Below are 123,134 nucleotides of genomic sequence, written 5' to 3' on the forward strand. Positions count from 1 at the left end.
AAATACATGAAAACGAACCCAACACTAATGTAGAAACTGGCCATAACCCCCAAACATACCACCATAGGTAGTGTATACGCCTTGGTCCACAGACATATGAGACCCCCAGTGAGGGTGGAATGATGTATAAGAACTCCAGGAGCACATCAACACCCATCTGTCTCCCATGGTGCTCACAGCATCCTCAGTCCAATTCTGAGCCCATCCTCCAAGGACCTGGATTAGAAGTCCTCACTCTGACCCCCAAGTAGAAACTGTAAAAATACACACCTTGCATGCTCCATCCATTCTGAATATACCAGAAATTCTGAGACTGGCAGAGCCGGAGCTTGCCTTTTTTTCTATTTTATTAATACTATTTTTTAATTGGTACATAGTCGTTGTACGTGGTACTGGGTTTTGTAAAGACATTTTCATTTAAATTTGAGTGTGCCTTTTTTGTTAAGAGAGAGTCTTGGGCCTGGAGTGTTGGCTTAGCGGTTAAGAACACTTGTTACTCTTGCAGAAGGCCAGGGTTCATTTCCCAGCACCCACATGGTGGCACATTTGTAACTCCCAGTTCCGGGAGGTTTAACATCCTCTTATGGCCTCTGTGGGAACCAGACATGCAGATATGCTGGCAAAATACATTTGGAAAAAAAAAAAAAAAAAAAAGAGTCTCATATAGCCCAGGCTAGCCTTAAACTCATTGTGTAGCCAAGGATGACCATGGACTACTGGTCCTCAGTCCTCCACCTCCCCAGTGCTGGGATAACAGCATGCATCACTATGCCCAGTTTACACAGTGCTAAGGTTCTAACCCAGATCTTCGTTAGACAAACGCTCTACCTACTGAACCACATCAGCAGCCATGCTCGGAACTTGCCTTTGTAGCCAGTGTTTTAACAGCTGCGCCTGTGCACCAGGAGGGGTGGGCTAAGGTAGACAGCTGCGTTTCCAGCACACTGAACTCCAGGGATGCTCTGAGCCTGGTAAAAGCCAGGCTCCCCTCCACTGGGACTGAGTATTCAAAGGTTCTTTCAGAGAATGGGCAGACACACATCCAGGTCAGAAGGAAAACGGAGCATGTATCAGCCTCAATGAGAGTCACGGTTCATAGTTCCGGAACATGTGGGGCTGTCCTCAGAGGATGGGGAAGCAGTTTTCGCTCTGAAGAAGGGGTCATCAGTTGGTAACTGCACATGGTAGCAGAATGGGGAGGGTAGAATGTCTACCACCCTCCTGTAGAGGGGTGAGACCTGATGTTGGGAATCCCATAAAGCCTTATGGTATATACCCAGTCCTGTATGACTGAATTTGGTCCATCTGTTCTACGGTCAGGTCATAGGCTCCCCTGAAAGAGGACTCCGGGTGGAGAGGGATGGATGGAAAGGCTGGGTAGGAGACGGGGCAGAGAGGTGAGGGGCCCAGGGCTTAGGGGAGCCATTGTCTAAGACCTGAAATGCTTCCATTTCATCCCAGGTGCCGGGGGCAGAAACCAGAGCGTGGGGTCCTCTAAGGAGCCCTTCCCTGGGGTGTTGTAGGCTACTAGAGTGTTAAGAAGCTGGGTAAACAAAGTCATACCGTGGGTGGGTGATGAGCTGCGGGGGAAGCAAGGGTAACAGAGCCCTCATTAGAACCTTATCTCTAGATTTGGTTGAGGGGAGATTTGCTCAGGGCTCGGAGCTGCTGAGTTCACTGTTTATCTCGGGCACATATTTTTAGTGCTGTATCTTGTTTACCCCTTTTAAAATGATTTATTATTTATTTGTTTGTTTATGTAGTGTGTGTATGTGTGTGCATGTGCACACTTATTTATTTTAGTGTGTGTGTGTGTGTGTGTGTGTGTGTGTGTGTGTGTGCGTGTGCGCGCACGCTCGCATAACATAGAACATGTGGGAAGACCAGAGGACAACTTTCATGAGCTGGCTCTCGCCTGCTACATTGTGGATCCTGGGGACCGAACTCAGGTCCTCAGGTTTGGCAGCAGGCACCTTCATCTGCTGAGCCTTCTCATTGGGCCCTTGTTTACTACTTTTCATTTTGGTAAAAATACACATAGACTTTCCATCCATGCCCTTCAGTGGCATTGAGCACACCCACCACTACATCATCCAGCCAGCTCGTCATCTTGCAAACCCGTCTGCCCACAAACAACACTTCCATTCCTCCTTCTCAGCGGTCTCCATGAACTGCCTCAGGGACTTCTTTTGGGGGAATCATGGTGCATTTGTCTTCTTGCGAACATCTTCTTTTCACTTAGCACGATGCTTTTGTTTCTTCCATGTTGTAGCATGCAGGCTGAATATCTCTTGTATGTGTATCATATGTGCACATTCATTCACTCACTGATGGATAATTTGGTTGTTTATACTTTTGGTTTTGAGACAGATCTCACGTAGCACAGGCTGGCCTCAAAACTTACTATGTATCTGAGGATGACCTTCCATTCCTGATCCTCCTGCCTCTGCTCCTCAAGTTCTGGGTCACAGGTATGTATCACCATGCTTGGCTAGATTCTATTTTTGTAAGATTAAACAAAGATTACTGAATGCTGGCAATTTCATATCATCTAAATGAGTAGATATGCATACTCATGCAGTACCGTACCTGTACATGACTATAAGTATGCACACTGTAATGTCTGTGCGCTTGTGCATTTGTCTTGAAGTGCATGCTGGTGTGTGGACCTACTTGTGCATGTCTGTGTGAAGATTTGTTTGGTTACTGAGTGTCTGGGTAAATGGGGTAGCCCTTGACTCCAATTTTGGACTACGTGGTTTGTTGTTGTTGTGTATGCGTGTAGCTTAGTGCAAAGGGGCAGGGTGAGAGGGTGAGGTGAACGGAAAAGGTCCCCAAGAATCCCTGCCATTCTGATGATGATAGGGTGGACATCGAACCTAGCTCCCCGAGGCCGTAAGACTGCTGCTCTCCCCTTTATCTGAGTGGGTAGAGGGCGAAGGGAGGGGTAGACAGGTGGACAGTGGCCTTGGGGCGCTGGCCTAGGGTGCTGGCCTAGGGTGCTGGGAGCCACTTGACAGACCGAAGCTCAGCCCGTGGCCGCAGTGTGTGTGGCACAGGCCCCTTAATGACTGTTATTAGGACGAAGGAAAATATTTTCCTGTCCAGAGGGAGTGTCCGGCGCCTTCCTGGCAACGCTTGGCCTTCCTGCGGGCCATTTAGTCTTGTCTGTCATCTGTCTCAAGCCGAGTGGCGCCTGGGCAGGAGCCTGTCCTGTGGGGGTGGGGACAGAAGCCGGCTGTGGTCTTCCGGAGGTGGAGGCAGGACGTTCGGGCAGGCCATCGCTGTGGTACTACTTCTGGGTCAGGGGTACAGGATTCTGGAGAAGGGGCAGTCAGAGTGCGCCCAATCCTTTAAGCCAAGGCCAGGAAAGCTTGTAGAGCTGGAGAGGCAAGGGGGCCAATGGGGGAGTCCTGGAGGCCGGCTGGAGCAGGATAGTAAAAATCAAGAGGATTCTGCCAGGTGTAGTGTGGCGGCGCACGCCTTTAATCCCAGCACTCAGGAGGCAGAGGCGGGTGGATCTCTGAGTTTGAGGCCAGCCTGGTCTACAGAGCTAGTTCCAAGATGGTCAGGGCTACACAGACAAACCCTGCTTCAAAAAAAGCATAAAATAATAATAATAATAATAATAATAATAATAATAATAATAATAATAATAATAAATAACCCAAGCACTCAGGAGGCTGTCAAGAAGGCTGAAATTGAGGTCAGCTAGACTACATAACGATACTTTGTCTCAAAAAGCCCCCCAAAACAAACAAACAAACAAATACCTGCGTGTGGTGGCACACACTTTTAGTCCCAGCACTCGGGAGGCAGAGGCAGGCGGATCTCTGTGAGTTCAAGGTCAGCCTGGGCTACAGAGCGACTTCCAAACAAGTTTCAAGCCAGCCAGGGCTACATAATGAGACTCTCTCAAAAACAAACAAACAAATATAAAAATATGCATCCAGCCAGGGCAGAATGGCAAGCAGGGCATTCCAGGCTGGAAGAAGAAGGCCAGGATGCCCTGGAAGGAGCTTGGCAAGGGACTGCAGGAAAGTCCCCAGAGCCACACCACAAAGACCCCTGGGGACCTTGCAGGGGAGGTTGGGAAGACACAAGGGGATCTTAGGAAGTCACCCCATGTGCAAGAATGGCCCGAAGCAGCCCAGCTAAGTGTGACTCATTCACTGAGTGCCACATGGGTCTCCAGAAGGTCACTGACCTTCCTGATGTCCCATCCTGAAATCCCCAGGGGCTGAGACCCAGGGCTAGCCTTCGAGGGACCTAGTTGTGCCACCGAACTGAGTCAGATCCCCTGGCTGGAACAATGGCTCTGCCTCCTAATGGGTGCAGTCACCTTCTGAGTCACAGGCGACTAATCTGTAAAATGAGGCCAGTGGCACATCCTTCGTCGGGAGGTTGTGAGGAGTAAATCCATGGTAACTGCCCGCCGGAGTGGTCATAACCTCTCTGTACCTGAGCTTCTCAGGCCGTGGGAGGGCAGGAGGCAGATGTAGGTGTGAAGAGAGATGAACAGCAGGGGCCTGAAGATTTTCTTCCAGTCAGTCTCTTGCAGACCCAAGATTGGCCCTGAGGGCCAAGATGGCTGCCAGCCATGCCAGTGGAGTGTGACTGGTGGTCTACCAGTACCTCAAGGATCTGGCCTATCATAGGAGGCAAATCATCCCTTCCTCTGCACGTGTGTGTGTGTGTGTGTGTGTGTGTGTGTGTGTGTGTGTGTGTACATACAAGTATTCACATGCCTCCCCAGCATGCTGGACATTTTGGTATTTTTCTGAAAAGTGACTGTGACATGTTAAGGACTCATCTTAACCACCCACATAACCCTACCAACCTCTGCCCGCATCCATCTGTCTGATCCCATACAATGGTAGACCTGTCCTCACTCACGTTTCCTCAAGAGGAAGGGACGGCATTCCCACTCCGCTCTGTAGGAGGAGACATCCGAGAGGGCCATCCTTCCTCAGCACCCTCACAGCATCTCCTTCCCAAGGAAGAGGAACCGGTTTGCGTGATGATGGCTTGGAGAGGAGCTGGACTTGGGTCTTTTTTGGATCCATTTTTATTATCTCCCTCCTTCTTCCCCACCCCACCCCCGCCCCACCTTAGAGAACGTTAGCGTGTTCCCTCTGTACCTACGCAGTATAAGCTCACAAAGGGATCCTGCCTCTGCAAGGGCCAGGTCCCTTCTGTCATGGAAGAGCAGGATGCTCAGTTCTGTGGGAATATTAGCCAGCCTGTCTGATGCTCTCTGAGCAGCTTTGTCTGCAACACTAATAAAGTCAGCATTTTTATGTTCATCTGTCTGGTGTCTTACTTCTCTGTCCGTTCTGAACTTGAGTGGAGGGAAAACATTATACTACAGAGCCTTTCAGGGCCCTGTTACAGACGCAGTCACCCCTCCCTGGCCACCCCTTTCTTTTTCCCTCGGGCCAGTCTCCCCAACACGGATTTACTGTCTACTTTCAGCGGCTACTGGGTGGGGGGTTCCCAAAGATGAGTAAAAGCTTGTGCCTGCCCTGGAAAAGCTCACAGTTGGGTAAGAAAGATAGACTCATAAATAATTATAAACCGTGGATTAAACCAAGGTATAAACCAGGAGCTTGGGGCTTAGCATCCACGATCCATTCTGGAGCTCTAGAGAATGCAAGCTCTCTGGGGCATCTCTCCTTATTTTCCCCTCCACACTCTGGAAAGAGGCTTTTGATCTGGACAAATTCTGGGTCCTAGGCTCACCAACAATGGCTCAGGGCAGCCCCCAGAAAGCCTCTGCTGGGTGGTTAGTACAAGGGCAGGTGTGACAAGGAAGAATCATGGCTATGGGTCTGAGGTCTGATCTACCCCGCTCTAAGCCCAAATGCTGTGGATGGCGTAGGCAAGGCATGATGGGCAAGTGGGGCTGGAGAGGCTGGCGGTGGGCAGGGCAGGGAGGCAGGAGCAACGAGCGCTGCTCCCAAGGGAAGAGCTAAAACCATTTGCGGCTGCACCATTTCTTCCCAGTACATCCATGAGCTTCCTTCCCGACTACATCCAAATGGTGGACAAACTCTAGCTTCCCTGGGCATCACTAACAGCCAGCCTCCTCCTTCTCCCGGGCTTCTCTCTGCAGGAATCCCTTGTCTCCCTTGTCCTTGCCATCTTTGGTCTCAAGAAAGGGTCAAGCCAGATGTGGTGGTGCACATAATTAATCTCAGCACTCGGGAGGCAGAAGCAGGCAGATCTCTGAGTTTGAGGCCAGCCTAGTCCACATAGCAAATCCCAAGCCACCCTGGGCTACACGGCGAAACCTAACTGAAAAAGAGGGGGAATGGAGACGGACTAAAGAAATGGCTGCTCTTTCAGAAGACTCAGATTTGTTGTAGCACCTTCATGGTGGCTCACAACCATCTGTAACTCCAGTGCTAGGAGCTCCGACACCCTCTTCTGGCTTCTTCGGGCATTAGGCACACACAAAAGACTCCTACCCATGATTCTCTTATTCACACCTGTCCTGGGGGCCCTCACTGAACCATTGCTGGTGAGCCTAGCACCCAGAATCTGCCCAGAACTCACATGCACATAAAAACATTTTTTTAAAAAAGAAAGGGCTCTTTCCATCTCTACAGGGCCAAATCTTGTTCTTGAAGCCAGACTTCAATTTTTGAGAGGAATGAATGGACAACAAGAGTCCCAAACATTCAAGGAAAATCCTTACTATTCAACTAAGTAGGGTTTCTTCTCAGCTCACATCTCCAGAGACTCAGACGATGTTCCCAGGCACTGCCGTCATCTCCTGCAATCTGTGGTCTCTCAACGGTCAGTCATGTTCCTCGAGTATTCTGAAAGCCCTAAACCTCCCCAGCTGACTCTCTGGCTCCTGTGCTGCGGCTGCGGCAGGCCACATGGGAAGCCCTTCTAGAAAGCTCTCCCCACCCCCTCAGCTTCCCCTCCAGACCCTGCCTCCTGTGCCCATTCTTGCTGTTCCTACCACCTCTTCTGAGGGCTCCCACCTCCCTGCCCTGGTCCCCACCCTACCTACCTGTGGGAACTTTCATGATTACATGTCCTCTCCATTCCAGACTCAGACTCAGCATCCTCATCCACTTTTTTGCTTGTGTTGGTTTTTTGAGACAGGGTTTCGCTGTGTAGCCCTGGCTGTCCTAGAACTCACTCTTAGACCAGGCTGGCCTTGAACTCAAAGATCCACCTGCCTCTGCCTCCCAAGTGCTGGGATTAAAGGCGTGTGTCACCACATCTGGCAGTCCCACTCATCTTAAGGTCTAGTCCTGCCTTCTTCAAAGCAAAATCTCTATTGCCTGAGTCTATTTCCCACCATCCTGGATCCCCAGACAGATACCCCAAAGTGCACAAAGAGCAATTAGGTAGGGTGCAGAAGGCATGTCACTGTCCAGTCTGCTACTGGGTCACCTTGCACAGTGAGTGCTTTCTTTTCAGTGGACAATTTCCCTATTGCATGATGGGGCGGCCATTCCTGCCACACCTCACTCAGAATGCTGTAATTATCATGTGGATACAACTCATCCAAGAGGATGCTTTCCCAGCTTGTCCATTGCCAGACAACAGCAGAGTGGCTTCCTAATGGCTGTGACTTTTCTACCTCTTTGGTACATTGAGTAGTTTCCAGCATCAGGTACTGGTGAGTATTCTCTGAAATGTCCCTTTGCATTCTCTCCGCCATTCCCAGGACCTGAGCCTAGATGGGTAGACTCCCTTGGCAGGCTAAGGCATCCTGGTCCTGTCCTGCCTCTCTGCTCCTGTCAAGCTGCAATCCTTAAATCGGGTAGCTCACTGCTGCCTGTCAAATGATGCATTATTCAGACTCTCCCCCAGGCATCCCTCCTTCTCTGCAACCCTTCTTTCCCTTAGCAGCCGAGGCCACAGGTCCGCCTGAGTCTCAGGAATTTCCTGTCCCATGCCTTCACCCGGGCAGTCCTTCACTTCCTGTTGTCCATCTTTTCTGTTCTCACTGCCCTCACCCCTGGCTTTTCTGATTTGGAATCCCCATGTGTTTTCCAGTTGTGTATACGCACATACAAGCTCAGGAGACTCAAATGCTTTAACTCTTTAAATAGGGCGTGTGTGTGTGTGTGTGTGTGCGCGCGCGCGCGCGCGCGCCCAAGTGTTCTCATAGGCCAGAAGATGGCATCAAGTTCCCTGGAGCTGGACTTAGCTGCCCAATGTAGATGCTACGAGCTAAACTTGGGTCCTCTGAAAGAGCATTAAGTGCTCTTAGCTGATGCGGCATCCCTCTAGCCCATTCCGTGTGTCTGCGTGTGATTTTTGTTTGAGACAGTTTCTCTATACAGCTCTGGCTGACCTGGAATTGTCTATGTAGACCAGGCTAGCCAAACTCCAAAGATGCACCTGCCTCTCTGCTTTTTGAGTGCGGGGACCTAAAGATGTGCACCTCCACGCCTGGTTCTTCTTCTAACTACAGCACATACCAGCTTCATCTACAACTCTCTCTAGAACTAAAGCAGATGGCTGGAGTGTCAGTCCCGTGAGTCTGTCGGCGGGCCTTGTCAAGCTTCCATTTGCCTCAGCTGTAAGCATGATCTGGCACCTCTCAGGGCTGTCGATGAGATTTAAAAGAAATAATAGGTGAAAAGAAGTTTCAGATGTGTCTGTCAGAGCAGAAATTAAATACCAGTTGTTTTAAATTTTTTTAATTTCATTGCTGTTTCTCATTTAAAAACCTCCAGGGAAAACCCTGTCTTCTGACGCAGGGGCGACACAATCTTGAGGCAGTTTCTTTCCCACCTTTGGCTGTGGGGAAGCTCCTGGCTAAGTTTGATACCCAACCGCAGATCTCTGCAGACCTGAGGGAGGCAGTGTGGTCTAGGGAGAGGGATGGGTCCAGCAGCCCCATGGTATGAGCCATCTTGAGTAAATTCTCTGGGCCTCCTGAGCCATAAGCCCTTCCCTATGGTCAGTAAAAGTGATGCCTATCATACAGGGCTGGCGAGAATGTAAGAAAAACTTCCAACTAAACAAAACCATGTGAGTGTTGGTGGCAAGCGGTCCAGGCTTTTATTATTATTATTATTATTATTATTATTATTATTATTATTAATTTTTTGGTGGGAATGGCATGGTCTTGTGATGTGACTAAGGCTGGCTGGCCCCCAGCCTGTTATCCTCCTGCCTCAACCTCCCAAATACTCCAACAGTAGGATTTCTTTTTAAAACATGATTTCATACATGCACGTAGTGTATTTTGGTCGTTTTTGCCCATCACTCCCTCTCACTCCCTCCTACATGTGCCGAACCTTTTTCTTTCTAACAAATGCCCCCTTCTCTCTTTCACAACTTTCGTTTCTTTGAGACTCAGTGAGTTTAATTAGGGTTGCTTGCATGAGCCTGGGTGTGGGGTTATTTACTGGTGCATGGGCAACTTACCAGTAGCTACCCATTGAAGAAATACTTTTCTTCCCCCAAACCATAGCTTCTCAGGAAGGGTTTGGGCCTGACAAGCTCCTCCTCCATCCATGATGGAATGTTTCTGGGCCCTGTCTTGTTCAGTTAGCCACGGATGCTGAGTCCCAGTGCAATGGCTAGGCCATGTCTTGAAGACAGCATTTCACAGTGCTCCTCCCCATCCTCCAGCTCTTCTGCCCCCTCTTCCACAATATCCCGAGCCTTGACACAGACGTTCCATTGAATTTTTAAATGCTATGTGCATGAGTGTTTTGCCTACATGTATATCTGTATACTACATACATGCCTGGTGTCTGTAAAGGCCAGGGAGGCATTGGATCCCCTGGAACTGGATTACTGATGGTTGTGAGCTGCCAAGTGAGTGCTGGGAATCAAACCCAGGTCTTCTGGAAGAGCATCCAGTGCTCTTAACCACTGAGGCATCTCTCTAGCCCTTAGATGTTCCATTTAAGACTAAGCACTCAACAGTTACTTACTCTATATTTTGACCAGTTAAGAGCCTCTGCATCAACCACTGTTCACTGCAAATAGTGGCCTCGCTGACCAAGGCCAAGAGTAGTACTAATCAATGGACATAAACTAAGTAAGCATTCAGAGGGCATTTGACAGCATGTCCATTTAGCAAAACAGCACGAGGTCTCACCCTAAGGCCTATGACCCCCTCAGCCATGGGCTTTTGACCTGGTTTATGGAACCAGATATGGATTCACTCTTATGGAGTGGGTCTCAAACCCAATCAGAAAGCAGTTGATTATCCTTGTAACAGTCACGCCACAACTGCACAAGTGAGCACATCTTGCCTAGCACTGTAGCTCACAGGGTTCACATTTGGGAGGACACTTCCAGCTCAGCTCTAACTTTTTTCTCTATGTCCTGCAACTGCATGTGGTGTCTTTGGCAAGAGGGCCTTCCATCTAGTGCTAATGGACAACCAAGAGCAATAGCAATAGCCCGTATTGTCTTGGGGGCTTCTGTGTAAGATTTCTATTTTATCTATATCTATCTATCTATCATCTATCCATCCATCCATCCTACCATCCATCCAACCTACCATCCATCCAAAATTTTACGTCTGTACGAGGGTATCAGATCTCCTAGAGTTACAGACATTTGTGAGCTGCCCTGTGGGTGCTGGGACTTGAACCCAGGTCCTCTGGAAGAGGAGACAGTGATCTTAACCACTGGGCTATCTCTCCAGCCCATGAAAGTTGTGAATTTTTATTTTATTTTGGGTAGGATTTCTAGTATAATTATTTTCCCTCTTTCCTTTCTATACTTGCATTTTATATTTCAAACTTTGCTTTGCTTCATGGTTTCCTTTTATTTATTTTTACTGTGTGTGTGTGTGTGTGTGTGTGTGTGTGTGTGTGTGTGTGTGTGTGTCAGGGGTCACCTATGCCTTGGAGAGTAGAAGTCAGAAGATTACTTGTAGGACTCAGTTCTTCCCTACCATGTGGGGTCCCAGCAAACTAAGTCAGGTCATTGGGGTCCATTGCAAGTCACCTTAAATCACTGAACTGTCTTAATGGCCTTTTATTGAGATAGGGTTTCACACTGTAGCTCAGGCTAGCCTCAAGGCAATCATGCCTCAGCCATGCTCAGCTTTTTTTTTTTTTTTTTTAATAACTGTGTCTCTTAACTTGTTCTACCCCTTTCTGGAAGTAGAAGTACATCAAAAGGTGATGAAAATAATTCCCAAAGAGCAGTCTTCCGGGGACAGGAAGCAATGCCTTCCACTTGTTTTTATCTAATTTCTTTTCTTTAATTAGAAAAGTGTTTAGATGGAGCTTTTGGGTTTGGAGCTCCTTGATATTTTAGCATTATTGCTAAAATAAGACGGACTGAGGCTGGCCCAGTAAGGGCTCTTGTAGTTGGGCTTGCACAGTGAGTGACGTAGCTCCTTCACTCTTATTATTTGCCAGGTGCACACAGATGTTGCCAGACAGTGCACAGTAAGTGACCTCCCAACATAGTGACCTCCCAACATGGTGACCTCCCAACAGAGTGACCTCCCAACATGGTGACCTCCCAACATAGTGACCTCCCAACATAGTGACCTCCCAACAGGGTGACCTCCCAACAGAGTGACCTCCCAACAGAGTGACCTCCCAACATAGTGACCTCCCAACATAGTGACCTCCCAACAGGGTGACCTCCCAACAGAGTGACCTCCCAACAGAGTGACCTCCCAACAGAGTGGCCTCCCAACATAGCGGCCACCGTGTGGCTGCAGTCAACACTGCAATACCAGAGGGGGTGTGAACAAAACGCAACCTCTGTTTTTAGAGGGGTGCTAAGTGCACAGAGGACATGGTAAGGTGCATCCTGGAAAGCCTGTGGGAGCTGGGGGAGAGAGAAGGCGAGGTGACACTCGGGAAGGTTAAGATCTCTTTAGTCAGCACCAGGAGGAATGAGGTCCAGGTAAAGAAACCACAGTGGTCCCTTCAGAGGGATCCAAGTGACTCCGGGAAGACTCCAAGTGTGCTCAGGGAAGAAAAGACAGAGACCTGGTGAATCAGCTGGATGGAGGTGGGAGTCAACAGAAGAGCTGTGGCCTATAAAGTACCTGAGTTTTGTCTTGAAGATGAGAGGGTGTGGGGTGGCAACTGGTGCATACAGTCATCGTAAGGACCCCAGGAATCACAACACAACTCCATGTGAAGAGTTGCTGGATCCTAACACTGAATTCTATGGATACAATCTCTGCAAGCAAGGGCCATTCTGCTGCTGGATTTCGCTAGGGTTTGCATGAACACAGAACCTAAGAAAGGTGGGCAAAGGTACCCGGATGGGCCCTAATGACCTTTAAAATTGCTGGCAAGGTCGAGGTTCCTAAAGCAAGCCCAGTAGCTCTAACTGGTGCTGTGGGCTGGGATCTGTGGCAGGGGAGCTGCCCTGGGCAGCAAATGGGTTAACGCTCAAATAACTTTTATATATGAATTAATGTGCAGTTAGGAGCCAAAATCTGTTCCATTAATTTTTCCATCCATTCCAGGAGCAGTTAGGTACACACAGTAAAGTTTATTTTGGTGCATGGCATACTTCACTCCATTAAAAATAAATTAATCAGCAAATTCCTGCCTGGCTCGCCTCTGGTTTATGTAAATAGTGCCCAGATGTAATGAGTTACAAGGTGTTATTATCTCACACTCACAGAGGACGCTTCACTCCAGAGCCCCGCTTGCAACAAAAGCATCTTAAATAAACCAAGAGAAGGCGGCTTGATTTGTAATGTTTTCACAGAAGTGGCGTATACCTCACAGTATAGAGTTTCTTTATATGACTCATTTTATAGCAAATTCAATGAAGGAAGCTGGATGGGGGAGGAAGGGGCAGGATGGTTCCCACCCCCTTTCCTCAATTTCAGAAAACCTTCCAAGAGATGACCCAAACTCTCAGAGAAAACAGGCCCCTTAAGTGCCTGAGACCAGGTGCCCCTTGCAGCACACGCTTTAGAAGCTGGGGAGAGGGTAGAAACTGGGCTTCGGCTGGGGCTTGGGATGGTACCAACAGGCCAGGAAGAATTCTCGTCACCTCGCTGTCTCCTGTAAAGACCGTGAGCGGAAAGACAGAGTATTCCTTCCCAGTCACTGTGGATGACAAAGGGACTTTTGTTCTCAAAACCTCTTTCTAAATGACTCAGGATGTGACAAGCCCCTCGGCCCTCAGAGACCTCCTGGGTCCCAGAGAACGTGCCTGGCAGACCGTGCTTTGCCTCCTCTCTGTGAACTGGAACTGGAGACATGAGCAGCGGAGCAGCTGCAGTTGATTCCTGAGCTTGGAGCATCCACTGCCTCACCTACGTTTCCTTTTGTTTTCTTGTTTTGTGTGTAGCTCTGGCTGTCCTGGAACTCACTCTGTAGACCAGGCTGTCCTTGAACTCACAGAGATCCGCCTGCCTCTGCCCTGAGTGCCGGGATTAAAGGCGTGCGCCACTGCCTGGCTTTATGTTTCTAAAAGACCCCGGAACAAAGAACCATGGCAGAAATAAGTCTCTCTTTTTTAATGGCTACTTCACTCCCATGGCCCACAGCTGGGGGACAGTATATAGTTACCCGTCTTAACTTAGCATTAGAAACTGCTCCTAGGCATGGGGGACCTGGGTGAGCGGGCCCCTTTCTAACCTACCCATCCCTTCCTCAGCCTTCTAGAAAAGCTCTCAGTCACATGTGTTGCTGGAAGGACTTGGGAAGTGTGCTTTGGGCTTCTCTTGAGGGAGGGAACATGTCAGAGGCGTGAGAGGACCCCCCAGTAGGGCCCCCACTGGATCAGACTCCTGGGCTCAGAAGAAGAAACTCAACACAAATGAGCCGAGGATTCAACAGGTGCTGTTCAAAAGTCAGTTTAGGCCACCTTCTTCAGGGTCCTGGGACACACAGGCACTTCTTCCATGGAGGCTCCTCCAAGCCAGCCAGCCACGACTGTCCAGGGGAGTCAGTCTCTCAAAGGCCCTCATCATTGTAAGTAGGAGCGTGGGCCTTCAAGATGCTCTGTGGATTCTTTTCCACCAGAGGGCGCCATCTCACTTCCCCTGTCAGAAGCAGATCCTCCCCGTTCATGGAGTCCAGGTATTGCATCTAGAAACAGAGCAGGGGACCAGAGGATACAGGCATGTGTGAGGGTGACAGACAGCTTCCCGCAGAGAGGAATGAGAAGGGCAGGGGAAGGGGTGGTGGTGGTTGTAATCTGACTGTCCAGCTCCAGGATTACTGCATTAAGGGGATCTGGAGAAACAATCACCGAGGCCAGTGTTTCTCAACCTGTGGGTCGTGACCCTTTGGGGGGAACAACCCTTTCACAGGGGTCACATGTCAGATATCTTGCATATCAAATATTTACATTACAATTTATAACAGTAGCAAAATGACAGTTATTAAGTAGCAACAAAATAATTTTATGGTTGGGGGTCACCACAACATGAAAAACTGTACTAAAGGGTGGCAACATTGGGAAGGATGAGAACCAGTGACCCGGAGAATCACACTGACAATGTTTTAGTGAGTTCCCTATCATATCTCCCCACTCCACACATTCCCTATGAGGGATTTTTAACCTCTGCTACACCCTCAGTACAAAGTTCTCGCAGACCAGGAAGTCAGACCAGACGATCTCTGCCCTGCTCTGGTGGCGATGTGCCGGGGGTCACTTTGGGAACTGCTGTCCCCTTGTCCAGAGCAGCTGGAAATGTGCACCTTCCAGGGCACAGAGGAGAGTAAGCAGCACAGTGCATGCAGAACACTGGCCCCCAACTGTCCTCCTAACATCTTTGACTCTACCCTTTAGTGGGCCCTGATGCTGTCCGGTGGGCCCCACTTAGCCCCACCCCACAGGGCAGGCTGCCTTATGGGGAGGGGAAGGAAGACAGAGGCCTCATCTTAGGCCTTGGATTGTCTCCTCTTCCAAGAGCTCACCGCTCCGGTTTCATTTTCAAACCTAGCCCCGGCCTCTGACCAGCTTTCCCGGAACGCAGTTCGCTGAATCGCAGCCCACACCTCTTCCTAGCTCCCCCACAGCTCTTCCCCGAACACCACCATTTTGCCTGCCTCCTGGTTGTTAACTGAAGATTGGTTACCAAATGGTAACCAAGTTACTGTGTAGTACCAGAGACTGCTCAAGGCCCAGCTTCCTGGGTCAGAACATGCCTTTCCCTGGCTTCCCCAGCACCAGCCCGAACCTGGATCACACTGCAGACTGGCTGACTGACCCCAAGGCTGCCTGTAAACTTGTCTGGCTCCTTGAGGGCAGGACTGAGGCCTTGAGCTCCGCCCTCAGCCCAGGCCTGACACAGCAGGTACTCGAAGGCGTGACAGAAGTGGGTCCCCAACAAAGGCTCCTTGCTTTCTCGTCATTGCCCACTTCTAATGGGGCCAAAGGAGACTTCCCACGGGAGCATTACTTACGGCAAACTCTTCTTTTGGGCCCCTGGAGAGAGGTCCTAGCTATGCCTTGTCATAGCCTCTGGCACAAGCCCACCAGGACAGATGGAAAAACTTGGGTGGGTCTCTAAAAAAAGTGTTTACTTGGCCAATTTCAACTCCCGTCCAAGGGTGAGGCTCTCTAGCCTTCTCCCTGGCCCATGTTGTCAAACGGCAGTGTTGGCTTCTGGGGTTCCCCACGCTCTGGCTGCCAACAGCCTCAGCATGTCGCTCTCCATCAGGCAACTAGCTGGTCCGATTAGTGTCCTGTCTGCTCTGGTGCTGGGGTCTGGCCGGCCCTTTCCTGCTTGTGGGAGGCCAGCAGGGCCATGGAGGTGGACTCAAGCATTACTGTGGCATGATGCCCCTCCAGCCCCAGAGGCCACGTCGGTCCGTGAAGCAAAGGTGTGACTCACAGACAGCTCAAGCTGGTGAGCTGTCCGCAGCAGCTGTGGCTCCTAGTGGTTAAATGATTCACCTCGCTCGGGCTCTGAGGCCAGTTGTGCAGGGTGAACCACCGGGAGACCCCAGAAAAGCCTCCACGTCCCGCCTCAGGATGAGTGAGTGAACGGTCATGCAGAAGGCATGAGCTTCCTATCCACGAAGGATCTAGGGCAGGCCATCAGGAGTGAATTCTGCCCTGTGCTCAAGCAGTCCTCCTCCCAAGGAGCTCCTCCTGGAAGTTTTAGGGTCAGGAGTCCCGAAAAGCCAGAGTAAGGACCTGATGTGGGGACCCTGCTTGATGGCGAAGAGCAGCCAGTGGGCGAACTAGAGGTGCCACATCTTCCAGGACTGAGGGTGCAGTACTTAACACAGCACCTGGTGCCGGCAGGTGATGAAACAGCACATGAATACCATGGTTTTCTGCAGCAGAAGGCTCCTTTCCTCTCCGCCCCCACCCCTGGGATCCTCGTTCTTGGTTGTTGTGGTTTTGTTTGTCTGTTTGTTTTTTGAGACAGGGTCTCTCTATGTAGCCCTGGCTGACCTGGAACCCTCTCTATGTAGACCAGGCTGGCCTTGAACTAACAGAAACCTGTCTGCCTCTGCCTCTGTTTCCCAAGTGCTGGGATAAAAAGGCATGCACCACAATGCCTGGCCGAAGATGCTCAATCTTAAGCTAGGCCTGGTGGCTCACAGATGAAGACAGAAGGATCAGGAATCCAAGGCCAGTCTAGTCTACATGTGACCTTGTCTGAAAGGAAGAAAGAAAGAGAAAGGAAGGAAGTGGTGGAGGGAAGGAAGGAAAAAGGAAGGAAGGAAGAAAAATGATGCTGGATCCTCCTCAGTGCTTACTGCTGATGTGGTTGGGTCAGAATCCCTTAAACAAGCTCCTTGTCAGTCGGTCTCTCCTGACCTACCAAGATGCTAGCACCATGTACTCAGGCCACACTGCCACCGGGTGGGGGCAGGGAGAGGGCACTAACCTGCTTCCTCACATACTCCACCAGCAACTCAAGCTGCCGAGGGTCTTCACATTTCTGGTTGAAGAAGGTTCTCCAGAGGGCGGCAGCCAGTCCACGATCATCTGAAAGGATCCCCTAGAACACAGAACAGGACATGTCTTGCAGAGCCATGACACTAAAGCTGGGATATTTGAACAAAGGAGACCAAAGAATGGATTCAGGGGTGAGAGGGTAATGGGGGAGCTTGAGAACGTCTGGAACGCCTGTTTTGTTTTTTGTTTTTTGGAGAGGGGCGTTGATAGGCAGGGTTTTACTGTGTTGCTCTGGCTGGCCTGAAACTTGTTCTGTAAATCAGGCTGGTCTGAAACTCTGGAGACCAGGCTAGAACTCACAAAGCTGCCTCTGCCTCCTGAGTGCTTCTTCTTTGTTTAAAAGTAAGTTTATTTTTTTTTGGGGTGGGGGGGTTGAGACAGGGTTTCTCTGTGTAGCTTTGGCGCCTTTCCTGGATCTCACTCTGTAGCCCAGGCTGGCCTCGAACTCACAGAGCTCCACCTGTCTCTGCCTCCCAAGTGCTGGGACTAAAGGTGTGCACCACCACTGCCCGGCTTTATTTTGTGTATATGAGGGTTTGGCCTGCATGTATACCATGTGAGTGCCTGCTACCTGTGGAGGTCAGAAGAGGGTGTCAGATCTCCTGGAACCGAAGTTACAGATGATTGTGAGCTATCGTGTGGGTGCTAGGGATTAAACCCAGGTCCTCTGGAAGAGCAGCCAGTGCTCTTAACCACCAAGCCACCTCTCCAGTCCCTCAACCCTTCTTTTTATACAGAAGAAGGACATGGGACTGGCTAAGGTAATGCGGAGCTGGCTCTGACAGCTGCTGGACCCTTCCAGGTGTGGTCCATTCACCTCCACCACTATGCCTGGCCTAGGCAATGAATGTCTGCAAGGCCCAGCAAGGGCAGTGCAGTAGCCACACTGCTGCTGCTGTTCACAAGGTGCGGGCTGGCAGCATTGCAAGTCTGTGTTTGCCTGGGCACGGGGAAGGGTGGGGACTGCTCATACTTGCTTGGTCCAAGGTCACACATCTGCAAAGCAGCTGGCTCTTTGGGAAAGGAGACACTATACCTTCACTGTCCCCCGTCTGACCATGGCTGGCCCAGACACCGAGGCAAGGAACAGGCTGTTGAGTAGGTGTGCCATGGGCCACACGGGGCTGCACAGGGCAGTGCTCGGAGCCTGTCTGTATGCCTGATATCACCTCTCCTGGCACTGGGAACTCTGTTTGGAAGCCCAGATATTACGGAGGCCAATTACAGCCATTTTCTAGCTCAGACCTCTAGGGCAGGGAGGATGAAGGAAATTGAAGGGAAAGGCCCTGAGAAGTGCTTCTGCCTTTGTGCCAAAGTAGGACATGGAAGTGAAGTGTTGCCTTGGACTCAGAAGGCTGGACTCAGTCTGCCTTCGGTCTGCCACAGTCAGGTTCAATGGTTATGGCTAAACCCCAGTCGTAGGGCTTCCTGGAGGCTCAAAGGGATGAAAACATTTGCTCTAAAATGGGTGGGGTGGTGCATGCCTATCACCCCAGGACCTGAGCAGCAGAGGTGAAAGAAAATACTTGCTCTACCTACAGCATCCTCGAGTTACAAGGATGAGGTAATGTGGCCTGGGGGTGTGGCTCAGTGGTAGAGTACTTGCTTAGTGTCTTCAAAGCCCTGGATTCAATTCCTTGCACCACCACACAAAAAAAGTAAAGGCTTTTAAAAATAATTACGAGTATTGATTTTGCATGCATGTGGGTATGGGTGTGCACATGCCACAAAGTGCATGTGAAGGTCACAGGAAAACCTGCAAGGTCTGGTTCTCTCTGTTCACCATGTGGGTCCCTGGGATCCAGCCTGGCCCACAGGGCTTGGTGGTAACTGTCTTAACTGAGTGAGCTCTCTCCAGCACAGCTTTTTGATTTTTTTCAACAGAGTCTCATGTACCCAAGGCTGCCTTCAAACTCTTTGTAGCCCAGGGAGACCTTGAACTCCTGACTTCCCAAGTACTAGAATATAGGCATGTGCCATCGTGTCAGGCTACAAAGCCATTTTAAAAAGTGAAATGCGTTGGCTACAATAAACAAAAGCATGCTTTTGCTGGAAACTAATACACTCGAGACAGCAGTGGGGTCTGAGAGCCGGTCCACCCAAGTTCAATGCCAGCTCTGTCACTTTAGGGTAGTGTGGCCTTTGAAAAGCTCTGAGCTCCTCTGGAGCCTCAGTTTCTCATTCGTTAGCTGAGCCTGACTAATTCCTATCCCACAGAGTTGTAAGAATTAAGAGACAATGTCCATGAAAAGCTCTCTCCCTAGTAAGGAATACAAAACCGTAGGGATACTCAGTCCGCGTTATACAGTGGTCTAGCCTCCTGGGCCTGGGGCATATAAGGCTGACTCCAGGTCAGCCAACAAAAAGGTCCAACCTACATGCAGGGAGTTAACAGATAGGTGGAAAAGCAATCCACCTGCTTGAGATGCCTTCTGCTAAATACCCCCCATAGTTCCACAGCTGAAGACTCCTGGTGTGATGGCTGAGCCGGGGAAATCCGCTTCTTCTAGCAGATGGCAACGACAGCCAAGGACAAGCTCAGGCACATCATCCTCCCGCAAGCTATGTGCTAACAACAACAGCCCGCCTGTGTGTGAAGTGCCCTGGGCACAGGCGGGACGCTGCTGGCAGAGACCCACTTATGTGATATGGGAAGGAGTGGGTGGGAGTGTCACAGGGGCTTGGAGCTTGAGCAGAGCCCAGAAAAAGAGAAGTGGGGAGTCAGAGCTTGCTGCCACCAGGGACCTGGAGCTGGGGGAGATGGCTGGCTGGGACTAGGCAAATCCATACACGGGGGGGCCTGAGCAGTCAGAAGGCAAAGGGGGACTCGGGAGCTGTTAGCCCTGCTAAGAACCTGTTCCAGATTACCAGGTCTCTTTGCCAGCTAGTGTCTAATGACTACCTGCACCACACAGCACAGGTATTATTACCCCCACCTGAATGATAAGTACCGAGGCTCCCTCAGAGGTTATTGAGGTAATTGGTATTGAGAGAGGAACCTGCCTGCACTGCTGAGGTCAGGGGATGGTGCCATCACCCAGCTCTGGCACACAGTAGCAGTGTGCTGAAAACGGCAGACTCCAACACCAAACTCAGCTGCAGCCTTCTTCCCATCAGACGGCTAGGACAAATGGGAGACTACAAGTGTGCAAATTTGAACGTCAAGAAGCACTAGGGTGCAGGGCCAGTTTCCCACAATCTAGTGGGGTGCCCACTGTTTACCTCGTGGCATAAAAGAAGGCATTCTTTAGGAAATTAGGGTGTCTAGGTCTAGAGTAACAGAGAGGAACTTGTGGTACTATCCTGGAGTGGCAACTACCACTACGTGCTTAACACAATGCTAAGAACACAGACTCGTACCGACTGCGCTCAGCTCTCAGGGTCCTGCAATCCAGAAGGGACAAGGCAGCACAGAGCAAAATCGTGGGCAGTGAACAAATGCTAAGTTCCCTGGTGAGACCACAATCCACGGCTGCCTTTGCCTCCTTATTCCTCAGTCTACTTCCGAACGAGTCCTGGAGAGCCCCTCCCGTCCACACTATATCTTCCACTGTGGATCTCTATCAGCGCCCTCTATTAGTAATTAAGCATTTTTCTGCTTACTTAGGAGTTACTCATGTGCCACCTGTCTCAGTAACTTCAATGGGAAAGAGACTGAATCATGTTTCTTTGATTCACCAACATACTCCTCATCTATCACACGTGATAAGCATGCTAAAAACCACTGTTAAATGGATAGATAGATGGTGAAATAAATGCACATTAAAAACACAAGAGATCTAGAGAGGTTAGAAAAGAAGTGTGCAAAAAAGTGGCCTTTAAGGACAGGGAGATTTGGCCGGGCGGTGGTGGTGGTGCACGCCTTTAATCCCAGCACTCTGGAGGCAGAGCCAGGCGGATCTCTGTGAGTTCGAGGCCAGCCTGGGCTACCAAGTGAGCTCCAGGAAAGGTGCAAAGCTACACAGAGAAACCCTGTCTCGAAAAACCAAAAAAAAAAAAAAAAAAGAAGAACAGGGAGATCAAGTCAGGTGGTAGCAGCGCACGCCTTTAATCCCAGCACTCGGGAGGCAGAGGCAGGAGCTCTGAGTTCCCGGCCAGCCTAGTTTGCAGAGTGAGTTTCAGGACAGTCAGAGCTACATAGGGAAACCCTGTCTCAAAAAACAAAAACAAAAACAAAACAAAACAAACAAACAAAAAACCTTCTGGAAAACCTTTTCGTAGGATCAGCTGGCCTTTGATCCCCAGCACTCTAAGTGGAGGCAGGAGGATCTCTGTGAGTTCGAAGCCAGGCTGGACTATATAGCAAGCTCCAAGACAGCCAGGGCTTCATTAGACAGACAGACAGACAGACAGACAGACAGACAAATAGATGAGGCTGCAGAGATGGCTCAGTGGTTAAGAGCACTTGCTGTACTTGCAGAAGTGGGTTTGGTCCCCAGCTCCTCTCTGGTGGTAACTCTAGTTCCAAGGAATCTGATGCCCTCTTCTGGCCTCCACTGTTATCAGGCATGCACATGGTGAACACATTACATGCGGGCAGATACACATACATACATACATACTTACATACATACATACATACATATGTAAGTCAATCTTTAAAGAAATGGGGAGCACTGCAGGACGTTCTAACCAAGAGAGAAAAATGCATGAAACACAGAGTGTCTGTCCTTCACGGTAACAAGCTGACTCCTTCTCCGCTACTGACTGCAACACTCAACGGCCAGTAGAGTGTTAATCAGTCTCAACATCATCTGCAGGGCAGTGAGGTCAAAGACCTCCCTCGGAGGGCAGGCAATGAGAGGAAAAGATGGAGCGGACACAAAATAGCACAACAGTTCACACAGTGATACTGTGAAGCACCTGGACTGAACAGAGCAGAGACAGGAAGCATGAGTCACGTAGGAAGGGCTCACAGCACAATGGCGCCGTCCACAGTGCTTTCCTCACCGTCTACCACAGTGGCCTCTGGCACATGGTTATTGAGCACCACCAGGACCAACAGGATGAGGACCTGAAGAGTTTGTTTTATTTAACGAAATCAAAACAGTGGCATGCAGCTAGTCTGGGGCAGGTCTAGAACCTTGTGATTATAGTGTTCTGAAGAATGGCTGCTCCCGCATGGCTTGCAAGCTTCTTTGAAGTGAAGTTCCTTGGGTTCCAACCCACAGCTGCTGAATCTAACAAGCACTTTACCCAGCTGCTGTAAGAAGCATTTACACAGCTGCAGAATCTAAGAAGCATTGTACATGATTCACTTGCACTTCAAAATTAAAGACAAGCTGTTCTGGACTCAAACATCTAAACCATCTGGAAACTTTTTGTTGTTGTTGTTTATTTTTTATTTAGTAGTGTTTCATGTGCATTGGTGTTTTGTCTGTGTGAGGGTGTTGGATCCCCTGGAACTGTAGTTGTGAGCTGCCATGTGGGTGCTAGGAACTGAGCCCAGGTCCTCTGGAAGAGCAGTCAATGCTCTTAACTGCTGAGCCCTCTTTCCAGCCCCTTGGGAACTTTTACAGCTATGGCTGTCCACCCACACCAGTTAAGCCAGAACCTCTGGGTGATGGGTTCCTGACACTGAAACTTCTAGAAAGTATCCTAGGTCGTTGGCATATTTTCCAAGCTTTTCCTGTTCATGTCGCCTGGGTGCTTGCTGAAGCACCAGGTGGCGCCTGCTGGGTCACAGCCTTCAAAGGGCCTCAGGGATCAGATTTAAAGTGTCTCCTGGGTGCAGAACTTGAGGACCAGTAGATGGTCCTAAACCCAAGCACGGACAGACAGCAACAAGCGAACTCAGGGAGCCAAGGGACAGGCAGACACAGACGTCTGAAGGGAAAAGTGGTAATGGGGGATTGTAGGAGAGAGAAAGGGAGGTGGATTCTTTAAAATTTAATTTTATTTTTTCTATTATCAGCTTGATACAGTGCAAATTCTTATTCTAATTGTGAAATGTTTCACTGAGGCTTGCCCAGTGATTGAGTAAAACCAAAACTTACTATAAGTCACAGTCATCCTAGGGTCCCCCCTGCTATGTAGCCTCCCTGGATCTGTGGGTTGCAGTCTGATTGTTCTTTGCTTTGTATCTAGTATGATATGAATACACAGGGAGGTGGGTTTAATAAAAACACATGATATGCATGCATGAAATTCTCAAACAATGAAAAAGGAGAATTTTTAAAAAGCATCCAATAGCTCAGTTGGCAGAGTGCTTGCCTAAGATGCACAGAGCCCTGGGTTCACCCCTAACATGAATCGATGGTAGAACTCGCCAGCGGAGATCACAGGCCCCAGGCATGTGCTAGCATGCCATTCCATTCAGTTCAGAATCAAACCCAGGGCCTTGTGAATTCTGGGTAAGTGATCTACCAACTGAGCTGTACCCCAGCCCTGCTCTGTTCATTTCTTCCCCGCCTCACTGCATGCCAAGCATCAGAAACAACTGGGCATTGTCACTTCCAGAAGAAATCCACAGCCAGCCAGGTGACAGACGTCAGGGCTGGAAAGGGCTGGAAGCACCCAGGGCAGGTGGAATGAGCTAAGCCCGGGGAAGGTCAGGGACCCTCTCCCAGGAGGTGGTGCCCGCACAGTCGGGAGTTAACCACAAAATGAGTTTAAAAGCACATCATTTATCAAGAAAAAAATGAGGTATGATGAATGCTGTGAGTATGTATACAGGTGTTCATTACACCATCTTTTTAACTTTTCTACACGCCTGAAATTTCCATAATAAAGTTGGAGGGCTGGGGAATGGCACAGAGACAACCTGGATGAACCTGGAGACATGCTTCTAGGTGAAATAAGCCAGTAACTGGAAGATTCTCCTCACACGAGTTCCCAGTCGATTCATAGAGACAGAGAGAAAAAAGTGCTTGCCAGGGGCTGGGAGGGGGAAATGGAGAGCTGGCATTCAACGGGCAGACTTCCAATTTGAGACTGTGACTGCTCAACATGCACAGCTCTGTGCATAAAGCACTCTGCAGAAAAGCATGTAGCTGCAACTCCTTTGCACAGAGGCGAGGAGCTGCTGTCTATGCACAGGTGACACCAGGAAGGAGACCCAGCGGACTATGGTGACTTCTCCTCTGGGGCTGGAGAAAAAACGAGGCCTTTGTTGTATTTCGAGCAGGTTCGTACAGTTTTGTGAACTTAAAAAATGAGTAATATGCAGCTAGGTGTAGTGTGGTGCATGCCATTAATCCCAGCACTTGGGGGCTTGAGAGATGGTTCAACACTTGTTGTTCTTGCAGAGGAACTGGATTCAATCCCCAGTTTCTACATGATGGCTCACAACCATCCTAACTCTAGTTCCAGAGGATTCATTGAAATCTGAATGACCTCCAGGCACCAGACACTCATGGGTCATACATACATGTAGGCAAAAAGTTCATACACATAAATGAATATGTGCTGCTTCAAAATGAAAAATAAAACAGTATACATTTTGTCCCACAGATCATGTCATTTACGTATGAGTGTCTTCCATTCTCTGGGAAGAGCCGGGACTGTGGCAGTGTCTGATTCACCTCTGTACCCCCATCCAGCACTCAGTGAGCACTCAATGCTAACTTGTTAAATGCTTGACCACATTATATAATGCTCTCTTTCCCCAGCACTAGATGAAGGTGAAGAAATAAGTACTAAGCAAAAATGGCAAGTAGAGAACACGCCCCTCAAAGCTTCCTTCAGTCTCCTCAAAGGCTGGAGATGGTGCAGCGGCTATAAGCACCTTACAGAGCTCACAAGTGTGGTTCTGAGCACACAAGTCAGTGAATTACAACTGCCTGTAACTTCAGCTCCAGGGGATCCAGCACCCCTTCTGGCTTCTGCTGGTACACACACACACATACACGCATGCATGCACACACATATGTACGGGGAGCCTTTGCTGGGACTGGGTGTGGTTGTTAACCACTTTAGTTCCCAGTACTCACGTTGTGTGGTTCACAACTTAAAAGCCTTGAACTCCAGCTCTAGGGGACAGATGCCCTTTCCTGGCCTCCACAGGCACTAACATGCACCTTCACACACATGTGGTAGACACTCACACAGACACAGACATAGACACATAAATAAAAAGAAACTCTTTAACAAGCAAGGAGGAGGAGCGGAAGGGAGGAAGGTGGAGCTTTGTTGGGGGAGGCCACCATGAACTAAGGCTTGGCAAATGATCTTACCTCATCATATCCCAAGATTGCCGCATAGAAATTGTTTGTCATGAGGGCCATGTTCTTCTTTAGGATATAGGAATTAACCTACAAAAACAAAAGTATGAAAGTAAGGAAAAGCACGGTGTCTCTTAGCTGTCATAGGCTGTTAAAACAAAGAGAAAGGAACTCAGTTTAAACTGCCAGTGCATTTCCAAGCCCCTGGCTGTCAGGATTTTCCACAATGAAACTGCCACTTCCTTCAGATTTTGATTCAAAACTACATTCATTTTAATGACTGGACCCTCCACTGCATGTCAGTTTTGTGTTAGTGCTGATCAACACAAAGCATCAGAAACAATGTCTGATTACAGCAGCACACAGCCTAGCGTAGGAAAACAGGCATTGAAAAACTACTCACAGGTGTGGGAGCTCACCCCTGGCATCCCTAGCATGATGCGTGTACGTGCGTGCGTGCGTGCGTGCGTGCGTGCGTGCGTGCGTGCGTGCGTGCGTGTGTGTGTGTGTGTGTGTGTGTGTGTGTGTGTATCAGAAGTCAAGGCCATAACAAGGCCATGCAGCCTGGGCTATATGAGACCATGTTTCACAAACAACAAAAGAACCACTGAGATGGCTGGGCAGGCCAAGCCTGACAACTGGAGTTCGATCCCCAGGACCCACATGACGGAAGGAGAAAAGCGACACCGCCAAGTCCTTCTCTGACCTCCACGTGCACACACACAAATAAGTAAACAGAATTTAAATTATCATTATTATCTTGTGTGTGTGTGTGTGTGTGTGTGTGTGTGTGTGTGTGTGTGTGTGTGTAAAATACCTGAACGAAGTTACCTAAGCCAGGAAGGACTTGTTTTGGCTCACGGTTCTGAGAGGACACAGTCCACTGAGCAGTGAAGATGTGGCTGCAGGCTAATGGTGGGGGAGTGAGCCTACTAGTTCACATCTTGGTGGATCAGAAAGCAGAAAGCTTGGGCCAGAGGTGAGGCCTCGCTACTCCTCAAAGCCCGTCCCCTGAAATACACTTCCCTCCAGGTAGCCGCCACCTCCTAAAGGCTCCACAACCTTCCTAGCAGGTCTATCACTTAGAAACTAAGTGTCCAGACACATGAGCCTGCAGGGGGACAGTTTGTATTCAAATCATAACATATAATAAATCAAAGACTAAGCGACCTTTATCCTGGGATTCACAACCATCTCTGGAGGTCAGAAAAGGCTAAAGGATTTGGGTTTAGACTCAGAAAACCCGGATTCAAGTCCTAACTCTGGTATATATTTTGGATGTGGTTTTGAGCAAGCCAAGCTCTCTGAGGCTGTTTTGTCTTGCCCTGCACACAAGAGCTGTTTTCAAGAGCACAGAAGTTCGTTTGCATTCATTCATTAAGTTAACAACATACCCTGGAAGTCTTGGTAAATGGCAGCGAACTCTGCAAACATGAGCAACTGTGAGTAAGCCCTGGTCTGTTTACACAAAACGAAAACTAAAAGCAGTTCCAGGGCTTTACCATGGTGGACAATGCTCAACAGTGAAGAGAGAATTGTGGAGTTGGGGCTGGAAAATCTGAGATCGGTGGTGTCTGGGAGTGTAAGCCATGACCTTTCCGACCCACCTTCAGGCCAGGCTCGTCAGCCACTGCTCCTTTGTGCTCTCCGAGTTCGGGGTGTATTTCTCCCCTAGGTACACAGTATGGCTGGAGCTGCTTGTATACCTGTCTTTCTCACCAGTCTGTGAGCTACTCAAGTTGGGTCACAGGAAGCAGGACTGAATCATTTTGGCACGCAAACACCTGGCCCAGGACAGGGGCTAAGACAAGCATGCTGATAATGAATCCTTGCAGGTCACCACCCAGGGCTGAGGACTTTCCTAGTATGTGAGGCCCTGGGTTCAGCACCCCAAACAAACAAACAAAAGCAAGGGCCACTCACAGCATGCTCTATCCAATGCCACACATTATTTTGTTTTTGCTGAAAAAGTACCTTCTGTACTTCTGTAACCCCAGAACTAGACACTACTTTATTTCTCTCTGCTGCTTCATCTAATGCGCCGTGGTGAGAGAGTCACAATAGGCCAGAGTTAAGAGTCCCTCCTGTCACTGGAGGACGAGAGGTCGCCCAGCCCTCAATACACTTGGGTTCCTCCTTACTTGTGTACTAGTTGTTCTCCTAAATGTGCAAGATGACCAGGGCCAAAAGAGCACACCACGGGCATCCAACACAAGGCCAGGCACCACTCCTAGGAAAACATTTACCAAACCTGCTCGGTTGGCGGAGTTAGTGTACATACCGCATCATGCCAACTAGTGCTGAAGCTGGAAGGGCCTTCGGGGATCAGCTGACCCAGTGACCCCAAGGAAATGAATGGTGAACCGAGGCTCAGACATGGAAAGGGACAGATCCAAGGTCACACACCAAGTTACCATCAGCACGGGATTAGAGTGGAGCCCCCAAATAGTATTCTGCAAAGCTTGGTTCTTGCTTTCCAGAGAGGCCCAAACAGGGACAAACGCATCTTCTCTCAGAGAAGATGACCGGCTGCTGATTGCCAAGGGGAGAGCGGAGTCAGGAATGGAGCTCAGTGTTAGCCAGGGTCTACTCCAGTGCCCTCCTGTGAGCTCCCCATCCCTTCTGCAGAGAGAAGGCAAGCTGCCACAGCTCGGAATGGCTTTCTGCTATCACCACCCAGGCTAGAGTAGATCATAAGAAGGCCCCTTTCTGGAAGACAGGGCAAGCTTGATCGCTGCAACACGGGATCTGCAGGCAGCAGGTGAAGGAGGCGACAGCAACTTCCTGAGCTACTAGACTCACCCCACTGGGCCCCTGATGCTGGAGCTTCCCTCTGCTGAACCCCCATTCCACTCCCTCACTTAAGCATCTTCTGCTGGGGTGCAGGGTCCGCATCTCCCCAATTCTAGATCATCCTATACGGAGCATGTTGCTCATGAATACGCAGCTCCCCCAGCAGAAGATGGTGTTGGGCTGTTTGCTCATTAAGATCTTATCCTGTCCATAATGCTTTGCTTTTTATGAAAACCCATATATACTGAGCCACCACATGGGAAAGGCTCCCTTTATATCAGTTACTCATATTTTCCCATTTATTTAAGCTATTAAAATTCATGCAGATATTTTATAAGCCATCAGGATTCGATGACTGCTATTACTGAATGTTTAATAATAAACTAAACAGAAGAAATCAGAGGGTTAAATGATGACTGCAATTCCTGTAATGACTTAATTAAATTTTTATTGAGTACATAAACTATGATGTCACTTCTAGCCAACCATGGCTCTGCGTTCGCAGCATGTCACAGGGCGGGAGCGCTCAATAGGAGGCTGGGCTAAATGAGCAGCAGGTCTCTGCTGCCGTGGGGGAGGGAGCACGGCTCATGTAACACACTCAATAAATTATCCGTTCATTTTTAAACAAAGTCCATGAGTTATAATATATTTGCCATGCACTTTTTATGACATAATAAAAATGTTACCTTAAGGATTACTTAACACATACTACAAATGTTATAGCAGAGGCAGGCATAAGAGGCAAAGAAAACAAACATGAACAGGCCAGGGACGGGTCCTGGAGTTTATGTCCCGGGGGAACAGCACAGTATATTAAAAGGGGGATGCAAAAAACAGGGGGTGCGAGTGTGCAGGGCTGCGAGTGTGCAGGGCTACTAATCAGCAGATTAATGAATGAGACAGCCGACAGGGGGCATGGGCAAGAAGGCCTCTCACAGGCCCACGGTTAATTAATGGAGTATTCTCAGGGAGGGATGGGAGCTTTAAAGGGATGCCAGTTCATCTAAGGCCAATTCACCGCCCCGTCCCCTCCTCACCGCGGCAGCCCTTAAAGATGCTCCTGCTTTACAGGAGCGGACTGTGGTGCAGAGGCTGAAGGAGATCACGGCTTGGCCTCTGTGAGCACTGGAAGGGACTTCAGGGGGTTTCCTGGGTTGTTTTTCTGGCCTCGCTCCCTTTTGTCTCCCCAAGTTCATTTTAGTCTTGGCGAGTCAACCTGCCATTTCCACGGCTGTGTGGTACACTCTTGTTCTTAGCCACACTAACAAGAGTCCTTCTTGTCTTTACTGATGGAAGGGATGCTGGTTCTTCCTCATTTTCAAAGATCTAGCCTCCAAAATAGTTCTCCCCAATCTACAGGTACCATGAATGATTCAAAGCCAGGAACAGGACACACGATTAGCTATTATCATGTGCTAAGCATGCTAACAACTTTATACATATTAGCTCAATTAATCCTTCCTAATGAACTCTGAGAGGGTACCATTTTATCTCCATTTTTTAAATTCCGGTTTTGCTCATTGAGATCTCTACATTTAAAACCTAACTAGTTTGATGATGTATGAAAAACAAGGTACATGGTTGGCAGTCAGAACCACAAAACCAGCAGCCTTAATTTCGGAATGGTCACATAGCAGGCCTTTCCTTAGGGCTGTTAAAAAGCAAAGCAGTAATCCCAGTACTTGGGAGGCAGACATATCACAAGTTCAAGGTCAGTGTTAGTCTACAAACGGAGTTTGAGGCCAGCCTGAGTTCTGTCTCAAAATCAAACAAGCAAATCTAAACAGATGGCTGTCCTTGGACATTTCTATCACTTTTCCAGTTGACCAGGCATTCGGACACAACTGTCATGATCACCTTGAAAAGCAGCTGATAAGATACCGTAAGTCTTGAGAAGATCAAATGTCAGCTTAATGTTCTTAAGGTCAGGAGACACACACACACACACACACACACACACACACACACACACACACACACATACCTCAGAGCTTCGGATTGTATCTCGTTTTACAAGTTTCATGCATAAGTCTATCTACAGAAGGAGTGCAAGCACGGACCGTGTAAAATATGGCAATGGTGGTGGTGGGGACTTTGGAGAAGATGTGCCATGCATCATGCTGCACTTCAGAATGTGCACGGGTCTGTTGAGACAGAAAGGGTGGTATGTGCAAAGCTAGAGAAGAAAACAAGTACAGTCTTTTCAGAGCAAAGTAGACCAGGCTGGCCTCAGACTCAGTGATCCTCCTCTCTGCCTGTGGAGGGACAGGCTTTGTATTGTTGTTTGTTTGTTTTGAGACAGGGTCTCTCTGTGTAGCCCTGGCTATCCTGGAATTCGCTCTGTAGACCAGGCTGGCCTCCAACTCGCAGAGATCCACCTGCCTCCGCCTCCCTAGTGATGGGATTAATGTGCCACCACTGCCCGGTGAGGGCTGGGGTTTTAAAGGCATGTGGTACCACGTCCAGCTTCAGAGCCAAGTTTGTAACAAAAACAACTCCACTGGGGGCTGACAAGACGGCTCGGGGGTAAAAGCACTGCCATCAACTCCGGTGGCCTGTGTCCAACCTGAGACCCACATAGTAGGAGAGAAGCGACTCTCACAAGCCGTCATCTGACTTTCACGTGTGTGTGGGCGTGTGCGCGCGTGTGTGTGTGTGTGTGTGTGTGTGTGTGTGTGTGTGTGTGTGTGTGTGTGAAAACCAAACCCCATAGTGGGCAGAAGCAGAAAGGCCAACATTCAACCAAAGGCAGAAATCACAGAGAAGGTTGTCTAACAGTCCAGGTGAGAGTGATAAGGGACGCAGTCGATGGCAGCTGAAACAGGAAGACAAGGAATGCAGCAGGGAAGAAAACTGTAAGCTGGGTGTAATGGCACATGCCTATAATCTGAGCACTTGGGAGGCAGAGATGGGAGTATCCAAAATTCGAAGTTAGCCTCTGCTGCACGTGACTCTGCCTCACAGGGGGAGCGTCTATGCTGTATGGGGCAGGATCAACGGGATCAGGTTATCATCAATGAAGGAGAAAGGGTGAGGCCAGAACCTGCACGTAACCAGACCTCCTGAAGAAAAGCAAGAGCGGAGAAAGATGAAAGGCAATGGCCAACACAGTCACACACTGGTGCCTTTCCAACCCTGGCGGCACCAAGTGTAGACAACTAGTCTTGCAGGGTTCTAGCAATCACTGTGCCCTCAATGTCTTCGATGCTGTGGTAATGGAAAATCTTACTTGGATAAGATGTAATGTGAGCAAGATGTATATTTAGCTGGAGCCCAGCAGGCGTCTCCAGGGGAGTGGGGTACAGCACAGGAGAGCCTAGGGGCCTGAGTTTCCTGCTCAGCCATTCCTTCACTGCATGTCCACAGACGCCATTCCTCTGCTCCTCTGTCTTCAGCCTGTGGCCACGGGACCTGATGACCGTCAGTGAGAAGACGCTGACACACGGGGGTTTCTAGAGACATTCACAGACTCCTCATTGTACCCTGGACCTCACGACTACAGTTATGAGTACAGAAAGCCATAGGCACAGCTTTGCTTTCTTAATGATTAAACATAGACAGACATGGCACAGTGGAAAAGTATAAGATGCTTGCTCCCTATTGCAATTAGCCACTTCAAATACACAAATGTGATCGATCTAATAGGTAAAAACAGACAATCAACAATTCAGTGAACTCCTAACTAAGAAAGCCAAGGTAATGGATGGTGGGGCCAAACAATGTATGGGACCTGAAGACTCTGCTGAGATCACTGGCCCAGTTCTTGTCCCTTGTCCTGCTCAGCAGTCCTCCAACAGATCCATGACATGGCACAGCAATGCTTGCTTAGAGACGCCACCATCCGGCTCCCTGTCATACTAAGAGGGTCCTAGCTACATCATCCACCAGCCCTGCCTTTCTCTTCAGGTAGGGAAGTGGGGACGTCCCCAGGGAACAGTCACACTATTTAACTGGTGACTCCACCTGGGCCCCGACTAAAGTCTACAGACTAAACAGTAAAGCAGACATTTCCAGTGGCCACAGGATGTTTCTCTTTTACCACTGTGTCCTTACTGCTTACCGTTCAGAGTTCAAATCTTCCAAGTGACCAACCCAACGGTAATCTGAGAAAGAGGTCGTTCCCCAATGCAGAAAGGAGGAGACAAAGGCTCAGACAGCTCAAGTGACTTGTCCAATTATCAGAGCCCAACTTGTGTGTGAGTGGCAAGGTCTCGCTGTGTTTGTTATTCCAGAACTCTAGGCTCAGGTGATGCTCTTGCCTGAGCCTCTTCTATTCTGGCACAAGGTTCCTTTAAGGCTTAGAGAGACCTGCCATCCAGCTGACGGCTTACAGAAGTACCCTGGAGAAGGCTGAATGGGACTAAGTGTGCAAACAGGATCACTCCCACCCAAAGTGATTGAGGAACAAGCTTTGGATATCCTTAAAATGCTCTTAACCTCTGAGCTATCTCTCCAGCTCCTTTTTTTTTTTAAATTTCTTTTTAATAAGCAAAATGTTCTTTAGATGGTATTTTACCCAAAGGAAAGAGGATGCCTTGGAAAGAATGCATGTCTTGTAAGGAGATCTCTTTGGTGGTCTGCATTGAAGACAACTAAGAAACTACACTGCTATCTAAGTCAAGTCTCAGCAGCCCATTTCCCCATCTTGTCAGCCCGGGAACAAAGGTCACTGGAGGCCTCAGTTTTCCACCAATACTATGCCTAACTGCTTTTTCTCATATTATCATAGTTCTCATATTAAATGTTTAGCAATAAATAATGAAATAATCATCTACTTCCCAGTGCTGCTTCAAGGGCCTCCTCTGTGACAGATACCTCACTTGGCTCTCACAATGCTATGGTTTAGCACAAGGGGCTGGGTACCACTGCCATCTCTTTTTATAGGTGGGAAACCGAAGCACAGAGATTATGCACCTTGACCACATGGCTAGGGGCAGCATGTGAACACATGAAGTCTGGCTTGTGCCATACACACCACTCTCAAGCACTCTGAGATATACCTCAGAAAGGAAGTTTCAAACTCAACCTATCCGCTCACCTGGAGGGACGGTCTGCATTCTCATGCCACCCTTCACCCCGGCCCATCCTCCCTTCAGTCACACTCCTGTACACTAGGAACTGCGGCTTCTCTAGGAAGTTTGCCTCAAAAGCAAAACACAGCGGCAGGTGAGCGCGCATCTCTCTTGTTTATCTATTTAGTTTGGAACGGAGCCCGGGAAGACAGCCATTTATCTTCCTGGCGTTCAACAGCCTGTAAACCCTGCAAGGTCGCTTTTCCCTGGAACACTCTTAGCTGACAGTGTTTACGGGTTAGCATGTGCTAAGGAATGAACAGAGGTGCTCCTTCAATAATGAATGAAACTCTTTCCTTCTTTTTCCTTTTGGTCTTTTTGAGACAGGGTCTCACAGGCTGTTCTAGAATTCAACAGCAGTGCAGAATGACTTGAATTATGGATCCTCTTGCCTCCATCTCGAAAGTGATGGGTTATAGGCATCTGTCCCCATGCCCAGCTGTGTGGCAGAAAGGCCACACAAGTCAACGACGATGCAGGCGAGGAGGGGAGCCACAAGAGCGAGCGGGCTACTACAGAGGGCAATGGCAGGCGTCTTCCCTAATTGCCCTCCACCTTTTTTGTTGGGCTTTGTGTTTTTAAGACAGGGCCTCTCGCTTACTGGCTTGGCCACACTGGCTGGCCAGCAAACCTCAGGGACCCTTTCTCTTCCTTCCCAGTGTTAGGATTGGAGACTTCTCTATGTCCCCGGCTTTTTACGTGGATGCAGGAATTTAAACCAGGGTCCTCACACCTGTGTGGCAAGCACTTTAGTGACTGGACCATCTTCCCAGCCCGAGTGAACGCTTCATGGTGGTGTAGGCCTTCTGAACAGAGAGGGAAGGGGTGTAGGAAGCCAAGGCCTCCATAAGCACCACAGGTCCCTACATGTACCAAGCTAGACGAGACAGGGTAAGGCCAGCCCTCCTTTCTCTAGAGAGGCTTCCTTTGGCAGGCAATCGCTTTGGGACTAAAGCACCACAGACAATAAACAGCTCCAGTTTCTAAAAGAGAAAGCTGTGCATATCTACCCAGGATGCCAAAGACAATGGCTTATTTGAAACCCAAAGAATCTTAGCAAAGGGCACAGGACTGAGTTGAAAAAGGGGAGTGGGGTGATCATCTTTTATCCCCTGCCTCAGCTACTCACAAGGCCATGGCCTAGAAAAGGAGCGACAGATAGTTTACACCTTTTATTATTCTGATAGAAATGTCTCTCCTGGGAGCAGGCAGGGGTCAAAAGTCCAACACCAAAACTATATATCTTTATAAGTCATGAGCAAAAAAAGCATTACAGCAGACAGTTATTAAAAAAAAAAAAAAAAAAAAAAAAAAAGCCACAGTGACCAGCCGGGTAGGTGTTAGAAAACTCACTCCAAATAATTTATTCACCGAGAACCACAAAGGGCTTTCCCAAGAACAGCAATAACACCATTAATTTCCCTAGGACCCTCCCTTTCAAAGGGCTCCAAACACCACACATTTCATATTAAATTGTTCTCAAAGACTCCGAAATAAGGGCTTACTATTTCCCTAAGTGCAGATGAAGAAACTAAAGCATTCATGCCCACCATGCTGTGCCCAGGCCACGCTAAGGGAGTGGGTCTGCTTGTGCCCGATCCAGGCCTCCAATACCACCTCCATCCCCAACGAAGATGAAAATCAGAATCTCTATCCTCCAAAGCCCCAGAGTCCAGCAGTGCCCAGCAGATGCACACATGTCCCCTGATGTTTATGGGAGACGGTGTTGAAAAGGCCCATACACAGCCCGAGAGCTCCCATTTACCAGTGCCTAATATGTTCCCAGCACTGAGCACTGTACTAAGTTCCATTGTTTAAGTCACCCAACAATGTGTGACTAATAGAAGAAGGAATGAAGGCAAGAAGTGGCCACCTGGGCAGAGGCATGATTAGAACCTAGATCCACTTGGCTATGGAAGTTCTGGAGCTGCAAGGTGACTGTTGGAAAACTGGAAACTGGCCTCTGGGCTTTTCAGCACCAAATGCCTACATGATAGAGACAGACAGCAGGCACACACAGAGGGCTGTGCTGCATGTGAGAGGGCCTGGCCTAGGTCCAGAGGTGCATATATTAGTAGGGACTTTCCATCATGGGGACAGCTCCTGTGTCTTTCAAAAGGGAACAACAGAGCGCTCTCTGGGCAAAGAAGAGTTGAGAAGTCCTGAGCTCTTCCTGTTCTTCTGTGGGCACTGGAAATGTAATAGCACCAAGGTCTTCAACCAGGTGGTCCACTGTCAACCAGCCCTGTGGCCTTTGCTCAGAGCCAGAGTCCTGCTGGAGAAGGGCCCTTTGTTGGCGATCCCTGAAGAAGGGCACAGCGTGGCGACAGCGCCCAACAGCTGTAAGATCCACTATGCAAAAGCTCTATTTTGGAAGAAAGAAAATGCCAGACTTTCAGGAAAGAGAGCAGCAGGCCACAGTCCCAAGCCAGAAAGACTACTGAAAACCATGGCCAGTCATGAGGACTGCCTGAGCCCTAATAATAGGGAGACAGATGGAGGAAGGTTTTAAAATCTTAATCTCAACCTCACAAAATAGGAACAAAAACCTTTGGTGGAACCAGCTCGGACTTAACAGCAGCAGCTTGTTATGTAATCTTGGGATCAGTTCACGTAGCCATCAACATACTCTATGATTCATTCATGTGCTCTATTATTATTTATGTAGTACCCACTTACAAAGTATATATGGTGGCTAAAAGGGCAGAGGCTTTGACACGGCCAGATCTGGCCTGTGACTCTGGTGGCCATGGGCACATGCTTTGCTCTTCCTCTTGGGTTCACCTCGGCTGTAAATCATGGATGGACTCAAGGCTATCCAAGCTCATCCGTCAAGTAGGACAGCAACGACTTCGAACTGCCCGGCGAACACTCTGGCTCCTCCGCAGTACACCTCTAACTCAGACAGAAGCCAACGGGGCACGGAGTGGAGTGTGCAAGAGAGGACCAGTGACCGGTCCCATGGAAGCATCTAAGTAAGGGAAGCTTTATACTCCTGGGAGTCACAGCAAAAGGCAAGTGCGATTATTCCACCGTTCTCTGGTTAATGAGGGGAACCTGTAAACTCATCAGGACAGAGAAAGTGCTGAGGTACTGTACCCTTGAGTAAATGCAAATGCGCATGCATATTTACACACACACACACACACACACACACACACACACACACACCATTCCTCGCCGCAGGAAGAGGGTGAATGCCTCTCCAGAGCCCTGCTGCCCCCCTGACACCACACAGCTGCTGCCTCCAGTGAAGCACTGCAAGAGTTAAAACATTTTTGTGCCAATATTTTAAGAGTGCAGAAGGTTCCAAATTACATGTAAAATAAACAATGCCAGACTGTGAAAACTCTTGGCTGCAACGTTCTCTGATGTTAACAAGAGTTTCTTTATTACTGTAACCTTTCAGAAGTGAATAAAAATTATTTCTCTGCCCTAGTTTTGCCCTCCAGTAAAAGTGAAGAGAACAGTGACCATGGAAAGAGCTGTACAATGACCCCTCCTGAAGGCTGGGGGCTGGGAAGGGGGCAGTTGAAAACAAAGCCTTCCATATATATTTCTTTTCCAAAGTGAAAAAAAAAAAGCTTTTTGTTTTGTTTTGTTTTTGAGAGTGTGTATGCGTGTGTGGAGGTCAGAGGACAAGTTGGCAGGAGTCGGTTCTCTCCTTCCACCATGTGGGTTCCGGGGACAGACTAGAACTCAGGTCCTTAAGTCTGGTGGCAAATGCCTTTCCCCCCTGAACCATTTCACCAACCCGGTCTTCCATATATACTTCTAATCAGTTGTTAAACATTTAGTTTGGGCTGTGGTGATCAGACTGTACAATGTCACATTGCTGACATTTTGTATGTAACTAAAACACTTACAGGCACAATAGAGCATTTAGGATGCCCAAACCAAGCTAATGCTACGAAGAAAATTAAGATCTAACCAGGACTCCTCAAATATTCAATAAATCTCCTTACTCAGAAACTGAGTCTGAAGTGCTCTAAAAATAAAGCAGAGGCCAGATGTGGTGGTTCACATCTTTAATCCCAGTACTGGGGAGCAGAGGTGGCAGACTGCTCTCAGTTTGAGGCCAGCCTGGCAGGTCAGCCAGGGCTACAGAAAGAGACCTTTTCTCAAGACAAACAACAAAACCCAAAACAAGGAAGAGGGTTTGTGTGTGGCCAGTACTCAGGACAAGATATAGTAGACCCTCAGGTCAAGGAATCTGTAAATATCAGACATGTAGAAGGATCAAAATAGAGCCAGATAGAGAGAACCTGCTTTCACCACCACAGGAAAAGGAATAAGGCCAGCAAATGAAGTTAGACACTGCCCTCTCACGTCACTCTGTAACATTCAATTATGAAGAAAGCCATCCCAATGCCATCTAAGCTGAGCGCTTCTCTTCTGGCATTCTCAGCCAGTTCAACATTGTAATTTCTCAGTATTATAATTACATTTATGTTTGTCTTCTGCTAGACTAGGAAGTCTTAGTCATCCTTGTAGCTCTGGTGCTTAACATAGTAACCGGAAGCTAGCAGGCCCCAATAAAATGAATAGATAGGTAAAATTTTGTACTTGATGAACTGCAGTTTAAAAAACCAAAAAGCAGAACATGAGCTCTTGAACATAGCATGAGGCAAGCTTTCTAGTCTTCCCAGATGTGGAAGGCTGAGTCTGGAAAAGAAGGTAGAGATTATCTAACTCACCTCTCAGGGACTCGAGGGGACTTGACTTAGTCAAGCTGCAGGCTGGCTACAACTCCTTCCTTTACACCACACCCACACCACCCTTCATTAGCCTGAAATGGCAATATACATGTTCAACTGTACATTGTGAGAACGCAATTTCATTATAACCAAGTAGGGGCTGCAATGAGGGCTCAAAGACTAAGAGGAACGCGTGTGTATTGCTCTTGAAGAGGACCCAAGTTTGATTCCCAGCACCCACGTCTAGCAGCTCACAACCATCTGTGACTCCAGCGCCAGGAGGCTCCGACACCCGCTTCTGGCCTCTTTTGGCGCTGCACTCAAATGCACATCATACACATAGACACATATAATTAAAACTAAAAAATAATATATAACAAACTATGGATATCATGCTAGGAATTAGGATCACTTGATATAACAATATTGGGTCTCCACTAAAGCTATCAGATGGTTACCACTGGATCCAGTGAATCCCAAGAAAATAGAAACATGTTCAGACAAAAACTTAGCCCAAATGTCCAATGTGCACAAAGAAAAAAAGCAAAGCATGCTACAACACAAATGGACCTTGAAAAGATACTCAGTAAAAAGAGCCAGACGTCAAAGGCTGCATATTACATTACATTCTGCTGATAGTCTGCTGAGGCAAAAAGCTCAGAATGGGTAAACTGAAGAGATGGAAGAGAGGTGGGGAACCTCTTTCTGAGGTGATGGGAATGTTCTGGAATTAGACAGTGGAGCAGGTATGTAACACTGCGAAGTTACATAAAACCACTACTTATTCGTTGTGCTTGTGAGCAGGCGAGCATGTGCCACAGCTACACGTAGCTTGCAGAGGTCAGAAGGTGACTTATGGGAGTCAGTTCTCTTCCTCTCCCACTCACGCCCCTGGGATCAAACCTCAGGTCATCAGGCTTAGGGGCTGAGCCATCTCATCAGCCAAAAAACCACATTCAAAATGTTGAAGGTTGGAAGAATTATGTATCAATTTTTTGTTTAATGAAAAAACGAAATTCCTCCTTTGAGGAGCTAACCATCCAGTGGGAGGAGCCAGGAGCAGTGAAGTAAGGTAGGAAAGGACCAGCTGCTTCAGTGCCGTGTGACATGAGTTCCGGACGTCAGAGGAAGAAGTAGATGACAGCGGTCACCTTGATACCCATCCTAGAGCTGTAGCTTTCATGGCCTTGTCAGGCCACACAGAGCAGTGACGGGGCAGGGCCAAGCTGGGCTGGGGAGCTCATGCTTATAACCATGGCACTTAGGAGGCTGAGTGAGACCTTGGAGAATAAGTAGGGGACATTTTGGGGTTTCCATGCAGACTTGGTTAAGTTACCTAAATGAATAACAGTCTTCCAGAAGACCCCTGCGACCTCACTCCTGGAACCCTGTGAATGTTACTTTATACAGAAAATAATCAGATAAACCTGTTTTTAAGACTTTTAAGATGTGGAAATCAGTTGAAATATCTGGGAGGGCCCTAAATGCAATTCCACACATCCTTACAAGAGAGGAGCTGAGAGAGATTTGAACCAGAGAGAAGAGGCCAGAGGCAGAGACTGGAGATGCAGCCACAAGTCAAGGGATGTTGGCAACCATCAGAGGCTAGAAGGGGAAGAAAACAGATTCTCCCCCAGAACCACCAGAAAGGGGCATAGGTCTAGCAACATTTTGATCTCAGTCCAGAGAAAAAAATTTTTTCCTTCTAGGTTCTAGAGTCTAGGACTATCAGAGAATAAACTTGTTGTTTCAGGCCACCAAGTTTGTGGTAATAAATGCTATAGCCACTACTGGAAACAAATAGAATGTTCTCTCCGGTCTTTGGCTTCCTCAACTGTAGCACGAGGATGGAGTGCTCTCCTGCAGACAGACAGTTTTAAGAGGGTAAAAGCCAAGCAGTTCTCGTGAAGGGCCTGGTGAAGAGACAGCACCGAGTGGATGTGGCTGTCACCATCTCACACATTCTCAACCATCCTGGGGCATCGGTGTACGCCCATACCTTACGCCCCTGAGCAAGAAGAGCGCTAGGAACTGACGACAGACAGCCTGGGCTCCCCAGTCGGTTTCTGATTTAGACTCATCTCCCTGGCTCTCCGTTAGGTAAAAGACAGGGTCAGACTAGGGACTGGTTCTGAAACAGAAGGGCTTGTTTTAAAAATAAACCCTGTTGGGCCCTGGATCAGCTACTTTATTACTGTGATAAAACAGTGGCCAACACAACTTACAGAACCATTTGGGCCTATGGTTCCAGAGGGTCAAAAGTCCACGACGATGGGGCAGAGGCAGTGTCAGCAGGCATGGCGGCTGGGGTGACAAGCTGAGGGCGCACAACCTCAACATCCTGAACTACCAAGAGGACACAGAGGGAGCAAACCTGGAAAGGCAGGTGGCTTTGAAGCCTCAAAACTGCCCATAGTGACATACTGCCTCCAGCAAGGCTACATCTAAACCCCCCCAAACAGTGCCACCAACCAGGGACCAAGTATTCAAACGTCTGGGTCCATAGGGGACAGTCTCGTTCGCATACTACAGGACCTACGCCCAGAGTTCCTCACCCAGCTGATTCTTAGAAAATTCCAAGTGATGTTGAGGCTTCAGGTATAGGAACAAAACTCTGAGACTCTTCGGGAAGTTAGTTCAAGATTCCTTTTCAGGAGGAAGTCTAAGATTCCGGCAACATCTGATGTGTATAGCACTCCGGCAATAAACCAGTGTTGCACATGCTGAAACAGCCTTGGGACGAACTTCTTACCCTAAGAGGAAAGGTCTGAAAGAGTGACTATGAGGTACACGGTACAGACTAGTTTCTAACTTTTCAACTATGCAGAACAAGAAGTCTGAAACACAGTAGGAACAGGAAGACATGGTCCCCTTATCCAGCAAGCTGGCCCCATTTTAATTTATCTTAATCCCACCTTTCTGCTTCTCCATCAGACCCCTCCCGTCATGCCCTCCTCAAGAAACACATCTAGGTGTCTCTTGAATTCATTTATTGGCTTTGCCAGGAGCAGCATAATACTGCCTTTGTTAGTCTCCTGGCCCAGCCTCTCAAACCGTGTTCAGCTCCCTGTTCTGCTCCTCTTAAAAAAACATAACTGAGGAGTCTCTGAAAAATAGTTGTAAGATCAACCGAGGCAAATTCACAAGACGTAGACACACTGGACTCTAAATGCCAGGGAAGGACAGAGTCACATCATCACTGGCATCATCTGCACCTGCCTTTTCTCCCCCTAGTCTCTATTAGTTCTGCCTACGAAACCTCTGCCGTACTGGATTAGAAATTCCAAATGAAAAGGGACTTCAGGCTTGAGTCTTTCAAAAAAGCAGATATTTCCAGATTCAAGGAAAGCCACCCCCTTGGTCTCTGGTAACAAGACAGATGAGGAGGTGGAATTTGGGGGCTGGTATCAGGGGATACTGGGAATAGGAATGTCACAGCTATGGTCCTCATGCTTCCGTGTGCTAGCTGGATGATCTGGGGCAAAGCCACCGAACATTGCTGAACCTCAATATCCTCACCAAGAAATGGGAAGGAACTGATCCAGATCTGTGGTATTTAAGCAGCAATCTACACAGTCTTCGTGGATTGAAAGATCAGAGTTAAAGACTCTCCCAGGCTCTCGCTCTCCACTCAAGTCTGAGGCCCATTTTCCCTGTGAAGTAGATTCAGAGTATAACCACAGAAGCCATGAGGCAGGGTGAGAGGATAATGAACCTTTTGTTGGTGACGCTGGTGTAGGGAGAAGAGCCACAGAACAAATGCAGGTATGATCAGACATGACTATTAACAGATGATAATGGTACACTCAAGTGTCTATGCTCATCCAACAAGCACGAGCCCTGGTGACAGCAGACACTCGGCTGCACACAACACCAGGGACACTGGGGACACCTAATGTGAGTTACCTGCATAAATCAACTAGGACACACCGCAGAACGTCCTAGCTTATAAATTTGTACAGGGGGACTAGGGAGAGAGAGGGGTTAGCAGGTTAAGAGCACTGGCTGCTCTAACAGAGGACCTGGGTTCAACTCCCAGCACCCACATGGAGGCTTACAATCATGTGCAACTCCAGGTCTAGGGAATCTGATGTCGTCTTCTGGCCTCCTCAGCACCAGGCACATACAGGTAAAATTTATATATATAATAAAATTAAAAAATCTAATTTTTTCAAAGATCTGCTCAGGGGCCAGGAGATGCTCAGTCAGTAAAATACTTGTCATTCAAGCCATTCGGATCCTCCGTACCTACATTCATCAGTTGAGGTTTAAACACCTTTTTTTTCCTTTTGTTAAATCATTTGATGGCTGCAGGTACCAAAACATTCTAAGGAGTTTAGGAGAAGAAGGAGGGGGAAATGATGTAATTGTATTTCAATTTTTAAAAATTGCAAATAAAACATTTAAATATTTTAAAATTTTAGAAACATCTAAACAGTTCAATGTTTTAATTAAAAAAGAAAGAAAGCACTCAGGAGACAGAGACAGGAGGATCTCTATAAGTTTGAGGGCAGCCTGGTCTACATAGTGAGTTCCAGGACAGCCAGAGCTACATAGTGAGACTATCTCAAAAGCAAAAACAACAATTAAAAACTAACAACAAAAAAACAAAACAAAGAAAGATAAGAGAAAAGAACACACTGGCTTATGTACCTACAAAAGGTTCTATACACACTGCCGAGATGTTTAAATTTGTCCCCTATGTGACGAGAGCACTCAGAGGTTTGTAGCATCAGAGGGACAGGACCAGATGCAGGGCTTAGGAAGGCAGCCTCTGGCAACCCTACGTAGGAAGGCCGCCTGCAATGGGAACGGCCAAGAATTCCTTCAGAAGTGACTTGCAATAAGCAGAGATGATGTCGGAAGTGAAGCAATGGATCAGCCACAGTAAGACCTGGAGATATCCGAAGCATGGAACCGACAAGCCAACAACATGCAGAGAATGAGGCAGAAATCGAGGCTGACTAAGAATTCAGCTTAGGAGGCTCAACTGATGCTGGTGACGTCAGATGTGAGGCAGGAAGGATGTTTTCATGGAGCTGTTTGTCCTCTGACTCCGGAGAGTGAGACTTATTTGGAAGAAGCATTGGCAGTTCCTGAAAGGTGAGCTGGGAAATGACTCTGGCTGGCTATATCTGTCGCTAGCACGTCCACCATGCACTCGCCTCTGCTCACATTATGACTATGGAACAGAGGATATCAAATGAAGCCAGGCAAAAGAAACAAGAAGGACCAGAGGGGAAGCTGGTCCCTTGACTGAGAGCTAAGCGAGGAGATTCAGCATGAGGGGCATTTAAGGAGGGTGGTGGAGTGTGAGCACCCTGAGGCAGCCATCTTCTCACTGGTCCCCAGCAAGAGCTTTGAAAAAAATGGAATAAAGTCACTGTTCCTTATATAAATTATTTGAGTAAGGGCATCCAGCTAAATAAATGTAATTTAAAAGACCCAGGCAGGGGAGGGGGAGACCATTGCCGTAAACTGAAAACAACAAAGAGATCAAATTCATTTTTTTAACCTATTTGCTGAATGCCTATTTTATACAGAGTTCCCTTTCTTCCTTTTTCAAGGATTCCAGGTAAAATGAAGTGGGTCTAGGCAGAGCCTGGGGGTGCAAGCTCCCCCAGAGGCTGAGGCAGGAGGATCAAAGTTCAAGGTCTACCTGGGTTATGGAAGAAGCTCAAGGCCAACTCGGGCAACTTAGCAAGACCCTGTTCTAAAAATAACAAGCAAAAAGGAAGGCTGGGAACCTAGATCAATGATAGACTCATTTAGCATGCTCAAGGCACTAGATTGGATATCCAGCACTGAGGGGTGGGAGAGTGACCCAGAGAGTCACTCAGAAGGAAAAGTGACAGCCATCAGACTAGTGTTCTTGGGGCAGGTGTTCACTGGGGGCTGGCAAACTGCCTGAATACCTCCTCCAATGCTCCTGTCGGCTTTTAAGGACTGGAAGTTGGAACTCATGGGGACAGAGAGTGTACCTCAGGGGTACATCCTCTGGACTCAGCTCAAATTCATGAGCCAACTCCCAATGAAAAAACTACTTTGTCTTAAGAATTTAGCTTTGGGGCTAGAGAGACGGCTCAGCAGTTAAGAGTGCCCCTGCTCTTCCAAAGGACCCGAGTTCAGTACCCAGCATCCTGTCAGGCGGCTCACAAACACCCGAAACTGCAGCTTCAGGGGATCTGACACTCTCTTCTGATCTCTGTGGACACACCTGGCACACCCACACCCCACCTCCACACACAGACACACACAAACTTTCACAGTCTAAAAATGTATCTTTCTCCTAATATCTACTCTAATACCTGAGTATCCAACTCCAATAGCTCAGGCCATTTGAAAACCTTCAAGGGAAGGACTGATATCTAAGAACAAACACATATTCTTATTTTCATGGCTTCCAGCCCAAAGTGTTCTTTGCTCACCCTCACATCATTCATATTTATGGTAAAAAGATTATTTTTAACACAGTTCCTTCAAAATCTTTGACACCGAGTTTTAATCCTGACCTTGAGACACAAAGCACAGCACAGTAAAATAGAAGTTTAAGGTGTTTTTTTTTTTCTCCTTTTTTTAAGTGCTAGGGATTATACTTTAGTCCACATGGGTGCTAGGCAAGCATTCTACCACTGAGTTACATCCCTGGCTCTCTCTAGAAATCTTTATGGGGAAGGAGGAGATGGGGGAGACTTGGAAGGATGGAAGGAGATTTTCAGAAAATCTAAGCCTTGTTAATATCTAAATCCCACTTTTGGAAGATAAAATGCCCTATTATACGCTAGGGCTTACAAGTCAATCAATTCAGTAGAAAATAGAAAAGCACAGAAAATATCAACATAAAAATTGACATCAGGAGACAGGTAAGATGACTCAGCAGTAAGGACACTTGCTGCCAAGCCTGATGACTTGATCAGTTCCCAGGACCGACATGGTGGGAGAGCTGAGGCCTGCAAGTTGTCCTCTGACTTCCACACACACACACTGTGGCATGTGCACACCTGTACACATATGCACAGGCACTCACACAAGTAAATGTAATTTTAAAAAACCACAGTTTTTCTCCCCAAAACTAAAACAGCAGACAAATATCCTCAGAATAAAAAGGGCATCTCTGTGCCCCATTTCCCCCAATACCTATCCCAGGCCTCCAGAACTGTCCGTTTTCCTTCTTCAGATATTTACTATTTAGCCAACAGGTAATTATAAGCACCCTGGAGACTACGAAGAGGGATACGGATGGTCCTGACCCTCTGGAATTCATCTCGAAGATAGTCAACATGCATGGACAACCATGACATAAGAGAAGGAATAGAAGTCCACAGAAGGCCACATAAATTACTATGGTACTTGCAGCAAGGGAGGACTGAATTGGCCCCATTCTGGTAGAGGCACTGGGGATGGACTATGAGGACACTCTAATGCACACACTGAATGAAGGAAAGACACCGGACAGGAACAGCAAGGCAAAGGCTTGGCTGGAGGCAAGGGACGGTGAATCTCACTAAGTGCTTAGTAAATGCCAGGCATGTGTGCTAGAAGCTTCTCATGCCTAAGGCTCAAGAAGCACCGCAGGAAATGAGTTTGGAGCAGTTGACACAGACTACAGTGTGACCAGAGAGGATTCTGCAACGCAAGACACTGGGTCTGACCAGCGAAGTTCACCAAAGGGACCAGTTCGCACCAGAGCTGTCCTACCCGCTCTTCCCTCTTCCATCTCATCGAGCAGCTCGGACACAAAGGGCAGAGGACCAGGAAGTGACGGGAGGGTCGTTCTCACTCTAGAACACCGCTAGCAAGAAGTCATCTAGCTCAAGTCTTCCTGAGGCAACCTGAGTGTAGGAACCACTGATGAGGATGAACTGTAATTCCTTAACTACGGCCTAGCCCCACCCCTTCCCACCTGGGCTTGGAAAGCTTCAACCTGCTCAGTGAAGGCGTAAGGTGGAGATGTCTGGCGGAGCAGAGCTGACAGGAAGCCATCTCACCAGCCTAAGGTTACGTTAACACGCTGAGCCACTGCTTTGAGCTAATTCGTGTTTGTTTTTGAAGTTTGGTTGAAACGTCACAAGTGGAAAATTTAAGTAAAGCGCCCAGTTAGCCCCAAGACTGGACACACCTGGTGCAAACCCAGCAAAAGAAACTTACTTCATTAGTAGGAGAGGCCGGGTGAAATTTACATCTGAAATCCGCCTGCAGCGGGAGAAAGCACTGGGGCCGAAGGGCTGTCTGTTTTCACAGCTGTGTGGAGTCCTGGTTCTCACTCCTACCAACACTCGGGAGTGCGGCAAGGGCCAAGGAAAAATGGTCTCCAGCCCTTCAGCTGCACCTCGGCTCACAAAGGTTTTTAAGAACCGGTTAATGAAATAAAACAAGACCAGATGAGGTGATATAATGAACTTTATTTCCACAGCTAATTTATATGTTTAAATCCCAAATATTGAAATATTGGGTTTTTTTTTTTCCTTTTAAAAAGTCAGAACACTAAATTATCGATGTGATTTTGTAACCTCAAATTTAGCAGTTGCTTTTTGTCCTGGCTTCACCAATGACACATGAGTCTGCGCCATGGGCCACCACAGCTGGGCTTCTTAGAAGCCGATGGAAAGCCAAATTTCCCCTTGTAGGAGACCAGAACTCGAATACCAAATGAGCTCTTGATTGGAATTCTAGTTTCAAAGGATTCTTGATTAGAATTTCTGACTCGTCATCAGTTTCAAAAGGCACTTCTGGCTCTCGAGCTTGGCCACACCCACCACTCAAAGTAATGGCTTCTAAGAATGCTTTGGCATGAGAAAAACCACCACAACACTGACTGGCTTTATAAGTTGTACTTTTTTCTGTGACTTTCCTTACAGAAGTATACCTGGAATGCCAAATAACACAGAAAGATTTGCAAATTACCACCTTCCAATCTGGATCTTCTCACAGCTGAAAAGAGATGCGGCAGCCATGTAGCCAGCACCTTGGACCTGCTTCTGTGTGCACTGGAGCACAGGGAAGTCAAGGCTTGTCCACTGTGGCAGCACTAGGCCAGCCTCTATCATTCCATCTAGTGCTTCTCTCAAGTCTCATGTCCCACTGCTGTGGGCGGTACACTAACCCTGAAAGCCCCTGGACCTGCACACCCTCACAAAACGTAAGGAGTTAATATACAACTGCCTTCCCTATAGAAAAGGCGCCTGTTTATACCATCAAGATAGAGAGGGGGGTGTCAAATACAATAAAAAGCAAGCACACTAAACACCCAATTCTTCTAAATGTCTATTTTTAAAACACCACCTTTCATTTACAGTTTTTGTAACTAAGCCAGAGCTTGGGCATTTCTCTTCACAACGGTAATTTAGGAGCCTACACTAGGGGAATCACTAACATCTTGCTATTTTAAAATACGGTTGTCACCTCCCACACCCCTACCAACACAGGCATAACCTGGAAGCTTTGTTAGAAGAGTGGACACGCTAAACTGGATATGATGGTGGACACCTGAAGGGACGTGAGAGCAAAAGGACCACCAGAGATCCAAAGTCATCCTTGGCTGTGTAGTGAGTTCAAGGTCAGTCTGGGTTACATGAGATCCTGTGGAAGAGAGAGACAGAGGAGAGAAAAATCTCTCAGGGCTGAGGCTAGGGCTCAGCCAGTAGAGTGCTTGTCTAGCATGCTGGGTTCACTCCCAGAACAACATAAAACGGGGTGATGGTGCACACCTACCATCGTGGCATTCGGGAGGTGGAGACAAGAGGATCAGAAGTGTAAGGTCATCCTGGGTTACAGAGTGAGTTCAAGGCCAGCCTGGGATACTCTGGAAAAGAGAGACAGAGAGAAAGGGAGGGAGGGAGGGAAGGAGGGAGGGAGGTAGGGAGGGAGGGAGGGAGGGAGGGAGGGAGGGAGGGAGAGCATATTCCCTAGCCCTGGTCAGAAACGCTGAATCACATCTGTACTTTATCAAGGTCACCAGATGAACTGTAGATACACTAAAAGGAGGAACATTATACTGCCCTATAGGATGGCACAGTATCTAGAACAATCCAAATGGACAAAAGAGAGGAGAAAAAAATTCAAAGACTCCTGAGGACTGTACCAGAAAGGAATGAATCAAGTTCCATTTATCTACTAAGTTACCTTAAAACAGGATCTACTAGCATCATGATGCACACTTTTTATCCCAGTACTTGGGAGGCAGCAGAGGTGGGTTTCTGTGAGTAAGAGGCCAGCCTGGTCCACATAGTAAGTTCTAGGCCAGCTAGAGCCATCTAAGGAGACCCTGTTTCAAACAAACAAATAAGCAAACAAACAAACAGAATACAGCAGAGGCTGAAGTTTACCATATGCGCTCACTCAGCTCATCCTCCTTATCCATTTGATGTCACCACATAAGCAAACAATAGAACGATGTTCTCATAGCTTACGATGGAGGAGGGAGATCACACACAAAGGCGCAAAGTGTCAGCTGCTGTTTCATAGGGAAGAGAAAATCAGTGGGAGAGGGTGGAATTAAAGAATTCCTGTGGTCCGGGAGTCAGCAATTTCGGGATTATTAGGCTATTTAGGACAGGACAGCTGTGGCTCACATGGGTCAAGTGGTCCCACTGCCAGCGGAGTTCAGACAACAGAGATCAGCAAAGCAGGTTCATTGAGTCAAAGAGCCACTAACGCAAGCCCTGGCAGTCCGCGCAGGCTCTGGCCGGCCAGAGGGTATTACTGGCCGTCATTAACAGGGTGAGCGGAGATGCCAACACCACTCAAGTCCATGTGTCCAGAATTTAGTAGTAAACACTTGAGGATGTAGAGAATCCAGCTTATGAGTCGCTCAGTCTGCTGACCTCCCTCTGGACTGCAAAGAAAGCCAGCGGGCATGACAGCGGGAGAAACGCAACAAAAACCTAAGAGGACAGTTGTAAACAGAGCTCAGTACTGGGCCAGAGACGGCTCAGCGGTTACGAGTACCACTTGTTCTTCAAGAGGACCTGGGTTCGGTTCCCAGCACCCACATGGTGGCTCACAACTGTATCATTAAAGGGATTAGAGGGCTCCTGCATCTATACAGCACACATACATACATACACTCAGGAACACACACACACACACACACACACACACACACACACACACACACATTAAAGAGTGTGAGCGCTCACTCGTGACTTCAAGGCAGACGGTGACAGTAACAGCTACAGCTGATGTTTCATTTTCTCAGCATGAACAGAAATGCCGATGGCATGCTGTCCCCACGGAATGGCACGTAAATGTCCATAAAGATACTTAAAGGCAGACCCATGTTTACAGTGCTTCCTACACTATAGTTCCTTCAAAGACACAAGGAAACCCTTAACCCAGGATCCCAGGAGGAAGCCATCACCTACATGCATGGTATTAAGTCTCAAAGGTGGCAATTTTACACAGAGAACAAGTACACGAGGTTAACGGACAATAGCATAGGAGTCTGTGAAAATGGGCACTGTAACACAGGTCAGCCATGACTGAACACCCGTGCAACATGGAAAGGCCTCCAAACAATGGTGCGCTAAAGAGAGTTGCATGGAAGTACAGAAAAAATGAGATCATGTATGATAAAACATACACACATGCATAAAACTCAGTACCATTTATTTTCTATAGCTAGCAGTCATTTTACACACACACACATACACACACACACATACATGTATGCACACACGCACACACATGACCGTAAGTTCTATCTTCTCCTCTCTCAGGCTAATTACTAAATTTACTAAAGTATTTATTTTCAGCGAGTATTTTGCCAAAATCTTCTGGGTTGCTAGTGACCAGAGTTTTCTTTAGGTCCTAGGATGGCAGACCCCACACTAGGATCTTCCCATAAGGACTAACTTAGAGAGTCAGGTATGGTGGTACATGCTTATAATCCTAGCACTTAGGAAGTGGAGGCAGGAGAATAGAAGTTCAAAGCCATTCTTGGCTGTATAGCAAGCCCATGGCCGGCATATATGAGTCCACGTCTCAAAGATATCAAAACCAATCAACCAATCAACCAAAGAACTTAAAAGGGGATCTAATTCAAACACTGAATAAGGTCAAAGGCAGTGTCCTTAAACTAGATTAACATTTGTTCCCCATTCCATCCTCTCTATCACCATATCCTATCTACTTCTGTATACAAGATGTCCTCATACCAACAAACCACAATAATGTGCACAAACCCATCAAGTATCTGTGGTATGTCAGGCTTCCAAGAGGCAAAAAAAAAAAAAGGGGGGGGGGACTATAGCTGAACTGCCTCTCTGACGTCAGGCAACATTTCACAGAAACCCAAGAGCAAAGGCAAGAACGCCAGGCTCGGGTCAGACACTCTTCCATCACAGTTGTCCGGGATCGGCATCTGCAGGCAAGCGCTTACCCCCATAACTCTGCCTCGCTGCTCCACGTCTTCCCACATAAAATGAACTATGATCCGGCACATGTATTTTCCAGTTCGGCCTTCCTGCTTCATTCGGACTAGACACATCCTAAGTAGAAGCAAAAAACAGTGGCTGGATGACTGAGTTTTTTTCACACAATTTATAGAGGAATGATTTTAACACGGCACACTGAATCAAAAATTCAACTGGTCTTTAACTCAGCTATAATACAGACACTGTGAGGGGAAAAAAAAAGTCCATCTGAAGTGTGCAGTTGAAAAAAACTTGTGCTGGACAGTGGTGGTGCATACCTTTAATCTCACCACTTGGGAAGCAGAAGCAGGTGGATCTCTCTGAGTTCCAGGACAGGCTGATCTACAGAGTGAGTTCCAGGACAACCTAGGCTACAAGGAGAAACCCTGTCTCAAAAAAATAACAACAAAAAAAAAAAGGCCAGGCAATGGTAGTGTACACCTTTAATTCCAGCACTTGGGAGGCAGAGCCAGGTGGATCTCTGTGAGTTCAAGACCAGCCTGGTCTACAGAGTGAGTTCCAGGACAGGCTCCAAAGCTACACAGAGAAAACCCTATCTTGAAAAACAAAAACAAAAAAATAGAAAGAAAAGAAAAAAATTTACATATCACTCATGATAATATAAGTACCATGAACCATGAAAACAGGGACACCTCAAAAGCCTCCCTCACACATGGAGGAAATCATATGTAGTTGTTAGAAGAGAATCAAGTCTAAATTCTCCATTCAGCTAAGGAAAATATTTGTTCACCACTACAGAATTTTCTAAAGGTGGGCGAAGAATTTTCCTGTCTAGTATAGTAGCCGCTAGCTATTAGTACTTTAAATATGGCTACTCCAAGGATTTCAAAGATACAGTAAGAAAAAGAACCACATTTTAAATATTGCTGTCACATTGAAATATTACTTCCTATGTTTAAATGAAATCTATTACTGAATTAATTTCAGGGGCTGGGAGATGGCTCAGTGAGTAAGAGCACTTGCTCTACAAACATGAAGCCTGGAATCAGAATCCCCACACCCACGGAAAAAGACACCCGTGGTTGGGCATGCCTGCAACTGTAGGGCTGGGGGCTGGAGACAGGTGGCGCCCGAGAGCTCCCTGGTCAGGGACTTGGTCCAAACAGTAAGCATCAGGTGCAGAGCAATAGAAGAAATATAACATCTTCCTCCGACCTCCCACGTGGTACATGTACCTGCACATTCATTTGCATGTACTCCCACCACCACCCTCCACATACTCCACACATTAAAACTAACATTCTCTTCAAAGTCACTTTCATTTCTTTTTACTTTAAAAATGTAACTAGAAATGTAGAAATTTTTCAATTATATTTGTGGTGTGCATGCTACTTTTCTTGGCTAATGTTTGTTTGGCATACAGATTACTGAGAATATTACAATTATATTTTTATAATTATCAAATTGTTCTCCCACTAGAAGTAAATTCCATTGAAGGCAAAGGTCAAGCTTGTTTTTGTTTGTTGTTGTTTTGTTTTGAGACAGGGTCTCAGTATGTACCTCTGGTTGCCCTGGATCTCGCTCTGTAGACCAGGCTGGCCTCAAACTCAAGAGATCCACCTGCTTTTGCCTCCTGAGTGCTGGGACTAAAGGTGAACACCACCATACTCAGCAAGAATTATGTCTTTTTTTTTTAATTTAAAAAATATTATATTTAGGGGCAGAAGAAATGGCTCAATGGTTAAGAGCACATTCTACTCTTCCAGAGGACCCAGGTTCAGTTCCCGGCACCCACATCAGGTGGCTCACAACCACCTGTAATTCAAGCTCCAGGGGTATCGAGGCTTCTGGCCTCCTCATATACCAACACTCATACGCACAAACCCACACACGGGTACACATGCATATACATAATTAAAAATAATACAAATGTTTTATAAGTATTGTATTTAATTACACAAAAGAATATAATCAAGGTTACTAACTTTTCAAAGTAGTTCCTAACATTATTCTTATTACCATACTAATTTCTAATGTTTTAAACTAGATATTAAGCGACTGCAACAGACTGATCACCTGAAAGACAGTTCCTGCTATAATTTCAGAATATTTTATCCAATTCTATCTTCATACAAAATCTGCCCATTAAAATCAACTAAAAGGGGGCTGGGGAGATGGCTCAGCAGTGAAATGTATGTGTGTAGAAGAAGTCCTGAGTAAATGAAGTCCTGAGAGAATATATATTTTGACACGGGAATGGCCACATCTCAAGGATGCCCAGAGCCTCAGACCCATGAGAAAATTGGCAAAGCTGTGACCCATATGAGCCAGGCTCAAGAGAAACACAAAGCTTCTCTTGGGAGTCAAAGCATTGACAATTATTGGTGTTCCACAAAGACTAGCAACTGCAACTTCCTCCTCCATAAACACCCTGAGACTCCTCAACTATACAGACCTCCTACTGAGACCAGCTAACCCCTCCCCTGGTGCTATACCTAATAAACACACTGAGGTTGCAGGCTGTGGAGACTGCAGTTCATTAGAGAACCCCACTGGATCCAGCTTCACTGGACATGTGTCTGTCCGTTTGTCCTTCACTTACTGCCCCGAGTAGCCTGCATGTACTGCTATTGCAGAGAACCCGAGTTCAGTTCCTAGCACCAACACTGAGTGGCTCACAGTGGCCTGTAACTGTAGCTCCAAGGGATCTTATACCCTCTTCTGGACTCCTTGGGTACCCACACACATATGCATAAATAAAAATAAATCTTTAAAAACTAGCCAGGAGTAGTGGTGTCTGCCTTTAGTCACAGTAGAGGATCTCTGTAAGTTCAAGGCCAGCCTGGTCTACACATCAAGATTCTGCCTTTAAAAAAAAAAAGAAAAGAAGAGAAGAGAAGCAGTCAGCAGGTTCATGTTCCGAGCAGGCTGCGAGGACACAAATATGCAAATCCCAATACATGGAAGGTAGAGACAAGAGGATTGCAAATTCAAGGCCAGCCCGAGCTACAGAGTGAGACCCTGTCTCACTACGCTCCTTTGTAAAGAAAAATCTACAAGCAACAATGGAATGATTCCAATCTGACTTGCCTCAACATCTCTGTGAATGACTAAATTGGAAGAAGAAAACATACTTATCAAATGGGCAGATGACAAGCTGGGCAAGAGAACAAATATGCTACATGACCCAACCATGAACCAAAAATATCTCCACAAGTCTGTCTCAATGGGCTGCACCTTACAAGAATCTCAACAGGGGAAAAAAGGTCCAAAGGTCCAGAATATATGAGCCACACCTACCAACCAACGTAAAAAAGCCTTTAAAGATGAAGGTAATAGAACATGCTCAATGCAAGTCAAGAGAATAATGATGCTGACCCCAAATTAATGTGCTTTTAGATACAACTGAAATATGTCCAAGTGTGCAAAGCAAGACTCTAAATCTGCTTGGAATAGCAGCATCTACTGATTCTAACTTTGAACATTGTATCCGAAGAAATGAGGTTACAGTCATATTAAAGAGTAAGTTCTGATCTATTGCACAGTAGTGTGACTACAGCAACAATCATGTAATATATTTGAAAATGGCTAGAAGAGAGGATTTTAAAAATCCTCACTCCACAGAAATAATATGAGATGATGGGTATGTTAATGACCCTGGTTTGATTATAACACAATGTACATATGTGTCAAAATATTGTATAATCTATAAATATATACAACGATGGGCCAATTAAAAATAAAATTAAAATTAAGAAGATGAGGAAGAGAAAAAAGATGAACGAGCAGGCTGGTAAGGTGGCTCAGGAGGTAAAGGCACTTGCCCCCAAATTCTGATGGCCTGTCCAGTAGCCAAGTACCTAAAGATTTAAGTAATTGAACAGACAACTTCAAAATGTACAAAACTAGCTAGTTCACACAAGGAGAATAAACGTTTGGTGAACACGAAACCTTTTTTATTATTATTTATAGGCAGTTGTGAGCAGCCCAAGTTGAGTGCTGGAAACCGAATTCAGGTCCTTTGTAAAAGCTGTACTTCCCTTAACCACTGAGCATCCTGGACCCCGAGCACACAGCTTTCTGACCAAAGGTTCACTGCTGATCTCAGCGGATCTGTCGGTATTTTCATTCATTAGCCTCTGACTCCAGTTAGTACCCAATGTAAGACCTTGAGACAATAATGACCAGGCTGTGAGAAAGACTGGACTACAGTATACAATAGAGAGCATATTTCAAAGTAGAAATGCACTGAGGGAAGTTCAATAGCATTTTCTTTATAGGCTTTTTAAGAAGTTAATCAAATTGTTCTTGTCAGCCTCTCACCTGAAAAGACGCAATGTGTTCTGATGCCTAAGCGTCATCGGAGGCCAATTCATCAACAGCGATAGTGAGGTAATGGAATTCTTCATTTATTTGAAAATTCTGTAGTCTGTTACTACACCTGCCCGCTGGGGTTTAAAAGGCATGGATTTTTTCTAACCATAAACTTTCTAACTATATCAACATGAGGTGAAGGGTTTGGGGGTTCACAGCACAGCTTGTTCTACAGCCATTATAAGATAATGGTCAGCTCAATGGTCATCTGCGCTACCAAGGTAATATACAATGAAGGTCCTCTCAAGCTGACTGACGAGTTGGCCCGTGAATGGAAACTGAGCTGCTCCTGCATGTAGGTCTAAGGTGGAATGATTAGGGATCACAGTGACGGCAAAGCCAGGTGTCCAGCTCTCAAGCCGTGCGTCTCCTAGGAGAACCAGAACAGGGCACACACAAACAACAGAAAGGGGCTGGTTAGATGGCTCAGTGGTAAGGGCACTTGCTGCCATGGCTGACTGCCTCGAACCCACATGGTAGAAGGAGAGAATCGACTCCCAAGAGCTGGCCTCTCAACTACACATGCACACCATGGCACATATGCACACGTGTACATACACACACAAAATAAATAAATATACGCAAAACAAAAGAAGGCAGTATCCCAAGAAAAATATGCAATGGAGTTTGAAAGATTATCTGGGAGGGATGGGATCTGAGGAAGCTTGATGGGAAGGAAACATATCTGGGCCTGGGAGGATGGGCTGAAGCAGGCAGCACAAAAGGCCAGGGCCTTCCTAAAGCCAGAACACGGGAGCAAAGGCAGGCCAGGCCCGGGGAAGAAGTCAGCACATGTTGAGGGAACAACCAAGACCTAACTTTGTGACAGGGTAGAGTGTTCTAAGAAGCAGGAGAGTGAAGCCAGAGAAATCCTGAGTGGCTTTGAAATGTCATGCTGAGAAAAGTCTGAACCTTTCTGGACTAAGCAGCCAATGGCAAGTCCCTGGGAGAAAAGATGTAATGAGATTCCATGTTGGCACTCAGAGCAGATGAGTCACCGAGAAGTTAGCTCTTCCTCTCAGCCTTAGCCCACAATTAATATCAACAACACCAAGGCTGGAAAGCGACAGAGTGGAGGAAGTCTTTCTTTTGTGGAACCAAGGTCATTGTCTGGAAACACAAGATTCCCTGCCTTTTGAGAGAAATGTATAAACAGCGATATTTGTTATGAACCGCAATCTATCTTTGGTGCTCCAATAGTTTAGGAAATAGTTTAGTATTGAAGGCTATCAACAAAAGAAGAGAAAGTTCAAATTATTCCTAAAATACTGCATCAAATTAGTTCACATGTGGCCGATGCAAAGCTCTTCACACTATAAAGCTCAACAGCAAATATCTCCTTAGAAGGCCAAGAACCCGTTTTTTTCTCTCAACATATGTACTGAAGGCTCCTGTGTTGTCAGGAGAAACTAAGATTCCGACCCACAGGGTCCTCCAGCCACCACGCTGACTAGAAGCTCATCAATTTGCCCCAAGTTCATGAATCAAACTCTGTAAGAAGTTAAGAAGCAAAGTTCCCACTGTAAAGAACGTTTGTACTTACTCTAAGAAGAAGAAAGAGGAGGAGGAGGAGGAGGAGGAGGAGGAGGAGGAGAAGAAAGAAGAAGAAGAAGAAGAAGAAGAAGAAGAAGAAGAAGAAGAAGAAGAAGGAGGAGGAAGAGGAGGAGGAGGAGGAGGAGGAGGAGGAGGAGGAGGAGGAGGAGGAGAAGAAGAAGAAGAAGAAGAAGAAGAAGAAGAAGAAGAAGAAGAAGAAGAAGAAGAAGAAGAAAAGAAGAAGAAGGAGGAGGAAGAGGAGGAGGAGGAGGAGGAGGAGGAGGAGGAGGAGGAGGAGGAGGAGAAGAAGAAGAAGAAGAAGAAGAAGAAGAAGAAGAAGAAGAAGAAGAAGAAGAAGAAGAAAAGAAGAAGAAGCAGCAGAGCTGAAGGCCATGCCCACATGGTAAGACAGGCAGCTGTCTGGGATGTCCAATGGGCAGTTCAAGGCCAGCTCCTAGAACACCCTACCTTGCAGCTCATCACATTCAATTCTGCTTCTCCTCTGCTTAGGAACTGCTTTGAACAGATAATACAAGGAATGAAAAGGAAGATTCCTTTCTACCTCTTCCCAAGCCGTCTCCTCCCAACAGCAGCTACAGCAACTGGTCCTCAGGAGTCCTTCTATATAATCTATACACACACAGTACCAGTGTCTAGTCTTCCTTTCTATACCTAGCGGCAGCTTTTCCTTTCTTCACCATGGTAGCATCTACACACACTATTCTGACATTGAGAAGGGAAGAGGAGAATCCCCGGACACTCACTGGCCGTCTAGCCTAGCCTGTGCAGCACAACATCGGGAGACTCCATCTTAAACAAAATGAAAAGTGAAGACCAACACCCAAGGTTGTCCTCTGCCCTCCACACAGGCACCGTGACATGTGCACACACACACACACACACACACACACACACACACACACATCCCAAACAGTGAGAGTGACATCTGCTCTAGGCAGAAGACAGCTTGTCTGGCAATTTTTAATATTCTAAAGATGACTAGGAAAGAAAACAATTAAATAGCAAGAGAGAGCAAATGCTAAAATGAACGGCTGACATTACTGCATCCTAAGTCCCTGGTTAAGTGCTGTAGGGCATTTCTTTCTTGCTTTCATAGTTTTGCTATATAGATAGCCCTCAAATTACCATATGGGACATAGTAGCCTACACCTGTAATCCCAGCTCTCAGAGACTGAGGAGGACCTCCATTAGTTCAAGTTCAGAACTAGCCTGAACCACATATCAAGTTCCAGATCAGCCTGGCAGAAGTGTGAGACTTTAACACATACATACACACACACACACACACCAAAAACAAAACAAAACAAACAAACAAACAAAAAAAAGCACGTGGAGGGTGGGGGGCGGGCAGGACAAGATTCATCCTGTCTTGGCTTCTGCATCTCTGATATTCCTACTGTCTTGATCTCACTGTTGAAAGAACTCACATCTTCGCCTGGGGCTGGAGCAGTTAAAAGTACTTGTTCTCCAGAGGACCAGGGTTCAATTCCCAGCACCCACAGGGTAACTCGGAACCATCTGTAACTCCAGTTCCAGGGGATCAGATGTCCTCTTCTGACTTCCAGGGGTCCCAGGCATGCACATGATGCACAGACATACATGTAGGCAAAACATGCACATACTTAAAATAATAATTTTTAACTGGGCAGTGGTGACATAGACCTTTAATTGGGAGGCAGAGGCATGCAGATCTCTGTGAATTCAAGGCCAGCCTGGTCTACAAAGCAAGTTCCAGGACAGCCAGGGCTACACAGAGAAACCCTATCGGGGGTTGGGGGGAGGCAGATTTAAATGATTTTTAAGAAAGAAAAAACCCCACATCTAGAGCAGTAATCCACCCAAAGTTACAGACCTGGAGTCAGCACTGAGCCCTGCATCTAGAACTACACTAAGGCAGGTTTGTTTGCCTCCCTCACAGACCAGAACAAGCCCTCCATAATCTACGGACTGTTTTCCCTTTAATCCTCACAGGGCATACTTCGAGTTTTAAAACTAGCATCACATTAGAAAAAGCATATTGGGGGACTGGTGAGATGGCTCGTGGCTAATAGCCCTGGCTGCTCTCGCAGAGGACCAGAGTTCGATTCTCAGCACCCACAGATCACATATAACTCCAATTCCAGGGGATCCCATGCCCTCTTTTTACCTCTTAGGGTTCCAGGTGCACATGTGATTGTACACATATATTCATGAACACGGGGAATGCATTCATATACATAAAATAAATCTTTAAAAAATTTCTTTTTAAAAGAAAAAGCATACTGGAGGACAGGAGAGATGCTCAGTGGTTAAGAACATGGTCTTTATTTAGTCTGCTCTTCCAGAGGACCAAGGTTAAGTTCCCAACACCCATGTCAAGTGGCTCACAACCTCTTCTAACTCCAGTTCCAAGGGATATGATATCTCTGGCCTCTGGGCATGTGTACACATGTGCACCTCCCCCTACACACACACACACACACACACACACACACACACACACACACACACACACACTCTATACCTAATTAAAAATAAAAAATATAAAATCCAAAATGGAAAAAACACATTGGAAGGGAAAGACGCCTAAACTGATGCAAGCCTTTCTATGAGAACAAAAGCCACTCTTGGAAAGGAAGAAACTCAATTCTACTAAAGATACATACATACCCAGATAGGATGTTGCAAGCCTGTAACTCCAACACTAGAGAGATTGAAGCAAAAATACAATAACACCCTAAATTTGAGAGTAGCCTAGAATACACAGGGAAAACCCTGCCTCAAAAAGCAAAAAGGTAGATGAACCCCTACCCTGACTCCAAAGAAACCAATTAATGGGAAACAGACGAGAATAAAACTACCAGGTGAAATTCAAAGGCAAAAACACAAGTTGGAAGGTAAAAGCAAAATTAATGAAACAAATTCAAAATGGCTCATCTAAAGACTAGATGGATTCTAGGGCCTACTATTAAACAAAGCTAATGTGCCACACCCTGACTGTATAATATGAGTCATTATGAGCTAGTCAACTTCCAGAATACTGTTTACACAAAAGAACTGAACAGCTCAACTCCAATACTTAATTTGACACTGTGAATGTATTCCTCATACTAAATGCTCAGGCTCATGTTAATGGTTTTTTTTTTTGTTATTCTTTTTTTTTTAAGACAGGGTTTTTATTGGTTGGTTGGTAGGTAGGTTGGTTGGTTTGGTTTTTTGAGACAGGGTTTCTCTGTGTAGCCCTGTCTTTTCTGGAATTCACTCTAGACCAGGCTGGCCTTGAAGTCACAGAGATCCACCTGCTTCTGCCTCCCAAGTGCTGGAATTAAAGGGGTGAGCCACAACTGCCCAGCTTTTTAGACAGTTTTTCACAGCTCAAGCTAGTCTTAAAACTTGATCCTCCTGCTTCTACTTCCAAAGTGCTAGATTACAGCCCTGTATCCCCACATCCAGATTTTATGTTAGATGCAAAGTAAACATCCGGAAAAGGTAATGATAAAGTTCCTGTAGTAATGATCAATCCCTTGCATCACACGTCCCTGCAGCACCTGCTGCGAAGACAGTGTGAGCCCCAGCACTCTCCTGCACCGCTGCTGATGTTCTTAAACCCACAATTTATTACCGAGGTTTCAAGCCTCAGCACTAGCCTGTCTCTCAGTGATTCCAGGGGCTCATAAATAATCCTGCTCTCTTTTACATATAAGGAAGGCAAATAAACCAGCTAGCAAAGTCAAGAGGAAAAGGAGAGCTCCCCCATCTCTGTAAAAGGCCAGCCCAGAGACAGCCAAGGAGGAAAAGCTCACTGAGCAGGAGTCTCGGACAAAGGACTGAAGACAACAGAAGACTTGAACCCATCATCATCTTCTTCTTCTATTTACACAATTACCGATCTAGTACAGCTCTCTGTGTTTCACAGGAAAGCAAGGCACCTAAGGAACTGAAGGTCGCAAGGTGAAAAAGAGGAACTGAGACACAGCTGGAGATTTCCCCAGGCCAGTGTCTCTCACATTATTCCTTCAATGCAGTGATGGCCCAGTACCAGCAGCCTCTTCCTGCTAGGGCCACATCCTTGTCTGCACAGTCAAAAGCAACAAGAGCCTCTCCTCTCCTCAGGCCACAAAGCAAGGCCACTGCTCTTCTCAGCATCCATCTAGAGGGCAGGATTCTTGTGATTCCTAATGCTGACTTCTTGCCACATTTGGGCAGCGCTGAACAGCCTGTCTCACTCGGACGTGTTCAGGATTTGCCCTGGCTGGATCACGTAAGCTGCTTTTGAGGGGATCTGATTCTGAATTCAGTATCAGTGGGCATGTGACCGGGTCTGTCACATTGACTCCTATAAAGGAATCTCAAGTGGAACTTTCATAGAGCTTGTTTGCCTTACTTTATCATCAGCTGAGGCCATGAAAGCCTGGCCAACACAGCCATGTTCATGCCACTTAGATTGCTAATGAATGGTTTATTTATTGGTGAGCTGGCACACTGACCCTTTCCTGGGGCTATCTCTACCTAGTTTCCTAAACTTCCTCCCTGTGAAGCCTAAGCCTTCTAGGGGGAGGATAGGAGCCACCAGATTTGTCTGTGGCAAGAGACAAGTGGGGCAAAAATGCTACCTGAAACCAGCTCAACTGACGTGAACTACCACTAAGCATATACCATATAACTAAGATCCATTAGAAAGATCAAAGTCATGGCTGGCAAGTACCAGGGCACTGAAGGTCATGTGTGCTGATAAAAGCTTCATGAACCTTTGGTGTGAACAAAAACAAAAAAGCAGCAACCTATGCTTGTGGGTGTGTGAACCGAGACTCTGGCTGGGGGCAGGAGAAAGCAGCTGTGCACGTGGCCAGGGCCCACCATATATGGCAGGTCTCAAGCTCCTGGAATCCAGCAGGAGCCTGGACGCCCTTCAGCCACGTGAAAGCTGCAAGGGCGGTTTTTCAGGAGCCCCGTGCAGATGCTGCCGGTGCCTGCCAGGCAGTTAGTTCTCTGGCTGCACTGTGATGGGGACAGAATGCTCCCCAAGCCCCTTCCCACCCAGTTTACTTCCTTTTCTTCTCTACAAGTCTTCTTAGCTGGCTTCTCTAATGTTCCTTCTCCATCTTCCTTTGGAACTTGAAACTTTACAAGTTACTTCTTCCTCTCCTCACTGCTCAGACCATCCTCTGGCTCTGGGCCCCAGAAGGCCAACAACTGTTGTCCTTAACCATCTACCATTTCCAGGGCTCACCAGGACAGACAGTGAATGCCAAGACAAGCAGTGCTCACCTCACAGATGCCATCAATAAGTGATTGCCATTGCTATTCATACTCAGGGGAAGAGACCTCGATCCCTTTCAAACACTCAGGGGTTAACAGTCAACAGAGTCAGTTTTGACTTTGTCTCAGATTCTCCACTGCTGATGGGGAACGTGAAGTGACCTGTGACAAATGTGTAAAATCACCAAGACCACCTTTCCTTGTTTTCAAAGACAAGAGGACTGAGCCAGATAGGTGGTCTTTAAAACTGTCTTCTGGGTTTCCACGAAGCTACCTTTGGGTTCCTTTTATGCAGGCATGTTATACAGATTAGAAGGGACCAGGTCATTCCCACATCCTTCAATCCAAGTAGTCCTCTCATCCACTTACACAGTATGGCTACGGATGAGATCTACTGTGTGTGCACGCACGTGTGTGCACAGGGCTTGGCGTTTAAGAGTGCACACCATTCCACAGCCCCTTTCTTCAGTCCTTAACTGCAGAACCACGTGGCCGAAGCTGCCAAGTTCTGCTGCTTGCTGGGGCTGGAACATGGCCCCCTTGTTCAATTACATCTTCACCAGCTTTCTGTTTTCCATGGTTTCCTTCACTGCCTAAGCTTGGCTGTCCTGAAACTTGCTCTATAGACCAGAATGGCCTTAAACTCAGAGATCTGCCAGCCTCTGCCTCTGGAGTGCTGGGATTAAGGGTGTGCGCCACCACACCTGGTTCTAAGCTTTTCTTTAATTCCTTTCCACAAGTTGGAAATTCAGCTGGGTGGGATCTTGCCTTGGCTCACCACTCCCTCTATTCCATTTCTTAATTTGCTCATCTTGAATATGGGATTTAGCTTCATTCCATTTTTCTGGTGTTCCTTTTCTCTTCAAATACTTTTCCTTGCTCAGCTTGCTCCTTTTCATTATAAATCTTCATTGGAGTTAACACTAGTAACCACACAACAGGGTCTATACTAGGCTGTTTTGAGATTTCCTCTGCCAAAGGAATTAATCCAAAACTCTTGACTTTAGCCTCGAGCAGACTTTTCAGACAAAGGCAAAAAGCAGCCACATTCTTCACCAAAATATCACAAGAGTGATCTCTAGGCCACATACTACCATTCTCTGAAACCTCTCAAGCCAGCCCCCGGCAACAGTCCATCAGAGCCCACTCAGCACCGCTGCCTTCCATGCTCCTGCTGGGATGACCCATTAAGCAGCACTTAAAGCAGTCCACTGCTTTCCTAACTCAAACTCTCAAAGTCCACGTTACTCCAAACAAAAACATGGTCCAGCCTGTCACAGCAATACCCCATTCCCAGTATCTACTTCTGTCTTACTTAGGGTTTCTATTGCTGTGAAAAGACACCATAACCACGGCAGCTCTTTTGTTTGTTTGTTTGTTTTTGGTTTTTTCGAGACAAGGTTTCTCTGTGTAGCTTTGGAGCCTGTCCTGGAACTCGCTCTGTAGACCAGGCTGGCTTCAAACTCTCAGAGATCCGCCTGCCTCTGCCCCCAAGTGCTGGGATTAAAGGCATGCGCCACCACCACCCAGCGACCACAGCAAATATTTCATTGAGGTGGCAGCTTACAGTTTCAGAAGTTTAGTCCATCATCATCATGACAGGAAACAGGGTGGCTGGGCGTATGGAGACATACAGGCAGACACGGTTCTGGAGAATTCTACATCTTGATAGGCGGCAACAGGAAGTGATCTTGGACACTGGGCATAGCTTGAGCATATTTGACACCCCAAAGCCCACCCCCACCGTGACACACTTCCTCCAATAAGGTCACACCTACTCTAACAAAGTCACATCTCGTAATAGTGCCACTCCCTTTGGGGGTCTTTTTCTTTCAAACCACCACAGTTATTATAATATTATTAAGGCAAACAGTGATAAAGCAGGACTTCCCACACTCTCCTTTGGCCTCTGCATACTAAAGCACATGTACACAGACACAAACACAAATTATATAATGTGTATATATATATGTATATATGTACCAAAATATTACACAGCACTCCATTAATGTGTATACTTTTTTATGTTTTTAACATTATGAGTTAAATTTTTTTAATTTTAAAATGGAAGAAATACCAAAGGGTCACAGAACTGCCTTCAGAGGGAAGAGAAGGCTGATGATGAAAATCATGGTTTACTCAGATACCGAGGAAAGAACAAGAGTTTGTCCAGCAGTAAGAACGATAAATACCTAAGACTCCGCGTGCACACTGGGTTACAAAGTCAAATTCATTTATTTCTGCCAGCTCGGGGTCAAGAGTTTGAGCTAGGTAACTGATGACTGACTGACCAGGTTAAATGAAGGGCACGTCAAGAGAACTCCTGGTTCTGGTGCAGGCACCTGAGGACTCACAATGGATGGCTGGGATACGGAAAAGTGGGCGGGTTGTTTCACCAAACCCGCGGAGGGGGATCTTCAACAGCATCTTTTCAGCAGCTACAGTCAATACTGACCTTGTTAAGCACAGACAATGGACACACATAGTCAGTGCCACAGCAAGCACACTGAATATACAACTAAACAAAGGTCTTCTAGGAACAGAAGGGTCTATGGTCTTACACCTCAGCCCACTGAAAAACTATGGACCCAGAAAGAGTAGACTGGAGAAGTACAAGATCATCAGAGAACACAAGGACCGCTCGGCACCCTGTTCCTAACCCAGCTACCAATAAGGATCCATTACGTACGGGCCCAGGCAAATGTTCTCCAAGTCTGTCATCGGGGTCCTTCCACTCCTAGGAGTCTGTCTGGTTTTGTTTGGTCTTTCTTTGTGGCCCCCTCCTCACCTCGTCTCACAGTTCCCACTCCAAGAGATGTTTCAATTGATGGTCCTCCAGTGGCTCAGCTTACGGCCATCTCTAAATGGAGTTTGCCTGGCCCTCAGTTTATACTCTTGAATCCTCAGGCTAAAGAGAACAGGAATGGAAGAACCTAACTTTTCTACAGACTTGGGGTGGATCCATCCCTCTCCCAACTGTTTTTACCCCTTAGGAGAGGGAGTTCCACAATTCTGGGAAGACATTGTACAACTGGGCCCAAAACTACTTTTTTTGTTTGCTTTTTGTTTTTATTTTTGTAGCCAAGGTTTCTCTGTGTAGCCTTGGTTGTCCTGGAACTTACTCTGTAGACTAGGTTGAACTCACAGAGATCCTCCTGCCTCTACTTCTCAAGTTCGATGGAATTAAAGGCATCCACTGCCACCACCACCACATGGCTTTTCCCCGCCCCCCAAAAAACTACTTTTCTGGTGACCTTTTACTACATTCGTCCACACACACTCACAACCTGCCCCCAAACACTCAGCCAACTGGCTGTCCTCAAGCACCTCGTGTTCTGTGGGTGCAGTCTTCAACGTAAGGCACCCTCTCTTTCTACGGTAGTCGTTTTCCTTACCCTTCATGATACCCCTCAAACATCACCTCTGCCCAACGCTATCCTCACTCCTGCCAGTGAATTCAGGTTTAGTTCTCCCTTTGTCCTTCCACGCACTTCTTTGGGCTTTGAGACAAACATTTCATTATCATCTATTATAGACAACTGCACTCAAAGTCCATTTCCACTGCAGTTTCTTGAATGTGTGTATGGTACAACAGCCTTCTCTCCAACACCCCATGATCCCAAACACACAGCAGGTCCTTGACAAGGATTTGCTAATTCAAATAAAAAAGTTACTGAGATGTTTTACCAAAACCTATATAGATAGATCATGGCAATTAAAAGCAAGAAAGAGGTCTTGCAGTGATAGTGCACTCCTTCAATCCCAGCGCAGAGGCAGAGGCAGAGGCAGGCTGATCTCTGGGAGTTCGAGGCCAGCCTGGTCTACATCTACAAAGCGAATTCCAAGACAGCCAAGATTACACAGAGACACCCTGTCTCAAACCCTCCACACACACCCCCAAAAAAAGAGCAAGGAAGAGGATGGAGAAAGATAAAGAATAGATGGTCCCCTCTTCTACTTAGCTGCTGGTGGTACACCTCACTCCTTACTTAGCTACAGGGGGTACATCCCCTCCCCTCATTCAGCTGCTGGGGGTATACCCCACCCCTCACTCAGCTGCTGGGGGTATACCCCACTCCTCTGAAAAGTTAACTTCAGCAAGAAAGGTTGGGTAGACATTTTGGAAAGTTTAAAGAAATACAAATAATTTCAAGGCTCTACCCGCTGCTATTAGTCAGGTATTGACCTTGGGATGTGGTCACAGGGATTATATATTTTATTTTGCCATCCGCTCCCTCAACCACTCTGATACCTCTAGCTATATGGGCAATAAAGAGTCTTTCATACAGGCTCTGAATATTATCTTTGAGCTCCTCTGGGAACAGTTCAGCCTTCTCTCAACCCTCCCACCTTTCCAATGAGTAATTCTACCATACAGTCCTCAGCTCTTAAAAAAGCATTTTTCTCTCAATGTGTCCAGTTTCCCTCCCTGTACCCTCTCCTTAATCTCCTCCATGGACACCAAAGGCAGACAGTGTACCTTCTCAGCTGCCCGACAAGAAGCCACAGTGTATATCTCAAGGAGAACTAGGAAGGCTTTCAACACTTGTAGGGTCCTCTTCAATCCTATAAGCACCGTTTACATAGATCCCAGAACTTAGCACCCCAGTTTATAACGGGCCATTTATGTGTCCTATCTCCCTCACTAAAACTGGGCTTCTTGAGAACTAGCCCTGGTTCCCAGCACAGTGCCCAGGACATAGTGTACCTTCTAAAAACTACTGGTTTAGAGGATTTAAAAAAAAATCCATAAAATAAACTGCCCCTTCAGGCTCCTTAGCCAAACTCAGTGACGATGTGAGTTTGGAAGAAGAAATACTTCAGAGGTGATCGTAACTAAAATATCTTTATATAGTAGCTAGGCCTGTGATGCACAGCTCAGCTAGAGACAGTCTTAAACAAGGGTCCTTTGACAGGCAGCCATTCCCCACGTTCCTTGGATTGCTCACTCTGGTGAAGGTAGTAAACCCAGTTCTCCGGAGTTTGCGTTCCCAAGATCTGGCGGGTCCCCCAGCCCCCACTTCGGTGACTCCTGTGCCCCCCTTTGACATTTAATGCTGTGTAACAGTAGATGAAAAATGTATTTCTTTTTTTTAGGCTACTTCACAGCTGAAGAAAAACTATACTGTTTAAGGTGTTAAATATTTTCACATGTAACTTGGCTTGACTCTAACCTGCACACACACTTAGAGGCACAGGCACAAATGTCAGTGGTATAATTTGTTATAGGTTTCTGATGACCAGGGATGGAAATGACCACGGATTCTCACAATTCAAACCACTTTTACGTAAATGTGAACTTTCCTAAAACAGTCAAGGGAGAGAACTTTTCCATCCAACCTCAGAGAGTCTCTTAGAGATACTGATAGTATTATTCATGGGGTTAGGTGTTCTTTGAAAAAAAAATACATTACAAATATTAGTTTCTTTTGGGGTTTCTGCTTTGACCTTTAATAAAAATGTGCTTTAAGGCAGCAGTTATGAAAATGAAAGGAGCAGGTTTTCATGTTGAACAAACGCCACTTCATAGACTCAAACCCCAGGAAAGCTATGCCTTACAACGCGCGCACACACACATTTGGTGACCTCACTTACCAGACGTGAAGCAGGGTTATAAGAAACCATGAGTTGAATGTATCAGGCATCTGACACCCTAGAAAATAACAACAAAGTGTAAATACGTGAAGGTGTAGAAGAGGCATACTGACTGTGTTAGCCACTGGTGGGAACCTGTTCAACTAAAATGTAAGGCAGGATGATATTTCTGACCATGCAGTTGCAGGAAAGATCAGTAAAAACACAATGTAAAACGGTGAGCCTGAGTACTGAATGCAGCCAGACCACCAACCAGTCTTCCAGTTCCAGCCTTGTTACCACCTTGTGGTCTTGGGCAAACTGCTTCTTCCCTCTGAGTCTCAAATTTCTCATTTTATAGACTGTGGAAGAGATGATTTCTTATGGTTCCTTCCAACGTCATGAGGTTCTAAGTTAGTTTCCCTTTCTGGGCTTGAAGTCTCAAGAGTTAAGCAAACACACCTCCCAGCTCCCCATCAGCATCAGCTACTGTGATCATCTGAGCCCTTCTAAAAAGGATAAGCCTTTCTGCTCTGGTCTTATTTTCCATTGTTTTTTGTTTGTCTTTTTTGAGGCAGGGTTTCCCTGTGTAGCCCTGACTGCCCTGGATCTTGCTCTGGAGACCAGGCTGGCCTTGAACTCAGAGATCTGCCTGCATCTGCCGCCCAAGCGCTGGGATTAAAGGTGTGAGTGATACCACTGCCCAGCTTTTTCCAATTTTTTTAAGACAATCCAATGTGGTATGACCATGAGTGTGCCAGATGATTTACCCAAATACCCAGGAGGGTAGAAGTGGGACTCTAGGAGCTGGAGCTGAATCAGGAAGAGGACTATGCCTGCTGAAAGGCCAGTCCTCGACTACAGAGACAACACTGGGCAGAGCCTCTAAGTTTCAGATCCTGAAAGTCAGAGCTCAGCTCAGACATTCAAGTCTCTCCATCCTCAGATTCCTAAGAAACCCCTCTAGTGGGCTGATGGGTCCCCACGACATGTACCCCCCTTATTACAAGACAAGGAGAAAAGCTTGACAAGGAGCAGGAAGGATGAAGGGGAGAAAATCAGTGGGGAAAGTAAGCCCTTATGGTAGAAGCAGTCTTTTGCAGCAACAACTCAAAAAAAAAAAAAAAAAAAAAAGAAGAAGAAGTAAGGCATGATATACCTGCCTAGAGCTCTGACACACATCCTGTGATTTTGTGAGGCAGGGCAGGGCCGCAAAATCCAAGCTAGCCTGGGCTATAGCAAATCTATATGCCAAAAAACAAAACAAAACACACACACACACACACACACACACACACACACACACACACACACAAATCCCCTGCTAATCAGCATTCAGTGAGGTTCCAGTTAACGACGAGGGTCACTAAGAGTGACTACAGGACAGGACCCAAGGAGGGAGGAGCACACCCACACTAACGGGGAGTCCTCGCTCCCTGTGGCTGGGCCTGCAGCATGCCAGACATAACAAGCGCTTCACGGTCATTAGGTCAATGAATCTGTCCGACAACCCTAGCAGGTGGGTCCTGACATATCCCCATTTGACAGGAGAGGAAACTGAGTGTTATCCAGACAACTGCTCAAGACTACAGAACCATAACACCAAGGAACAAGACACATGGGATTAAATTCAGACTTCCTTGATTCTCTGTGCAGTGTGAGGACTGCTGCGTGAGTACCTCTAATGAATGCTAAGATGTGGACACCTCCTTGAGAAGTGTCCACACCCAGTCCACTGCTAATCGTCTTGATACAGTATTTCTCTTAATCCTTACCTCAAGCTGGGAGAGGAGCACTAGAGTCCTACTTTAGAGGTAAAGAAGCAGAGTCAAGAAGGCAAAGTAACTATGAGCAAGCCACCATGTTAGGGCAGTGGCAAGGCTGGGGTTTGAATCCAGGTCTGTCACAAAAGGACACCAAAAAACTCGGGTGAGCTTACTGGGTGGTGCCCAGCGGCTGTCAAGTGGACTTCCTCTCTGAGCCCAGCAGGAGGGAGCTGGAGGCTAGCCTGACCAGCCATCCAGCTATTAAGACCCATGCCATCTGAGAGCGGGCCAGTCGCTCTCCGCCTAAAACAAGAATAGCCCCGAGAAACTCTCAAGCCCGGATCTCAAGTTGGGTCTTTTTTTGGATGTTAGAACAAAACATTAAGAAGAAAAGTTTTCTTGGAAGTCTGAAATCTGGCTGCTTCTACAGGACAGTCTGCCCAGCTGCTGCCTCTACATCAAAGCTTCCCAACAGCCTCCAGGAGCCTGTCCAGCTTCCTCAGAGGTGGAATCAGTTCTTGGGCTGGAAAGCACAGACAGACAAACAGGTCAGCAGCTGGCCCTGGGTCACAGTTTTCCCTTCTGGGGGTCAACTCAGGGCTGATGAGAAAAGAGCTGGCACATGAGTGATTCCCTGTGCCCATGGAGGTCAGAACAGAAACCCACAGAGTAGACCTCAAAAACATCAAACCAATGACTGAGTGTTGACCATGAGCAACACAAAACTACGATTCTTAGCTCAACAAAATGTGTTTACATACTTCAGGTTAAACCCTGTGATCACACTCTTGCTCCAATATACACGCAGCATATTCTTTCCTGAGGCTAGGCTCTTTCTTGAACCAGGTTCAATAAAATTAAATAATTCCATTACTGTCACCAGAGAGTGATATTATCATATTTTAGTATGAGGTCAGAATATTTAATTAAATTTAAGCGGATCTAGGTGAAGTTTCTGGGCTTCTCAGAGGCCCAGTTTCCTGCTGTCTGTAGGTCAGTGGGCAGAACAAGGGGCCTACCTTAGGGTTTCTGTGATGATAAAGGAAAGATCAAAGACCTGTAAGATGCTTAGTAAAGCCAGGTGTGGTGGCACAAGCCTTTAGGCCCAGCATCAGCACTTGGGAGGCAGAGGAAGGTGGATCTCTGTGAGTTAGAAACTGTCCTACTCTACATAGTGAGTTCTAAGCCAACCAGGGGTATACAGTGAGACTGTATATTGAGAGGTATAATGACTCAATATTCACTCTTGTTGTTTCCACTGAATTTAATTAAATAATAGGGTTCAAATTATCTTTGAAAGGCTTCACCAGTTAAAACTCTGTCACAAAATAAAATGAAACCTCAACTACTGACTCAGAATTTCTTCATTAAAGAGCCTCTCCTCTCCAAGGTAATCAGTTTCGTAGAGGCAAAAAGAGTCACAGATGAGAATGTAGAATTAAGCACAAGCTCACTGGCTGTCTATGCTCCAGGACAGCAGTGACAAACTACAGCAGGCATGTCCATTGTGACACGAGGGGCATCACCAGAGCCTGCAGGAACAGCAGCTGCCGAAGTAGCTGACCACTCAGATGCATCGATCGCTCGATCGCAGCCCTCAAACACTGTGGCTCTGACATGACTCAGGCCCACAACTCTGGCAGCTTAGGGAGGGCTGTCCAAGAAGCTGATAGGCATAGTATCCTGTGACCAACAACTCACTCACATACGGTCCTCAAGAAATGCCATCAGCCTCCTTTTGCTGGGGAAGGATAACACTTGCCAGCTATCCAAGGCTCTCGGTCCTCAGGACCCTTACAGTCAAGCCCTATAGCAAAGATCTGAATGGGCACGGCCACTTTAAAGGTATAATCATAGGAAGCAATGTATACATTTCCTCATTTTATTCAAATCCCCACTGAACTCCTTAGGATTCAAACCACAAGAAAGTCAGTCTCATCATTTTACAGATTAAAAAAAAAACTTTTGCTTCCAGATGATACTTTCCAAATCTGCTCTTTGTTCACTAGCCACACTCTGGAACTCCTTTGGTTTGATTTTAAAATGTAAACCTCGCCAAAAAAAAAAAAAAGGAGGAGGAGGAGGAGGAGAAGAAGAAGAAGGGCCACAGCAGAACAAATAAGCCATAGGTTTGTCTGTTTATTTGTGACAGGGTTTCACTATGTAGTCCTCACTAGCCTGAAACTTAGTGTGCAGAATAGGTTTACCTTAAGCTTATGACAATCCTCATGCCACTGTCTGTGAGTACTGGAATTACAGGCATGTGCCACCCTGACTCTAGGTTTTTGCGGTGGGTTTTGTTTTGAAAGAGGATCTCTCTATGCAGTTGGCTGGCCTGGAGCTCACTATGTAGAACAGGCTGGCCTGAACTCAGAGATCTCCCATTCTCTGCCTCCCAAGTGCCACCCACCATGCCCAGGCTACGCCATAGGTTTTAATAGGCCAATTCCTAATAAAGTCTTGGAAAATCTGAAGGGAGAGTGTGATCACCAGGAAATTCACTGCCACTTATCCTGAAGGACAAAGCCAGGGCAAAACTCACCAAGATAGACTCCATTGTGTGTATAAACACCAGTTTCCAGTACTAACACAATATCTCACAAAGGGAACTATCATCAAAATAAAGCAAAACCCAAATTATTAAGCTGCATTACAATGTCTAGTTTGTGGTTACATTCATTCACAGGCAGCATGGTACAGTGGGGAAATCCCTGAGGTTTAAGCCAGACAACACAGGTGCAGGGCTGGCTTGCCTAGGCAACCTTAGGCAAGTCACTGAGCTCTTTAAGCCTCAACTGTTTCTAAACACAAAACAAAAATAAACAATAATACAAGTACTTACTATCCCACAAGATTGTGAAACTCCTAAAGGGGACAAACACGAGAACAAATAAATGTGAGCTATTAATATGTAATTATAACCTTCTGAAACTTTTCTTAAGTTGGTAATCTGTAAGCTATGATTGAAATATGAATATTAACTATCTATGTAATATGTCTTTTATTTGATACGATAATATTAATAAAACCTGCCAGGCAGTGGTGGCACATGCCTTTAATCCCAGCCCTTGGGAGGCAGAAGCAGGTGGATCTCTGTGAGTTCGAGGCCAGCCTGGTCTACAGAGCAAGTTTCGGGACAGCCAGGACTGCTACACAGAAGAACCAAAAAAAAAAAAAAAAAAAAACTAACAGAACTTAAGAACCTTCCCCGGGGACGGAGAAATGGCTCGGAGGTTCAAAGCACCTCTGCTCTTGCTGAAGACGTGGGTTTGGCTCCCAGCACCACCTGGCAGCAGCTCACAATTGACTGTCTTGGAACTGCAGTTCCAGGGTTCCCAATGCCCTCTTCTGGCCTCTGAGGACACCGACTGCATGTGGTATACATACACACATACATACCAGACACTCAGACATGTAAACTAAAACTTTAAAAAATAATGAGGACTGAATAATAATGAGGACTGAAGACAAGTAAGCATTCATCTAAAATAATTATAATAAATATGAATCAAGGATTAAATATCTGATGATAAACCTTTGTTTTTTCTTTTGCATGTGTGTTGTACATTTTTTTTTTTTTTTTTTTTTTTTTTTTTGGTTTTTCAAGACAGGGTTTCTCTGTGTCATTTTGGAGCCTGTCCTGGATCTCACTCTGTAGACCAGGCTGGCCTCGAACTCACAGAGATCCACCTGCCTCTGCCTCCAAGTGCTGGGATTAAGGGCGTGAGCCACCACCGCCCAGCTGTGTGTTGTACTTCTGTGCATGGTATATGCACATGAGTGTTTGAGTGCACTCACACATGCGCATGCAGAGTCCAGAGGAGCCTGTCAAGTGTCTTCCCTTATGGCTCTCTACTTATTCCTTTGAGACAGGGGAGCTCGCCATTGCGGCTGGCCAGCAAGCTCCCAGGATCTACTAGTGGTCACCTCCCCTCCGCAATGCTGAGGTTACAGGCACATCTGGCTGCGCGTCCTTACATGGCTCGAGGGACTTGACCTGACTTGTTTCTTCATTGAAACAATGAAGAAAAGATAAACAGACAGACACATGGACACAGAGAAAAATGCTGGGTTCGGTTGGCCTGGGGTCTTAGATAGAGAAACCACAACACCCAGAAGCTCAGCTTGCTCATGACATAGATTTGAACAGAGACAGGGTGACAGCACACAGCTGAACAAGGAGGCAAGTTTAAGGCAAGATTGGTTCATCGTGGTAGGAGAAGTCTGCATCGGAGCAGTCATCAAGCTGTGAATTTCTGGGGGAAGAAAGATACAGTGGACATTTTCTACACGATGTCAACACTTACACTTGGACCCCTGAAGAAAGCTCTGCCACTCCTCTGAGCCTAATCCCAAGAGGCTTTGTCATCTTCCCATCAGTCTGAGGCTATGAGGTCCTTAACATGGCCGTGCCCAGGTCAACAACACACATTCACTGAGGACTCACTCACACAAGGTTTCCTCCATTCCCGACATGGGGCCATGCCCAGCTTTTCCCATGGATGCTGACCCCAGCCTCAGGCCCTTACGTTTGCACAGCAAGGGATCTCACTCCCTGAGCTATCTCATTGGCCATGAAGACAATGTTTCTATGAAAAAAGGTAGGACGGTACTCTGGAGGAGACCTTAGCAATACTCTCATGTGCAAGATTCCCAGAACGGCAAGCAAACACAGACAAAAGCATGGGGTGGATGTGTTGGCTTTGTTTGTTTTTCAGATTATTTATTCTGATTTTATATGTATGGGTGTTTTGCCTGCATGTATGTCTGTGCACACAGAGGCCAGAAGAGGGCACCAGACCCTCTGGAATTGGAGTTACAAATGACTGTGAGCCATCATGAGAGTGCTGGGAATCAAACTTCAGTCTTCTGGAAGTACGGCAAGTGCTCAGTGCTCCTAACTTCTGAGCCATCTCTCCGGCTCCAGATATGGTTGTCTGTCCATTTGTTTGTTTGCTTTGGGGGGGGGGGGTTTAATGTTACTTTTAATTAAAATTATACTTAAAAAATCAAGTAAACTAATAAAATAAAAAAGTCAGGGGGAATGCACATGGATTTAGGGAAAAACTCAATATTTTCTTTATCTTTTGAAGAAAGTATATGTTCTCATTTTGACTGATTTCTTTTTTTTTTTTTTCTTCCGGAGCTGGGGACCGAACCCAGGGCCTTAGCAAGCGCTCTACCACTGAGCTAAATCCCCAACCCCTTGACTAATTTCTTATATAATAAGAAACAGTTTAGGACTGGCAAGATGGCTCAGGAGGTAAAGATGTTTGTCGCCAAGCCTGACAACCTGAATATGATCACCAGAACCCGCACAGCAGAGAGAACCAACTTTCATAAGTTGTCCTCTGACCTCTATATGGGCCCCATGGTATATACGCTTATACACATGTGCATGCATATACATACATACACACACAAACTACAGTGATAAATTTTTTTTAATAATTAAAAAAAGGCTTGTTTACAAAGGGGCAGGGAAATTGTCTTTCCTGATGAACAAGAAAATAGAAAGTAGGGGCTGGAGAGATGGCTCAGAGGTTAAGAACACTGCTTGTTCTTCCAAGGGTCCTGAGTTCAATTCCCAGCAACCACATGGTGGCTCACAACCATCTGTAATGAGATCTGGTGCCCTCTTCTGGCTTGCAGGGATATGTGCAGACAGAACACTGTATACATTCTAAATAAATAGATCTTTAAAAAAAAAAAAATCTATTCCTCACCTTTAAAAAAAAAAAAGAAAAGAAAATATAAAGTAAAAAAAATAAATTAGAATTAGAATTCGGTATAGTATTTAAAGTCTCTAATATTAATCTGCTGAAATAGTGAAATAGCCATACAACTTATATTTGAGTTTTAAACAACCAAAATAGTTATTAAGCAATCCAAACTGCATCTAGCATTCTTTGTGAACTCAACTGTGTTCAGATATTTGTTGCCAGAGTAAAGCGCCTGGTATACAAACTTGTCAGGTGCCTGGCTCCTTAGGGCAGGACTGCTGCTCTAAGCGCACAGAGAGCAGCAGGATTCCTTCTCAAGTCTGTGGACACAGGAAGAGCTTACATTTTTCAGGGACCTTACAAATACTTATTTTAGTTAGCCATGTTAATAATTATAATTTACGGTTAAAAATCCTTCTGGAAAGCAATTTATCAATGGGATGTAAGTAATAAAATTATATAAGCCTTTGAGATCAATAGCCTTCCAAAAAAAAACAAGAAGAAGAATCATTGTTGCAGAATATTTGTACACTGTGTGAAGATGTGCTGCTGTGATTAGTGTAATAAAAAGCTGAACAACTGGGGTTGGGGATTTAGCTCAAGGCCCTGGGTTCGGTCCTCATGGGGGGGGCGGGGGATGATGCTGAACAACCAATAGCTAGACAGGAGACAGGCGGGACTTCCGGGCAGAGAGAGGAAGAGGAGATAATAGAGGCAAGACACTGACATACAGAATGGAAAAGAGGGAAAGTCATGTGGTAGAACATAAATTAATAAAAATATGGGTTAATTTAAGTTATAAGAGCTAGTGGGACAAGCCTAAGCTAATGGCCAAGCTTTCATAATTAATAAGTGAGCTGGTGTCCCCAAGGAAAGTCTGACTACAAATCATGAAATTTATTTATTTCAAGATTCACTAGAACAATCAAAAACTAGAAACAAAAAGAGAAATGACTGACAAAAATCCATGTCAAAATGCTAAGAGAGGGCACGGTGGCACAAGCCTGTAAACCCAGCACTGGGGAGGCAGACGGTAGGATCAGCGTTTAAGGTCACCCTTGGCTGCACAGCAGGTTCCAGGAGAGAATATCAAGGGCTGGGAGGTGACTCAGTCTGTGAAGTGCTTGCCACGCCAGCATGATGACCTCAGCCTGATCCCTAGAACCCACCTTAAAAAATATCGGGCATGGTGGCCTGTGCTTGTAATCCCAGTCATGGGAAGGCAGAGACAGGAGGATCACAGGAGCTCACTAGTGAGCTCCAGGCCCATGAAGGACCCTGTCTCAAAGGAGGTAGACAGTGTTTCAGAGGATCCCGCCAAGGTGGACCTCTGGGCTATACATGCATGAAAACATACAACATACACAAAACAAAGGTTTAAAACAAAAACCTAAAATCCACAGCCACAAAAATAAACAGTGTATCATTTCCTTTCAGAACAATGAGAGTCACTTACTCAGAAAGAACTCCTCAAAGTCAGTTTTCTCCACACAGCTCGTGTACATGCGCAGGGCTGCGATCTTAATCTTCTAGACAAAGAGAATAAAACCAAACTCAAGACATGACCAAGAGGATGCTCTAGTGTCATTAGGTATGGACTGCAGAACTCATGTTTCTTCAGCTACAAGGAGGGGTACAAACCTATCTGCGGGCAATTTGTTTTGTTTTAGAGATAAGACCTCAACCAGCCCATGTTTACTGGGAACTGACTCTGTAGTTCAGTTCACCATCTCTACCTTTAAAAATAAATAAATAAAATTTAAAAAATTTTAAACCCCTGAAATCCTTTAATCTTTGCTCAGTTTTTTGGTTTTTTTTTTTTCGGGGGGGGGGCATTTCTTTTCTACAGACTCACAGAACTTATGAATAAACAAAATTCTCTAATAAATATGAAATACTCTTCACTATGCCTCAAAGTATTAAATATGAAGAATTTAGTATACAGTATTAAGAAATGTCACTGGGGGGGTGGCGCCCACCTTTAATCCCAGCACTTTGGAGGCAGAGCCAGGCGGATCTCTGTGAGTTCAAGGCCAGCCTGGGCTACCAAGTGAGTTCCAGGACAGGCACCAAACTACACAGAGAAACTCTGTCTTAAAAAAAAGAAAAGAGCCGGGCGGTGGTGGCGCACGCCTTTAATCCCAGCACTCGGGAGGCAGAGCCAGGTGGATCTCTGTGAGTTCAAGGCCAGCCTGGGCTACCAAGTGAGTTCCAGGAAAGGCGCAAAGCTACACAGAGAAACCCTGTCTCGAAAAACCAAAAAAAAAAAAAAAAGAAAAGAAAGAGAGAGAGAGAGAGAGAAAGAAAGAGAGAGAGAGAAAGAGAGAAAGAGAGAGAAAGAAAAAGAGAGAGAGAGAAAGAGAGAGAGAGAGAGAGAGAGAGAGAGAGAGAGAGAGAGAGAGAGAGAGGTGTCCCCAGGGGCTGGAGACGTGGCTCAGTGGTCCAGAGCGCTCACTGCTCTTGTAAAGGACCAGCACCCACGTCGAGGTTCACAATCTTCTCTAACTCCAGCCCCCGGAGATCTGACGTCCTCTTCTGGTCTCCATAGGCAACAGGCACTCGTGTGGTACATTTTCATAAATATACACAAGCAAAAATGTTCATACACACAAAAATAAATCAATCTTTCAAAAGAAAATTTTAATTCCCTTGGATCTTAATGAGTTCTGTTTTTTACCTAAGCTCTGTATTTTGTACATAGTGTATTTTATGTATGTACACTACATCTTAAGATTGATCTTAATTAAGATCAAATGTAAAAATTAAAAATCAATTCTTAAAGAGCTGAGTTGGTCTGAAGAACAAGCCAGTAACATGAACAGGTATATCAATGACTTTCAAAACTAAATAAACCAGTACATCAACAAAAGACTTGTACAAGATTCTTTTTCTTTCTTGGAATGACAGAGCAAGTTGAACACAGTGGCCCATGCTGATCATCCCAGCACTGAAAGAGTTCAAGGCCAGTCTAGTCTACAAAACAGGTTCAAGGCCAGTCTGGACTACAGTGTGAAATGCTGTCTCAAAACCAAAGCAAAACAAACAAACAACAAAAAGAAAAAAAAAAATAACAAAACCTAAAAACAGGGGCTGGAGAAATGGTTCAGCAATTAAGAGCACTGGCTGCTCTTACAAAGGACCCAGGTTCAGTTCCCAGCACCCACATGGCAATTCGCAACCACCTGTAACTCCAGTTCCAGGGGATCCAAGCTCTCTTCTGGCCTCCAGAGGCACCAGGCACACAAGTGGTGCACAGACACACAAGCACACATACAGGCAGGTGAAACACGTATATACATAATACAAATAAATAACTGAAACAAGAGCAAAATTGAACAAGCAGGTACACTGGCTCATGCCTGACCATCCAGCACTTGAGAGGCTGAGATGGATCAGAAGTTCAAGCTTCATCTACATGATATCCTGTCTCCAACATAAATAAAAACAGAGCCCATCAAGAGTTAAGATATAACACATCACAATCGAAGGGGTTTATGAAGAAATGCAAAGTTGAACCCCAAACTGGCAAACTGAAGAAGGGATGAGAGAGGAGTAGTTGCCTGTCAAATTTCGTCAAGAACTAGGATTCAGCCAAGCACAATGGCGCACGCCTTTAATCCTAGCACTTGGGAGGCAGAAGCAGGCAGATCTCTGTGAGTTCAAAGCCAGCCTGGTCTACAGAGCGAATTCCAGGACAGCCTGGGTTACATACACAAACCCTGCCTGGAAAAACCGAAGGAAAAAAAAAAAACATAAACAAAAAACAAAAAACAAAACAAGAACAAGTTTAACCAGGGAACAGAAAGAACAGGTTTCAGAAAGCATTGATCTACACCATCACCGGCCGAATGACACCCTTATCCTGATACTTTTGACTCCAGAAGGCCTTCCAGCCTTGAGATAAAAACTTTAGGCTCACTCAGTACTGAGTACCCCATTGAGTTCCTGCCACAGATCTAACGGTTGAGGGATAAACAAAATGGACAAAAATTCCTGCCCCAGTTGAGTGTACGGCCCCAGTTAACTAAGACAAATGTATAACTTTAACTAAAATTCCTAGTCACTTAATTCTTTGACCCTCCCACCATGCTTGTAGTTTCCTTCTGGATCTTCTGTATAAACTCCTTAGGTCATAACTAATCACTCTGCCCTTTGAAAGGCAGACTTGCCTTCAAGGGCCAGGGCTCCAAATACAACCACAAAAAAGCACTTACTACAAATCATGACTACTTGACCAGGCCGGCCAGCATCTTTATACAGTGCTCATACTGTGGCCATCAGAAACATTTTATAGTTCTTCACTTTTCTTGTAGCAAAGCCAAACCTTTATTCTTGGGTGAGCCATTTTCCTGGACAAATCTCTGAAGCAAGTCCCTGAGGACTATCATGCAGGGACTGGAAATAACAACTGGAAAGAAGCTCTCTGAGAACCCTGCGTTAATGTGAGCGAAGGAAGGAGGCAGACTAAATTTCCACTCAGTCAATACAAGCTGTTCCGGTCCACGGATGACTTCATGATTACTTCACTCTCACTTCGGGAGAGCCCACCATGCCACTTGCCTAGGACAGGACACCTAGGCCTGCTCTCCCACCTGCTGGGACATGTGTACCCTCCCACAAGATGAGGAGTGAACAGGGTAAGAGGCCTGTACTAACCCTACTAACGGTTGTGTGAGAACCGCACGGGTTTTTTTGCTTTGTTTTGGCTTGGTTTTTTGTCGCTTGAACCTCCTATTCTGGGCTGGAATTCTTTTTACAACATTCTTGATTCATGTTTAACAATCTGAGCCCCAATTCAAAGAAGAACAACCTAGTAAAGCTACATGTCCTACTCGAGGGCTTTCGTTAGCCGCTACTCTGAGTACCTCAGCTAACATATCTTCACTTATTTGTCTGTGACTTGTCCCTCAATACTAAGAGGTCACAATGTCTACTCTTTTCTATAATAAGCATCTCTATTTCTTTCAACTATTCGTTTTCTACTTTTTGGAGGGTGGGGTTGCTGTGTCCCCCTAGCTAGCCTAAAACTGTCTATGTAGACCAGGCTGGCCTCAAACTCAGAGAGATCTGCCTGTCTGTCACACAAATGCTAGGATTAAAGACCTATACCACCATTCATGGTTTTCCTCAGCCATTCTTCAGTTCTTACATGACACTGCTATGTAAACTCAACAGGGGAGAGGTTATTTCAGAGCTGGGCATAGTGTTGCACATCTACAATTACTTTCAACACTTGAGAATCAGAGGTAGGCAGATCTTTGTGAATTTGAGTTCAGCCTGGTCTACATAGCTAGTTCCAGGCCAGCCAGGGTTACACAGAGAGACCCTGTCTCAAACAAAACAAAACAATCAAACAAACAAAGAAAAATGTTATTTCAGGATGCTGAAATAAGTAAGGAAACACTACCTTTAAAATCTGAAATATAGGCTAGGGACATGGTTTATTGACTAACATGAGAAAGAACCCCAAGTTAGATCCCAGCAGCAATAAAGCCCAAATATGATTCTATAGGAATCTACACATGAAAACATTCAAGAAAAATACAGAGAAAAGGCAGGTCATAAGCATCAGTAGCCAATTAAACATTTTGTTCTCCAACCAAACACATATGAAAATACAAACAAAGCATTTTGCTCGTGCAAGCCAATGCAAGTATCTGGCCACAGACTTCTGAGTTAACAGTGCTAAAAAGCGCTTATCTATAAGGCTTTCAAAATGGAAGTCCTAACTATGTTTTCCCACCAAAATCATACCAGAATGTCATACTGTGATGTTTTGATGTGACAGATTTTAAAATGAAGGCTATAAAAACTGCCACATTATAAAAGTTTTTACTGCAAACATTTAATTGAGGTAGCAAAGGGAATCAAGAAAAATCAGAGACTAACTCAGCTATAAGAGTGAGAATTCTCCCACTGGTCTCATAATCCTTCAAATGGTGGCCAGTTTGCCCTCAGGAATCATTAAAAAAAACAAAACAAAAAAATATGACTAGACAAAGGGTATGGAAGCAACCAGCAACCAAGAGAACCCAATTACTAAGACATGAGTAAAACAGTTACTTTTCTCCTCTATTCTTTCTTTCTTTCCATTTCACTTTCCATTTTTTTTCTTTGGAGGGGCAGGCAGGGGAGCACACGCCTGTATTCCCAGTACTTGGGGAGGCAGAGGGAGGGAGGTCTCTCTGCGTTTGAGGCCATTCTTGTCTAGAACTCAAAGAGATCCATTCAGGATTGAAGGCAGGCATCTCCACTCCTGACTTAATTTCTCCTTTTTAAACAACACACATATTTTAAGTTTTATATTACAAATGTCATAATCACAACTTCTTTTTAAATAGAGGGAAGGCCCAACAAGATGACTCAGAGAACAAAGGCTCTTGCCACCGAGCTTGATGATCTAAATTCAATGCCCAGGATCCACACTGTGGAAGGACAGAACAGAGTTCCCAAACTGTCTATGACCTTCACACGTTCCCCATGGCATGCATGCGGTCACACATGCACACACGCACAAATAAACACCATTTTAAAAATTATGAATGGGTCAGGAGTGGTGGTGCACACCTTTAATGCCAGCACTTGGGAGGTAAAGGCAGGCAGATCTCTGAGTTTGAGGCCAGCCTGGTCTACAGAGCTAGTTCCAAGACAGCCAGGAATACACAGAGAAATGCTGCTCTGAAAAATGAAAACAAAACAATAAAAGAACATATGGAGGAAAATCTAGGCATGACAGTTTACACCTATAATTCCAACATTTGGGAAGCTGAGGCAGAGGATTGCTAGGAGTTCTAGGACAGCCTGGGCTATAGTATGATGCCGTGTCTCAAAAGAAAAAAAAAAAACTAATTAAAATTTAAAACAGGGAGTAAAGGTCTAGTTGTAATTAAACATATCAACAACTCATAAATTGTCAAGAATTTTACACACACACATATAAAACTTTAATGAAAATAACTATTTCCTTGAAGAGTTAGAAGAGGCTGCAGGGTCTCTAAGAACATCAATTATTCAGCATCTGTAGCCTCTCCATATATTTGAAAACCTTATCAACAAAGTGTGCGATTAATGTTGACTATTCAGAATTTGTGTACAAAAGCTTGCAGACAGAAACCTGCATTTGCTGCCATGAAAATGGTTGGGAAAATGAACTAATCTAAGAAAGCAAGGTCTCACGCCTATAATTCTAACATGTGGGCCGGGGGTGGAGGTGGTGGGGAGGTGGAGGCAGGGGGATCTCTGTGAGTTTGAGGCCAGCCTGGTCTACCAGAGAGAGTTCCAGGACAGCCAGAGCTACACAGAGAAACCCTGTCTTGAAAAAAAAAAAAAAGAACAAAAGAATGCAACCCATTGGAATGTCCCTTTAAACTCGTCTAAACGCTGTTATCCTGCAATAAGGCAAGGGCCTGAAAACTTCCACCCAGCCAGCAACTGCGACCCTTCCAAGGAATTGGGCTGAAGGAGTACTTTGGTCTTACCTCTACATCAAATCTGACTAGAGGATAGAGGGATGCATTCTCAAGAAATTCTCTAAAGAATGTATAAACTTCTCAAAGCAGAAGCTCTAAAATTAATCTATGAGCAAGAGAAAAAAGGACACAGACCAAAGGAACATAAAAGCCTTTACCCATTTACTGTATCTCAAAGGGCCAGTGAATCCCATGGCTTCTATGATCTTCGTGAAGGGACCAACCTTCTCTTCAATAGGCTGCGGGAAATCTCGGGTAGTAGGAAGCTACTTAACCAAAGAGAAAGAAATCAAAATTAGTTACAAGAAATTCTCTAAATAAAATGCTTTTATTATTTATTTGTTCTAAGGACATTTTTATTGCTTAGATTTCTTTTCACTTTGACTTCTTTTTTTCTGCCTGATCTCTTGATTTCTTTTGAATGATTTTTGGGGACTTTATATGATTGCTTGCTTTGAGTGTTCTGTTCTGTTTTAGTACAGTGCTGGAGACCAAACCCGGGCTTCACGAATGCTAGGCAAGTGCTCTCTCGTGGAGCCAGACTCAAAGCCCTCACCTAGGAGTGCAAACACATCCAAAATGGTATCTAAGAGACATCCTCCAGATTACAAAGCAAGACATACCCACCTCAATAACCATGTGCCTGTGACCCCATGATTAGGACAGAACAGACTAGAGGTACTAGAGTAAAGGTGACATGAAAAAGAGTGGGAGGACTCGGTGGCTAACAGCACTGGCTGCTCTTCCAGGGGACCTGGGTTCAATTCCCAGCGCCCCCATGCAGCTCACAACTGCCTGTAACTCTAGTTCTGGGTTCTGACGCCCTCTTGTGGCCTCTGAGGGCACCAGGCTTGCACATAGTGCACAGACATTCAGGCAGGCAAAACACCCATTGCACATAAAAAACAGAAGGAAAGGGGGTGAAGGGTGGGGAGGAGGGGGTGTGGGGAAGCGACAAGGAAAGACAGAAGAGGAGGAGGGAGAGAACGGAGAGAAGAGGGAGGAAGAAAAAAAGGAGGAGGAAAAATCCCAGGAAAATCTGCTCCAATGCCTCCAATAAAGAAAGGTAGATAATTCACCAATAAGAAATTCTTGAAAGGTTTATGGCTGTTTTAAACTTGTACAAAGTCCATAAAACAGTTTTCCTCTAAAACAATTTTTAATTTCTAGACCAGAGCCTACAGTAGAAGAAACAGGCTACAAGCTCACAAGATAGACTTCACCTAGTCAATTAGTCTGTCACTTACCACCCTCTGTAAACTTGGGGAAACCCCTTCAAGCCCCCCAACCTCACCTTCTGCATTCACTTCAGACAGGCGGTCTAGAGCAGAGGACACACTCACCTTACTTGTGGTGTGGTATTTCCTACTCTGCTGTGTGTCCATCCCAACACTGTGTTCGGATCCCACCCAGATTCGAGACTGCTCCATCTGTGGCCTCTGGAGGGTGAACAGACAGATGTAAGGGACTCGAGCATTGCTTATCAAAGTTAACCCAAGTGGAGCTGCTCTGGCTGGTTCCCCCAACCTTGCCTGCCCAACTTCTGGTGAAAGATCACCGAGAGGACCCAAGATCAGCAGCCAGAGTGGTGTCTGGTAGGTGGCAGGTGCTCAATGAATATCTCTTAAATATGTGAAGCTGGATGTGATGACTGACACTTGCAATCCCTGGAAGGCTGAGGCAGGAGGACTGCTGTGAGTTCAGTGCCAGTCCACAGCATAGCGAGAGACAGTCCCAAAGAACAAAATAAAACTCAAAAATGAATTCATTAATTTTTTTAATGATTTATTTATTTTTATTTTATGTGCATTGGTATTTTGCCTGCATGTATATCTTGTGAGAGTGTTAGATCTTGGAGTTACAGACAGTTGTGAGCTGCCATGTGGGTGCTGGGAATTGAACCCGGGTCCTCTGGAAGAGCAGCCAGTTTTCTTAACTGCTGAGCCATCACTCTAGCTCCTGAATTCATTAATTCTTGAAGAAATAAAAGGATTCAGTCCTAGAAATACAGACTGAATCTGAGTCAACTCAGAGAAATAAAATTATAATAGGAAAGAGTACTGCAATAAGTTTCCATGAAAATGCTGACAATGTTTGCTGTGTGGGAGAGAGGACATCGATTTTAGGTTTAAAACATACTACTGCTAGCAGGTAAATCTCTATGAGTTTGAGGCTAGCCTGGTCTACAGAATGAATTCCAGGACAGCCAGGGCCATGCCAAGAAACTCTGTCTCAAAAAAACAAAAATAAAAATGACGACAACAACAAAAAACAAACCTTGAGGTTAAAGAGATGGCTCAACAGTTAAGAGCACTGGCTGCTCTTCCAGAGGACCAGGGTTCAATTCCCAGCACCCACATGGCAGCTCACAACTGTCTGTAACTCCAGTTCCAAAAACTCCAACACCCTCACACACACACACATGCAGACAATATACCAATGACATAAATTAAATTAAAAAATAAAACAATATAATTTTTTTAAACTGCTTCTGCCACCTAAAAGCTCAGTGGCCATTGACAACTTGCTGCACTGGGCTACAGTGAGGCCTGAATGGGGAAGCGTGGAAAGGGCATCTCACTAAACAGGTACTAAATGAATGAAGTCGCAGTCACCACCAGATCACAACGGCCTTCCTGTCGGTCACCCTGCCTTTGACAACAGTATGGCAATACAACAGCCACTTAGGATCACGGCCAGGGCTAGCTACATGCTTTCCATAATTTCCTCCTCAGTCCGCCTACAACTCTAGTCGGTTAGTGTTGCTATAATAATAATACTTCGGGAAATAAACTTCTCAAGAGAAACTGAATGTAAGCACTACAAGAATGAAGCCAGAAATATCCAGTGAGGGGCAGTAAACTAAGGCAGAATCACTCGAAAAATCAGATAATTAAGGATTGAACCCAGAGCCTTGTACTTTCAAAATCTGAATTTTTTTTTTTTAAAGAATTGGGGTCTTGCAATGTTGTCCAGCCTGGGCTACTACATCCCACTGATATTTTGCTTTTCTTTCTTTTTAATTAATTCATTTATTTTTAGGTAGGGTCTCATGCAAACCATACTAGCCTCAAATTCATTATGTAGCTGAGGCTGGCCTCTTCCTGCCTCTGCTTCCCAAGTGCTGAGATTACAGTATTCTGCTGCTGTTGAGTCAGGGTCTCACTATGTACTCTGGTTGTCCTGGCCTTGAACTAACTGAAATCTGCCTGCTTCCGCCTGCCTCCCAAGTGCTGGGATTAAAGACACAGGCCACCACACCTGGCTACAGTGTTATTTGTAATATGGTTTCAGCAGAAAGCACAGGGTTCCGTATACACTGTCCTGCTTTTCCACACACAGTCTCTCCGGCTGTGAACATCCCACACAGAGTAGGACATTGTTACAGTGAACTTGATCATCACTACCCACCCAAAGACCACAGTTTATAATAGCGATGAACATAAAAAACAGAATTGTAAAAAATGTTGAAATTTTGAAAACATAGGTAAAATTACAAACAAAATCATGAATGCGTATGGATAAATCTAGGAAGCAACACATGGAAATGAAATGGTTACTTGGTCAAACTGTCTTGTGGGTTGCAAATGAGGAATGTACCTCTACAGTAGGACACTTTGCCTAACATGGGCAAGACCTTGGGTCTGACCTCCTGCACCACAGGAAAAGGAAGAATGCATTATGGGTAAGTTTGAGAATTCAGTGTCCAAATTCCCAATAATGTTTTAATTGCTTTAAATTAATTACAAGGGGGTTGTAGGTGCTGGGCTTGGAGGCACATGTCTTTAATTTAATCCCAGCACTCAGGAGGCAGAGGCAGGTGGATCTCTGAGCTTGAGGCCAGCCTGGTCTACAGAGTGAGTTCTACCCAGGACAGTCTCAAAAAAAAAAGGAGGGCGGGGGGAGTAGAGGGTTCATCCTTCAGTTCTGGTTTATTCCAAAAAGAGGAGGGATAAACGGAATTAACAATGATTTTGCTGTTTCATCCTAATAAAGGGAAAAATACTTTCTCATTGTGGAACAGTACTATTTGTATTTCTTTCCAAACAAGGATATTAAAAGATTAGTCAGAACTCCTCTGCAGTCCCAGGACACTTATGCTTTAATTCTCCAGTACCAAGCAGGCTTTGTGAAATACAGACTAAACACAGAACACCTCCCATGACATCACACACATCAGTGTAATGGCCCATCCAGAGCACAAAGCACTTCAGCTGCCTCCAAGAATGCAGCGAGTGCAGCCTGAGCGAGGACGCTGGGCCTCTCCTCTGCTGGTGTAGCTCGGACACCTTTCTCTGTCCTCAAAGCTCCACAGTGGTCACAGACTCCTCTTACTGGGCTTTACTGAACTGTGAAGCACCAGGGCAACACCCGCCCTCCCACTCCTCTGCTCGTCTATAAACACGCATGTACTTTGCAGACCACTCTCCCTGCCTTTGCTTCCTTCAAAAAGGGCCTTTGAACGTCTCAAGTTTTCATCTTTTCAAACTGAAGAGACACCAATAAACAAAACTGCCCCAAATAACTCAAACATTTCTTTTTCAAAGAGACCTTCTCTCTCTTCTTTTGGTTTTTGTTTTCTTGCTGGTTTTCCTTTTTTTTTGAGGCAGGGTCTCATGTGGTCTAGCCTATCCCTGAACTCACTCTGTAGCTGAGGATAATCTTGACTCTTCCAGTGCTGAAATGGCAAACCTGGACTACACTGTCCAACCTCATGGGGTGCTGGGGACCAAATGCAGGACCTGGTGTGTACTAGAGAAGCACCAGCTGAGCTACACCCCAGTCCTTCAAGAGGCCTTCCCTAACTACCTTGTCAAAAAAACAGTTCTTTACATCCCATTATTCTCTGCCAAACGGTAGCCTATTCAGTTCCTCCATGGAACTCACTATATGTATATATTTACTGAAATATAATTATATGTTCACTGAAGTAGTTGCTTATTTTCCATCACCACTGTCAAAAGGATACATGATGGAAAGAAGACATGTAAATAGTTGTTGACAAAACAAATCCTCTGTTTGCACAATAATTATTTGATTACCCACCCCCACCACCTTTGACCACATAAACACCATAGATACATGCTTCATTTATCTAAGCTCTATTAAATGCTCAAGATATGCCATCCCTCATACAGGTTTTGGAATAGAAATAAATCTGTGTCCTCTGGGAGCACATAGTCTTACAAAGAAAAGAAAACAAACAATAATTTAATAAAAAAAAAAAACAGAACCACGTAGCACACTGAAAATGTCACTCAGCAGAAGGAAAACACTGCAGTGTCAGGAAGGATGGAGGGCATCCAGAAGGCTGACACACTGCTTGGAAGAGGACATCGTGCAAGCGCCACTTGGAACAGTATTTGGTAGTATCTAGTTAAGATTAATGTCTAGCAAGGAAGGCTGGGAATCCTCCATCTTACCAAACAGAAGCGATTGCACACACTCACAGCAGCAGTGTCAGGTAAGGCCCCAAGGAGACACAACCCAAACAACCATCAGCACAAGAACTTGACAATCAAGGCATCGCCATTTAATAAAATACTGTGCACTCAAGCCCCAGGCCCAAAAAAGTAAATACCATGTGAGAAATAGTCAACCATCACCACAAAGAACAGATTTATTAAATCTCTCAAACAAGGCTGAATGATAGCAGACAAACACAAGAGACTGCCTAACAGATGTTTAAAAGGCAATTGAATCTACAGAATACAAAGTAAAGATCTGCTAACCTTGGCTGGGGTAGTGGCTAATGGGTAATCAAAGAGACATCTGCAATCTGTTTGTTTGTTTGTTTGTTTTGTTTTTCAAGACAGAGTTTCTCTGTGTAACAGTCCTAGCTGTCCCAGAATTTGCTTTGCAGACCAGGCTGCCCTCGAACTCACAGAGATCTGCCTACCTTTGCCTCCTGAGTGCTGGGATTAAAGGTGTGACTACTCGACGAGACTTCTGCAATCTTGGTAATGTGTTTTGTTTTGTTGTGAGACACAGTCTCATGTAGCCCAGGCTGGCCTCAAATGCACTACGTAGCTGAGGATAACCTTCTGGTCCTCTGCTTCCACTTCCCAAGTGTAGGACTACTGGCATGCATCACCACACCTGGTTTATGTGCCGCTGTGCAGTTTCATAAGCATTAGGCAGGCACTCGACCAGTTGACTTGAATATCCTCGGTTCTTGTTCTCTTGACCTGGATGCTGGGTATGTTGACTCTATAATAATTCACTGAGCTGTACACTTTTGATTTGTGCCTTCTCCTCCGTTTATCTTATATCCCGAGAAGAATATACAAGATTACTTAGGTTTGGAATAGGCAGAATAAACAACAGAAATCAGAAAGAGAAAACAATGACCCAGAATCACCAGGAAATCCCTCCTAAAAGAGGGCAAAGCAGGGAAATGAGAGGGCAGCTGAGGAACCTGATGCAGGAAAAGAATGCACACAGGGCCATGGGCCGAAGCTCTAGCTTCCTCACAAATGTTCTGAGAACCAAAAACAAATCATGCATGTAAAAGAGATGTGCAAACTACAATGGATAATATACAATATAAACGTAGGTCTGTTCCAGACAACTATCACGACAAACTCTTGCAGATAGGCCCATGCTAAAAAAAATTTAAGATTTTGAAGCTGGGCATGGTAGTGCACACCTTTGATCCCAGTACTCAGAAGGCAGAGACAGGCAGATCTCTGTGGATTTGAGGTCAGCCTGGTTTACATGGTGAGTTCCAGGACAGCCAGAGCTATAAAGTGAAACCTTGTCTCAAAAATACATACATACATACATACATACATACATACATACATACATACATACATATGGAAAGGAAGGAAGGAAGGAAGGAAGGAAGGAAGGAAGGAAGGAAGGAAGGAAGGACTGTAAGATCTCATACAACAGGAAGCAGGAAGGTTCAGTGAACAGAAGACCTTGCACACAGCCTGATAACCTAAGTTCAGTACAGATCCTACAAGGTGGCAAGACTATGTGTCCTGTGACTTTCCCATGAGTACTATGGCACAGGTACACTGCACTCACACACACAATATAAAATAAATGAAATTTGAAAATCGATTCCACACTTATTTTTCCTTTCCAAAAAGCTTGAGGGCTGGGGATGCTGGGCTAGCATGGAAGCCCTGGAATCCACCCTCAGCACTACCCAAGGCTGGTGGGCCTGTAATGCCGGCACTCAGAGAAGGGGGAAGCAGGCATAGCGGCAGTTCAAGGTCATCCTCACCCGGATGGTTAATTCAAGACCAGTCTGGACCATACGAGTCAACAAATAACAAGTAAATAAGTAAAACAATAACCCCCAAAGGGTCTTGAAAGTGAAGAGGTCCCATGATGGGAGGAGGAGCGGGACAGAGACAGACTCAAACAATTACTGAATGCTGAGGGTACGTGTGTCTCACAGTCCAGCCAAACTGTAAGCTCCACCAGGGCACAGCCCACTTAGACTCCTTTTATTCTCCGCCCCAGTGCTCAACACCATTCTGGGCACGGAATCAGTACTCAATAAAAACTAGGTAGATTTTTTTTTTTCTACTTTGTTCAAAGAGAAGGACAACCTGGAGGAGGTCCAAAAAAGAACCACAGACTGATCAAAGGAGGACGAAAAGGTCCTGGTGGAAAGGTTAAAATGAACTGAAGTTGTTTGGCTTGGAGGAAAGGCAACTCAAGAATTAAGTAACTCAGAACAGCTCTGGGGCTGGAAGACACTACAGAGGTCTCCCAGGCCAATTTTTTCACTTCATAGATGAGGAGACTAAAACCAAGGGAGAGGCTGCAACTTAGGGAAGGTAGGTTAGGGCAGTTTATTTTTTTTATTTTTTTATTTATTTTTTTTGTTTTTGGTTTTTTTGGGGTTTGTTTTGTTTTGTTTTTGCTTTATAGTGAGGATTAAATTTATTCGAGCAGTATGAGCTTATATAGTAATAAAAATAGTAGTTACGAAACTGGGTGTGGTGTCCCATGCCTCTAATCCCAGCACTACAGAGGCAGAGGCAGAGGCAGAGGCAGGCGGAGCTCTGAGTTGAAGGTTAGTCTGGTCTATAAAATAAGATCCTGTCTCAATAAATAAATCCTCAGTCAATAAATGTAAGACCAACACTGGGCAATATCACTGTAATGATTATTAGTCTAGAACCATCAAGAGAATTATCAAATAACCAAACAATCCAATTTGGACATATATCCAAAAGCAGGGTCTCAAGAGAGATCTTTGCACACCAGAGTCTATTATAACATTATTCACGACAAACAAGAGATGGAAGCAATCCAAACGTCCAACGAACCATACAGAACATTAGGCCAGCCCTTATAAGCAGAAATCCTGTAACATGCTACAGTATGAACACAAAAGAACTTAAGCTAAGTGAAATAAGCAAGCTGACTACACTTATATTTGATAATTAGGATGCTCAAACTCCCTATTAAAAATAAGGGAAAAAAATCTCCTGAGTGTGGTGGTGTACCCCCTTGATCCCAGTACTGGGAGGCGAAGGCAAGAAGAGCTCTGAATTCAAGGCCAGCCTGGTCTACAGAGCTAGATCTGGAACAGCCAGGACTATACAGAGGAAGGAAAAATGTTAAGAAAATTAGAGCTTATAATGCCAAAAAAAGGAAATAATTTACAATTTTAGTAACAAATAAAGACTATCTAAACATAAATAATGTCTGTACTAGTAAGTGAACCAGGCATCAGAATATATAATTCTATATATTTGATATTTGTTAAGGTACTTAACTATTTCCTTTTTTTTTTCAGTGCTGGAGACTGAACCCTCATGCATACAAGGAACTGAGCTATACCCCAGCCCTGTCAGGGTACTTAAGGGAAAAATTAATACGTACACATTTCCATAAAGATGGGAAGAGAACCAGCAGAGATGAAAATACCGACATTTTCAGATCTGAAGTCACGGGCGATTTTATTCCCTTTATTACTAAAGTATTGTATGACTAAGCAGGACAGTGGTGGTGCATGCCTTTAATCCCAGCACTTGGGAGGCAGAGGCAGGCAGATTCCTGTGAATTTGAGGCTAGCCTGGTCTACAGAGTGAGTTCCAGGACAGCTAGAGCTACACAGAGAAACCATGTCTCAAAAAAAACAAACAGGGCCTGGAGAGATATCTCAGAGGTTAAGAGCACTGACTGCTCTTCCAGAGGTCCTGAGTTCAATTCCCAGCACCCACATAGTGGCTCACAACCATCTGTAATGAGATCTGGCACACTCTTCTGTATACATAATAAATAAATAAATCTTTAAAAAAAAAACAAAAACAAACAAACAAAAAGTGTTATATGACTTAGAAAAAATTAAGAAACTAAAACCCTTTAAAGAGCCCAAGGTTAAAGACATCGCCATAAACCATGTGATCAATGATAAACTAAGGCCCTAAATAATCATGTCTTGGATTTTACATTCATAAAGAAAATGAAATATTTTGTCACCCAAAGAAAAGTAGCACAAAATAATTTTAAAAAGAAAACTGAAACGTTAACTCTAAGATGAATATCTGGAAAAGGTCCCTAACAGTAAAAACCATCAGACTGTGACATGGTATCCCAGGCTAAGTTCCACTGCTGGGGTATTTAGAAGCAACGCCCTGGACAGGTCACTCAAAGAACCCGTCTTGAACCGACATCACAGAGACCCTCACTGTTCTCCTGGGGCTTTGCCATCATAAAATGTGGTTTGCACATAAATAAGGCTTCATACCAACCAAAAGAACAACTTTACCTGGGAAATGCTGGAGAGAGTCCTGCCCCACTGTCTTTGGGTAGGAGATACTGATACCAGTTGGCTGCATATTGGAACCCACTGGGAGATGCTAGTCTGGTTCCTCTAGAAAAGAAAAACATTGTCAGGAATCTATATCAGAGTCCATATGTAGAGAGTAGAGTGTACCTGTTGACATTGTAAAACAGTAAGAATTATATATTTGGTAAATATCTTTAATTCCTCCATTGGGAGGCAGAAATGGAGGATCTTTTAAGGCCAGACTGGACTATATACTGAATTCCAGGCCAGCCAGGGATACATAGTGAGACCCCTTTTCAAAAAGGGTTGGAGGAGAAGAAACACATATTCAGCCTTCAAGTCTGGTTCCTGGCAAGAGTTCCTAGACCTCCTGGGGTTCAGACATGAGTGTTTTGTCTTTCACGACAACCACTTTGAAACTTAGGCGTTTATACGAAGACTTGACTCTAAGGACAGAGGACTGGCTGGCTAAGGAGCCAATCACTTAAAGCTCACACTCGCCAGAGTGCCACAGAGTAACCTAAGTGTACTGTTCCTGCTCTGCTTGTGTGTCAACAACTTCCAATGTCCCAAAGTTAACAGATGGCAGCTTTAGGATGAATACTGGAAGCCAGGTAGCTACCTCCAGAACCCACGCCCGTTCACGAGATCAAAAAGGAACAGTTCGCCTCAAAGCTCCTTCTAATACTGGAACCATTGATAGTGTTTTGAACCAATTAAAACAGCATATTGGGGGTGGAAGGACGGTGCTGGAGAGACAACTCAGTGGTTAAGAGCACCAGTTGTCAAACAGATCTGGGGTTCGATTCCCAGCACCAACATGGTGGCTCACAACAGTCTGTAACTCCAGGTCCAGGGGATTCGATGCCCTCTTCTGGCCTCTGCTGGCACTTGTACTCATCCATGTACATATACATGAATATTTAAAACAAACAAATCTTAAAGAAATAAAACACCATATTTGGGGCTGGCACTATGACTTGCTGCCATGCCTCCTGAGTTTGCTGCCCTGGACCCATACAGTGGAAGCAGAGCCAACTCCTGTGGGTATTCTTCGGACCTCTACACATGTGCATACATGTGCATGTGTCTGTGCACAAACATGAAAATAAGTAAGTAAATAAATGTAATAAGGTATAGAGTCATCTTTTTAAAAATTAAGAAAAAAAAAAAAAAGCCAGGTGTTGGTGGCGCATGCCTTTAATCCTAGCACTCAGGAGGCAGAGGCAGGCGGATGGATCTCTGTGAGTTCAAGACCAGCCTGGTCTACAGAGCAAGTACCAGGACAGCCAGGATAGACAGAGAAGTCCTGTCTCAAAAAAACAAGAGAGAGAGAGAGAGAGAGAGAGAGAGAGAGACAGACAGACAGACAGACAGACAAAACAAAACAGCTTATTGGGAGCTGGCAAGATGGTTCAATGAGTGGACAGATGACCAGAGTTCAATCCTCAGATCCCACAAGGTGACAGGAGAAAACCAATTCCCAAGACCTGACACATATGATGCTGACATGTGTCTGCACTCACATACACATATACACATAACAAACAGCACACCATGGAAAGAGCCATGTACTCGGAGTCAGAAAGCTTTGGCTCCTCTAGTCATAAACCACACAAAATAACAAACTCTATGAGCTCTGGTTATCTCCTCTCTAAATTAGAGATAGATCACACTGCCACAACTGTACCTTGTGTTATTAAGCTGAACTCAATCCCCATTTCCTGGATGGCAGGAGGGTCAGGGCTGAGCTGAGGGAAGGCATTAGAACTTTAAATCTTCAGGTCCTTTTTTGAAGTGTCTCACAAGTTCACAGATTATGTATGTTTCTAACAGGCCATCCACAGAACTTTATATTCCAAAGGAAACAGGGAAGCCAGCTGGACAACGGTGACACTCATCCCTGATCACTTCTCTAACGGGGAGGCTGAAGCAGAAGGATCATCAGTTCCAAGCAAGCCTGAGCTAGACAGACTCCACTTCAAACAAAGTAGTTAAAAATATTTTATTTCTGTTGAGTTGGAGGACAACCTGGTCTACAGAATGAGTTCCAGGACAGGGCTACACAGAGAAACCGTGTCTCCAAAAACCAAAAAAAAAAGGGGGGGGGGGCGCAACAGGTGGAAGCAAATGCAAATCTAGACTGGAAATACAGCCCAGTTGGTGCCATAAACACATGAAGCCTGGATTCAATCCCCAGCACCTGCCTGGCATGCCAGTGCAGCCCAGTAATCCTGGTCCTGGGAGGTGGAGGCAGAAGAATCAGTACCCAAGGTCATTCTCAGTTTTAGAGGGATCAGCCTCGGACACAAATGACCTGGTCGTTTTTAATTTAAAAAGCAAACAAAGGGGCTGGAGAGATGGCTCAGAGGTTAAGAGCACCGACTGCTCTTCCAGAGGTCCTGAGTTCAATTCCCAGCACCCACATGGTGGCTCACGACCATTTGTAATGAGATCTGGCGCCCTCTTCTGTATACATAATTAATAAATAAATGAATGAATGAGTGAATGAATGAATGAATGAATGAGTAAATAAATAAATCAAACAAAAAAAAAGAACAGTGACAAGTAGAGTAATGTGTCACCAAATAGAGACTATTAATTTCTATAAAGAAATTATCTGGGCTGGAGAGATGGATCAGCAGTTAAGAGCACTGGCTGCTCTTCCAAAGGACTCAGGTTCAATTCCCAGCACCCACATGGCAGCTCACAACTGTCTGTAACCCCAGGCCCAGGAGAACCATCCCACCAGGCATGCATGTGACGTACCTATCTATGCAAGCAAAATACCCATTCATATTTTTAAAAAAATCTTTAAAAAAAAAAAAAAAGAAAGAAAGAAAGAACTTGTTTTTTTAAAATAGGGCTAGTGGCTAGAGAGACGGCTGTCTATAAAGCACTTGGTGTGTAAAGGATTGGCTCGGTTCCGCAGCACCCTCATAAAAAGCTGGCTGTAACCCTGCCAATGGGGAGAAGAAAGAGGAGGAGCTCCGAGAGCTCATTGGCCAACAGTCTGGCCAATCAGCAAGCTCCAGGTTCAGTGAGAATCCCTGCTGGTTTGTTTGTCTGTTTTGTTTTTTCAAGACAGGGTTTCTCTGTGTAGCTTTTCGTCTTTCCTGGAACTCACTCTGTAGCCCAGGCTGGCCTCGAACTCACAGAGATCCGCCTGTCTCTGCCTGCCAAGTGCCGGCATTAAAGGCGTGGAGAATCCCTGTTTTCAAGGTGACAAGTGCTCAAGGAAAACACGGGACATCGACTTCTGGCCTCCACACATGCACACTCATCTGCACACACCCGAACATGTATAAACACATATACAAATAGTACTCAGTAGTAAAGTCCTTGTGTAAGAGTTAAATTCCCAGCACCACTGAATGGGAGTAAAAAAAATAGAAAGATGAAGAAGAAACTCTAGGGCTGGGGGCGTGGCTCAGTGGGTACAGTGCCTTGCCTATCAGGCACAAAGCCTTGGGTTTGATGCCCAGGACACCCACATGAAACTAAGCACAGTGGTGCACAGAAGCAGGAGAGTCAAATTCAAGGTCATCCTTGTCTACCTAGTGGGTTTAGACCACCTGGGCTACAGGAGAGTGTCTAAAAAAAAATAATTAAAAAAAAATTAATCTGGAATTGAAATGTACAATAACCAAAATGCAAAGGGGCGTGGCTCAACAGCAGACTTGAGCATGAAGACCTGAGGACCCTGAAGATACCTCAGTTGAGATTCTCCAGTCAAGGGAACAGAAAGACACCAATGGGGTACCATCAAACCAACAAATATGTCCAACATCAGGAAGCTTAGCAGGAAAGGAAAGAAAGGGACAGGAAAAAGACTTGAAACAAAAACAAACTAACAGAAGGCATCAGGGAGGGGCTGGAGAGATGTCTCAGCAGTTAAGAGTACTGGTTGCTTTTCCCGAGGACCTGGGTTTATTCCCAGCACCCATATGACAGCTCACAACCATCCATAATTCCAGTTCTAAGGGATCCAACACTCGTTTCTGGCCTCCAGAGGCACTGTACACATATGATCCATAGGCACACATTCAGGTGAACATTCACATACATAAAATAAAAGTAAATAAAATCTACACACACACACACACAGCAGAAAATACCCCCAAATTTGTTCTACAACCTAAAAAATTCAACTAGCTTTAAGTAGGATAAATAAAAAAGATACATCATAATCAAACTGTCAAAAGAAGAGAAAACACAAAGAGAAAAAACAGTGTTGACTGCAGCAGCAAGAGAGAAGCAATTCATCATACACAAGGGGCCCTCAGTAACGCCAAACTGATTTATCCCCAGAAACCACAGCAACCGAAAAACTATGGGAAGAAATCCTCAAGATGTTAAATGAAAAAGACTGTCACAGCCCGAGCATGCTAGGACATAACCTGTAATGCCAGCACCAAAGCGCTGAGGGAGAAGGATACTGGCAAGTTTGAGGCTAGTCTAAGCTACATTGTGAGACCATGCCCTAAAAAAAAAAAAGTAAAATTTCTATATCCAGCAAAACTATCACTCAAAAGTAAAATGGAAGGTAAAACAAAACTTCCCAGATAAACAAAAACAGAGAGAATGTGTAGACAGCAAACAGAACCTCAAAAAAATATTCCTTCCTAATGAAATGAAAGGGCCGTAGATGGGCTGACAAGTTGGCTCAATGGTTAAAAGCACTTGTTGCTCTTGCAGAGAACCCGGGTTCAGTTCCCCACACCCACATGGCAGCTCATGGCTGGCTGTAATTCTGTTCTCAGGGGATCCAACACCTTCTTCTGAGCTCAGTGGGTACAAAGCATGCACATGGTACACATATATACATGCAGGCAAAATATGCACATAAAATCATAAAATAATAAAAAGAGGATGCTGGACGGTAATTCAAATCTACATGAGGAAATAAAATACATTGGCAAAGGAAACTACTTAAGTAAATAAAAATAGATTTTTTTTTAAATTTTTAGGTCTCTGAGGTTTTTTTTCTGGGGTGGGGCATGGGGGGTTTCAAGACAGGATTTCTCTGTATAGCCCTAGCTGTCCTGGAATTTGCTCTATGGAATTTGCCTCTGACTCCCAAGTGCTGGCACTAAGACTAAAGGAAGGCCTGTACTTCCGATGACCACCACCTGGCTTTAGGTCTCAATTTTTTAACTTAAAGTTAATTATAAAAGACAATTATAGCCGGGTGTTGGTGGTGCATGCCTTTAATCCCAGCACTTGGGAGGCAGAGCCAGGTGGATCTCTGTGAGTTCAAGGCCAGCCTGGGTTACCAAGTGAGTTGGGGGGGGGGGGGGGACACAACTATAAGCCTGTTGATATACATATAGAAAGCTGTGATCTGAATGACAGTGGAATCATAAAACACAGGAAATAGAATAGAGCTTTAGAGAAGCATAGTTCTTATATCTCTGAAATCAAATTGGTACCAATTTAAACTAAATTGGAATAAATTAGGGTGCAGGTCGGGCAGTGGTGGCGCACACCTTTAATGCCAGCACTCAGGAGGCAGAACCAGGTGGATCTCTGTGAGACCAGTCTGGTCTACAGAGTGAGATCCAGGACAGGCACCAAAAAATTACAGGGAGAAACCCTGTCTCGAAAAACCAAAATAAATAAATAAATATAAAAATTAAAAAATTAGGGTGCTAATTTTATTTCCAGTATAATCACAAAAATTATCCCCCTCCCCCCCCAAAAAAAACATAAAACCTTTTACCACAGGTAGGTCTTATAGCTGAGTTGCGTGCACACACACACACATACACACACACACACACACACACAGTCTTAAAGACAAATTTTCTAAAAAATTAAATACAGGGATGTAATCCTGTTGGTAGAGTGCTTGCATGCACATAGCCCCAGTTCCACTCCCAGCACCACATAAACCAGACATCGTGGAGCATGCCTGTAATTCCAGCACTGGAGAGGTGAAGGAGGATCTCATACCCAAGTTCAAGTTCAGTCTGGGATACTTGAGACGCTGTCTCAAAGAGAAGAGGAAGAAATCATCACCACAGAAACATAGTTTTTATTAGTTGATTCTCTGATCAAACCTAACAACGTCACTGATTTAAAAAAAATCTGGGGTCAGTGAGATGGCTCACTGGGAAAAGGCAACCAGATGGCCTGAACTTTATCACCGGGACTCACAAGGTAGGAGAGAAGAATCTCAAGTTGTCATGTGACCTCCACACTCAGTGTAGCATATGTGCCCAGGCGTGTGCACATGCACACACATAAATAAATCAGATCTCTGAGTTCAAGGTTAACCTGGTCTACAGGGCAAGTTGCAGGACAGCCAAAGCTACACAGAGGAAACCCTGTCTTGAAAAACCAAAAAAGGAAGACAGAGAAAGAAAGAAAGAAAGAAAGAAAGAAAGAAAGAAAGAAGGAAAGAAGGAAGGAAGGAAGGAAGGAAGGAAGGAAGGAAGGAAGGAAGGAAGGAAAGAAAGAAAGAAAGAAAGAGGGAGGGAGGGAGGGAGGGAGGGAGGGAGGGAAAGAAAGAAAGGAAGGAAGAGGGAAGGAAAGAAAGAAAGGAAGGAAGGAAGGAAGGAAGGAAGGAAGGAGAAAAAAGAAAGTCTGAGGTGCCGGGCAGTGGTGGCATTCACCTTTAATCCCAGCATTTGGGAGGCAGAGGCAGGAGGATCCCTGAGTTCAAGACCAGCCTGGTCTACACAGCAAGTTCCAGGATAGCCAAAGACACACACACACACACACACACACACACACACACACACACACACACACAATCTAAAAAAAAACAAGAAAGAAAGAAAATCTGAGGCTCAGAGAAGTCAGACGCTTATTCAAGATTCCCCCTACAGCAGGTGGTGGAACCAAGATCCCCATGGCTTTCCAGATCCTAGAGAGGTTCACTTTGTGTATTTGTGAAGGCCTTGCAAGGTGTAGTGCCAGCCCAAATCCCGCTCCCAAGCAGGTGAGCAATAAACACCTGCTACTGATTTCCACTTTGAATTAGCCCTAGAAGATTTACCATAGCTTCATCAAGCTCTGTTACAGTGTATTAGAAGACCTGGGGAGACTTTCTTTATCTAACCCTGCATTTTTGTGCCAAGAAAGATAAACAGGAAATAGAAAAATAGGCACCCCTGACAGAGGGCAGATGAGGCGGGTTTTATGGGTGCTACTAATAAGAAGAAATGAACCTGTAATAACCCCTATGCTCGGGAACAAGAAATTTAAGAGAGTTGGGCACAAATCTCCAAAGCAAATCAAGCTGTTCATTTCAGGTCTGCAGCTCAATAAACTGTTGTTTTCTATTTCCCCCAAATTATCTATCTCAAAAACTAATTTAGGGCTCAGCAGTAAATTCCTTATCTAACATGTATGAGGCCCTGGGTTTAACCCTCAACACACACACACACACACACACACACACACACACACACACGCACACAATTTACAATAGAACAGTTGCCATTTACCCAGCCATCCTCAGATTTTAATTCAACTTTTGCCTTAGCATCTGTAATTACTTCAGCAAATGAATCCTTCTCTAGGCAACAGGAAGACACCTCAAACAAAATATCCTGAGCAGCAATTGAGAGTTCTGCACTTTGCTAGGGTAACAAGGAACGTTAAGTAGAGAATGTAGTTGCTCACATATAAAGTTAATAAAAACACATAAAATAACAATCCAAAAGCTAGCCAGAGGCAGAAATAGTGTCTGCTACATCAAAGAGTGCTCTTGACCAAGTTTTGCAAATACCTGACTAAAATTTACAAACTGCCCCATGCTTTTGTGACTAGGAACTCCGCTGCCATTTTCTTAACCCTTCCTAGAGATCAGGAGTGACTCTCAAGAGGATTTAAGGCCAAATCTCACGAGGGACGTGGACAGAGCTCCCCGAGAAGATTAGAAATAATCCGGAAGTCTTTCTTTTCCTTCATTCATTCAACAAGTGTGAGGTTGTGCCAAATACAATGCTGGGCAGTGAAAGCCATAGGGCCGTTTCTCCTAAAGCTTTTACTGATAACCTATACATCCCACTGAACTATACAAGAATTCATTTAAAGTCTCTAAAACAAACTAAAGAAACCTCAGAATCCAAAGGGACTGCAAGGAGATATGTCCTCATTTTTCACATGGACCTGGAACCCCCAGTATCTGACTCAAGGTCACACTGTGACAGACGTGCAGCAGACGCCCCCCCAATTCCACCCCGACTCCAGTCAGTGCGTCCCGAGCTCTTCTCCCAGACAGCGATCCTCATCACATAAAGATCCGAGGTCACTATCTTCTAAAAGGCGGGGAAGCCAAGGCCAAATGAGGGGTAAGGAGAAATGGGAAGCTGTCCCAGTTTCCCTGTGGAAAGGCGGCCACGCAAGCGAGCTGTGGCACGGGCTCCCCCACTTCTCCCCTGCTTTCCCGCCCCGCCCTCTCCAATCCCAACCCGGAGACGCGCGTGCGTCTATAGAAAAGTATTCCTGCACTCACAAGGACTCGCACCAGCAACGCCATGTTCCTCCACGATCATTTCCGGGTGAAGGATGGGCTTCCGGGATCCCGGTTCTCACCACCCCCCTGTGGACGCTGCCCTCTTGCTAAAGGGAGTCGGGCTCCGGCAGCGCAGGCGTAGATGTCGCACTGCGCACCCGCGCGTTCCCGGCTGCGGATCTGAATGGGGTTCCAGGGCGCGAGACTCCGTCCCGGCTGTGCGTCACAAGGGTTCACGTTCTTCCCCCACGCCGCCTCCGGGACCCCGGCCTCTCCCATCCCACTCACCCTTCGGTAACCCTTTGACAGCCGTTCCTTTTCGTGACTCCACCCCCAGGAGACGACGGGGCTGGGCGAGCAGGACCTCCGGTGTCCCGATAGTTTCCAAAGAGCCCGAGGAGTATGAGAACCTACAAACCCGGTCCTAGAAAGCCAAGAAGGAAGGTCGTCACTTGCCAGACCTAACAAAAGAGGAACTTGAGGCGTGTGGTTGGCTGGTTAATGAGAGCATCTTTGAATACTGATAGGAAAGAACTAGTAAATGAACAGCCTGGTGGTGGTGGCGGCGGCGCACGCCTTTCATCCCAGCACTCCGGAGGCAGAGGCAGGCAGATCTCTGAATTCGGGGCCAGCCTGGTCTACATAGAGGCTACTTAGCGAAACCCTGCCTTGAAAAAAAAATAATTAGTAAATGAGGAGAAAGAAGGAGGGAAGGAGTTGCCTGTGGGAATGGGAGAATGGTCTTGGCTGAAGAACTCTTATATCCCAGGAGAAGTATAAAAGAGAAGATATTGCTGTTTGGGGGACTGACAGGAAGCTGAAGAGTTAGCAATTGAAGTACTTCCTCTCTACCCAGTCAATAAAGACCCACTGAGTATTCCATATGAACTGGACACCGTCCGGTGCCTGGTAACCCGGTGGAGCTCATGAAGTGGTTGGGGAAAGTACAGGCAGGTTTGTCCAGACAACTTGGGAGAAAAATAAAAAACTGACATGAAGGCACCAATAAATACCTAATAAGAACCATAATATGGACAACTACTTGGTCAGCTTGGCCAAATAAAGCCTATCTGAGAAAGTGACATATAAAGTCACTTCCAGGGTGATACTTTTTTTTTTTTTCTTTTAAACAAAATTTCTTGTAGCCCTGGCTGATCTCAGGCTCTCTGTACCTGAGGCTGGGCTTGAAGTTCTGATCCTTCCCTGCCTCATCTCCCAAGGGCTGGGATGACAGGCTGTGACACTCCACCCAGACTCAACGATTTTGCTTTGTTTTTTTGAGCCGGTCTCATTGTGTAGGTGTGGCGGGCCTGAAACTGGGAACCAACTACCTCTGCCTCCTGAGTGCCACCACATCTGGCAAAATTCTGTGTATTCATTGAGTTTCTGGTTTTTGAATGTTTACATGTTATGACAGGGCAAGACAGAGGTACCTCCATCTTTTTTTTATTTGTTTGTTTGTGTTTTGAGACAGGGTCTCTCTGTGTAACAACCCTGGCTATCTTGGAACTCACTCTGTAGACCAGATGGGCCTCAAACTCACAGAGATCCCCCTGCCTCTGCCTCCTAAGCACTGGAATTAAAGGCATGCGCCACCACACCCAGCATTCCATCTTGTATTCTTGCTGTGGCCATTTTAGATTTAACTAGAATTTGATCTCCTTGATGGAGAATCCCGTGGAAAATTACCCAACTCTATTCTAGAAACCCAAGGTCAAGATGCCCTAGTTAACCTATTCTAGCTTCTGTTAAACTGTCCACTTGTGCAAACCTCCCCCTCCAGCTAACCACTTAGCTTAGCTTCTGTTAAATTGCTTGCTTACATGAAGCCCCCACAGCTTCCAAGGGTGAGGTCAGGATGTGGTTTCTGGCTTCCAAAACCCAGGGCTCCAAACACTTGGTGCTACACTTAGGGTGCAAAGAATACTTAAGTGTAGTCCCAGCTGACTGGAATAAAGACTTTCAATTGCCTATAAACTGTGTCTGAGTGTTCATCTCTGGTGGGCTCCCTGTAACAAGTTTAATATATATACTAATTCACTTTTTTTAGGTTGAAAAATACTCCAAGTGGTATTCAAAAATATAATTCAAGCCGGGAGTCGTGGTGCATACTTTTAATCCCAATGCTTGGGAGGCAGAGGCAGGGGGATCTCTGTGAGTTTGAGGCCAGCCTAGTCTAGAGAGCTCCAAGACAGCCAAGGCTACACAGAGAAACTCTGTCTCAAAAAACTTAAAAAAAATAAATAAATAAAAAAGTTTGCATGGGGGTCTTCCGTTTTGTCTCCTTAGTGGCTATTCTAACCTGTATTCCTGCCTACGGTATTGCAAGTGTTCCCTTTTCTCCACCTCCTCATCAACACGGTTATAATAGCTAATCTCCTAGAAATGATATCTCATTGTGGTTTCAATTTGCACTTCCCTGATGATTAATGATGAAGTATTTTTTCCATGTGCCTATGGCCAATTACATATATTCTGGGGAGAAATGACTATTCTCAAAAATCTTTGCCCATTGTTTGGGGTCTGGGTTTAAAGGTATGCACCACCACACCAGCAGATGTCAGTTTTGAGGTGTTAGGGATCAAACCCAGAGCATTGCACATAGCGGGAATGGGGCAAGAACTCTATTAATGAGCTACTCATTGCCTAGTTTTTAATCAGATATTTTTGTTGCTGTTAAGCTGTGTGAAGTCTTTATATATTTTGGATATTAACATCATGATAGATATATGATTTGCAAATACTTTTCCCCATTCCATAGGTGTCTCTTCATTCTAATAATTGTTTCTTTTTCTAGTTTGAAGTAGTTACAATTGTCTTGTTTTTGGTTTTGTTGTTTCCATGCTTTGGAGATAATTAAACAAACTACTGGGATTGGGACTTGTTAGCTCACTCGTTTAATCCCAGCACTGGGGAGACAGAGGCAGGTGGATCTTTGTGAGTTCAAGGCCAGCCTGGTCTACAAAGCGAGTTCCAGGACAGGCTCCAAAGCTACACAGAGAAACCCTGTCTCAAAAAAACCAACAACAACAACAACAAAAAAAAAACCTACTGGGCTTTGGGCATGATGGTACATGCCGTTAATCTCAGCATTTGGCAGGCAGAGGCAAGCATATCTCAGAGGCCAGCCTAGTCTACACAGAGAGTTCCAGGATAGCCTTGACTATATAGTGAGATTCTCTCTAAAAAATTAATGATAGTAGTAATAATAAACTACTGTTGGAGCTGGAGAGATGGCCCAGTGTTTCAGAGTGAATACTGATTTCCTGAAGCGCCACGTTCTATTCCCAACACCCACATGGGGTGGCTCAGTCACTTGCAACTCCAGATCCAAGGAGATTCGATGCTTCTGGTTTCCATGGACACCTGTATGCATACATGTGCATGCATGCACATGAGCAGGAGCACATATACACACACACACAGTTTAAAATAATGAAAATTTAAACAAATGTATGTGTGTGTGTTTATATATATTGGAGGCAGGTATGACTGTCACTCATCTGTAATCCCAGAACTCAGGGTCCCCCAAAGATTACCAGTGCCCCCAATCAGCAGGAAGTAGTCTAGAAAACTATACCCACATTCCCAAAATATTGGTTATAAGTGTTTGTCATTGTTTAGGGGGGTTGGTTACAAGTTGTTATTGGTAATAGTCAGGAAAAAAAGCTGAACTAAGGAGATTAGATTCAGGGATCTCATTCTAAAAAAGGGGGGGATATAGAAATAAGATAAAAGGATAGATTATTGAATTTACTTTAATCCAAAAAACAGCTATTCATCTCAGGATATTTTACATTGCTATGGATTTTAGCTTATTGATACAAATTTAAAGTTATTTCTGTTATGCTGTATGTATATTTCTACTCTTGTTTAGGATATTGTACTTATACAGCTCATTTTAAAAAAGGTAATATAGCCGGGCGGTGGTGGCGCACGCCTTTAATCCCAGCACTTGGGAGGCAGAGCCAGGTGGATCATTGTGAGTTGGAGGCCAGCCTGGACTACCAAGTGAGTTCCAGGAAAGGCGCAAAGCTACACAAAGAAACCCTGTCTCGAAAAAACCAAAAAAAAAAAAAAAAAAAAAAAAAAAAAAAAGGTAATATATAATTAAGAAATACAGATTAATAGTCATCTATAATAGCAAACATATAGTCATGTTAGGTATGTTTTCAAGGTCATATAGAGATATATTTCAGGTAGATAGGCAATCTTCAAACACTTCAAAGACCTACAGAATATAGCATTTAAAATGTTTTAATAACTTAGACTTTTCTTGACAGTGAGACACATCTGCTCCTGGTAGTACCAATCACTTCAAAGAGGATGAGGGCACTAAAGAAACTCCATATGGAGTTTGTTTTCTTTATGGCAAAAGCTAGCCATGTAGGCAAAGAAACTGTCCTTGCCTCAACTGCTGACAGTTACCGTCCAAACTGGACCAACAGGACACAAGAAAGGTGACTGCCAAACTTTGTCAAGACAAGGTAAAACAGTCCTTCAAAATTCCCTGCTTCACAGGAGAGTCTTTCAGATATGCTAGGCCTGTAGGCCAGAGTTGGATGCCCCAACATTACAGAGGAACTTTGGGTGACTGTCCAGGCAGCCTGATGTCCCTGACATTAGGTAACATTTCATCCTTCTGGGGTCTTTGATGGAGTTGAAGACTAAATAGTTATAGTTTTCCTTAGTTATGATAGAAAGTAAATTAGGGGGCTGGAGAGATGGCTCAGAGGTTAAGAGCACTGGCTGTTCTTCCAGAGGTCCTGAGTTCAATTCCCAGCAACCACATGGTGGCTCACAACCATCAATAATGAGATCTAGTGCCCTCTTCTGGTGTGCAGGTGTACACGCAGGCAGAACATTGTATACATACATAAATAAATAAATAAATAAATAAATAAATAAATGTTTGAAAAAAATAAAGTAAATTAGATACCAAACTTTAGACTCACCAAGATAATATAGATAATTAAGTATTTTCTCTAATTTTGCCAAATGTAAATGGATTGGATATTGCTACTGTAATTCTTGCTCAATAACTTTTTGTCATATATAGTTTTACTATATTAAGGCTAAAACCTTTCTTTTTAATTACACAAAAAAGGGAAAATGCTGAACAATCCTTTTCTACACTATGAATATGTATTACTCTCATTGGTTAATAAAAAGCTGATAGGCTGGTAGCTGAGCAGGAAGTTAGGCAGGAAAGCCACACTGAAAATGATGGGAAGAAGGAGAATGGAGCCAAAACAAATGCCAGCCAGCCACTGAGGAAGTAAGATGCTAGAGGACAAGTAAAGCCACAAGCCACGTGGCAATACATAGATTAATAGAAATGGGTTAATTTAAATGTAAGAGCTAGTTAATAATAAGCCTGAGCTATTGGCTGAGTATTTATATTCATATATAAGCCTCTGCAAGTTTATTTGGGACTGGGCAGTCAGAATGGGAAATGTCTGATTACATTATAGCTCTAGTTTCTTCAGCTAAATATCTTAAGACATTATTTCTAGACGTCTCACTACCACATCTTCCTCTGTTCATCCTGTAATGGCTTAGATCAAGTTAGAAAATCAGCCAGGCATAGTGGTACATACCTTTAATCCCAGCACTCAGGAGGAGGCAGAAGTGTAGATGAAATATTCTGTCTTCTGCCAGTTTAGCTCTGTCCTGCCAACCAGCTCCCAAGTAACTATATGGAGACTTCTTATTAATTATAAATGCTTGGCTGATAGCTTAGGCTTGTTAGTAACTAACTCTTAAATCTTAAATTAATCCATATTTCTTTCTGTTTTCTGTTTTCTTTTTTCTTTTTTTTTTTTTTTTTGAGGGGGGGTGCGTTCGAGACAGGATTTCTCTGTGTTGTTTTGGTGCCTGTCCTGGATCTCACTCTGTAGACCCAGATGGCCTCGAACTCACAGAGATCCATCTGGCTCTGCTTCCCGAGTGCTGGGATTAAAGGTGTGCACTGCCACCACCAGGCTAATCCATATTTTTTATCTATGCTCTAACATGTGGTGTACCTTTTTCAGCATGGCATGTTCATCTTCTCCCCACATCTCCTGGCTACTCTGCCCTTCTTTCCAACATTCTCTCAGTCTGTCTCTCCCACCTAACTTCTTCCTGCCTAGCTATTGGCCAATTAGCCCTTTATTAAACCAATGAGTGTTGCTGGAGGGCTTCTCTCCAGTTTGTAAGTGAAACAAAAAAAAAAAAAGAAAGAAAGAAAGAAAGGGGAAATGCTGTGGATATCATTCTATGTAAATAAAACACTGATGGCCAGTGACCAGGCAGGAAGTAGGTGGCCAGGCAGGAAGTAGGTGGGACAAGGAGAGAGGAGAATTCTGGGAAGCGGAAGGCTGAGGAGGGAGACACTGCAGCCACCGCCAGGACAAGCAGCATGTAAAGACTCTGGTAAGCCACCAGCCACGTGGCAAGGTATAGATTTATAAAAATGGGTTAATTTAAGATAAAAGAACAGTTAGCAAGAAGCCTGCCACAGCCATACAGTTTATAAGTGATATAAGCGTCTGAGTGATTATTTTATAAGTGGATTGTGGGACTGCGGGGCTTGGGGAAGCTGGAGAGAAGCCCTCCAGCAACAAATGAGAGCAACATATATTCACAGTATATATATACTGTAGTAAAAGGATTATGCTACAGTATTTCCCCCTTTTTGTCTAATTAAAAAGAAAGGTTAGCTAGCTCAGTAAGTAGAGCATGAGACTCTTAATCTCAGGGTCATGGGTTTGAGCCCCATGTTGGGTACCAGATGTTGCATTTATCTAATTATTCTTTATCAATAAAAAAAATCTGGAGTCAGATATCAGGTTAAGAACCTGAATGATCAGAGAAGTAGAGGAGAAGCAACCAGTGACCTCCTATCTCTTCTGTTCTTCTATCCCAAAAGACTGAGATCCTCTCCAAACCTTGCCCTACTACTTCCTATCTCTCTATCTGTCTGAAGTCCTCCAAAACCACTACGATTAATTTTGGTCAGCTAGTAGGTAGCTCCACCCTCTGATTCAAAGGAAACTTTATTGTCAGAATGTGATCAAAATATCTCACAACATAGAAGCAAGCGGACATCTGTGAATTTGAAGACCTCCTGATCTATATAGTGAGTTCCAGGTCAGCCAAAAGTACACAGTGAGACCCTGTCTCCAAAAAAAAGTCAAAAAAAAAAATGTCTAAAACAAAGCCAGGTAGGGTGACATACTCACGTAATGAGCACTTTTGTAAACTTTTTTTTTTAAGAATTTATTCTTAATTTTATGTGTGTTGGTGTTTTGTCCACATGTATGTCTGTGACAGTGTCAGATACCCTGGAACTGGAGTTACAGACAGTCATGAGCTGCCATGTGGTGCTGGGAATTGAACCCGGTTCCTCTGGAAGAACGGCCAATGCTCTTAACCGCTGAGCCATCTCTCCACCCCACTTTTGTAAACTTTTATTTCTTACTTTCTTCTTGCAGGGTTAGGGTTCAATCGCAGAGTCTTGTACATGCTAGGCAAGGTGATATACCTCTGAACTATGAACTGTTGTCCCAGACCTAAAGCTCTTGTACTACACTTGTTGTAGCATTCGGGCAGCCATATTACATTCCATTAGCTCCATGGGCTTCCCAGCCACCTACATCATCATACTCTTCCAATCCGAAGTTGGTGAAACCACATTTTTCATATCCCATACTTACTTATGGAGTTGGTTTCATGGATTTAAATGGGTATGGTTTTTCTTCCTGTTCTATTTTGTCTACACTCATCCAGCCTTCCTTATCCCAACACGCGTTAGGTTCTTCATTTTCTTTTCCATTAATGCATGAACCTTAAGAACATTATAAGTATGAAACTTCCCCTAGAGTGCTAAGTACAAGAATCTAGCACATGGCAAGCCTTTGGTAAATGTGCAGTATTTCTGACTATCATTATCCTGACATTCAGTGCAGTGTCTGTGTCTGACTAGACCTTCAGTGATTATTCATTAATCAATCAATGAATGACTAGATCAAAGATTTATTCATTGGTAAAGTGAATGAATGCCCCTCATATACAGAATCTAAATATTTATAATTTTACAAGACATACACACACACACACACACACACACACACACACATATATATATGTTCAAGATAGAGCTTCTCTGTGTAACAGCCCTGGCCGTCCTGGAACTCACTCTGTAGACCAGGCTGGCCTCAAACTCACAGAGATCCACCTGCCTCTGCCTCCTGAGTACTGGGATTAAAGGCATGTGCCACTACTGCCCAACAATTTATATATTTTTATTTCATGTGTATGAGTGTTTCCCCACGTGTAGGTATGTGCAGCACATGTATGGATGGTGTCCACAGAGACCAGAAAAGTATGCTAGATCCTCTGGAACTGGAGTTACAGATAGTTGTGAGCTGCTATGTGGGTACTGGGAGCCAAACAGGCCTTCTGCAAGAACAGCAAATGCTTTTAACAGCTGAGCCATCTCTCAAGCTCCAGATTTATAACTTTTATATTAACTTTTTGTTGTTGTTTTTCAAGACAGGGTTTCTCTGTGCAGTTTTGGTGCCTGTCCTGGATCTCGCTCTGTAGACCAGGCTGGCCTCGAACTCACAGAGAACCATCTGGCTCTGACTCCCGAGTGCTGGGATTAAAGGCGTGTGCCACCCCTGGCCGGCATATTATCCATTTTTTACAGACAAGGAAACTGAGGCTTGGAGAGGTTAACTAACTTAGCCTGGGCCACTTAGCTGGACAGTGGTAGAACCGAGGCCGGAGCTCCCCAGTGCTCACCTGCGTGACTGCCTGCTCCCTACTGTGCCTCCTCACGTGTGTGTTCAAATCAAGAGGGCAAGTTGAGTCAGAATGAGAGCTGTAAGGATTCCCAAGGTTGTGTGTCCCAGCCCTGGACAAGTTGTTCCTCCTGTTGTGACCCTGGGACACAGGATGTGGACAGGGCCCAGCAATGAGGAGCAGAGTGCTGGACGCTTCCCGTCTTTCCTCCCCTCTGGGCCTCTCATGTTTCCTGCCCTAAACTCTGCTCTGCTATTTTTCCCAAGGAACTAACAGCATGGTGTGTCCCTAAGGAGATGGTTTTGGGGCCAGGGAGCCAAGCCAGGGAGGTGACTCCATTGCTAGCCAAGACAGGGGTCAGTGGACTCGGGCCCAGGGAGTGGGTATAAGAGTGAGGTGATCTGCAGGAGACTTGTGGTTCCCGCTCTGCCACTCCTCTGAGTAAAAAACACAGAAGTCTTAGGAGCAGGACATGGCAGCGCGCACCTTTAATCCTAGTACTAGGGAGGCAGAGGCAGGTGGATCTCTGTGAGCTCAAGGCCAGCCTGCTATACTGTAAGAAACACACACACACACACACACACACACACACACACACACACACACACACACACTGCCATTTGGGGAAAAAAGCCCCCACACACACACACACAAATAGTCCTCACATTGCCTATTCTTAGGACAATTTAAGGCACAATAATGACAACAGCTGATGTCTGCTGAGTGCCATCTTTGTGCCACGTACTCTACTAGGTTGAGTGTCTTTTCAAATCTCACAGCTCGCTTTATGAAACAGGTAATTCATATGTTTCTCCCCCACCGCTGTTCTTTTTTATTTCCTTCTGTCCTTCATTTACTTCCCTTCTCTCTCAAATGAGGAACCGAGCTGAACCAAGTGGTACACACCTCAGTCCCAAAAGGCCGAGGACCAGCCTCGGGTACATAGTGAGTCGTAGGGCAGCCTGGCCGCATGGCAGTACCTACTTCTTGTTCAAGGCTGTAACTTTTTCTTAAGATTTATTTTTGTTTATGTGTATGTGTGTGTGTGCACGCACACTCATATGTATGTATTCACATATGTGTACGGGTATCCACAGAAGCCAGAAGAGGGGTTCAGATGCCCTGGAGCTGGAATCACAAGTACTTGTTACCACCTGACGTGGGTGCTGGGAATTGAACTCGGGTCCTCTGCAAGGGCAGCAAGCACTCTAAAGGGCTGAGCTCTTTCTGCAGCTCCCAAGGCCTGTAACTGACAGAAGACAATACTGAAGTCTGAAACTACACAGCTTTTGAACCCTTCAGAGCTGGGGACTCTGGAGAGGAGAGTGTGAACTATGGAATAGAATAGAAACCCTGGTGTGTGTGTGTGTGTGTGTGTGTGTGTGTGTGTGTGTGTGTGTGTGTATGTGTGTGTTGGAGGGGTATGTCTTTGTGTGCACATGAGCATCCAAGTGCAAACATACACATGTGCTGTGGGTACATGTGTGTTATGTGTATTCATGTAGAGGCCACAGGTTGATGTCTGGTGTCTTCCTCCGTCTCTCTCCACCTTATGTTTTGAGACAGGGTCTCTCTCACTGAACCTGGAACTCAAAGATTCAGCTAGGCTGGCCGCCCAGCAAGCTCCAGGGATCTGCCGAGCTCTCCCTCACCAGCACTGGGATCACAGTCAGGTACTGCTGTCCTCTGATGTTTATGTGGGTGCTGGGGATCAAAACTCAGGTCCTCACGCTTGTGTGCTAAGTACTTTACCAATGAGTCATCTCCAAAGCCCCGAAAAGTTCCCTACTCTTTGAGCAAGAATATAGTACAGAAGTATGCAACTTCCTATGACTGTGGCCAGCTGTGGTGCTGGGGAGGAGAGTTCTCCAAAGAGGCCATTGCCCTGATCTGAAGGTTGGGGTGGAAGGTCTGGTACCACTCCCGGTGGTCAGATTGGATCCCTAGAGTTGGATGAAGGGGCTGTAAAGTCTGGGTCGTTCCTTTGAGAAAAAGAGCTCCAGGGCAGGCTGGGGTGGGAAAGAAAGCTTCAGGGCTGTCTAGCCAGAGCTATGACCATTCACTCAAAGCCGAGCCCTTCTACAGGAAGAGCTCTGTGGCTCAGGTGATCCTCCACTGGCGCTAAGGCAAGAAGAACTTTCCAAGAAACAAGAGATACCCAACCCAGGAAATAAGTCCTCGGGGCAGCCAATGGCACCTGTGAGCCCTGGGTGCTGTCCCTCTGCCTGTGGGTCTCTAGCTGGCTTGCTCCTACACTGCTCTCTGTGTCCATAGCTGTCTCCTTGGCCTCACCAGCACCTTCCTCTGGGCTCCTTCTCCACTCACACACCAGGCCTCTGTCTGCTATGGCAGCTCTTTTGTTTACTTCCAGAGCTCCCGGGCTCACTACTGGCCAAACACAACGAAGCCAAGCCAGAGAGAACTCAGTTCCAGACTCAGTCTGGCCCCTCTGGGACAGGTAATGGCCTCCAAACCAAGGAGGCAGCTCAAAAGGAGGTTGCCTCCTGCACTGGGCTCTTGCTTCAGGTCCTGACAACCCAAAGGGGAAGGACACAAGAGCTGCCCATTGTTGGGCGGGGATCCCTACTCTTGAGACAGCTTTGGCTGGGAGCCCTGGGAATCAAAGACCCAGCTGGAGAGAGGTGGGGAAACTTTTGAGGCCCTCTGGGTAAGAACCAGAGAGTTGGACTTCTCCTGGTTCTTGTGTCTCTCCTCAGCCAGGTAGAATCTGGCCTTGAGCTCCACTCTGGGATCCAGGGGCCTAAATTTCCCCACCAGACGACTGTCTTCTCCAAAAGTTCATGTCCCATACCTCCCCAAAGATTCTAGAAGAAAAGGAAGTGAGCATTTACTGTGGGCCAAGTTCCAAGCAGGAAGCACTGTGAGGATGTGCCTGGCATTTTCTGTCTGTCTGAAGTCAGCAGGGAGATGGGTGATTCGTGTGTAATTATGTGCTTATATAATGTGAAATGTGAAGGGAGGACTCCACTTCTGACTCTGGGGCTGAGTGGACAGTGAGGCGCTGTGATCACCCAGAGCCAGAGAACAGCCCTGGGGTCCCAGGCCAGATCATGTCAGATCAATGGTCAGTGGCAGAAAGGAGGTGCTGCCATGGAGATGAAGAGACCTTGGCAGCCCAGATTCCTCGGTGGAAAAAAGCAGATGGTCCCTTCAGTGAGGCTCAGTCAACTCTATGATTATGGAAGAGTGGGGGACTCAAGATTGGGCAGACGCTGGTGAAGGAAGTGGAGATGATTTGAAAGGAAATCAAGCCTCCTCCCCTCTCTTAAGGCTTCATTTTGGAGACAATGAACTAAATTAAGGAATGTAAACTCTAGCTCTTTGCTAGGCCCCAATGGAGCAGAAGGAGCTGGGGACCAACAGGCCTTTGGAAGGATCGGGAATGGGGTTAGAGGTGAGCACTGGCCCTGACTGCCTTTCTGCTTCAGTTCCCAGGAGTGGGGGTAGGGTCCAAGCCTGAGAAACAGTTTATACCTGAGGCAACCTACCTTCTCTCTCAGGGTCAGCAATTCTTTAAGGGGTCTAGGTCCCCTGGAGTAAGCAAGAAATCTGCCACAACTTTAGGCATGAAGATTCAGCTTTTTATCTCATCAATGTACATTTTAGTCTAACAGTCTAATGGGCTCATACTCTTCACCCCCTACCCAAGTCCTTTCCCCTTCTCAACCAGCCCAGGCAATGAGCATCTCATCTGCCCTAGGGGTGGAAAGTCACCCAGCACAAAGGTGACTCAAAGAGGGGATGGCACTGTGGCTGTCCCATGAAGTGCTTAGGATAGCACCGGCTCCTGCGGAGAGTCTGAAAAGGAGGAAGCCCCGGGCAGGAGAGGTGGTGGACTGAGTCTCATTCAGGAACTCCTCTCCTGGGTCTCAGTCCCACTCAAGAGTCTGTTCTTTGGGCCTGTCGCTGCCTGTCAGAGGAGCAGAAGGGCAGGGGTCTTCAGATGGGGGACTCATTATCCCAGATCACACCCAGAGAGTATGCCTGCTGAGCTCTCCTTTCCGGAATGCAGGCTGTCGGGATACTTCCGGCCGCCGCTTCCCAGCCCCTCTGTGATTCCAGGAGCGTGTGGAGGGGTTTCTCTCTGGATGTGCCAGCCTGGAAGACAGAGGGCCAGTGCTGCTACCTGCAGCCACAAGACTCCACGACCATGTCCTCGTACTGTTTGTACACCACGTTGTTGGCAGAGTCAATGAAGAGGATGCTAATGGGGCTCAGCCGTGTGGGCACACAACAGGTGGGTGGGGTGGATTCAGGGTCCATAGAATTCATCAGGGTCTGGATGACTGCATGGTTTGTGGGCTCCAAGTGGGAGCGCAAGGGGAACTCGCATAGTCCTTCGCAGTGGAAGGCTTCATACTCAAGGGGTGCAATGATCCAGTCGTCCCAGCCCATGTCCTTGAAGTTGACATGCAAAGCCTTGCGACTGCAGCGAGCCTTGAGGTTCTTGCTGGGTCGCTTGCCCTGGCGATTGGCCAGTGGGGCCCGCCGTTTCCGCCGCTGGCTGAACAGGTATTCATACACAGTCTTGTCATCCTGGCCAGAGCGGGCCTTGATCTCGTTAAAGAACAGGTCCCGTTTCTTAGTACGACCAAACACTAGGAACAGGGCCTTCTCGTGGACTTGTCGGGCAGCGCGTTCAAAGCCCAGGCCACGGAGGTCCACAGCCCGGCCCCGTTCCCAGGCCTCCAGCTCCAGGCACAGCTGCGCTGAGTTCTTAAAATTTCGGAAGAGTTTCCAGATGTCGAACACCTCCCAGCCAGACCCATCCAGGCCTGGCACGGAGCGTACATCCAGCAAGGCTGCCGGCTGCCGACCGCTGGGGCAGCTGGACAGCTTCAGCTGGGCAACCCGCCCGCTACTGGGGACGGCTGGCTTGGCCATGTCCAAGGGCTTCTTCCGCAAGATCCGCAGTTCAGCCCCCAACAGCCCATCCTTCTCCAGAGCACTGATGTCAAACACGTACCTCTGCTTCCTGACCACAGGGCCTCGGTCATCTGGAGAAAATAGCCAGACGTCAATTCCTGTCACCTCACCACTGCAGCCTGCCACCTCTGGGCCTCCAGGGAGGACCCAGCTCTCTCCCACTCAAAAGAGATTTCTCTAACCTTTTCCCCACTATGGAGGAAGCCAACACCCAAACCACCAAGATCCCTTTTCCAAACGAAGGTAGGTGTGCCACTTCGTGGGATCTGAGTGCCCCCGCCGCTCGTGTTGAGGATATGCACATCAGCCTTATAACTGCCTTCTACCAGTGTCCACCCCATCCATGGTCCAGCATGATTATCTCCCATATGTAAGACAGGTGGTATGTGCGTCTAAATTACCCACTTTTCCGGAGGAGGAAACTGAAGCCCAGAGTAAATTCGGGGATTCATTTCATGTCATCTAGCTAGGGGAAAATAGAAATAGAACCGTAACCTAGAACTTTAATACTCCTTTCTGAGCTTCTTCCGCCTTAAGGAGCTCAGCGTTCTTGTTTCGGGCAAGGCACAGAGTTGGGCAGTAAATGATTTAGGTAATACAGCAAATTAATAACAAAGCCAATCTGTAACTCAACTTCCCTAGTTCCCAGTCTAACAGCTTTGTGTACATGAGTGCTCCAGTTTGTGTGTGTGTGAGTGTGTGTGAGTGTGTGTATGTGCAATTGGGTTCATGATTGAGTATAAGGTAATATATATGCTATTGGCATATGTAAGTACAGTTGGGCTTCCATGAATACCTGAAAAATGATGCTCTGTGTGTGTGTGTGTGTGTGTGTGTGTGTGATTCATTAACCATATGTATAACATATAAGGTGCTCTCTGTGTGTGTGTGCATGTATGTGATTCATTAACCATATGTATAAAATATAAGGTGCTCTGTGTGTGTGTGCATGTATGTGATTCATTAACCATATGTATAAAATATAAGGTTCTCTCTTTCTCTCTCTCTCTCTCTCTCTCTGTGCGTGTATGTGATTCATTAACCATATGTATAAAATATAAGGTGCTCTGTGTGTGTGTGTGTGTGTGTGTGTGTGTGTGTGTGTGTGTGTGTGAAACTCAGTGGTATCTCTGAATCAGCATGCCCTCCTTCCTAAATGCCAACGTGCCATTAGGGAATATTCAAATATTGCTCTAGAAGGTAACTAATTAGGCCTTTAAACTCTCCCTCTCCCCCTCCCCAAGCTCCCTTCGTGCTGGGGGGACACAAGGACTTATTTTATGAGCCCTAGAGGGGTCACAGCTTTCCCTGGCTGGGCAGGCAGCCAGGCCACCTCCCCCACCTCTGCCAGACCTGCTGCCTCTGTGCCTCCCCCACCCCGTCATTCCCCTACAGACCAGCTCTAATGAGGAGCCTCTCCCACTCTCTGGCCCCTCCCCCACCCTGCCCGCCAAAGTCCCAGGACTCAGAACCAGAGCCTGTGAACTTCAAGACCCCTCACCAGCTGCCAGCGGCCCAGCTAGCTCCGCACTGTGGCGAACCCGAGGCTCTGAGAAAGGAAGGGATTTGCTGAGAACACACAGCATGTCGAGAGGTAGAGTTGAGCCAGTAACACTAGGTGGGCAGACCTCCCGAGAAGCAAGGAAGACACGTATTCTCCCAGGTTACTGATGAAAACGGCGGGTATTAGGAAAGGACGAGAGGCATTCACATTTGAAGCTCTTGGACATCACCCAGTCCAATGCCCGTGTAGCGTACATACAGGAAAACATACCCCAGGGAAAAAGCTTTCTAGGGTTACAGTGTGAGTTAGACCCTGGGTCCGCTGTGACTCCAAGATGACACGCTTTCAGGCTTCACAGATCCTACCCCTTTGCCCCCTCTCTGAGGGTAAAGTGGAAGACCCACGGGGACCTAAGGTTGCTTTCTCTCTGCTATCTGAGGGAAACCTAGGGCGCAGAAACTTTAGCGTTGCAACCCACGCAGAGGTATGACCCAGTCATCAAGAGTGGATCTTGGATTCTAGTATCCAGCTGGCACATCTTAGCTCCTTTGGTGCCCATTCTGCACCTTGCAGAAGTTGGGCTTGGAGCTCCCTAGGTGCCCCTAGTGCTGGACTTGGTATGTATAAGTTCCAGACTCCCACCCTAGGCTGGATGCACACACTGTCCCCCACCTGCACACCCCAGGGCTTTGGAACTCCTGGGTCTGTGCAAATGCCCCTCCCCGCCACCCCACCCCTCACCTTGCCCTTTGTCAATAAAGCTGGTGATGGTGTTGGCCAGGCCAGCCTCCAACTTCACGCTGCTGTTGCGTCCCTTTCTGTCAGCATCGGACAGCGTCCTGTACAGCGAGAGCATGTATTCATGGGGTGTGATGGGGGGTGGGCGGAACGGCTCCTTGGGCTCTCGAGGGGTCCCAGGCTCCCTGGTCTTCTTCAGCAGGAAGGAACTGGGGGCAGATCCTGCTTTTGAGGATGCTTTGCCCCCAGGAAGCTGTCCTTTTGGGGTTACAGTCCGTGCTGCAGCTTGCCTAGTATGGGGAGGGGGTCCTGGCTTGGTTTCAGGCCCACCAGATCTGGGGGGCATCTTTCTGGGTTCATCCTTCTTGGGCTGTGTCTGCCCAGAGCTTCCCTTTGCCCTGGCATTGGTGGCCCCCCCACCATAGCCGTGACCCCCTGGCCTAAAGATGTTCCGGGCCAGGGGTGGCCTCTCCTTGGCCTCTGCTTTGGCCAACCCTGGCCTGGCCCCTGGGGGTCTCTGACCTAAGTCGGGGGCACCCAACACAGTGCAGATGAGTTCCAGGTCCAGCCAAGCCAGGTGCCAAAGCAAAAAAGTGAGGAGTTTGGGGAGTCTCATCCTCTGGCCAGCCGCTGACTGACACCACGGAGAAAGGCAGCGGCAGCGAAGGTGTCTCTGGCTTGGCAGGAAAAACCATGAAAGGAGGGGGTCTTCAGGAGCAGCGGGGGCAGCAGCGGGAGCAGCAGCAGGCAGGACTTTCTCCTCAGTCTGAGCGTCTTGAAGTCCGCCGGGCGTGTGTCTGTATCCAGTCCCATAGTGGAAACGCTCCCGTGTCCAGACGTGCACCGTCTCCAGTCAGCAGCTGAAAATAACTCGTTCTTGAAAGGAGAAAGCCGACCGCCCCCTTTCTCCCGCACAACTGACTGAGGGCTTGAAGGAGGCTTGTATAAGGCTGAGGGATTTTTCCAAGAAGGAAGAATGGCGTAATGCTGCCTGTGCGCTCCAGTTTTTTTTCCCTCTAATTTTGAATCCTTTCCAGTGAAAATACTTGCACACACACACACACACACACACACACACACACACACACACACACAAACCTGCAGGTGCTCAGAAAAATCTTTTACAAACCTGAACTCAGGAATTGGAAACGGAATTCCAACCCAAACCAATTTAATTACTCTCTGATGTCATGCTGTCTAAATTCATTTAAGTGCGATATATTTATGTGAAAAAAATCACCGCTGCCCTTTGGAGGCCACGGCTCACGGGGGCTCTTGGCTCAGAGCCCCACAGCGGGACTCAGGCTTAGGGGGCCTCCCCATCCCAGAGCAGACTCAGGGGTCTTCACCTCCACCTCCTGCAGCAGCCCACCCCACCACCCTGAACAGAGATGCTGAGGAGTGTGTTGTAGAGAATCTGCAGGCACTAAGCATACGAACTAAGTTTTCAGTGAAGTCCTAGGACTGTCTATAAAGCAGTTTCAATCCCTCTGTCTAGTCTGGGACCTGGGGTGTGTGTGTGTGTGTGTGTGTGTGTGTGTGTGTGTGTGTGTGTGTGTGTTGTTGGGGGGGCAGCACAGATGGCAGCATTTACCCATAGTTTCTTTGATTTTAATAAACCTGTGACCCAGAAACAGAAGAAAAAACAAAGTGCCCGCTGTACCACCCCCACCAAATGCCATTGGCTAAGCACTGCCATCCTGTAGCCCCTTGGTTGAAAACAGGTCCAGGGTGTTGTACTCAGCCACTATCCGGGCAAAGACCGCCAGTTTTCTTAGAAGAAGTTGGCTGAGGCCAGAGGCAGCAGCCCCAGCCTAAGGCAGCAGCGCCCCCTGCAGGAGGTTGAGAGAGCACGTTCTCATGGGCTGGTGAAGAAAACGGAATTCCTGCTCAACTCAAGAGTGTCCCTCGCCTTCCTTTTCTTCTTTTTTAGAGAAGGTCTCGTGTAACCCAAGCTGGCCTCAAACTCACCATGTACCCAAGGCTGGCCTTGAACTCCTGATCCTACACCTACCAGACCCTGAGATTACAGGCATGGGCTACCACCTAGCTTCAGGGGGTTCCGTAAAGTGCCTTGCTAAAGTACTTAAACACTCTCCCTGTGGAGAGCCGCGTTAGAGAGCCATAGGCAACTTACTCACGGTCATGGAGAAGAGGGAGGAGCTTCACGTGGAATAGCTTCATGTGGTGAAGGTAAAGGCCATGGGGATGAAACCCCAGGCCTCCCTCGAGCATAGTAGGCCAGCTATCTGCCGCAGAGCTTCGCCCCTGGTCCAAATTCTCTTCCTTTTCTTCTCTTGCGAGAGAGTCTCCTGTAGCAAAAGCTGGCGTTGGACTTGCGATGTTAGCTGAGGTTGTCCTCGAAGGCCTGATCCTCCTACCTCCTCCACTTCCTTGGTTACAGAGGGGATTACAGAACTGTACCACCTACTCTAGCCTTCCTTATTAATCCTCCACTCTTGGAGCTGACCTAACAGATCCATTCATACGCTAAAGCTGGTTTCTAGAAACTCTCTGCTGGAGACAGGCATGTAACGCGGTAGTGCAGTGCATGGTTAGCACGCACAAAGCCCTCACCAAGACAACACCAAACAAAGTCCTCACTCTGGAGAGCTAAGTGGCTGCAAGTCTGTTTTCTTTTTCTTTCTTTCTTTTTTTAGTATTTGATTTGCTTATGTGTATGAGTAGAAAGAGAGTGCTGGAGGAGACCAGAAGAGGCTATTAGGTCCGCTGGAACTGCAGTGACTGGCAGATGTGAGCCACTCTGACATGGGTGCTGGGAGCAGAACGCTGTCCTCCCCAAGAGCAGAAAGCACTCTTTTTCCATAATGTTGCTCCTGGTTCACTGACTCAGCCACGCCAAGCTTCACTGATAGCTCCGAGGGGCCCACCTCAAAGGACCAAGGCATCACCCTCTTTCTTCAGGGACTTTGAAGGATGGCTTGACTCCTTAGAGCCTCTCAGGTCATCCAGGTCCATCCCTCTTGTCTTTGCTTCTGCCTTGTCTTTTTTTATGGTCCTCTCTGGCATCTTCCTCCTGCAGACTCCGTCCCTGTCCTCCTCACCTTTTTACCTGCTACAGTTAATTCCTTTAGAACTGACTTCTTGGCCTCCAAAAGCTCTCAGTCCCAATCCTGCCCCTGAATGAGAGTTGACCCATGTCCCGACTGCTACACAAAGCCAACCCTTACTCCCCAGGAAAAGCACCAAGCTTCCAGACAGACACCACTCCCCTGCTGGGCTTCTTTCTGCTCTGAGTTCAAATCCACTCAGCCTCAGCCTCTGCCCCCTTCGCCAACACGGGTCAGGTTTTCCAGTCTGTGCGCTTTTTTCATAGTTTTACTTTGACTGAATTCCTTATGCCTATCATAATTTATGTACATATCTGTCTATCCCGTTAGATTATAACTACACTGTACCATATTTGTCTTTCAGTTATTCCCAGGGCTTGGCCCAGAGCCCAGCACACAGCCGATTCTCAGTGTGTGTCATATGAATGACTCTCAAACCGGCCCTTTTAAAGAAACACCAGCATTTTCTTTTTTATCATTTCTTTTTAAAAATTAGAATAAATAATGGGTTTCATTATGATATTTTCATGCATGCATATTATTACACTGTGGTCATATTCACTCTCCTATCACCTCCCACAACCTAGACAGACTCCTTCTTCCACCCAAGTCCCCTTTCTACTCTCCTGTTATATCTCTACACACTTAAATATACAATTTCTGCATATGAGAGGGAGTAATGTGATGTTCATGTCCCTCCCCCGGCCCCTCTTCGCTTCCTGTTCCCACGTCTCCCCATCGGTCCCTTCATCCTCCTAGTAGCCACTGGTCCCTCTTCGACTTTCAGGCCACATATATAAATCTAGATGCTCATATAAGACAAGGCCTGTGCTATTTGACTTGCTAAGTCTGAGAAGTCATCATTCTTAACATATCCTACCTTTTCTACTGGACTGCGAGTCCCTAAAAGGGAGAGCTGCTGTCTTGCTACTGACTAAATATTTTCAAAGTTCTATCAACTGAATAAACAAAGCTAGGAAGGAGACATCCAATACGTGGTGTGATAAAGATCGAGGGTTCTGTAGACAGACCTGGATCTGAATCACGGTAGTTCTGCTAGTTATACATTATGTGATCTCGGAAAGGCTTCCCACCACTCTGCAGCTCTGGTTAGATGTGATGACAGTACTGTTCCACCAAAAGCTCTGTGGGTATTCAGTGGAATGGATTATTAAAAACCTGAGAAGATGGCTGGAGAGATGGATCGGTGGGTTAAAGGTGCCTGCCACCAAGTCTGACAACCTGAGTTTGATCCCCAGATCCCACAAGAGAGAAGGAGAAAACAGAGCCAACTCTCAGAAACGGTTGAGTTCCCCCACCTCTCTGGGCACATGCACACCTGCATGCAAAACACTGTGTACTTTTTAAAAACTCCGACAAATGTTAATAACAGCTCCCCCCTCTGAGGACATTTTCTTCATCAGACACTGGCCTTTGTCTTCCATTACTTCACAACCATGCCCCACTCTGAACAACATTTTAACCTCCTTCCTTTGTTTTACAGGTAAATTAAAAGTTTAAGTTACTCTTTAAAGTTATTTCTTTGTATTGTGTGTGTCCGTGTATATGTGCGTGAACATGTGTGTTTGGTGCCCTTGGAGGCCAGAGGAGGTCAGTGAATCCCCTGGAGCTCAAGTTGTAGGCAATTGTAAATGAGACTGATGTGAGTGCTGAGGACTGAACTCAGTACTCTCCAAAAGCAGGAAGTACTCGTAACTGCTGAGCTGTCTCTCCAGCCCAACTTAAAAACTTATTTATTGTTGTTATGTATGTGCATGCATGGGCGAGTGAGCCCCACCACGCACAAGGGGAGTCAGTGAGCACCTTTGTGGAGTCCGTTCTCTCCTTTGGCCTGTACTTGGGTTCAGGATTGAACTTTTGTGGCAAGCACCTTCACCCCCAAGCTGTCTCACTACCCCAAGTTACTTTTGAAGTCTAGTTCCTGCTTTTCTGTTTGTTTGTTGTTTTTTGTTTTATTTTTTCAAGACATGGTTTCTCTGTAGCCCTGGCTGTCTTGGAACTCATTTTGTAGACCAGGCTGGCTTTGAACTCAGAGATCAGCCTGCCTCTACCTCTGGAGTGCTGGGATTAAAGGTGTGTGCCTTGACCACCACCTGGAAAAATTGAACTCTTGATTCTCCTTCCTCTACTCCCTGCATGCTGGGATTGCAGGTGTGTACTACCACAACCATCCTTTCCCCAATATTTTTAAAATTACATTTAAAATTTTTCTTTCCTTCTTACTTTTTTTTTTTTTTTTTTTTTTTTTTTTTTGAGCAGATCTCAACTATGTAGCTCTGGCTTGTCCTGGAACTCACTCTGTAGACCAGGCTAGCCTCCAGCTCACAAAGATCCACCTACCTCTGCCTCCTGGGTACTGGGATCAAGGTCTAGCTTAAATTTTATTTCTATTTGCATATAGTGGCACACGGAAGTCAGAGGACAATGGGGAGAGCTGGTTCTCTTCTACCACATAGGCCTCCAGGATCAAACTCAGATCATCAGGTTGGCAGAAGCATCTTTATCTACTGAGCCACCTCAACGGGCCTCTGCAACATGTTATACCAAGAATCTTGCTCTAGAATGGGACCATAAATGATAAGGTGGTGTGGCGTGGACATTAGGGAATTTAACTTTCAGCCAAGGACTCACCCAGTGGTCTGGAACTTGGAAGACCTGGAGGAGTCTCAGACAGGGCCTATTGTCTGAGGACCAGGAGACTCCCAGGAGTTGGGTAGGAGCAAGGAAAAAAAACTCCGAATCTGGATGGAAGGCCCTCTCCAGGGAGGAGCCCAGAGTTCCTGCCTGGCTCTTACTATAAAGGTGACTAATCACTTTGGTCCCCTCTGGTAATTGCAACCAGATGCTGCTGCTGGCTACGCTTCAGTCCCGACATGTTTAATTACTGGGACACAGAGTCTCTGGGTCCCCTGTGGCTCCTTCCCTCCCCCATTCCTGTCAGCAATATTAATGTCAAACCCAAGGTAGAGGATGGGAGCCTTGGGAAGCCACTGGCATGGAAATAATCTTTGCAGGCCCTTCCACTATGTAAAGCCTTTAACTTCTTTAAATATTTCCCCATCCATTATCTCATTGGCACCTCACAAAACATCCTTATAAAGCCAGTAAGCCCAAGTCTTACTGGACAAGCAAAGGGTGAACTGAAGAATAATAATCCCTTGTTTTATTCAAGCACTTAGGAAGTTTCAAAGGCATTTCATATTCCTTATGTTCTCTCAGCCTCCTGAGAGCTCAAGTCAGGGACCAGCACAGTGCAGTAGCTGAGAGATGGACTCAGGGATGGAACAGCACAGTTTATGTCCCGGCTCGGCCACTTGCCAGTTGACTGGCCTTGAGTATTCATGAATTTATTTGCTTAATTATGAGCACTGGCTATATAGCAATGAACAAGACATCCAAGTCTGTGTTCAAATTCTGATGAAAGAGACAAATAAATGCACAGTTCGAGGGAATTCCAAGTGCTGTGTAGGAGACAAAACACTTGATATAGTATCTGATCGAGTAAGTAGTGTCTCGGTGAAGGGTGGTGTTTCAGCAGAGACTGAGGTGCAAGGAGGCCTACTGAGGTCTTGGGGGGGGGGGATGATCATTCCAGATGGAGGGCCCAGCAAATGCCAAGGCCCCAAGGTAGGAATGTGCTGAGCACAAATGAGAAACCAAGGAAAGCTGGTGTTGCTAAAGCAGAGGGAGCCAGGGCAGGGGGTAGAGACGACTGTGAGTCACATGGGAGATCAAGTCAGACATGTCAGAACTATATCAGTGTGGCTTTGTAAGCCATGAACAGTGAGTTCGGTTTTATTTGTAGTGCATTGAAGAATCAAGTGTAGGATTACAAATATGAAACTACCAACCTTCAAATAAACCCCAGAGCCTCGATTCGACAACTGTGTGATCTCAATTAAACGATTTTTTTTAGCCCTTTTTGTTTAGGATTTATTTATTTATTTATTATGTATGCAGTGTTCCACCTGCATATATGCCTGCACACCAGAAGAGGGCACCAGACCTCATTCTAGATGGTTGTGAGCCACCATGTGGTTGCTGGGAATTGAACCAAGTCCTCTGGAAGAACAGCCAGTGCTCTTAACTTCTGAGCCATCTCTCCAGCCCTCAAATTACTTAATCTCACTGTACCTCAGTTTAGTAATATTATATGACAATAATGATGATGATGATGATA

General features: G+C 46.1%; 2 protein-coding genes across 5 annotated transcripts; both read right to left on the reverse strand.

The window, feature by feature from the left end:
* Positions 1–12,445: 12,445 nt before the first annotated feature.
* On the reverse strand, positions 12,446–100,073 carry LOC114706507 (ubiquinol-cytochrome-c reductase complex assembly factor 1). 4 transcript variants are annotated; one of them, XM_028888896.2, is made up of 10 exons: positions 99,884–100,070; positions 91,396–91,500; positions 82,997–83,092; positions 81,812–81,919; positions 75,641–75,713; positions 66,717–66,774; positions 49,961–50,069; positions 25,029–25,106; positions 16,784–16,897; positions 12,446–14,021 (listed from the first exon to the last, which is right to left on the reverse strand). In XM_028888896.2, the coding sequence occupies exons 1-10, from the start codon at positions 99,905–99,907 to the stop codon at positions 13,887–13,889; spliced, it is 900 nt and encodes a 299-aa protein (XP_028744729.1). In that variant the 5' UTR covers positions 99,908–100,070; the 3' UTR covers positions 12,446–13,886. The 4 variants fall into 4 exon arrangements, with proteins under 4 accessions (XP_028744729.1, XP_037061245.1, XP_037061246.1 ...); XM_037205350.1 differs by lacking the exon at positions 82,997–83,092 and having other exon boundaries at positions 99,884–100,073; XM_037205351.1 differs by lacking the exons at positions 81,812–81,919; positions 82,997–83,092 and having other exon boundaries at positions 99,884–100,073.
* Positions 100,074–112,253: 12,180 nt separating this feature from the next.
* Positions 112,254–116,832, reverse strand: Gdf5 (growth differentiation factor 5). The gene is made up of 2 exons (XM_028888942.2): positions 115,866–116,832; positions 112,254–113,691 (listed from the first exon to the last, which is right to left on the reverse strand). The coding sequence occupies exons 1-2, from the start codon at positions 116,476–116,478 to the stop codon at positions 112,817–112,819; spliced, it is 1,488 nt and encodes a 495-aa protein (XP_028744775.1). The 5' UTR covers positions 116,479–116,832; the 3' UTR covers positions 112,254–112,816.
* Positions 116,833–123,134: the final 6,302 nt, after the last annotated feature.

The sequence above is a fragment of the Peromyscus leucopus genome, chromosome 4 (assembly GCF_004664715.2).
Source record: "Peromyscus leucopus breed LL Stock chromosome 4, UCI_PerLeu_2.1, whole genome shotgun sequence".
In the NCBI taxonomy this organism is placed as follows: Eukaryota; Metazoa; Chordata; class Mammalia; order Rodentia; family Cricetidae; genus Peromyscus; species Peromyscus leucopus.

Coding starts and splice junctions, on each gene's coding strand:
- Gdf5 (XM_028888942.2), bottom strand. CDS start 116,478: ATGAGACTCCCCAAACTCCTCACTTTTTTGCTTTGGCACCTGGCTTGG. Junction 113,692..115,865: donor CTTTATTGACAAAGGGCAAG/GTGAGGGGTGGG, acceptor TATTTTCTCCAG/ATGACCGAGGCCCTGTGGTC.
- LOC114706507 (XM_028888896.2), bottom strand. CDS start 99,907: ATGGCGTTGCTGGTGCGAGTCCTT. Junction 75,714..81,811: donor CTTTGAGATACAGTAAATGG/GTAAAGGCTTTT, acceptor CTCTTTGTCTAG/AAGATTAAGATCGCAGCCCT. Junction 25,107..49,960: donor AGCGAGGCAGAGTTATGGGG/GTAAGCGCTTGC, acceptor TTGTTTTTGTAG/GTTAATTCCTATATCCTAAA.